Here is a 144,179-nt window from a genome sequence, read left to right as displayed (position 1 = left end):
CCAAACAGTTATCACAATCCATCATTTCAATAGAGTAAGTCTATTTGCTGATTATCCTTAATTAATAATAGTGCCGTATATATTAGTTTTAAATTTTTAATTTGCTTCTATATGTTATCCATCATTCTAACTCTTCAAGTTTCATGTTTAAAAAGTCAAATTCTTGAATATTGACCATCATGATGTCACATACTTGAACAATAAATAATTTTCTATCAACTAATTGCCTATTTTGGGCTTCCCCTGTGGTTCAGCTGATTAAGAATCTGCCTGCAATGTGGGAGACCTAGGTTAATCCCTGGGTTGGGAAGATCCCCTGATGAAGGAAAAGGCTACACACTCCAGTATTCAGTCCTGGAGAATTCCATGGACTATACAGTCCATGCCACCTGACCTGCCTCCTGAGAAATCTGTATGCAGGTCAGGAAGCAACAGTTAGAACTGGACATGGAACAACAGACTGGTTCCAAATAGGACAAGGAGAATGTCAAGACTGTATATTGTCACCCTGCTTATTTGACTTATATTCAGAGTACATCGTGAGAAATGCTGGGCTGGAGGAAGCACAAGCTGGAATCAAGATTGCCAGGAGAAATATCAATAACCTCAGATATGCAGATGACACCACCCTTATGGCAGAAGTGAAGAAGAACTAAAGAACCTCTTGATGAAAGTGAAAGAGGAAAGTGAAAAAGTTGGCTTAAAGTTCAACATTCAGAAATCTAAGATCATGGCATCTGGTCCCATCACTTCATGGCAAATAGATGGGCAAACAGTGGAAACGGTGTCAGACTTTATTTTTCTGGGCTCGAAAATCATTGTAGATGGTGATTGCAGCCATGAAATTAAAAGACGCTTACTCCTTGGAAGGAAAGTTATGACCAACCTAGACAGCATATTAAAAAGCAGAGATATTACTTTGCCAGCAAAGGTCCGTCTAGTTCCAATGTTCATGTATGGATGTGAGAGTTGGACTATAAAGAAAGCTGAGCACCAAAGAATTGATGCTTTTGAACTGCGGTGTTGGAGAATACTCTTGAAAGTCCCTTGGACTGCAAGGAGATCCAACAAGTCCATCCTAAAAGAGATCAGTCCTGAGTGTTCATTGGAAGGACCGATGTTGAAGCTGAAACTCCAATACTTTGGCCACCTGATGGGAAGAGCTGACTCATTGGAAAAGACCCTGATGCTGGGAAAGATTGAAGGCGAGAGGAGAAGGGGACGACAGAGGATGAGATGGTTGGATGGCATCACCGACTCAATGGACATGGGTTTTGGTGGACTCCAGGAGTTGGTGATGCACAGGGAGACCTGGAGTGCTGCAGTTCATTGGGTCGCAAAGAGTCAGACACGACTGAGCCACTGAACTGAACTGAACTGAACTGATACAGTCCATAGGGCTGCAAAGAGTCAAACATGACTGAGCAACTTTCACTATGCTATATATACTAATTGTCTATTTATTACCCAAGTCTTAGGCATAATGAAACAGAGATTCTTAGAAAGAATCACAACTTTCCCAATACTTAGGTTAAGTTTTTGTTGCACAGCCATTAACAAGTTGGGTTCAAAACTGAGATTTCCCTCCCTTACTATAGCATAAAAGTTACTTCATAATCTGGCCCCAATTTACCTAACACGCTGCATATCCCACCAATTCCCCACCCTCAAGAATCTGAAGCCCAGTCATTCACAAGAAGTTTCTCACTATTTCTAAACAATGCATGCTCATGTCCAACTCTGTGCTTTAGAAACTTGGACAGCTCTCTCCTGCAGTAAATCTGTATTGATGCCTTGACACCAAGGTTTCTGTGAATCTCCCTGTTTCTGCTCCCTTAACACTTTCTGCATGTCTCTGATACCTGTCTTAACACTTACTGCTCAAGTATCAAGTCCCTCTTCTCTACATCTCCATGAGCTTGACAAAGGACCCAAAGCTGTGGCAAACTCTGGGGAAACATCTGATGAAGAAGCCAAGGATGAAAAAATAGTTAAGCATGGTGGAACAGGACTCCTTGAGGGGTAACTAGGAACTGGGCTATTTGGCACTCTAGGGTTCTGGGATTTGCTTCAAGCAGAGCATTAACCCCTGGGCTGTGCAATGCAGGTATTTCTCCAACTTTCTAGTTGGAGTTTAATCACAAGGCTCCCTTGTAACCTAGGCCATTCATCCACAGATACAGCAAACTGAAAAGTGAGTTGAAAGAATCCCTACCTGTTGAATGAACATTATTTAAGTAAAGGGGAGGAAAAGCATGAGTTGAACGCTAAACGATGAAACCTTGACCGCAAACTAATTCATCTAATGTAGACCTAATGCTTTGTGCCAGATGCCAGAGGTGACTACAAGTTTGTTGTCGTTGTTGTTTAGTCGTTAAGTTATGTCTGACTTTCTGCAACTCCATGGACTGCAGCACACAAGGCTTCCCTGTCATTCACTATTTCCTGGAGTTTGCTCAAACTCATGTTCATTGAGTCGGTGATACTATCCAACCATTTCATCCTCCTGTGAAATAGAATTTCTCTCCTTCCTTGGTCCCTGGGATTCCAGCAGGTAGCTAGAGCACTTGTTACTAGGACTCTTCTCCGTTTACATTCTGCTATGAGACTTTATGGGGCTTCCCTGGTGGCTCAGCAGTAAAGAATCTGCTTGCAATGCAGGAGACGTGAGTTTGATCCCTGGATGAGGAAGATTCCCTGGAGAATGAAATGTCAACACACTCCAATATTCTTGTCTGGGAAAGCCATGGACAGAGGAGCCTGGAGGGCTACAGTCTATGGAATCACAAGAGTCAGACAAGATAGTAACTAAACTACCCACCATATGAGACTTTATGCAACATATTGTTTTTCTACATTTTTTATAGAATTTATTTAATAGAGTGGTAGCAGGATAAAAGTGTAATCCACTAATCACATTTTTTGTGATGTCTTTTATAAAATGAATTATATGTATTCATGACTCAGATGGCTCTATTTCCTATGGCATCCATCTATGTTGACTACATCAGAAGGTACTTTGAATGTTGGTAAATTTTACTGTAACATAAAATAAAGGAATTAAAGAATATGTAGCATGAACTAATTCAAAATAAGTTACATATGATCTTATGTGTCTGCTACACGGAAATAAGGCATGTATGTAATTAATTACACAGAACACTTCCAGAATTGAATTATGACTCACTTAACCAGCATTTCATAAATGCCAGTTGACATATACATACTATTGATACTACGTATAAAATAGATAACTAATCAGAACCTACTGTATAGCACAGAGAACTCTACTCACTGCTCTGTGGTGACAAAGAGGGGATATAGGTACCAGTTCAGTTCAGTTCAGTCGCTCACTCAAGTCCAACTCTTTGTGACCCCATGGGCTGCAGCACACCAGTCTTCCTTGTCTATCACCAACTCCCGGAGCTTGCTCAAACCCATGTCCACTGAGTCGGTGATGCCATCCAACCATCTCATCCTCTGTTGTTCCCTTCTCCTCCTGCCTTCAATCTTTCCCAGCATCAGGGTCTTTTCAAATCAGTCAGTTCATCTCAGCAGGTGGCCAAATATTGGAGTTTCAGCTTCAGCATCAGTCCTTCCAATAAATATTCAGGACTGATTTTCTTTAGGATTGACTGTTTGGATATCCCTGAAGTCCAAGGGACTCTCAGGAGTCTTCTCCAACACCACAGTTCAAAGAATCAATTCTTCAGCGATCAGCTTTCTTCACAGTCCAACTCTCACATGACCACTGGAAAAACCATAGCCTTGACTAGGAGGACCTTGGTTGGCAAAGTAATGTCTCTGCTTTTTAATATACTATCTAGGTTGGGCATAACTTTCCTTCCAAGGAGTAAGCGTCTTTTAATTTCATATACCATGAGTTACAGAAACCTATTTCCCTGGATGAGAATATCAAGGTGGCATCACCCTTAGATCATGACAAGGGATGTGATCTGGAGATATTTTATCATAAAGAATCAACTGGAGGTAAAGGAGACAAATTTTCAAAATTCAAATTTTTAATGATTTTTCCTATATAATGTTCTAGATTTAAGAGGATGTATTTTTAATAAATTATACCATAAAGTCTAGTAAGAAGCCTTAAAATGATAAAAATGTTACAGTTTCTTGTGCCCATCTCTTGGGTATCAACAATGATATGTATCATGACATGAAAATTAAAAAATGAACTGACCAACTTCTATAATAAACACATTTTGCAGAAATGATCAGGCTCTAGCTCAGTAAAAAGTAACACATGTTAGAGAAGGTCACTTAAGTAAGATGAAACCATATCTACAGTGTTCTAAACTATGTAGCTTTACTAATATAACACTTAAACAATATTGCATTTAACATGGACCAACTATAAATCCTTTTAAGATAGATTAACACATTAATATCTTCATTTTAAATCATCAAATATAGTTTTATATAGACTTGCCATCTTTAAAAAATAAAAAAACTAATTCTAGCTAATTATGGGAAATTTCCTTTTTTAACTTCAAGTGACATAAAAGGAAACCGATTGCTGGTAGTTAGCATTTAAATTCAAATCAAATATTTGATTTGTCTTATTTTCAATTTTATTCATATCAAATGTCAAATTCATATCATATGCCAAATCATCTAGAATAATAATTTCAATTTTCAATCATTCAGTTATTCAGGAAACCAATTTTTATTGGGTACCACTCCTACAAAGCACTACATTCAGACCACAGGATGATGCAATGATAATATTATCATGCCAGAGTTGCACAACTGTATTACGTTCAAACTGCTCACTAACAGTTTTTCATCATTAATACCAAAGTTTAACTTTGTTAAAGAAATTAAACTCAGTTAAAGAAATTTAACTGCATTGAGTTGTGAAATTAAATCAGTTGCTATTTTCCTTACATAATCCTGCCCTCTCAAAAATTTATTTCCTAAGCTCCTTTCCCTTCATTTTCTCTTCCAAAAGTCAAATCTTAAAGGAAAGTTCAAATGTGAAATCCGATAATAATCAACCATATTAGAGACATGTTGCACCATTTTAAAAAATAATCAAGGCAAAGTTCTTGGAGCAACTTTGTGGGTTGCAAATTATTTTCTGTGAAAATGATTAGTCCCCTCAAGTGGTTGTATACATACACACCTGGCCACCACTCTCTTCTACAACACCTGAAACATTATCACAATACGAGCTTTAGGTAAGTCCATCTAGGGTTTTGTATGAAGCTAGGAATAAAATTTATGTGCACAGAACTACATTTTTATCTCTGCAAGGTTAAATGGCCTATACAGGAAAACACAGCCTCAATATCATGATTTCAATAACTGAATTAGCCAACCAACACACACACAAAAAACCATATTATTTACTTAGGGTTTCGTTTTTTTTTTAATAAGTAAAGCAGAATTTATAAAACGTGAATGCTATATAGAGACTAAATGGTGGGGACAGGAGGTAAGCATATTGATTTTAGGAATACTAAAACACGCATTAACCAAAGAGTATTAAAATATTCACCAAAATGGGGAGATATTGTCTACAAGGTCATTAGGCACAGGATGCTATCCTTCTTTCATGTAACCTGAAGAACTGGCAGAACCCCGTAGATTCTAACTTTCAGGATGTGAGGATCAGTTCAGTTCAGTTCAGTTCAGTCGCTCAGTCGTGTCCGACTCTCCGCGACCCCATGAATCACAGCACGCCAGGCCTCCCTGTCCATCACCAACTCCCGGAGTACACTCAAACCCACGTCCACAGAGTCGGTGATGCCATCCAGCCATCTCATTCTCTGTCGTCCCCTTCTCCTCCCGCCCCCAACCTTTCCCAGCATCAGAGTCTTTTCCAGTGAGTCAACTCGTCGCATGAGGTGGCCAAAGTATTGGAGTTTCAGCTTTAGCATCAGTCCCTCCAATGAACATCCAGGATTGATCTCCTTTAGAATAGACTGGTTGGATCTCCTTGCAGTATAAGGGACTCTCAAGAGTCTCCTCCAACACCACAGTTCAAAAGCATCAATTCTTCAGCGATCAGCTTTCTTCACAGTCCAACTCTCACATCCATACATGACCACGGGAAAAACCATTGCCTTGACTAGATGGACCTTGGTTGGCAAAGTAATATCTCTGCTTTTTAATATACTATCAAGGTTGGTCATAACTTTCCTTCCAAGGAGTAAGCGTCTTTTAATTTCATGGCTGCAATCAGCATCTGCAGTGATTTTGGAGCCCAAAAAAATAAAGTCTGACACTGTTTCCCCATCTATTTCCCATGAAGTGATGGGACCAGATGCCATGATCTTTGTTTTCTGAATGTTGAGCTTCAAGCCAACCTTTTCACTCTCCTCTTTCATTTTCATCAAGAGGCTTTTGAGTTCCTCTTCACTTTCTGCCATAAGGGTGGTGTCATCTGCATATCTGAGGTTATTGATATTTCTCCCAGCAGTCTTGATTCCAGCTTGTGCTTCTTCCAGCCCAGCGTTCCTCATGATGTACTCTGCATATAAGTTAAATAAGCAAGGTGACAATATACAACCTTGACGTACACCTTTTCCTATTTGGAACCAGTCTGTTGTTCCATTGCCAGTTCTAACTGTAGCTTCCTGACCTGCATACAGGTTTCTCAAGAGGCAGGTCAGGCGGTCTGGGATTCCCATCTCTTTCAGAATGTTCCACAGTTTATTGTGATCCACACAATCAAAGGCTTTGGCATAGTGAATGAAGCAGAAATAGATATTTTTCTGGCACTCTCTTGCTTTCTCCATGATCCAGCGGATGTTGGCAATTTGATCTCTGGTGCCTCTGCCTTTTCTAAAGCCTGCTTGAACATCTGGGAGTTCACGGTTTACATACTGCTGAAGCCTGGCTTGGAGAATTTTGAGCATGACCTTACTAGCGTGTGAGATGAGTGCAATTGTGTGGTAGTTTGAGCATTCTTTGGCATTGCCTTTCTTTGGGATTGGAATGAAGACTGACCTCTTCCAGTCCTGTGGCCACTGTGGATGTGAGGATGTGTGGATGTGAGGATAAAGAAGATAAAGAAAGCAAAACTACAGCTAATTTGAAATAAAGGAAAGCAAAGGGAAGCCTTGTGCAGTTGAAGCCAGAGCAAGATCCCCGAACTATGAGAGAAAAGCAGAGAAGAAAAAGATAAATGCCCATATCCACTAATTCATTTATGGCCAGACATGTGTGCTCAAAAGACACGTCATTCCCTCCACAAACCTGACATCCTCTCCAACTCTTGTAAGGCTGGCGTCCACCACTTGGTGATACCAATGTGCTCCAAATCTGCTTTCCACATAAATCCACTAGCTCCACCGGATCATTAGTAACAGAAGTCAGAGCTTGTCATTCAGCCTGTGACTATTCTAGCTAGTTCTATGAGTCAGGGCACGCCATCAGTTTGTCATATGTTCATTTGCTTTGATTCTTCAGCTCCAGCTCAGTTGATCTCTGCCAGCCCATGACCATACCACATTCATTCCCCTTCCCAGCCTCTGCTACAATTATGTCTTCCTTGATCCAGATACATCCTTTTCTTTAGAATCCACATCAAGGACCCTCAGCCCCATAAAGTCTCCCCGGAGAATCCTAGACTCTGATGCCATCCCTCCCTACTCTGAGTTCAGTCCAGTGCTTTTAATCAGAGCCTGACCATTAACCCTTAAGTGGCTTCATGATTGCTAGACAAGCTTGAACTTCTACGAATTTAATTTCTGAGGTATGGAGCCATGACCTCCGCTACACCTGATATAGTTGCTCCCCCTCAAGAAGCTATTTGTTAAACATTTATTGATACATGTTTGAAATGACTATTGATAAAGTGACACTTAACCAAAGATCAAATTGCCAACATCCGCTGAATCATGGAGAAAGCAAGAGAGTGCCAGAAAAACATCTATTTCTGCTTCATTCACTATGCCAAAGCCTTTGACTGTGTGGATCACAAGAAACTAGGGAACATTCTGAAAGAGATGGGAATACCAGACCACCTGAACTGCCTCTTGAGAAATCTGTATGCAGGTCAGGAAGCAACAGTTAGAAATGGACATGGAACAACAGACTGGTTCCAAATAGGAAAAGGAATAGGTCAAGGCTGTATATTGTCACCCTGCTTATTCAACTTATATGCAGAGTACATCATGAGGAACGCTGGGCTGGAAGAAGCACAAGCTGGAATCAAGATTGCCGGGAAAAATATCAATAACCTCAGATACGCAGATGACACCACCCTTATGGCAGAAAGTGAATAGGAACTCAAAAGCCTCTTAATGAAAGTGAAAGAGGAGAGTGAAAATGTTGGCTTGAAGCTCAACATTCAGAAAACAAAGATCATGGCATCTGGTCCCATCACTTCATGGCAAATAGATGGGGAAACAGTGGAAACAGTGTCAGACTTATGTTTTTGGGCTCCAAAATCACTGCAGATGCTGATTGCAGCCAGGAAATTAAAAGACGCTTACTCCTTGGAAGGAAAGTTATGACCAACCTAGACAGCATATTAAAAAGCAGAGACATTACTTTGCCAACCAAGGTCCATCTAGTCAAGGCTATGGTTTTTCCCATGGTCATGTATGGATGTGAGAGGTGGACTGTGTGAAGAAAGCTGATCGCCGAAGAATTGATGCTTTTGAACTGTGGTGCTGGAGAAGACTCTTGAGAGTCCCTTGGACTGCAAGGAGGACAAACCAGTCCATTCTAAAGGAGATCAAACCTGGGTGTTCATTGGAAGGACTGATGCTAAAGCTGAAACTCCAATACTTTGGCCACCTCATGCAACGAATTGATTTATTGGAAAAGACTCTGATGCTGGGAGGGATTGGGGGCAGGAGGAGAAGGGGACGACAGAGAATGAGATGGCTGGATGGCATCACCGACTTGTTGGACATGAGTTTGGGTGAACTCCGGGAGTTGGTGATGGACAGGGAGGCCTGGCATGCTGTGATTCATGGGGTCGCAAAGAGTCGGACACAACTGAGCGACTGAACTGAACTGAACTGAGCCTGTATTTCAGTTTCTATCCCAATTCCAATTTCCCCTTCAAAGAAAATTTCATGACCAGAGCAATGAAGTTTAGAATCGGATTTCTTACTTTCCACCTGCATGTGTACTAAGTCGCTTCAGTCCTGTCTGACTCTTTGTGACCTATGGACAATAGCCTGCCAGATTTCTCTGTCCACAGGATTCTCCAGGCAAGAATACTGGAGTGGGTTGTCATGCCCTCCTCCAGGGGACTTCCCAACCCAGGGATTGAAACCGCATCTTTTATGTCTCCTGCATTACCACAGGTACCACTTGGGAAGCCTATTTTCCACCAAATAGGAAAAGGAGTGCGTCAAGGCTGTATATTGTCACCTTGCTTATTTAACTTTTATGCAGAGTACATCATGAGGAACGCTGGGCTGGAAGAAGCACAAGCTGGAATCAAGATTGCTGGGAGAAATATCAATAACCTCAGATATGCAGATGACACTACCCTTATGGCAGAAAGTGAAGAGGAACTCAAAAGCCTCTTAATGAAAGTGAAAGAGGAGAGTGAAAATGATGGCTTGAAGCTCAACATTCAGAAAACAAAGATCATGGCATCTGGTCCCACCACTTCATGGGAAATAGATGGGGAAACAGTGGAAACAGTGTCAGACTTTATGTTTTGGGGCTCCAAAATCACTGCAGATGCTGATTGCAGCCATGAAATTAAAAGACGCTTACTCCTTGGAAGGAAAGTTATGACCAACCTTGACAGCATATTAAAAAGTAGAGACATTACTTTGCCAACCAAGGTCCATATAGTCAAGGCTATGGTTTTTCCCGTGGTCAGGTATGGATGTGAGAGTTGGACTGTGAAGAAAGCTGATTGCCGAAGAATTGATGCTTTTGAACTGTGGTGCTGGAGAGACTCTTGAGAGTCCCTTGGACTGCAAGGAGATCCAATCAATCCGTTCTAAGGGAGATCGATCCTGGGTGTTCATTGGAAGGACTGATACTAAAACTGAAACTGCAATACTTCGGCCATCTCTTGCGACGAGTTGACTCACTGGAAAAGACTGATGCTGGGAAAGGTTGGGGGCGGGAGGAGAAGGGGACAACCGAGAATAAGACGGCTGGATGGCATCACCGACTCTGTGGACATGAGTTTGAGTGAACTCCGGGAGTAGGTGATGGACAGGGAGGCCTGGCGTGCTGTGATTCATGGGGTCGCGGAGAGTCGGACACGACTGAACGACTGAACAGAACCGAACTGATACATAATAGCTAAACTTAGTAACAAAATGCCATCCTGAAAGTTGTCATCAGTTCAGTTCAGTCGCTCAGTCGTGACCGACCCTTTGCGACCTCATGAATCACAGCATGTCGGGCCTCGCTGTCCATCACCAACTCCCGGAGTTCACTCAAACTCATGTCCACCGAGTTGGTGATGCCATCCAGCCAACTCATTCTGTCGTCCCCTTCTCCTCCCGCCCCCAATCCTTCCCAGCATCAGACTCTTTTCGAGTGAGTCAAATCTTCGCAAGAGGTGGCCAATGTATTGGAGTTTCAGCTTTAGCATCAGGCCTTCCAATGAACACCCAGGATCGATCTCCTTCAGAATGGACTGGTTGGATCTCCTTGTAGTCCAAGGGACTCTCAAAAGTCTTCTCCAGCAACACAGTTCAAAAGCATCAATTCTTCGGCGATCAGCTTTCTTCACAGTCCAACTCTCACATCCATACATGACCACGGGAAAAACCATAGCCTTGACTAGACGGACCTTGGTTGGCACAGTGATGTCTCTGCTCTTCAATATACTATCAAGGTTGGTCATAACTTTCCTTCCAAGGAGTAAGTGTCTTTTAATTTTCTGGCTGCAATCAGCATCTTCAATGATTTTGGAGCCCCAAAAATAAAGTCTGACACTGTTTCCACTGTTTCCCCATCTATTTCCCATGAAGTGATGGGACCACATGCCATGATCTTTGTTTTCTGAATGTTGAGCTTCAAGCCAACCTTTTCACTCTCCTCTTTCACTTTCATCAAGAGGCTTTTGAGTTCCTCTTCACTTTCTGCCATAAGGGTGGTGTCATCTGCATATCTGAGGTTATTGATATTTCTCCCGGCAATCTTGATTCCAGCTTGTGCTTCTACCAGCCCAGCATTCCTCATGATGTACTCTGCGTATAAATAAGCAGGGTGACAATATACAACCTTGACATACTCCTTTTCCTATTCGGAACCAGTCTGTTGTTCCATGTCCATTTCTAACTGTAGCTTCCTGACCTGCATACAGGTTTCTCAAGAGGCAGTTCAGGTAGTCTGGTATTCCCATCTATTTCAGAATTTTCCACAGTTTCTTGTGATCCACACAGTGAAAGGCTTTGGCATAGTCACTGAAGCAGATATAGATGCTTTTCTGGCACTCTCTTGCTTTCTCCATGATCCAGTGGATGTTGGCAATTTGATCGCTGGTGCCTGTGCCTTTTATAAAACCTGCTTGAACATCTGGAAGTTCACAGTTCACATATTGCTGAAGCCTGACTTGGAGAATTTTGAGCACGACTTTACTAGCATGTGAGATGAGTGCAATTGTGCAGTAGTCTGAGCATTCTTTGGCATTACCTTTCTTTGGGATTGGAATGAAGATTGACCTTTTCCAGTCCTGTGGCCACTGCTGAGGTTTCCATATTTGCTGGCATATTGTGTGCAGCACTTTCACAGCATCATCTTTTAGGATTTGAAATATCTCAACTGGAATTCCATCACCTCCACTAGCTTTGTTCGTAGTGATGCTTTCTAAGGCCCACTTGACTTCACATTCCAATATGTCTGGCTCTAGGTGAGTGATCACACCATCGTGATCATCTTGGTCATGAAGCTCTTTTTTGTACAGTTCTTCTGTGTATTTTGCCACCTCTTCTTAATATCTTCTGCTTCTTTTAGGTCCACACGATTTCTGTCCTTTATCGAGCCCATTTTGCATGAAATGTTCCCTTAGTATCTCTAATCTTCTTGAAGAGATCTCTTGTTTTTCCTATCCTGTTGTTTTCCTCTATTTCTTTGCACTGATCGCTGAGGAAGGTTTTCTTATCTCTCCTTGCTATTCTTTGAAACTCTGCATTCAGATGCTTATATCTTTCCTTTTCTCCTTTGCTTTTGGCTTCTCTTCTTTTCACAGCTATTTGTAAGGCCTCCTCAGGCAGCATTTTGTTTTTTTGCATTTCTTTTCCATTGGGATGGTCTTGGTCCCTGTCTCCTGTACAGTGTCACGAACCTCTGTTCACAGTTCATCAGGCACTCTATCTATCAGATCTAGTCCCTTAAATCTATTTCTCACTTCCCCTGTATAATCATAAGGGATTTGATTTAGGTCATATCTGAATGGTCTAGTGGTTTTCCCTACTTTCTTCAATTTAAGTCTGAATTTGGCAATAAGGAGTTCATGATCTGAGCCACAGTCAGTTCCTGGTCTTTTTTTTGCTAATTGTATAGAGTTTCTCCATCTTTGGCTGCAAAGAATATAATCAATCTGATTTCGGTGTTGACCATCTGGTGATGTCCATGTGTAGAGTCTTCTCTTGTGTTGTTGGAAGAGGGTGTTTGCTATGACCCGTGCGTTCTCTTGGCAAAACTCTATTAGCCTTTGCCTTGCTTCATTCCGTGCTCCAAGGCCAAATTTGCCTGTTACTCCAGGTGTTTCTTGACTTCCTACTTTTGCATTCCAGTCCCCTATAATGAAAAAGATATCTTTTTTGGGTGTTAGTTCCAAAAGGTCTTGTAGGTCTTCATAGAACCGTTCAACTTCGGCTTCTTCAGCATTACTGGTTGGGGCATAGGCTTGGATTACTGCAATATTGAATGGTTTGCCTTGGAAACGAACAGAAATCATTCTGTCGTTTTTAGGATTGCATCCAAGTACTGCATTTCGGACTCTTGTTGACCATGATGGCTACTCTATTTCTTCTAAGGGATTCCTGCCCACAGTAGTAGATATAATGGTCATCTGAGTTAAATTCACCCATTCCAGTCCATTTTAGTTCACTGATTCCTAGAATGTCTATGTTCACTCTTGTCATCTTCTGTTTGACCACCTCCTATTTGCCTTGATTCATGGACCTAACATTCCAGGTTCCTATGCAATATTGCTCTTTACAGCATCAGACCTTGCTTCTATCACCAGTCACATCCACAACTGGGTATTGGTTTTGCTTTGGCTCCATCCCTTCATTCTTTCTGGAGTTATTTCTCCACTGATCTCCATTAGCATACTGGGCACCTACCGACCTGGGGAGTTCCTCACTCAGTATCCTATCGTTTTGCCTTTTGATACTGTTCATGGGGTTCTCAAGGCAAGTATACTGAAATGGTTTGCCATTCCCTTCTCCAGTGGACCACATTCTGTCAGACCTCTCCACCATGACCCTCCTGTCTTGGGTGGCCCCACACGGCATGGCTTAGTTTCATTGAGTTAGACAGGGCTCTGGTCCGTGTGATCAGATCGACTAGTTTTCTGTGATTATGATTTCAGTGTGTCTCCCCTCTGATGCCCCCTTGCAATACCTACCGTCTTATTTGGATTTCTCTTACCTTGGTCGTGGGGTGTCTCTTCACGGCTGCTCCAGCCGAGCGCAGCCACTACACCTTACCTTGGACGAAGGGTATCTCAAGGTCACCCTTCCTGACCTTGAAACGTGGAGTAACTCCTCTCGGCCCTCCTCCACCCACGCAGCCACTGCCTCTTGGACGTGGGGCAGCTCCTCTCAGCCGCTGCCCCTGACCTCGGGCATGGGGTAGCTCTTCTCGGCCACACTTCTGTGCGTGGTCGGTTGGGCCGGAGCCGGCATCTCTTGCATCTGCGCCGCCGGGGCCGTCGTCTCCACTAAATATATGCTTACAAAGCGCATACATACCTATATGCTTTAAAGGCTTAATATTCAATGAGGGGGGGTATAGTTCATTAATTGGTATATTGCATCCTTTTATCTAAATTGTTAGTGTCCTTCTTACTCAATTAGAAGATACTGCATTGATATTAAGGCTTCAATCCAGACCTCTGTTTCTAGTGTAGATTCTATTCAAAAATGTAACTCCTACACAGAGCAGAAAGAATTGCCTTTGAGATCTTTGCAACTCACTGTGCCACAGGCTCAAAAACAGGGATCACAAATCCAATCCAATGACTAACATATGTAACAAATGTTGCAATAAAATACACTTGTCAGAAGGGCATACAGTTGGGAATTGAAGCTACATAATTCCCTTAGTAATAGCTCTGAGTTTCATTTTGGATTGAGAATCACATTCACACTCTCAAATATTTTTAGAGAGAGAGGAAGCTACTGGGGAAAATGGGGAAGAAGAAGTTAATTAGAAGAGCCAGATGATTGTCAATAAAAGGTAAGTTGTATTTCAGTAAGCTAAGTTTTTAGTCTGAGAAAGAGGCCATGGCACTTTATATTAAGACTTAATCAGAAACTAATGAGCGTATAGGAACGCAAGTGATTTCTGTGTGTTGAAGGAAACTATTCCATTCACTGTTGCAACAAAAAGAATTAAATACTTAGGAATATATCTACCTAAGGAAACAAAAGACTTGTACACAGAAAACTATAAAACGCTACTGAAAGTAATCAAAGAGGACACTAATGGATGGAGAAATATACCGTGTGCGTGGATTGGAAGAATAAATATTGTAAAAATGAGTATACTACCTAAAGTAATTTATACATTCAATGCAATCCCTATCAGGATACCAATGATATTTTTCACAGAGCTAGAACAAATAATCTCACAATTTGTATGGAAATACAAAAAACCTCGAATAGCCAAAGCAGTCTTGAGGAAGAAGAATGGAACTGGGAGAATCAGCCTGCTGGACTTCAGGCTCTATTACAAAGCCACAGTCATCAAGACAGTATGGTACTGGCATAAAGACAGAAATATAGATCAATGGAAAAATAGAAAGCCCAGAGATAAAGCCACGCACCTATGGACACCTTATCTTTGACAAAGGAGGCAAGAATATAAAATGGAGAAAAGACAGTATCTTTAACAAGTGGTGCTGGGAAAACTAGTCAGCCACTTGTAAAAGAATGAAACTAGAACACTTCCTAATACCATACACCAAAATAAACTCAAAATGGATTAGAGAGCTAAATATAAGACCAGAAACTATAAAACTCCTAGAGGAGAGCGTAGGCAAAACACTCTCTGACATAAATCACAGCAGGATCCTCCAAGATCCCCCTCCCAGAATATTGGAAATAAAAGCAAAAATAAACAAATGGGACCTAATTAAAATCAAAAGCTTCTGCACAGCAAAGGAAACTATAAGCAAGGTGAAAAGACAGCCTTCAGAATGGGAGAAAATAATAGCAAATGAAGCAACTGATAAAGGATTAATCTCCAAAATATACAAGCAGCTCCTGCAGCTCAATTCCAGAAAAATAAATGACCCAATCAAAAAATGGGCCAAAGAACTAAACAGACATTTCTCCAAAGAAGACATACAGATGGCTAACAAACACATGAAAAAATGCTCAACATCCCTCATCATCAGAGAAATGCAAATCAAAACCACAATGAGATACCATTTCACACCAGTCAGAATGGCTGCTATCCAAAAGTCTACATGCAATAAATGCTGGAGAGGGTGTGGAGAGAAGGGAACCCTCTTACACTGTTGGTGGGAATGCAAACTAGTACAGCCACTATGGAGAACAGTGTGGAGATTCCTCAAAAAACTGGAAATAGAACTGCCATATGATCCAGCAATCACACTCCTGGGCATACACACCGAGGAAACCAGAATTGAAAGAGACACATGTACTCCAATGTTCATTGCAGCACTGTTTATAATAGCCAGGACATGGGAGCAACCTAGATGTCCATCTGCAGACGAATGGATAAGAAAGCTTTGGTACATATACACAATGGAGTATTACTCAGCCATTAAAAAGAATGCATTTGAATCAGTTCTAACGAGGTGGATGAAACTGGAGCCTATTATACAGAGTGAAGTAAGCCAGAAAGAAAAACACCAATACAATATACTAACGCATATACATGGAATTTAGAAAGATGCAGATGATAACCCTGTATATGAGACAGCAAAAGAGACACAGATGTATAGAACAGTCTTTGGGACTCTGTGGGAGAGGGTAAGGGTGGGATGGTTTGGGAGAATGGCATTAAAACATGTATATTATCATATGTGAAATGAATCGCCAGTTCAGGGTCGATGCATGTTACAGGATGCTCGGGGCTGGTATGCCGGGATGACCCAGAGGGAGGATAAGGGGAGGAGGGAGGTGGGAGCGGGGTTCGGGAGGGGGAACTCATGTACACCCGGGGCGGATTCATGTCAATGTATGGCAAAACCAACCAATATAATATTGTAAAATAATTAGCCTCCAATAAAAATAAAAATTAAAAAAAAAAAGAAGCTAATGAGTATTACTGTGAGAGAAATGTTTCAGGGGAGGTAAAGTTTCCTCTTCTGATTATATAATAGAAATAAAAAGTGGATTCATTTAACTTAACTTACAGTTTGTGCATTGTCTCCTAACCTTTAGAAATGCTATTCGTTCAAACACTCTCACCTTCTCTTATTACCCACAGTTTGAGACTGTAAGGAAAACTCAGACCTTACAGTCTTGAGTTTACATGAGGATGGCTCAGCTAATTTGACCAGTTTCTAGTTAATGTATCATTCTATTATCTGGTAAGACTCCAACGACATCATTAATTAGGGATTATGCAACTAATCCAGTATAACTATGAAGTAGATAAGAAAATAAATATGTTATAGAATCACTGATATTATCATATTATACATAGAAAATGTTTCCTTAACATATCTGAATTCTCCGATAACTATCTATAAGAGAACAAAGCTTACTATATATAAACATTTATATATATATTATATATATACTTATATATATTTGTTATAAATATATATGTCATTACTCATTATACATGCTGCCTAATATTTTCAATCTATCCTAATTTCTTTTAAATCCTGGGAAATCATGCAAGCAATTTCAGCAAGTAAGTGAACAAACCCATAAACAATAAAAAGAAGATCTAAACAATGCTTAGGACACAGAAGTTGAGACTTGAATAGAATTCGAAAAGCCAGAGAAAAAAGTCAGAGGACATGAGACAGTGAGTTCTTCTAAAACTGAGAGACTAACTCGTCTGGAGCATTTTGGTTTCCCTTGAAGGGAATTCTGATTGTAATGGCCGAGGAAGATTAGGGGTAGGGAGGTGGACTGCAACAGCAGTAACTAATGATTAAGGGCCAAATACAGATTTCAGTATTCGGGTAAGGATAAAATTCTAGCATCATTTCTAAAGGAAATGCTTCTTTCTTCCTTTATGCATGCTTATTTGTAAGTGCAAGAACAGAAATGATGCCAAGATTTTTGACCTTGGATGTGGTGTTCTCTAGAGACATCGTCAGGGATTAGTGACCACCCACTCCCTCCCCCATCAATGTACGAAGACCTCAGGGAGCACAAGCACACTGGACTCAGATTAGAGCCCCATGGGCTCAGGACAGAAGGTTTATTTCTCTCACTGACATCTTTCCTGATTTGACGTTCCTCCTAAAGCCTACCAATGTTTCTGAAACAAGACTACCACATTTCTTTGCTGGTGTTTTATATTTTTTTTCCAGGGACATTGATAATAAAAGTCATAGGGTAGAAATATATGGTTTCTAAAGAAATATTTTAAAGTAGTGTGGATGGCTCAGTGTATGTTGTTAGTGGATATGGGTTTAAAAAATAAACAAAACACTATGCTATTTCATAAGGACATATCAATAGTCTGGTCCCAATATAACCTATGCCATTCTGAAATAAGTCAATAAATAAAAAGGCAATGGCATTTTTAACCACATATGCTAACTAGGTCATCTAATAATGATGACATGATTCCAGTCATGCAAGGGTATCATCTACTTGTTATGATTCAAGTTATGGTCGATGACATTGATATAACTTAGAAGAGTATAAGATAGAGGGAATATTTCATAGTAAATAGACCAAGAATGATTCCCCTTGGAATAGTAAAGGTACAAATTGCTTTAGTTTTCATTTCCATGGTGCTAAATTTGTATTTCATGTGAGGGTCTATAATTGATGACTGCTTACTTGTCTGGGTGAAAAGGGATAAAAAAAAATAGATTATTATTGTCAAGGTTGTTTGTGTTAGTAGCTAAAATGGTAAGCAGGACCCTGAAATCTTTGTAAACAGAACAGAGATATTTTCCTTTTTAAGGAAAACAAGAAAGCATTGGGAAAAATGTTGAAAGCCAAAATGCCCCACATCGTCCAGCTGACATGGTTCACAGTTTTTCTTGAAACAATGACTGTATCAACTAACAACAAAACAAGCTCCAGTGCGTCTGTCCAGGATTACTCTTAGATTTTATCAAGAGCTTTACACAATTGAAGATTTTTTATTCATTATATTTTTTTGGAATATAGAATACCTGCCGCTGCTCCACATTTTGGTATTCTCCTTAAAAAAAAAAATTCTAAGTTGGTTAACAAAAGCATCTCAATGTTGCTATACTTAGTAAATAATTTAAAATTCATAATAATTACTTCCATATGTCAAATTCTTCTCTTCCCCAAATTCCCAGTTGCCCCTCATTATCTTAGATAGTCCTATTTCTAAATTTCTCTTGATGTGTTGAAGATACTATTATGTCCTACTTCTGAGAATAATTCATTATCATTCTGTCTATTGAAGTATTAATTTATATAAGCAAAGGGGTAATCACATTTAGTTAAGAAAAATAAGAAGCTATTGTTGTAGTATTCATTTTGGTCCCTAACCACATAAGGGGTGTGTGTGCAAGTGGGTGGGTGGGTGTGTGTGTGTGTGTGAACTAAGTAAGGGACAAATCCTCAAACAACTTTTCCAAATAACCAGTAGGTTTATTTCTCACACTATGACAACACTATCACTTTTAACCGAAAATTTGGAAAATAATAATAAACTCTATAGTGACTTTCTTACCACAACGTATTTACCCAGTACAGCGGTGCTTCTCAAATTACGGTTTTAAAAAAGAAAAAAGCTTTTTTTTTTTTTTTTTTCAAATTTCCAGTCCATGATGGACTAATACTTTCTTAAAAGACAATACAAATGAATGTTGCAATCACAACTAATGATTACGGAAGTTTCTAAATGCGTGCTCTCAATGTCTGTCTCATCTCATGGCAGACCAGCAACCAACAGAAAACAGAACCTCTTAGAGGCTGGTGCCTGCTACCCAAGAGGCAACTTCTACGTCTTCTTCAAATGGAAGGTATAGAATTCTGTTTTTAGAAAATTGGATTAAATGTTATAGAAATACCTCAGGTTATTTTTGTGAAAGCAGAAAAACATCAATCTTTTTTTCCTTCTGGCATGCAAGAATAGAGGTTAATGGCTGAGAGAGAATTCTGTATGAGTGACCTGAATAAAAGAAACACGTATGTTATCATATGTGAAACGAATCACTAGTTCAGGGTCGATGCATGTTATAGGATGCTCGGGGCTGGCGTGCAGGGATGACCCAGAGGGAGGATAAAGGGAGGAGGGAGGTGGGAGGGGGGTTCAGGAGGGGGAACTTATGTAAACCCGGGGCGAATTCATGTCAATATATGGCAAAACCAACCAATATAATATTGTAAAATAATTTGCCTCCAATAAAAAATAAATTAATTCCAAAAAAATAAGAAAACCAAAGTGGATTGCATCTGGAAGAGGCAACAGGTAAAGAGCGGAATCCACTGAACTTTGGCAATTATTTAAAGTAGCAGGGCACAGGGAGCAGAGGGAAGTGTGCCTTGAGTTGTATGGCATAATTTACTGACACCAGTAAAAGATATTTACAGGGCAGCTCTATTTGGGTAGTCGATAATATTCCTAACAGACCTTTTAAAAATTACACTCAGTATTCACAAAGTAAACCCCCATAGCGGCTGGATTGCAACCAACCAATATAATCTTTTATTACTGATAAAAAATCTGATTTAAAAATGGATTAAATAAAATAGAAGCTAATTTTTTACTCAACTAGAAGTTGTCATGATAAAAAAGTTGATGGTAATTGGTTCAGTGGTGAAAGGATATCTGTGCTAAGACCTCTGGATTTCTTGTCCATTTTCTCATGGTCACAAAATGATTAACACAGCTCCAGCCATCAAATCTGCATACCATGGCTGCATTGGTGGCTTGGAGGTGAAGAGTCTGCCTGCCAATTTGGGAAATACAGGTTTGATCCCTGATCTGGGAGGATCCCACATGCCATGGAGCAACTAGGCCTCTGAGCCACAGCTACTGAGCCTCTGCTCTAGAGTCCAGGAACCGCAACTACTGAGCCCACCTGCTACAACTACTAAAGCCTGAGCACTCGAGAGCCTGTTCGTGCACAATAAGAGAAGCCACTCAGAAGCCTGTGCTGTCCGCAGCTAAAGAAAAGCCCGCACGGCAATAAAGACCCAGAACAGCCAAAAATAAATAATAAAATAAATTTAAAACACTTTTTAAAAATCTACATACCAGGTAGGGAAGAAAAGGAAGTGAAAAAGAGGAAGATATGGTCCCATTATCAGCAAAGTAGATGGCTTCCATTTATGTCACACTGGACAGAACATGTTAAATGGCACTCATATACCACAGGGAGGCTGGGAAATGTAGGGTTTTTTTTAACAGGGATTGGCCTGAATCAAGAAAAAAGGAAGGGCTTCCTCAGTGGCTCAGATGGTAAAGAATCTGCCTGAAGTTAGGGAGAGCCAGGTTTGATCCCTGGGTGGGGAAGATCCCCTGGAGGAGGAAATGGCAACCCACTCCAGTATTCATGCCTGGAAAATCCCATGGACGGAGGAGGCTGATAAGTAAAAGGAAAGAGGGGGAGTTAGATAGGCAACTAACTGTGTCTATCATATATGCCAACTCTGGCCTGACCCAAGAGAAAGGTAAGTGACAATTATTTAGCACTAACTCTTTTTTTGAAGAACTGTATTAGATGCTTTGGTTGCATGATCTCATTTCATACTTTCAATAACCCTACAAAATAAGTGTCATAATCCTGGAAACACTGAGTTTTCTAAACTTTTAAGGGACAGTTACGTCATTTAAATGGCCCATCTGTAAAGCAGAGTAATAATCACTCAATCATGTCTGACTCTTTGTGAACCCATGGACTGTGGCCCACCAGGTGCCTCAGTCCATGGAACTCTTGAGGCAAGAATACTGGAGTGGTTAGCCATTCCCTTCTCCACAGGGGGCTTTCCTGACCCAGGGATCAAACCCACATCTCCCACATTTCAGGCAAATTCTTGACCTTCTGAGCCACCAGGGAAGCCCTTATAATTCAAACCATTGTTTCTCCACTGAGCCAATCAGAATTAGTCCGACTCTGCCAGAGCACAGTTTGGAACCAAATGAGTTGGTGGGATTTCCCCGAGAAGCAACCCACTCCAGTATTCTTGCCTGGAGAATCCCAGGGACGGGGGAGCCTGGTGGGCTTCCGTCTATGGGGTCACACAGAGTCGGACACGACTGAAGTGACTTAGCAGCAGCAGCAGCAGCAACTATGAAATACATCCCATTCACTGTAAGTTTCTTAATCTGAAGATATAAACTATATTGAGGAATACATGAAGTTTAATTCACACTTTAGACTGACCTCTCCTGAGGAAGAAGGAATTTTGCCTTTGGTCTTGAACTGCAACATCAGTTTTTCCAGAGATCTCCAGCTTGCTGGGCTGCCCTGCATATTGCAGACCTGCCAGCCTCCACAATCAAGTGAGCTAAGTGCTTAGGATAAACATTAAAATCAGTTTCTCAAGAACAGGAAGATGGATAAAGGACTGATAGAGAGTAGAGAATAGATCATGTGATATACATCCAATTGTTTCTGTTTCCCTGGAGAATCTGACTAGTACACACTCTGATGCTCCACTTTCCTGTTTCTCTCCCTCCCCTTCCCTTTCCTTGTTTTTATTTCTTTCACCTGGATACTTTGTACATTGCAGTACAAAGTCTGTTTTCTCTAGGCTTAGGAAGGTATTTATATCTTCCTTCAAAGCACTTCGTTTATGTAAGATTAACCTACAACCAAGAAGATCACGCCACACATTTCTTCTAGACCAAGAATAAACACACACTTATACATATACACACTCACAATCATCCTTGTGTGTATTGCTTTCTAGCTCATGTCCTGGTAATAGAACCAGTTGGTTTTTTCCCTCATAAAGAACAGGCCACAGCACGGATCAAACCTCTCCACTGAATAGCAACAGAAATGGTGTCAAAATATTCTCAGACCCTTACTTTCCACAGTACAGTTTTTACCTGGAGACTTTCAATTTATACAGTAACTTACTGGCTATGTTAGGAAATAAGAGAAATGGCCTTTGGGCTCCCTCTGACATACAGGAGTTAGAAAGCTAGGTCAGAGTACATGCCCTGCTGGCTTCTCCATCAAGTCTAACTGCTCCATGCTGCTGTCACATGCGCTCCTGAGGACCTGCTCTAGACAGTACCGTGCACTTCCATGCTCCTTGCTCCCAGCGCTGCAGACTTCTTCTGCCCCTGAGGGAGCTGACAAGAGCTCACCTCTTTCACAAAAGCAACTGGACTAAAGCACGCCAAATGAAAGAACCACATCTCTTAAAATATGTGTTCGGTTCAGTTCAGTCGCTCAGTCATGTCTGACTCTTTGTGACCCCATGGACCGCAGTACACAGGACAGCACCCGAATTGTCCATCACAACTCCCAGAGTTTGCTCACACTCATGTCCATCGAGTCGGTGATGCCATGCAACCATCTCATCCTCTATCGTCCCCTTATCTTCCTGCTTTCAATCTTTCCCAGCATGAGGGTCTTTTCCAGTGAGTCAGTTCTTCACATCAGGTGGCCAAAGTATTGGAACATAAATATGTGTTACCAGTTTCTGAGGGCCCGCTAGCAAGTTATTAGAGTAATAACACAGTCTTTTCACTTATCAAGCTCAAAGTTCCAGAGGTTGTGTTAAACGTCCCAGTTACAGTGAAACATAAATCACATATACATACACATATATATGCGCACACACACACACACATACACGTACATATACATTAACTCAAAGCATATTTATTAAGTCCCTACTATGAGCAAGAAAGTGTTCCCAGCACCGAGATGTTCTGCATTGCTTCTTCTGAATTTCCTCACACTCTTGTGTTACCTAAAATGCTTTTCAGAGGAGCCAGAAGTGATAAACATGAAAAATAGGTATCATCATTTATTCAAAGTTTTTCTCAAGGCAGTTAAACAAAGGATCCAAACAAATAAAACAGAAACGTTTTATTCTGCTATTTATTGCACAAGCAGATATTGAACACCTAAATGCCAGGTACAAGGCTGAATGCTCAGGAAACAGAGGAAATGGACCTATTTTCTATCCACCAGCTGCTCCCAGTCTAGGGCAAAGAAGGTGAGGATTCCATTTTATTTCTCCAACTGAAGTTGTATTGCAGGATAACCTTTCATTGGTTCACAGGAATGGAGAGTGCAATGCACTAAATAGTCACTGATAACTAAACAGAAATTATGCAAATGGTAAGAATACTGTGAGGTCTCCCTATCTTTGGTTCTTTTTTTTGTCAGTGTGGCCTCATCTGGCCCATCTTTGAGTTTGTTGGGTTTTTTTTTTTTCACGAGTTACACAAGTATTAGTATAGGTAGACGCTAAAAATGTCCTAAGAAAACCCCTTGATTAAAGTTGTCTTTGGCCTAATGAGCCAAATTAGTCAAATTACAAAGTGATTTTTAACCACTTTGTGGTTGGAGGAGGAGATGGAACCCAAAAGAAATTAGACCTTAACGCTTTCTTCAAGTAACCTCTTTTCTAGCAGAAGAGCTTAAACTGATGTCTTGTACACACTGTGTATCTTTGGACTCTTCTATGTGTTTGCCTTTGTACTAGAACAAAGTGGCATACGGTCAAGACAGGTGCTCACACAAAGTTCATTAAGAAATATCTCATCACCAAGTGTCTGCTGAGATGCTTTGCCCAGAGTGAACAGGGCAGGACTGGAATATTCAGTTGTTCAGCTACTCTCCACTCCAGCGTATTTATGAAACAGCTATTTCTAAATTCGACATCTTTCAAGGTCATTTTTCTCTTTTTTTCTGTAAGAGATTATAGTTTTCCAATTAAAAACCTATCTTAGATATTTGAACATAAACTTCTGATATGTGCTCACACAAAACTTTCCACCCCAGATCCTGCCAGTTTAAAGGCAAGAGTTTCCTTATTGAGATGACTACCCTGTGAACTTTCTTCCCTAAGTCACAAAATTTGACATGTACCATGGGAGCAGTATGGTGGAAAAGTGGTCTCTTTCATCTTTTTTTTTTTTTTTTTTTTTGGCTACCTCAGGTCTTGTTGTGGCATGCAGGGCCTTTAGTTGTGGCATGTGGGATCTAGTTCCCCAACCAGGAATCAAACCCACACCCCCTGAGTTGGGAGCAGATTCTTAGCCACTGGACCTCCACTGCTAGACTGGACCTGAGCAGCACTGGCTTTGGGCTCTGACTCCTCAGGCTAGGCTGCCCCTCAGCCAGCCATCTCATCTATCAAATCTCCAAGGAAGAGATTCACAGCTTCCCGGGCTATTTGTGACACCATCTGGCAACTCTAGTAGATGAAGTCAGCTCTAGGTGGAAGAGAAGAATATTTCCCTTACTCTTCTCACCACTGCTTCCCACGGGTTTCTTGGTCCTGCATACCTTCACCTTCAAACCCCCAAATCTAAAACTTGAAAAGTGTTCAAGATCTTATCTATAGATGTATTTCCATTTGAATAAGACAATCTGAAATACCTAGAAGCTGCCATGGGACACAGAAATAAATCTCTAATAGCAGAATATGCAGAATTTGGGAGATGGGAGTGACATCTGGGGGAAGGGAATGGCATTTTGTCCATGCTCCTCGAGTCACAACATGTCAGTGGCTGTGTATGACACCTCTGCCATCTGTAAGATTTTTTTCTAGGGCAGTCATAATCCAAAATATTCCATCCATCTGTCAGATCGTGTGTCGAGCCATGTGTCTCGACTTCTAGTTCAGAAATTATGGCCCCTGTACCTACATCAGTCCTGTTTACAGTCACTTCTAACCCAAATGCCACCTGGTTCTTGTGTTTTTGGCCTTACACTTAGGTGATGTGAAGAAAGCTGCTCACCACCATACAGGCAGGGCATCTACCTCACCTTATTCTGGAAAGCTAGTGCTAACTTCTCTTTTTGTTTTTAGTTGGAGGATAATCGCTTTACAATGTTGTGTTAGCTTTTGCTGTACAACATAGTGAATCAGCTATATGTACATAGATATCCCCGCCCTCATGAGCCTCCCTCACACCCAATGCCCTATCCCACCCCACTAGGTCATCTCAGAGAACTGAGCTGAGCTCCCTGTGCTATACAGCAGCTTCCTGCATATACAATGAAATATTACCCAGCCATAAAAAGGAACAAAATTCGGTCATTTGTAGTGATGTGGATGAACCTAGAGTCTGTCATACATAGTGAAGTAAGTCAGAAAGAGAAAGAAGATATCGTATATTAACGCATGTATATGGAATCTAGAAAAAAGATACTGATGAACGGATTTGCAGAGCAGGAGTAGAGGCTCAGACATAGAGAACAGATTTGTGCTTACTTCTTGCTTCTGCTTTTCTTCTTTTGCTCAAGGACCCCCACGCATCCGGGCTTGCAAATGGAGCCAGCATAGCCTCTGGTATTAAGAAGCACTAAACAAATATACATAAACAAATCGCAATTGTTTTTTCCTTTTCTTCCCCTCTTCCCTCTCCCTTGAGGAATAGATGCTTTAACAGATTTTCAGAACTAAGTGGAATTAGAAAATGAATCACTGAGAAGAATTCAGTGGGGGGAAAAGCAAGATGAAGTCTTTATTGCCATGTGACACATATCTGAACATGCCAACAGAGATCAGGCTTCTAAATGAGTGAGGGTGTTGTGTGTGAATATTAGTTACCTCCATTGCTACTAAAATGTCACTTAGAATCATGACGGTGGATCCCAACTTAGGAAATGATTATGAGATATCGTTCAGTCGTGTCTGACTCTTTGCGACCCCACAATCCATGGAATTCTCCAGGCTAGAATACTGGAGTGGGCAGCCTTTCCCTTCTCCAGGGGATCTTCCCAACCCAGGGATCGAACCCAGGTCTCCCACACTGCAGGTGGACTCTTTACAAGCTGAGCCACAAGGGAAGCCCAAATAGCTGAGAATAATAGTGTGCTTGGAATTTGAATTAATTATCCACAAATATTTCTGTCTGTGCAATGAACTGCACTTCCCTGGAAGCTGTCTGGGGAAGTGTGCAGAAGATCTGGGCTCGACTCTTCTAGGTCTCAGGCTCTCAGTCTGTTCTCTGGGTGTATCTAGATGCTACATGGGTGTGAATGAACAGAGCGACATGACCTGTCCCTGATCATTTGTTCAAGACTTTGTCTGACTGAACATAATAAGTGCTGTCAAAACAAATCTACATGAATTCTTTCACATATTAATTAAAACATGCCCTTTATTGAATACCTACTATGTGCCAAATACTATATACTATTTTTCCTGCTGAGGATAAACTAGTGAACAAGATAGATGAGGCCACTGCTCTCATATCATTCACAGCCTAGTACATGAAGCACATAAGTAAAGAAATAAGTCATTCTATCAGGCAGTGATAAGCAGAATGAAGGGAAAATGGAGGTCCTGGGACTCTATCCTGAGATGTCAATGAGTTCTCTCTTTTTCTCTCTCCTCCCACGAGGCTGTGGGGTTGGATGACGGCGAGGATGAGGCCAGAGCACTTTATCTGCCTTGGGAACCACTAAGGGTCCACTGTGGCCCCTGGAGTCACCTCCGCTCAGGATTTCAGGGTAAAGAGCCCCTTATTCTTCTGCCAGAGTCTTATCTCTCCCCAGAGCAGACAAGTTAAGGAGAGAGGACAAGGAGGCGACAGATTCTTCAGAGTTCATGACCAACCAGCCAGTTACGCCGGGTGGAGCCAGGAACAATGGATCCTTGTCATTTGTTAGTCCCTGACTCTCTGAGATGTGATCGAAGTGATAGGCCATCTATACACACACACACAGATACACACACACACACACACACACACACATTCCATGTGCTGGCAAGGAGATAATGATTAGGAATTGCTGCCTGTCTTATGGTTTAAAGCATGATATATATTTATTACCAGACAGGCTTGTCCATATTTGATCCTCCTGGGCCCACCCCCAACTGCAGAAGGCATGGACCACTTACTGAGAGAGCCTATTCCAGGCTCCTTCAATCACAGGAGCACTATCCAAAAACTAAGATCAAAATCTCACCAAACATCACATGACAAAGGAAAAATAGCATTTTGTAATCAATATCCCAACACCCTCATGATCAACAGACACTTGCTGAAGGCCCACCAGGATCAGCTGTGTGCTGGGCCATCCACAGAGTAACAAGGACATTTTTCCTAACCTCCGGGAGCTTAGAAAGGAGTTAGGGAATTAGAACACATGTGCAACAATGATTAACACTAAAGCTCTAAAGCAAAACAATGCAACCATAGAAGCACAAGAAAGGAAATACAGACGAATATTTTTCAGTCTCAAGATGTTGACGGTCTTACTAGACATGACAACAAAGACAGAAACCATTACTAATAATATTTACAGCAGTTAGTATACTAATGATGACAACAGTGAAAGTTGTAGACTATCAATTCTAGTCCACTCAGCAGGCACAGCCCTTCCAGTGTTAGCAAAGACAAGGGGTCGATCAAAACAAAAAGGAGTGTAAACCACCCAGATCCTGAGTCGATGCCCACTGCCTCCAGGTAACACCACTGCCTAGTCCTGCCTGAGGTTTCTAACGTGACAATGTCAATCGAACGAAAGATCAGCAGGAGGGATCCTGAGTACACAGCATCCCAGAAATGTTCGACCAGACCTGCTGATCTACTAAGTCAGAAAGAGGAAAACAAATATGGTGTATTAATGCATATTTGTGGAATCTAGAAAAAATGGTAGAGATGATCTTATCTGTGAACCAGACATATAGAAGTAGAGAAAAATCATAGACACCAAGGGTGGAATGGGGTGGGTTCGATGAGCTGGGAGATTGGGATTGACATATACATTTATACTATTGAAACTAGGTATTAAATAGATAGCTAGTGAAAACCTACTGTATGGCTCTGGGAACTCTACTCGGTGCTCTGTGGTGACCCAAATGGAAAAGAAATCCAACAATGAGGGGATATGTGTATACATATAGCTGATTCACTTTGCCATACAGTAGAAATGAATCTCCAATAAAAATTAACTAAAAAAGAAAATCCACCTTCTCTGTTCTCACTTTTGATGCCAGGTCACCTCTACCTTGGAACACCACACTTGAGGCGACCTTGACTAATCCCTCAGTGCTGCCAGTTGCATTGCCTCAAGTTCACACATACAACCACCTCTATGTATGACTGTGATGTTGCGATTTATAAGAAATCCATATTTTTCAGATAGATGGTCTTATCCTAGTTTCTGGCACAGAACTCCCAAAACTCTTGGAATATCCTAAGTGAGGAGAGTTATTGAGGAGTTTTTCTGTTACGTTACTAAGGCAACTTTTGGAAAGCACCTAAGGATAGGGCTGGTTTCCAGTGAAGCCCTGTGATTCCAATAATCACCATGAGATTAGAGAGTTGGAACTTCCAGTCCCACCCCCAGACCTCCAGGAGGGAAATGGGGCTGGAGATTGAGTTCAATCGCCATGGCCAATAACTTAATCAGTCACGCTTGTGTAATGAAACCTCCATAAAAACCCAGAAGGAGATGGTTTGGAGAGCTCCCAGGTTGGCGAACATGTGGAGATGCGGGGAGAGTAGTTCGGGCATGGAAGCTCTGTGCCCCTCCCACTTGCCGCATATCTCACCCCGTGCATCTCTCCCATCTGACTGTTCTTGAGCTGTATCCTTTTGTAATAAACTGGTGATGTATTCTGTAAAATGTTTCCCTGAGTTCTGGGAGCCTCTCTTGCAAATTAACTGTACCTGAGGAGAGGGTTTGTGGGAATCTCGGGCTTACAGAAGCACAGGCAACAGCTTGGGCTTGTGCTGCTGCTGCTGCTAAGTCGCTTCAGTCGTATCCGACTCTGTGCGACCCCATAGACAGAAGTCCACCAGGCTCCCCCGTCCCTGGGATTCTCAAGGCAAGAACACTGGAGTGGGCTGCCACTTCCTTCTCCAATGCATGAAAGTGAAAAGTGAAAGTGAAGTCACTCAGTTGTGTCCGACTCTTCAGGACCCCATGGACTGCAGCCTACCAGGCTCCTCCGTCCATGGGATTCTCCAGGCAACAGTACTGGAGTGGGGTGCCATCACCTTCTCCATGGGCTTGTGACTGGTATCTAAAATGTGTGTGTGTGTGTTGGGGGGTAGGGAGGGGCAAAAAGTCTGGTAGGACCAAACTCTTACCCTGTAAAGTCTGATGCTCTCTCCCTGTAGACAGTGTCACAATTGAGTGAATTCTTGGACACACTGCTGTATCTGAGAATTGTTTGTGGATGTGGGGAATCACCCTACCCACACTGGAATTTGAGTCTCAAGAGAATAACCTTTTCATTATAATACAGGCATGCTTTGATGTCCCAGATTTTCTTATATGGAGCCTAGACACTTCTTCTTAGGAGATAAGGCTAGCTAGTTTTCTTCCAAGTGTGGGTAAACCATGTTTTGCTTCTGTAATTAGAATATTCTAAGTACCAGAGACTTATTTTCTATTACCATTTATAGACAGCATTAAACTGAATTTTCTGTTTTCTACTCACCTTGCAATTTTTTGGTCCTGGAATTTAGTGCAACATTTTTTCTCCCCAGATGGTTAATTTTCTTATTTCTAAAATACTATTTGAACTTGAACTTACATTTTATTTACAATTTCATTTGTCATATTTACTCTCCAGTAACAGCAACAATAACTGTAATACTTATTGACTTATACATTTATTGCACCTAGCACTATTCCTTCTGTCAGCTATTTAATGTCTATAATGAGGTAGGTGCCACTGTTCTCCTTATAATACAGGGAAGGGAACTGACACTCAAATAAAGCAAAATGACCTGCCCGAGACCATACAGGTAATAAGTGGCAGAGACAGGATTCAAACTTGGGCAGTGTGATTTGAAAACTTAAACACTGTACTGTACCGATGGAAAACATTGACAACTAAAATTACATAAATATCTAAAACCTTTCTAATGGTCTAAAACAATCACAGCAACACCCTGAATAAAGTTGCAAGACAGGCAACAAACTGAGCGGGAAAAGGAATATATATTTCAAATAATGTGTCAGCATATAACCAAAATGGAATAGGACTCTATGGTCCTTCCCCACCATGTCTTCTGCCTCCCTTTTGTCTGTGAAAAAACTTTAGCCAAAGAATAAGTTTAATTAGAGAAGTGAGAAAATGCAGAAACAAAGGAAAATAGTCTAAGAAGACTAAAAAATACTAATACTTCAGTTATTAAGCATAGTCAAGTCCCTTTATTTCCTCCACAAGGGCTATGGATAATATTCTGAGCTATACCCAATGAGCTATCTTATAGACATTAAAACCTCCAGAAGGTAGAAGAAATTAATTATATGATGACCAGACGGTAGCCATGACATAAGCTGCCACAATTCCAAGAACTGGATTCAAGGAAATGGGAACAAACCAACTCTGGAAGTGAAAATTAACTGTACCAAAAAACAATTAAGATGATGCTGGCCAGATCATAGATGACCAATTTCAAAATACCTGTAAGAGCTGATTGTGCCGTTTTTACACATAGCCCCAACCTGCCAACACCTTGATTTCAGACTTCCATCCTCTAGAACTGAGACAATACATCTGTGTTGTTTTAAGGCCACCTGGTATGCGCAGCTTGTTGTGGCAGTCCTAGGAAAAGAATACAGTGTCTCTCAGACCCTAAGCCCCATGAAGGCAGAACTCTGTTTTTCCTCACTGTTGCTTCCCAGGTCATACCACAAGGGCTGCAACATTTGTTGTTGCTGCTTAGCTGCTAAGGTGTGTCTGACATTTTTGCGACCCTATGGACTTATAACCAATTGGGCTTCTCTGTCCACAGGATTTTCCAGGCAAGAATACTGGAGTGGGTTGCCATTTCCTTCTCCAGGGGATCTTCCTGACCCAGGGATCAAACCCACATGTCCTGTGTCTCCTACATCGACAGGCATATTCTTTACCACTTAGCCACCTGGGAAACCCCCAGTGCCTGCACATACTAGCCATTAAACAGATAACTGAAAATGAGTGAAAAATAAGCTAATAAATAAACGAATGCAAGACCTTAACTGTCACTGATAATCAAAGTGAAACAAAACAACAAATTCATTGACAAATTTCAAAATGTTGTTAACACCTTAGTTTTCACCAAACAGGCATATAGAGAAGAAGTTCTGGTGAGAGTTGAGAAAATGGGCATTCATATGCTGCTGCTAGTAAAAAAAGAAAAAGAACTGAGGCAGTCTCTCTGGAGACTGTCATATACATTTCAAGCCTCTAAAGAGCTTTTACACTTTGAGCCAGAAATTAGACTTCTAGGAGTTCATTATAAGGAAAAATGTTACAAGTGAAAAAGATGTATTTACAATGGTGTTCACTTTGATTCTTTAAGATCAAAAATTTTTAAATATCAGAAACAAGTCAGAAAGCAGAATCAATTATGGTTCATCTACATTATGGAAGCTATAAGTACATAAAATAGTAATTAAGATCTGTATTCACTGATATAGGGGAAAAAAAGGTGTTTCCTAAATAGTTTGCATAGTAGTCAAATTTTTAACAAATGAATATGTGTGTGTTAATATAAAGTTAAATTTTAAAGAATAAATCAAACATATTAACAGTAGTTACTTCTAGATAATGAAATGACAGATGATTTTTAATTTATCCCCTATAGATTTTTTTGTCTATATGGTCTAAGATTTTTCAGAAATATTATCAGGAAAAAATTATTTTCAGAAAGGTAAGTAATAGTGCAAAATATTATGTATTAAGTGTCAAATGAATGATATAATTCATGAAGCACAGGCATTATCTTCTGTACTTTCTGGATTTGAGTCAAAAATCCAAAAATGGTGACACACGCTCTCAGTTTAGAATTGTTACGCCAATGCATTAAAAACAGTTCAAGGAAGCTCCATACTACTCTCCATAGTGGCTGTACCAATTAAGATTCCCACCAACAGTGTAGGAAGTTTCCCTTTTCCTCCTTAAGAAATTCAAAATAGAACTACCTATCATATGATCCAGCAATCCCACTCCTCGTGATAATTCAGAGAAAGCATGATTCAACGTACATGCACCCCAAAGGGCTTCCCGAGTGGCTCAGATGGTAAAGAACCTGCCTGCCAATGCAGGAGACTTAGGTTTGATCACTCAGTCCAGAAGATCCTGTGGGGAAGGAAATGGCAAGCCACTCCAGTATTCTTCTCTGGGAAATCCTGTGGACAAAGGAACCTGGTGGGCTACAGTCCATGGGGTTGCAAAAGAGTTGGACAGGATTTAGCACCTAAACATCAACAAACATGCACCCCAATGTTCACTGCAGCACTATTTACCATAGCCAGGACATGCAAGCAGCCTAAATGTCCATCAACAGAGGAATGCATAAAGAAGATATGGTGTGTGTGTATATACACACACACACACACACACACACAATGGAATATTCAGTTCAGTCACTCAGTCGTGTCCGACTCTCCGCGACCCCATGAATCACAGCATGCCAGGCCTCCCTACCCATCACCAACTCCCGGAGTTCACTCAAACTCATGTCCACAGAGTCAGTGATGCCATCCAGCCATCTCATTCTTGGTCGTCCACTTCTCCTCCCACCCCCAACCTTTCCTAGCACAATGGAATATTACCCAACCATAAAAAAGTAATGCCATTTGCAGCAACATGGATGGACCTAGAGATTGTCATATCGAGAGGTTAAGTCTTACAGAGAAAGATAAATATCATATGATATCACTTATATGTGGAATCTAGAAAAATGGTACAAATGAACTTAGCTATAAGACAGAAATAGAGTCACAGAAGTAGAAAACAAATTATGACTACCAAGGAGGACAGTGTGGGGAAGGGATAAATTGGGAGATTTGAATTGACATAGACACACTATTATACTTAAAATAGATAAGTAATAAGGACCTACTGTAGAGCACAGGGAACTCTACTCAATATTTTTTAATGACCCGTATGGGAAAAGAATCTAAAAAAGAGTGGATATCCATGTATGTGTTACTGACTCACTTTGCTATACAGTAGAAACAAACACAACATTATAAATCAACTATACTGAAATAGTTTTTTTTTTTTTTTAATTAGGGCTTCCCTAGCCATCCAGTGGCTAAGAATCCACCTTGCAATGCAAGGGACACCAGTCACAGAGCAATTAAACCTGTGCGCCCTGGAACCTGTTCTCTGCAACAAGAGAAGCCACCACAATGAGAAGCCCATACACTGTAGCGAAGAGTAGCCCCCACTCATCTCAACTAGAGCAAGCCCATGTGCAGGAACGAAGACTCATCACAGTGAAAAAATAAAAATAAATAGATAAATTTTAAAAAAAATTTTTTTAAAGCTCAAAAGCCAAGAACTGGTCCCAAAGCTCTCTGAGAGGTTTTATAGCAACTCCTCAGGCAAGCTGCAGGGAGAACCCAAAAAGAGATGGCTAATCCCCCAAAGGCAGTGGCTCACCAACCACGGTAAGGAGAAAACTGGGATGCTGGCTTTTCTAACCCAGGGACCCAAGGCTAGGGATGGGAAGCAGGCCAGGGATAGGGGGGGAAATATCCCATTTCTCAAAAGTCTTATTATTGACAGTTTTTTCACTGTGTACTTTTTCATCTCTCAGCTGGTCTTCTTGCTCATAGCAAAAGGCCAGAGACTGTTCTTAGTGCTTCACGAATGCAGAATTCAACAAAAGGACGCTGTGAACTGTCAAAACCCCAAGAACCCCAGTGGCTTCTTCTCACATGTGTGTCTTTGTTATCCTGGGCACGTTCTTCCAGGCCTCAAAGTGACAGCAGTGTCGCTGTAGCTCGCTACAGCCAGAGCTGCTGGGCATGGAGGCCGGATCTTGCCAGGACTCAGCCTGGGACGGCAGGAGGGGCTAGCTGTCCTGGTCATGTGTCCTCCTCCCAGTACTGTATTCTGCTCTAAAGGGAAATCTTTCTCTCCTAATACTCACTAAGGTGAAAATGACACGATGGCACACTAGATGCCATCAAAGGGGTATTTTGGCTGTGCCTAAGTTAACGAGCAGATAGAGAAATAGCTCCTTTGGGAAACTTTCCCATGAGTTGGTGCCACAAAGGCTGCCTTGGACTAGCACCCCTCAGAATGAGTTCTCTGGAGCGTGGGTCTTCCCCTCCAGAGGAGAGGGGTGGTCAGTTCTTGCTTTTTGCTCTTTATCTCTTCTCTGCTAACATGCTCATATAGAGTGCCTCAGGTGTTCCAGAAATATTTGCAACATTGAATTGAAACTCATTTCTGGAATTTCCTTCTTGTTCTGGTGTGAAGTGCATCCTGAACATCAGACAAAATGAAAAGAAAAATTAAGTTGCCAATCCAGAAGAGACATTCATCCTTTAATAGAAGAGCAAGAACCAGTGCGAATTTCTGCCTTGCTCCCTGTTCCTGAACAGAGCTGCCCTGACATCTGCCTGCTGCTGTCCTTTCCCCCGCCCCGCCCCCCATGCTCTCTGCTCCATCGTCAAGAGCAGCCCAGTGCCCGCTGGCACACGAGACAAATCGACTGTGTTGTCTTCACTATAAACTGAGTTAGCCTCAAGTCTGTCTGCAATTCCCAAATCCATCCAAAGCCATCGAGCCATAGTGGAGGGCTGTGTGTGTGTGTGAACGTCAGGCTTGGCAAAGCTGACACGAACAGGCGTACGCCTGTGAAACCCACCTGAAATGCTCCAGTACCTTTTCTTATTTTTCATATCAGATTTTCAGAGTAAGCTATTTAAGATTCATCTCCCTGTTTATGCCATAAACAGTTGCATTCCTGACACCTTTCCAGAGGATGGTTCTACGCAGTGCCCTTTTAGCAGAAGGCCCTGCAGCCTAAGCAATTTTGGTCACAATACCAACTGCACTGATTAAATTAAAAAAGACACCTGTGAGGTTCTTTTTTTTTCCCCCTTTTGTTTCTTAGCTCCAATAAATAGACTAAATTATCTGTGTCTGAAGGAGGATGTGATACTGGCTCCTCAGCCTCTTCCTCTATTACTCTACTTTAATAGAAACCAACCTTCATTCCCCACAGTGCCCTTCATCCAATTAACAACCTCCCAGCATCAAAATTCTTCTCATAATTAACCAATAACTATTATTCCCCACCCCCAAAGTCACCTCAATGCACTTACTAGCCCTGTGTATTTCTACTCTCGACACAGACCTCAACTAAATCAATACTAGAGAGCATAAAAGGTTGTTTTCCTCTGCACTGGCTTACTTATCAGTAGTTCTTTCTGGCAACTTCCAAACGTTTGCCTGAGTGCCGGCCTGAACTCGGCCAATCACCACAGGAGAAACAGACCAGTGCTTCTGAGGACAATTTGATCAGCTGGGTTTCTCCTGGCTCTCACTTTCTGGTTAGAATTTCACAGGGCTTATATGAAGCAGCATTTCCTGGGGACTTCAGAGCTGTTACTTTATCTAGGAGTGCAGAGGAAAGGGCTGGAAGATGGGACTCTAATCAAATTCAGACTCTATGAGCTTGACAATCAGTGGGTTTTCACCACTGGGTCTGGACTGTTTGCTCAGCTTCAATGTTAGGCCTGTGGATGACAGTGGCCAATAAAGTGTAAAAGCTTATGTTCTATGACATCGCTTCTCCTTGTTATCCGGAGGACCCTGGAGAATCATGTCATTAGTAGGAATGTGCCATTTACAGAAAGGATAAGAGCAAAGGAGACAAGTTTACTTCTGCAAATAAGTAACTTAAGTACAGCTTAATCCAGCAGCCTGGTGGACCACCAAAAGCAGGAGCAATGGAGTCAAGAATTAGAGCTAACTGAGAGGCAGAAAAGTGGAAAAGTTATGTGTGGCCTAATGGGTATATCTAAGTCAACACTATATCTTCGCCAAAACATTTTCATCTGTGGCCTCTTGGAAGTTTTTTTGTGAATATCATGTACCGTGCAAAGAAACATGCTTTGATTTTACAGTCACAGAGGACAGCCTTGTGGGAGGTGAGGAACTTCAAATAACATAGAAGAAAGTTGAAATGTGTTATTTTTGCCCGCAAAAGTGAAAGTGAAAGTGCTAGCTGTTCAGTCGTGTCGAACTCCTTGCTACCCCATGGACTGTAGCCCGCCAGGCTATTCTTCCTCTGGGCAAGAATGCTGGAGTGGGTAGCCATTCCCCTCTCCAGGGGATCTTCCCAACCCAGGGATCAAACCTGGGTCTCCTACATTTCAGGCAGATTCTTTACCATCTGAGCGACCAGGGCGATACCCACTACAACAGAATAATAATAACACCGGCTAACATGTGCCAAGATCTTCCCTTAACATGCTCAGTCTCTGAACACAGGTTCCATCTAATGCTCACAGCAACCTCATGAGGCATGCTCTGCTGCTCTCCCCCACCTTCCAGATGAGGAAACTGAAGCTGAAAGAGGATAAATAATTATCTCAAGTCATAGCCCTGGGAAGGGGCTGGACCAGGAGGTGACTCCAAAACCATACAGTGGGTCACCATCCTTTACATCCCTTTACATCTTCTCTCAAAGGGAGGTTTTAGAAATGGATTTCTTAGTGAAAAACTCTTCTGGTAGGAGCATTTATTGCAACCCTATCAGCAAAAATATTGGCCTGGAAAAGTGTGGGGATGAACTTAGTGCATAGGTTTTTGCTCTCACTGGACCACAGGGAAATACATTGCCTGGGACCCTCTCCCTCCATCACTGTGACCTTGCCTGTTTATCCCATGATCCTTTCTCCTGACACTTTGATCTTCTCTGAACTTCCATCTCAGAAAAAAAATACTATTGTAAACCGTACATATCATCTTATGCTCAGCATTTAAATGGAGAGGAGCATGTTGCTAGCGATTGTATTTTCCTCCCCACAGCTGCCTCTTCTGAGATTTCTCCCGATGTGTCTTGAATGCTCCCACCCACTCTTCTCATTTTATTATCTTTTCTGCCACACTGTTCCTTGCTTTCTCCCTGATTTTTCTCTCCTGAAATCATGGCCGCCAGAGATTACATACACGATGCATTCATTAAGTTCATCTCTATTCTACCCACTCTCCTGGGCCCATCCCAAGTTATTTCTTTCTTTGATTTTAAAATTACATTCCCGGCATGAAATCCATCAGAGTAAGGTGTCCAGAAACTGCACATGTGTAGCGTTATCCTTTCTTTAAGTACATTTCCTATCATGTGGAATTCTTCCTGAGTGGCTCTGTTCCTTCTTTCTGCTGTTATTTTTGCTTGTTAATTTAGTGTTTTTCTTCTATTTATTATCATTATTTGCAAATTTGAAAGAAAGAAGTGAAATGTGAAGGAAGTTTATTTTAAAAAATAAGAGACACAGGATATTGGAGGGTTAGCAAGACAGTTTATTGGGCAATACCTGATAGTCCTACTTTTCTCACTCTTCCAGGCCCCATGCATAACCCATTTTCTTGGCACCCACAAATTCAGACAGAACACCAAGTGTGATCCAAAGTGTTAGTGAGCTGATTTCATAGATAAACTCCTCTACAGTGAGATACAAACGAAAGTCACAAATGGACCACAGGAGAGAGAATTAGCCCTCAGTCTTCTGTATTCTACTTTGCTTTATTACCTAATGCCAAGTAATAGTATCTGTGAGGACAGGGATTTATCCAGGTATAGGATCTCAGAAGCACTGTTTACCTGTCCATGGATATAGGCTTCTCCTTAAGCATCTTCCAGATCATTCCCACAGATGACTGCCTTGGCCAGTTCTAAAATACTGAATTCAAACAAAGGGCCAAACTTTTCCTTCCACTGAACCCATCTTCTATGGCCTGTTTATGGTACTTTGGGAACAATTAGTGGTGTGTGCCTGTAGAGTGAGTTCACCATACATATTTACAGTCTGAAGATCCCCTCAGTATCACTGTGGGTATTTGCCAAAAGCCAAGAACCCGGTTTGGTCAGAAATTCTCAAAAAAGTCTTGTTCTATTACGGTTTTAGTCTCCAAAGTCGGCTCCCCAATGAACCAAAACTCCAGGAATTTGTCCCCTTGTGTAAATCCCCTCCCCTTGAATCTGAACTGACCCCTTGTGATTCATTCTGGCCAGCAGAACTCAGCAGAGGTGATCCTGCATGACTTTACAGACTAAGTCATAAAAATAACTGCAGCTTCATCTGGGTCTCTTGGAATTCTTACTCTGAGGAAAACCAGCCACTGGGTAAGAAATAGAATAAACTTTGAATAAGCCCAAGCTAGCCGGACTGAGATGCTACATAAAGAGGTATGCCCAGCCAGTCCTGGCTGGGCTGCTCCCACACTCCCAGCAGAGGTGCCGTCTTGAACATCCAGAGCCTTTAATGACTCAGTCCCAGCCTGACTGTGACTGCATGAGACACGGAGCTCAGTCAATACAAATAAGTGTGAGAGACCACAGTAAACACTCATTTTACTAAGTTTCGGGTTGAGTTATTACAGCGAAAATTAACTAAAACCTCTGCCTTTCATCAAAGCCAGTCCTTGGACCCAAGATGGACTCAGAAATGACTGTTTCCCCCCAAGGCCTTCTTTCAGTCCTATAAGGATTCATAGCATATCAAGCTCCATGCTGGGGGCTAGGAAAGAGCCCCGTGGAACACCTCTATGCTGCTGCTGCTGCTGCTGCTGCTAAGTCGCTTCAGTCGTGGCCGACCCTGTGTGACCCCATAGACGGCAGCCCACCAGGCTCCTCCGTCCCTGGGATTCTCCAGGCAAGAATACTGGAGTGGGTTGCCATTTCCTTCTCCAATGCATGCATGCATGCTCAGTCGCTTCAGTCGTGTCCAACTCTGTGCGACCCCATGGACAGCAGCCCATCAGGCTCCTCTGTCCATGGGATTCCCCAGGCAAGAATAATGGAGTGGGTTGCTATTTCCTTCTCCGGGAACACCTCTATAATGGGGCCTAAAAGGTCCCAAGGGAGGCAGTTACAAGATCCAGTAAGTTAGCCTCACTGGTCTGCCCCTTTTTTTCTTTGGCTAATGCCTAATATCAAAGCATCAAAAAATCAGTCAGATTTTGGGAAAAACAAGCCAATATAGAGACTTCATGATACCCAAGTTTTCTCAATCTAGGTTAATAACTCTCATTTGCATCTCATTTGCATCATTAGAATATATGATTGCTTGTTGAGGGCATCATCATCAGAAATGAAATGAGAGCTGTTTGTTTGAGACATCTGACCATGTTGTGCCTCCTGCTCTTAAGAGGGTCAAGATACAAACCCTCCAAATGTCTGAAATAAAGCTGGCCAAATATACCTTCTAACCCCACTTTTGGTTGAGGGTCAAAGGAGATCTCCAGTGATCTAGATGGGTCTGATTAACGATACCATTTCCAAACAGCATCTTTGTTGTATGTTCTACACACAGGATTCAATAAATTTCTGCTCAAATCTAACTGTAAAAGAAAAGTATATTTTATATTGATTATCTCCATAAATAAATGTGTCTATTGTGAGCAGTCAGAAAGTGAGACTTTTATAAAGTGTCTTTGCCTTTGCTTCTAGAAAACAGAGCCAACATAATACCTGAAACCCTTGTCTTCTCCTGCCTTGAAAGAGTTGATTTTATCCTGAAGCATTATACCAAGTTTAGTCTGTAAACTCTCTCAAGCATTGTTGAAAATAGGACAGTGTCCAAGTTTAATACATTCAGTAGGCTCTAGCTACAAACCCATCAGCAAAACTAAATCATCTTTAAAATGGTGATGCTGTGTGCACCAGTACCAGTGCTAGATGGGTATTTCTGGGGCTCCTGACTATTCATGAGGTCTTGAGGATACCTGCTGAAATCTGGACCCAGTGCCTCCACAGCAAGGCCTCCCACTTCCATCCTGCTGCCTCCCGGATGGTCTTTCAAACAAAACATTTTTTAAAGGGGAGGGGTATCCCCTACATATTTATAACAAAGTTTCTCTTTCAAAATGCAAATACCTCTATGGAGAATTCGGTCTATGAGGCTTCCACACTTTAAAAACAGCATCTGTGATCAGACTCTCCTGGATCACTTCACTCTCTGTGTATCTCCTTTACCCCCTACTTTCTGGTAGAGTATGGGAGGAGGCGAGAACAGTCACTGTGCCGCTATGACAGCTTGCCAAGTGTGTACGGTTATCCCTTTCTTTGTGTTCAAGGAAGATTTGGCTCGGGTGCTGCCATGCACAAGATCCAGTCTCCCAGGGTCTGCTCCTCCAAAAGAATGAGAGCCATGATACACACTCACCAAGCACAGACACAGTGGGTATTCAGTGAGGGTTTGCAGAAGGGTTCGAATCAGAATTAAATTAACTTTGGAAATTAGTCACTAGAATCTGGGGTTGTCTAATACCAGAAACGATGCATATATTGGGTCTTAGGGACTTTCTTAAACTGTACGCAGAAGCAAAAGAAAGTAGCACATATTATTTAATACAATATTCATTCTTTCTCTCTCATATCAGAAAGTGTGTATACAGGCGTGCATTCTACAGACAAGCACAAAGCACCATGAGATTGAATGATGGATGAAAAGGGGAGACAGCAGATTCAGAAGACATGGAAACTAAAAGTAGCATGACCAATATTTTCTAGTTTCAGAGGTTAGAAAAGTCTACTTACTTAAAAGTACTCTTGTCTTGTTTATGTACGGAGTACATTCCAATGTACTGACACTCATATTACTACACATCAATGTGATTTTGCTATTCTTATTGAGCTAAAAAGAAACCAGGGCACACTCCAGGGTATAACATCTGCAGCAGAAGCCCATATGTGCTGTTTATTTTTATGAATCAAGCACTCTGTTTATAGTTATTTGCCCTTAATTTGAGCCCTGAACTAGAATTCTTTCTTTTGAAGATATCTAGTTAATTATAAGAGCACATAAACTAGAGACTGAAACACATCCCAAGAATATTATGTATGTTTGTAATTTGTGTCAAAAACAACTCATTTACTTTTTGAAATCTATAGAAATAAAGGCAAAGGCATCTATATCAGAAAGAGTAAACATTGAACTAGAATTTGGTGTTCTTCGTAAGTGTTAATGTTAGGTGCACCCAGTCATGTCCAACTCTTTTCAACCCCATGGACTGTAGCCCACGAGGCTCCTCTGTCCGTAGGATTCTCCAAGCAAGACTACTGGAGTGGGTAGCCATTCCCTCCTCCAGGGGATCTTCTTGAACCCAAGTCTGCCACATTGCTGGTAGATTCTAACTGTCTGGGCTACCAGGGAAGCCCTTAATCTTCTTAAACTAGTCACAAACTGTGACTATAATTAGGATTCCCCTCAAAAAAGAATACATTCATTCACCATAGATTCATCTCAACCAGATAAAGGTTAAAATGACCTCAATGACAAACATGATGGAACAAAAAAGTCACCTGGCATTGAGTCTTGACTTTTGGTTTGGCTGGTTTTCAGCTGATTGCTGATTTCTGGTAGGTCATAATACACTGATTCTAATTTTCTGATTAGCGTCATTCTTCAAGCCATTTTACTCCTTCAGTAAAATTCCCTTTAATTAATAACTTATCGTCAAGACCCTAGTTTTCATTATACTCATTTTAAGGAGAAAAACAAAGTTTGTCAGCCAGAGGCCCCACCTAACTCAAGTCATGTTCTAAACATGCTTTCATATATCTGTTCCTCAACCCCCATAGATGTCTGGACTTGCCAGACATATATCCTGATTTATTTTAGGTCTGAAAGTTTAGTCCTAATTACAAGAAGGACTGAGAAAGAGTTTATATCTAAACTTGTCACCACCACTAAAAAACAAAATAAATTCTAAACCAAAAACTAGAATGAAGAAAGTTAAATTTTGAAATATTTGCCTTTTTCTTTAATTTTCTAAATACTTAAATATTTTTACAATGTAAAACTTTCTTAAGAACAGTCAAAAATATGCTCATCTGCTACACAGCCTTGATATCCTCGAACAGTTTCTCCAACGTATGCAATATATACATTTTTATGTATTCTTTCCTAATCTTCACTTAGCCCAACATTGGAACCAAATAATGCACTTTGGTTAAATATTTCTTAAATAGTCTTGATAAACACCAATGGCTTTTAAAAAAAGAAAAATCTTGTATAGTTTCCACTTATTACGCAACATAAAGTGATTTCTTTACAAGGTATTTTTATTTGAGGATCAAATGAGATCAAGTATATAAAATGTTATTTTAAATTGCAAGTTGGTCTATTGACAGAATTTTTTATCAATATCAGCAGCTAATTCATATCACTGCAAGTCTCTGAGCATGAGTTTAAAAGGAAGAAATAAAAGTTTAAAAAACAAAAAAGATTTCCTACATGAAAGTAGATTACAGTAAAAAAAAAAAAAATTCCTTGAACCTCAAGGTGGGCAGAGAGAGCTTCTGCAGGTGTTTGGGCTGCACAGTGGGTATCTGCCAGAGACCCCCAGTTACAACTTAGGGGCATGGCTTTAGCACCACACAGCCGCCAAGTCCACCTGCCTCTCACCAGCCTTGGACTCTGCCATCTGCTGCCTCACACAGAAGAAATAGGCTTTCCAACAAGTCAGGAAATAAACTAAAGTGATAAAGAGCACAGAAGGGCTTTTTTTTTTCCACTTAGGAAAATCTCTGTGACCGTGAAAAGATAAAATCTAGCATCAAACGAAACTAGGAACAGTGGACTATCAATAGTTCAGAAAATCAGGCTGCTGAGGCAAAGTCTGATGTAAACTACATTCAGTCCCTCAAGGAAATTGATCTTTATTTTCTGTGGTTGTTTTCTGTGAAACGTGTTTGGCATCTAGGCTCAGCACTGCGGAAGGTACCTACTTCAGGAAACACCAGCCTGCTCAAGCTCTATTGCGGCATTCGGCGTTGGTGCTATTTCAGATTTCGCCGATTTCTCACAAACTATCAGAACTAAATTTAAAATGTGAGAGGCTGTTATAATTCAGTTCGGATGACTAGGCAGGCTGGAGGCCCAGCATCCTAAAACTGGCTTCGTCGACACTTACCAAATCTACTTCTCCAAAATCGTCTCAGTCCCACTTAGGGTTATCTAGCCTAGTCTGTCTCCATTCCAGTGAAGCCACTTCATCTTCATGTCCGCGTCTTTTCAGCCCCTCGTCCTCAACAGCACTGCTCACCATGCTTACTTCGCTGAGTCTCTCCCCGAACTTCTGGGACTGACATGACCCCATTCTTACTTTCCACTGTTTGCTCTGCAAATTCCTGTCTTCTACCTGCCCCCTTAAACGGTGATATTCATCTAGTTTCCTTCCTCCGTCTTCAGATCTTTCTTCACCTCTTCTTTGTCAGAAAAACTATCAAGTCACAGGAATCCCAGGATTTGGATATCTGAGGATTCAGCCTGAACTCCTTTTTTTTTCATCACTATGCCCCTTGAGACAGCTCTTCCCTTCAAGTGCTTCAAACATCACTTGAACGCTGATAAACTCCATATTCAAATCTCTCACATCCAATCTGTCGTGCCATCCTGCCTAGTGTAACTCTTCAGTCTTTCTGACTACCCCTTTTTCTCCATTCTCACTGATGCTGCCTTAAATCAGGGCTTTTTCATTTCTGCTTCATCACTGGTCCCCTACTCCACCCCCAACTCCAGCCTTTAGTCCTTCCGACCTTCCCATCAAGTCATCCTACTACTACCTGAGCAATCTTTCTTTTTTTTCAATTTTAAAATAAGATATGTATGTTTTCAAGGTGTGCCACATGATGATTTGCTGTACATATAGATAGTGATATGGTTACTATAGTTAAATGAATTAATATATTGTCTCCTCACATAGCAACTATTTGTGTGTGTGTAATGAAAGCACCTTAAATCTACCATCCTAGCAAATTTCTAGAATTCAATGCAGTATTAATAACTATAGTCATTATTCTGGACATTAAACCTCTCGACTTATTCATCCCATATTATGGCCACTTGGTACTGAGTATCTCTACATTTTCCTCCCTTCCCAACCCTGGTACCCATGTTTCTGCTCTCTGCTTCTATGTACAGCATTTGACATTTTTAGAGTCCATGTTTAAGTAAAATCACGAAGGCTTTTCTGTCTGTGTCTGACATTTCACTTGGTATCATGTCCTCCAAGTTCATTAACTGCTAATCTGATCACACTGCTTCCAAGCTTCAACTAGCTGGAGAAGCGCGTTACCCATGGGTGGAGTCCAGGGCTGTTGGGCATCCCCATCTGGATGTTCTGCAAAGCAGTCCAGAGTCATCCAGTGCCCTGAGAGGCCCTCCATATCTTCTGCTTCCCTCTCCAGCTTTTTCTTTCTCTCACATGGATTCATGTCTCCAGCCCAATCACAAATATTCCAAGATCTCTCTTGCCCCTATATCTTTTCATATGCTGTCTCCTCAGCCTTGAATCCCCTTTACCTACTTTTTTTCCTGTTTAACCTCTACTTGACACTCCTCCAGGAAGCTCTCATTGCACGCCCCACTCTGGGTTGGGTGTCACTCCACTGTGCTGCCATTCTAGCGCAGGTGTGATTCTCTTAGCCCTCAGCAAACTGTATTACACCATCCGCAAGGACAGGGACCACACTTCTGTGTCTTTGCATCCCAAAGCCAAGCTTAGCATCTGACAAACTGTTGATGCCAACCAACCACTTCATATATGAACAAATAAGTGAATGAGCTGAAGTGTAACTTCTCTGGGTGATGTCCACATCTATATCCTGAGCCCTAAACTCCCCTGGTAATCCCATATTTCCAACCAAATAGCTGTACATATCTACTTTGGTATCCCACTGTCACCTCAGAATTCAAGTACCTAAAAATAAATTTGTCATCTTCACTCTGAAACAAGTTCCTTTTCTGTCATCCCTATTTCTATTCCTGGTACCAGCATTCTATCAATCAAGCCTCCTCGAAGCCGTCAAGTCATCCCGGGCAGCCTCCTGCTTTCCCCTTGCATATGAAGTCTGTTTCCACATCCAGTCAGCCCCTCTTTTGGACACATGCTCCTCCTTCCCCAACGCCCATGCCCCCATCCAAGTCTTTCACATCCAAACCTGAAAATCTCAAGGGCTCTCTTGTGGATTTTCCCACACCATTCCTTGTCATGCACATGTAACACACAATTGCCAGAGTCTGGCTAAAATATAACTTTCATTTCAGCAGGCCCTTTGCAAGAGCAGGCACTAGATCCCTACTCTATAAGGAATGAAGTGAGAACTCCTGAATCTGAACTCTGCTTTACATATAGGGCTTGCACTAAAAATGAGTTCCTTGGGACAGAATTGTGGGTTCTTCTGTAAACCCACTGTCCCTCACTCAGCAGCAGAGTTAGACCCTTGAAATATATTAGCCAAATAGATAAGCCTGGCACAAAAGATGTGTGACACACACAAAAAAAGTTACAAAACATCACTGAGAAAAATTAAGAAACACCTAAATAAATGCAAAGACCGATGATGTTCATGAATCAAAAGAGGTCACTTTTCCCAAAATTGTTCTAAAGAGTCAACATATTCTCAGTCAAAATCTCAACATGCTTTTTTAGAGAAATTGACAAGTTAGTTATGAAATGCATAAGGAAATTATATGGACCTAAAAATATCCAAAACAACTTTGAAGAAAATTTTAAAAATTTATTCTACTTCAGATTTTTGAGAGATTTGTTTTATAGCTATAATAATCAAGACAGTGTGGTATAGATACAAAGATAAACAAATTAATGGAACAAAACAGAGAGTCCAGAAATAGGCCCCTACATGTGTGTATACAATTGATTTCCAACACATGTGGAAAGGCAATTGAGTGGAGAATGATAGAGTCTTCAACAAATACTGTCAGGAAAATTGAATATCCATTTGAAAGAAAAAAAATTAGCTTCATTCTTTATCTCACAGCACATACAAAATTTCACTCAAAGTGGATCATAGACCTAAATGTAAAGACTAAAATTCTAAAACTTCTTGAAGAAAACTTCTGCAACTTTAGGTTAAGCAAAACGTGTAACATGATCCGTAAGAGACAGATCGGTAAACAGACCTCATCAAAGTTAAAACTTCGGCTCTGCAAATGACTCTAAGACCCACAGAAAGGGATAAGATAATTTTAAATCCTATATCTGATAAAGAATTTATACCCCCAAATATTTGAAAATCTCTCAAAACTCAAAAAACAATTCAATTTTTTTAAATGGGCAAAAGACTTGAATAGCTATTTCACCAAAGAAGATATACGGGTGGCAAATAAGCACAAGAAAATATGCTGAGCATCATTATTCAACTGGGGAAATGAAAATTAAATCACAATGAGACTACTATTTATTTTAAGTCTGAAAAATGGAAATTAATCTATAGTGACAGAAAATAGATTAGTGATTGCCTTGGAGGAGGTGCAGGGAAGATGGGGAAGGAGAGATTACAAAGGGGGAAGGAGAGATTACAAAGGAGCAAGGGCAAACTTTAGGGAATAATGGGTATGTTCATTATCTTGATTGTATGATATAGGGATGATACTGTGATGCCTGACCTATGTATACATTTCACAAATGTAAACATAGCTCAAAACTCAGCTAAAGATACACTCTAGTATGGATAGTTTATATTTTGTCAATAGTACATTAACCACGCTGTTTTTAAATCTCCTTTTTACAAATGATTAGAATGTCTACTAGTCAATATGGCTCCCAGTGACTTCCCTTAGAAATATGGAGCATTTGGGGTGATTTCAAGTCCTACTGCCTCATTTAGCACAGGAAACTGTGAAGAACAGAGTAGAAAAGTAACTAAGCTAGGACTCTTCATTCAGACTCGGTTCAAATCCATGTTCCAACCTCTTCACTCCTTTGAATCCCAGTTCTTTCAAATCTAAACTGAGGCTAAAAGAAGTTGTCTCTTAGGGTCTTTGTGAGGGTGAAGTGTAAACATATCTGTAAAGTACTTAGCCAGCAAGTAGTATGTACTCTAAAACTGGCAGCTATTATTAGGAAACTGAAGCCCAGGAAGATGAAGGGCCTTGCTCAAGGTCACACAATGATGTCAGAGCAGGAAGAAACCTAAATCCATCTCACCTGCCTTCAAGTCCTGTGGGTTTTCCTCCATGAGCTGTGATTCTTCAACTATAGTTTGCAAAGTCAAATACGTTAATTAACAACAAAATGAAATGAAGAGAATCACAACCAGAATACAACACCAGCTATATTACCAAAGAGTAATAGCATTGGCATCCAAAATTCTGAACAACCATGGTGCAGTGCAGCGGACACAGACATCATGTTGGGGCCACTTATATGTGATACTTAACACAGCCTTAGCTGGGATTCATGTGGGGGCCTCCCTGGTGGCCCACAAGGTAAAGAATTCACCAACAATGCATGAGACCTGGGTTCGATCCCTGAGTTGGGAAGATCCTCTGGAGAAGGGAAAGGCTACCCACCCCAGTATTCTTGCCAGGAGAATTTCACGGATGGGGAGACTGGCAGGCTACAGTCCATGGGGTTGCAAAGAGTTGGACATGACTAAGCTATTTTCACTTTCACTTTTCACATGTGGGTATAGGTCAGAAAGTGGGGTGGTAAAACTCAAGAATGTCTACATCACTATCATGAATCCATCATCTGAGGCCCAAGAACCTTAGAGAGCTCATGCACAATCTTTCAGGGCCCTAGGGACTTCTTGAAATAGTGGGGAGAAAGTATGTACAAGTACACATAAAGTGTATACAATAAAGTATAAATGAGAAAGTATACATATATACAAACACTCACTGATATATACACATTTCAACCTTATAGCTTTTATAAAATTCTTCAGGAGGTAAGGGATCTTCCTAAAACATTAAAGATGGTTATTATAAGGAGTAAGTAGAGACAAGAATAAATTAGAAAAAAATCAACAACATTAAGAAGTCATATTGAAATATGACTTGAAATGATAAATTTGATCTGTTTCCCTTGACTCAGTGTGAAATGAAATCAATAAGCCACACTAATGCAGCCTCTAAGTTTACAAGCAGAGGGAAGACTCCATCAAAGGCGGGGGCCACACAACTGACCTGACAGTTCGGGTTGGCTTAAGCAGTAGGCAGCTGGTTAATTGAGTGAAAACAAAATTGGTTAGATTTTACTACCTTAAGCCTAATTCAAATCTTAATAAAATCCTTGTTTCTAACAATAACCCAGAATTGTTCAAAAGAGCTTTCAATGATTTAGGAATACACAATCTTAAACATTTTTAGGCCACTTAAAAAAAAAAAAATCCATAAGAACTTTCTAAGTACTCATCTAGCAATGTATAGGGTAAATTCTTCATAGCATGAGAAAAGGAAAACACCCATAGAAAGGAGTCATGGTTAAAGCTTCTTTTCTTCAAGATGGTTAGTGAAATCAAAGTTTAAAATGCTTCTACAGAAGGGACTAGTGGAAGATTAATAATTAATGTGTGGCAGCAACACAGAAATTTTGAAATGTAAATTTGATGAACAAAAAATAGCATAATATGATAAACAGGAGCAAAAAGGGGGCGGTGGGAGGAGGAAGGTCTTTTGCTCAGAGACAGAATAGAAACACTGGTTGGACTTGCAGGATTTCTTTTTCCTTTTTTTTAAGTGCAAACTTTTCATTTGGACCTGAAGAAGGGCTGAAAAGTTAGGAGAGAGTCAGGAGAGTGAACACTCTTTAACCAAAACAAATCAGGTTCACTTGGATCATTCCCGAGAGTTTTTCTTTTAAAAAAAAGAAAAAGAAGTTTAACACATGCCTTTGATATGTGTTTTGCCAGTCTGTTCCCTACACTTTCTATTTTCTTCCCATCCTCTTTGCTCCCGTTCTTACTGTCAGACTCTTTTTTTAAAATCCATTCCAATTTTCCTCTAATATTTGTGTATAATTTTTCCTCCTTTTAACTCAGCTCCTTTTGAAACGGCTCCCTTTGTGTGTCTCCAGGCGGGGGGCAGGGTCTTTGCTCTCCTCTGTGGCCCAGTTTATGGGGGCTTGGGGCTTCACTGGGAGCTCTCAGAAGAATTGTGCAAATTGCACCCGGGCTTCCGTTGGAAGAGCCACTCATCCCGCGACCCCGTGCTGTGCCCGAGTGCATCAAGGCCATGTCAAACCCTTGATGCTGCCTCACGCTGTGATCTTCCTTTACACTGTGTCATATGTCACGATGGGTTTTCCCACAATGCATTCTTTAGTTCAGTGTCAGGGAAAAAGAACAAATAATGTGCTCCTGTGGCAGCCAAACATGCTACCTGCAAGGTTGGGGAGCAGGACACGTTTTCTTCCTCTGGAGTGAATTCCCTCCACTGAAGCTGTCTTTTCCTTCCCATTATTCTCAGTCTCCCCTCCCCTTTCCTCCCCAGACTTCAGCTCCCCTGCAAAGTGCTTTCAGCAGGTTGGAGCATTCATCCGGCAGGAAAAGTTGGAATTGCAGACAACCTTTGGGAGTTCATTGATCAATCTGTTTGTGCTGCTAAATGTATTTACACAAGAAATAACAATATAAAGTGTTCGACATTGTCTGTACAGAGCTTAGTCATGAAACCATGTGAAAATATGCAGAGGGCAGAAGATTCTACAGGAAAAAGCCACTGAGAAATAATCTCTAAATGCATAAAGCATCTATTTTTCCTTGCTGGTTCATCATCCCTTTACCTTTTAAAATACCATCATGGAGACCGGTTTCTTTGCTTTTTAAAATAACCAAATGCCATTTTGCTGCCCTTAATCTGCCTTTCTGAGAAAGGAAAGAAGCCTTCTCTCTGATTATTATATTTACTAACTGACCACATACAATCTCACACATGTCACATGTATTTGGATGAGTTCATGCAAACGTCTTATACCCACCTATCTAGTCAACATAAGGAAAGAGACAAGCAAAATTTGAATCCTTAGGGCATCTGAAAGAATAATTGAAAAAAAAACCCAACTTCCTCCGGTCTCTAGTGTCCACCTCTTACTAGAAAGTGTAAAAAAAAAAAAATCAGATCAGATAACAGTCACACAGTAAGGGTAGGAGTCTCCTCTGTACCCCTGCCATGCAGCATCAGCCCCACCAGGAAATTTGTTACAATGCAGGAGCTCAGGCCCCTCCCTAGAAATACAAGTTCAGAATCTACATTTTAACAAGATCTCCAGATGGTCTGTTTACACATTAAAGTTTGGGAAGCCGTGCACTGCAGTATGGTGCTGTGCAAGTTTCTGAAAAGACCTAACCTGAGCCAATTGTTTCTAGAACTTCTGTCCTGAGAGGACACACAGTCACTTTGTCTGGGGAAGGTACAAAGCACCCTTCTAAATTACAAACAGTATTCTCCATATCAACAGAGGAAGAGAAAGCTAAATAGAAATACTAAGTGCAAGCATTGCTTTCCTATTTATAAAATGCGTATGAAGTATATATAATTTTGTATACATTAATGTTATGAAAATGCCTTAACATCAAAACAGAGACAGATCCTGGACTGCTATAACACTAAATGGAGGATGGAGAACCCTGATAAAGGTTAAACCAAAACAATTCAAATTTGCTGGTTGTGCTGACTGCATAATTCTGGAGAAATTTGCAATATAATACTCTATGTTGGATCATTTAGATACGTACACTGTACATACATTGAAAATTGTTATTTTTTCCTCTGAAATGAATTGCCGAATATGTGTGAGCCCACCTCTAAAAAGCTTGCTTGCTCTGTCCTCTCCTCTCTCTCTCATCACTCTCGTTGTCAACCCATCAATGGCTAATGCTATAGCATGCTCCTCATTCCACTGAAAGTGTTCTTTAAACTCCTTGGTAGAATATATCCCCCCTACAGCTCTGTTTCACCCCTGCCCTTATAAATACACTTACTTTACTACTTCTACTCTAATTTGTAACAAGGTGAATTCTCAGGCAATGTTTATTGTAAAGTTCATGCCTACTTATTGATACTTGTGTTTTATCATATGTTTCTGAACATAAAAATCTCATTTCACTAATGAAACAACTGAGTTCAAAGAGTTCTTTGGAAGCATTTTATATAAACAATCATGAAAGCCTGTTCCCTACCATAGCAAGCCAGGCCTGGCTTTTCTGTACTTGAAACACCACTCATGACAAGCATGGGGTGAATTGTACTGATAGCTTTATTTCTTACTGTCACCTTGCTCATTTCCTTTTTCTCTCTTTCATTACCAAAAATCCATTTTTATATCCTTAATTAATAGACATTTGGGGGGGTAGTTTCAGGTTATAGAAAAATTGAACAGAAAGTACAAACTTCTAACATATCCCCTTAAACTCCTCCCATTTAGCTTCCCCTTTTAGTAAGACTTTGCTTTAGTGTGATGCAATGGTTACAATAGTGATACATAATAATTAACTAAATTTTATAATTCACATTGGAGTTTCTCTTTGTGGTGTACATTCTATGGGCCCAAATGCCCATTTTTCACTCTAGCACGGCTACCATCATTTTTGGATTTGCTCTCTACCTTATTAAGAGAACTATCTCTAAAGAAAAAGACTGTGCCCCAATTGATCACCACATTCCCAGAACTAAGTAGCAGCTATTGTTTCTTCTGGCTTTGTGTTCCTCTCAATTCTACACGCCAGCCCTTTCTCATAGAGCCTCCCATTCACAAAAATTTATTGAGCAGCTATTGCCTTCGAAGACCATGGTGGTACAGAGATTTATCTGACATGGAGATCCTTTGTGTAACCAAAGTTCAGTTAGGAGAAATAAGACACGGGCTTCCCTGGTGGCTCAGTGATGAAGAATCTGCCTGCCAATGCAGGAGATGTGGGTTTGATCCCTGATCTGGGAAGATCACGCATGCCTCGGAGCAACTAAGCCTGTGCGCCTCAATTATCGAACCTATGCTCTAGAGCTCAAGGGCCTCAACTACTGAGCTCATATGCCACAACTAATGAGCCCACAAGCTGCAGCTTTGAAGCCCGCATACCCGAGAGCCCAAGCTCCACAAGAGAAGCCACCACAATGAGAAGCCTGCACACTGCATCTAGAGAGTAGACCCCACTTGCCTCAGCTAGAGGAAATCCCAAGCAGAGACAAAGACTCAGCACAGCCAAAAATAAATTTTAAAAAAAATATTTTTAAAGAAAGAAAACATGTACATAAACAACTCAAGGATTGAGGAAAGTTTAGGAGAAGAGTCATGGTAAGTTGAGTGATGGTAAGTTGGGTGGAGAAGGATGGACTCTTTGTGGGGAAGGCAGTCTTTGAGAGCTTGGAAGGACCAATAGCATCAGAAGATGTGACAATACAGTATAAGAACTGGCTGAGAGAATAGCTCAGTGAAAACACTGGAGATAGAGAAATGTGGGTTTTATAAGAAACCTAGGAGTTCAGGTTGAGATGGGTGAAAGGCAGGAGTGGACAATAAAGTTGAGAGATTATCCATTTCTGTGGTGAATATTCTTGGAGCTTCTAGAGCTATGCTTCTCAAGTGAGATAATAAGCCACCCAAGATTGCTTCCTCGAGCCAGGTTTCTCATAGCATGAAACTTGGGTTACCTAAACAGAGTCAGTCTCCTGAAGTGTGTATTTTCGGATCCTACATTACACTCACCTAAGCAGGATCTGGGAGATGGGAAGCAGATGTAGAGACCAAGAATTCACATTTTTAACAAGAATTTCAAGTGATCCTTATGTACACTAAAGTATGAGAATTGCTGATAATTATCTCAAGACAACTGAGAAATTGACAAGAGCAAAATAATATTTTATAATCATTTTGAGTCCAACAAGAAATCTGTGCAAGTTTTTAAAAAATACACACAAGACTTCAAAAATTTACCTATGAGTAGACACACATACACTTTTGGCTCTCTTTAGGAATATTTGGATGGAAATGTACAAGGAGTGCTGTACCAAAAGCAGACAAAAGACTCCAAAATGCTCTTAGTATGTTGAAACATATTACAGTTTCTTTGACATACACTCTGCTGTATGTATGTATATAAACATCATCTTTATCTGCAATTATCAGGTTTGGCCTCCTTCACACCACCCCTGGTTTGATGGCAAACCATAATAATGTCACTTGGCTATTCTTGAAAAACAGCTACTGAATGTTGATGGTACTTACTGCAGCAATATTTATGTGTGAATCCTAAAATACTTGGGAAAGTGTTTGGAGGAAACAAAGGCTGACATAACCATAAATCCTGGGTAATGTTACATTTGGACAGGGACATAAAGTCCAATGGTCTTTGATTTTCTGGATATTTTGGTTCATTGTTTTGTACATTTATGTAAACTGTCTTAGTCTAACTGGACATGGAGCTCTTCCTAATTGATCAAACTTTAGACTGAAGAATTGAAGAACGTCATTATTTCCCAAGTTTCATTTGCTTCTTGGATAATCTTGTGGGCTTCTCTTGTGGCTCAGTCAGTAAAGAATCCACTCGCAATGCAGGAGATGTGGGTCCGATCCCTGAGTTGGGAAGATCACCTGGAGAAGGAAATGGCAACCCACTCCAGTATTATTGCCTGGGAAATTCCATGGACAGAGGAACCCGGCAGGCTACAGTCCACGGGGTCACAAGAGTTGGACTAGACTTAGCCACTAAATTACCATCAATCCTCATATACAATGAAGAAATCAATTCAATGCAGGTCTGCAGTCAGAACAACCAAATTATGATTCTGGGCCATTCATCCCAGATTCTAGAAGGTTAAACTTTAAATTTTTCTGTAAAACTGAAGTGGAAACAGAAGGAAGATCAAGGTCTACCAAGGTATGTCCATCACAGAATGTGCTTGAACATAATGGCTACTGATAATAAAAACAGAAAATTCTCCCTTTGAAAGAAGTGGACTAACTAGTGCAAACACAAAGACATACACAATTTATTATCAGAAAGACAGAGGAATTGTATAGTCAAAGATACTCAGACCCTGACTTACAAACACCAAGCTCCCAATCACCCACAAGAGTTAAGGTCTATTGTTGTTTAGTCGCTAAGTCGTGTCCAACTCTTTGCAACCCCATGGACTGCAGCAAGCCAGGCTCTCCCCTGTCCTTTAATATCTCCCAAAGTTTGCTCAAACTTATGTCCATTGAGTGGGTGATGCCATCCAACCATCTTATCCTGTCACCTCCTTCTTCTCCTGCCCTCAATCTTTCCCAGCATCAAGGTCTTTTCCAGTCTGTTCTTCACCTCTGGTGGCCAAAGTATTGGAGCTTCAACTTCAGCATCGCTCCTTCCAATGAATATTCAGGCTTGATTTCCTTTAGGATTCCCCAGTTCTCTCTTCCCCCAACACCTCAAATACATGGGTGTCAGGCATGTCACAAGAACCTGCAGATGACTTTGTTCCTTTTAAATATCTTTGAAAATCTCACTGAGTTTAGAGGGGTTTTGTACAGAGTATGGCCAAACTGTCAAGGCGTTAAGTCAAACTAGATCTGCACCTCTTTCAATAATCCTGTAGGCCACTCAGGTCTGCCTAGGGAGTAGCTTTTCACTACCTCCCAACCCATCATGATACTGTTTATAATACCTTTTATGTTTTGGAAATTATCCTCCTAAATGGAGAGGCAAAGCAGATGTTTCAAAGAGAATTTTACCTTTGCTCATTCTTCATTCAAATATCTGTAAAGGTAAAAGATTATTTTTCAAGTATGTTATGCTGATGTTTTTGACTTTTGCACAAGTTGCTGCTCTGGTTTCTAAGATGGTATCACTGTGACATTGGTAGGACGTTCCTCTCTGCATCCTTAGTGTACATCTGGGGCTTACCTGAGAGGTCCTGGGCGGCTCCTGCCATCTTGTTAGCTGTGATGCCTTCGTCCTTTATTCAGCTGAAGTAATCTTATACTGCCACATCAGGATTTCCTTAACCAAATCTCTCGTCTCACTTAAGTTATTGCGCTTTCACAGTCTTTGGTCACAGAACCACATCTACATTGTCTCCAAGCTTTAAGAAATTTACTTTCACAAACCTTGATAGTATATTAAAAAGCAGAGACATTACTTTGCCAACCAAGGTCCGTCTAGTCAAGGCAATGGTTGTTCCCATGGTCATGTATGGATGTGAGAGTTGGACTGTGAAGAAAGCTGATCGCCGAAGAATCGATGCTTTTGAATTGTGGTGTTGGAGAAGATTCTTGAGAGTCCCTTATACTGCAAGGAGATCCAACCAGTCTATTCTAAAGGAGATCAATCCTGGATGTTCATTGGAGGGACTGATGCTAAAGCTGAAACTGCAATACTTTGGCCACCTCATGCGACGAGTTGACTCACTGGAAAAGACTCTGATGCTGGGAAAGGTTGGGGGCAGGAGGAGAAGGGGACGACGGAGAATGAGATGGCTGGATGGCATCACCGACTCTGTGGATATGAGTTTGAGTGTACTCCGGGAGTTGGTGATGGACAGGGAGGCCTGGCGTGCTGTGATTCATGGGGTCGCGGAGAGTCGGACACGACTGAGCGACTGAACTGAACTGAACTTTCACAAACTAAATTTTATCACCACGGTTAGTTTCCTATCCTTTTGTCATTTAAATTGCTAAGAGAAACAGTAATTTTTTTCCACAGTTCCATTAATTTTCACATTCTTGACTATGCTTCTTTATTAATTCAAATAATAAGCCAAAATAGCTATTTCTAAGCCCACTTGCTTCACCCTCCTCAGATCTCCCCCATACACACACACACACACACACACACACATTTATCTATGTTCTATGATATCCCTGCTGCTGCTGCTGCTGCTAAGTCGCTTCAGTCGTGTCCAACTCTGTGCGACCCCATAGACGGCAGCCCACCAGGCTCCCCCGTCCCTGGGATTCTCCAGGCAAGAACACTGGAGTGGGTTGCCATTTCCTTCTCCAATGCATGAAAGTGAAAAGTGAAAGGGAAGTCACTCAGTCGTGTCCAACTCTTAGCAACCCCATGGACTGCAGCCTACCAGGCTCCACCATCCATGGGATTTTCCAGGCAAGAGTACTGGAGTGGGGTGCCATTGCCTTCTCTGATGATATCCCTAAACTGCCCCCAAACAGACTTTCTTGTGTGGGATTAAACGTGGACATTCACTGTCTTGGAAAAAAATCATTCTAGATTCTCCAATGCTATAACTTCACAAATAGAATCCATTTTTTGCAAACCCCCTAAAGAATGTGTCAGATCAGGTGCTGTGCTTTGCTCAACTGACACTGCTAGCAGGCGGCTGAATATTTGAAGGCCCTCATGTCTGCTTCACCATTACCATTCACTCTACCTCTGTTATCTGCCTGGTAATAGCTTAGTCCATAACCTCTGTCTGTCAGGCAGCCTTCAGTTTAACCAGAATAATTCACACTCTTCCCTTTGCAAAATAATATATACACTTATATACATATTGGGCTTCCCTTGTGGCTCAGCTGGTAAAGAATTTGCCTGCAATGAGGGAGACCTGGGTTCGATCCCTGGATTGGGAAGATCCCCTGGCGAAGGGAAAGGCCACCCACTCCAGTATTCTGGCCTGGAGAATTACATTGACTCTATAGTCCACAGGGTCATAAAGAGTTGGACACAACTGAGCAATTTTCACTTTCACTTTCATATATACATTTTGCTGTGTGTGCTTCATGCAATACACAAGTTGCCTCAGTCATCTCCAACTCTGTGCGACGCTATGGACTGTAGCCTACCAGGCTCCTCTTGTCCATGGGATTCTCCAGGCAAGAATATTATAGTGGGTTGCCATGCCCTTCTCCAGGGGATCTTCCCAACCCAGGAATCAAACCAGCATCTCTAATGTCTACTGCACTGGCAACCAGGTTCTTTACCTTAGTGCCATCTGGGAAACCCATATACATACTATATTTCTGTTAACACACATATGTCCGATTACGTGATGTATTTATGACATGCGATTTTTGGAAGTGTAACTGTACATGTGCAGAATGATTTTTCTGTCTAGCATAAGCAGTGGTTGATGACAATGGGTACCCAGAAGCTCTTTTACAATTCTTTGCCTCTTTCTCTGGTCAATCCAAATTTAACACCTGTGTTTAATAGTAACTCAGGGGGAGAGAAAGAAAATGCCTCTCTCGCACCCTTGAGTACAGAGCAGTAAAAGATAAAAAGTTATGATAGTATTCTTGTCTTGAGAGAATCAGAAGGTCTATTTATTTCTCTTTTGTGGAAGTGCACTTGAAAAGTAAAATGTGAAACCCGACCCCAGTGTGAGATTAAAAGAAGAGGGAGGTTTGCCTCATAACTACAAATGATCCACACGGAGAGAACAAGTAATGATGAGTTTTGGAAAATGATGATTGTAGCAATCCAGAGCACTGCAAGAAATTGGCAAATTGTAAAACGACCAGAAGGAGCCCAGTGACACTCTGATTTTGCTGGCTTTCCAGCCTCAATGAAAGGAGGAGATGCAGGTGACAGAAATGCTTTGCCTCTTTCCAGGGGCCACCAGAACTTCAAATCATGACATGTAGGAGGTTAGCTGTGTGGTCTTGGTTGGAGAAAGTTAAATGATAATGGCCACAGGGCACAGGGCAGTTGAGCTATCTGTCAATTCATTTCTGTTATGGCTTTAGGGACACAGGCTCCTGTTGGCTTTACTGAAAGGGGTAACTCCCAGCATGTTATGAACACTAACAGGGTCTGCAGAAGTGACCTCCACTGCTGACTGCATGGCTCCCTTTGGTACAGGGTCACAACTTCCAAGCATCAGGCAAAGTGATGCCAATTTAAAGAATGAGACCCTCACAGTCAGGGAAGACCTCAGAGGCATCTGAAGCTACTGGTCACCTATCGGTAACTAACTCCTTGGTATCTACAGACCAGAATTTCGTCTGTTTAAAATTTCTTATTTTTTAACGGAAATAAGTGCAAATAAAACACTAACAATGAAACTCAGAAATTCCCAAACATTTACACATTTTTATAAATCTGAGACATGCCATTCCCCCAAATTTTGAAAAGTACTTGGGATTTCTTGGCCATAGATATGAAAGAAATAAACCATTAGATATTCTAAAAAAATATGACTTCAAAGATGGTACCGACAATCCTACATGCAGGGCAGCAAAGGAGACACAGATAAAAAACTTTTTGACTAAGTGGGAAGAGAGGGTGGGATGATTTGGGAGAATAGCCCTGAAACATATACATTACCATAAATGGTAAAACAGATAACCAGTGAGAGCTTCATGTATGACACAGGGCACCCAAAGCCAGTGTTCTGTGACAACCTGGTGGGATGGAGTGGGAAGGGATGTGGGAGGGGGGTTCAGGATGGAGGGCACACATGTATACCTATGGCTGATTCATGCTGATGTATGGCGAAAACCATCACAATATTGTAAAGTAAATTTCCTAAGGTTGCTCCGGGCTTGACAATGGCAAAGCAATACAACACTTCTAGAAAAGTGAATAAATACTGCTACTCCCTTATTTTCTATATTCTAATAGCTATTTCTATAAAGTCTTCATTGTTAGTTATTTTCCACATGTCAATGTTGATTCCTATTTTCTTTAGTTTCTTTGTTCTTAAAGATGTAAGCAATTAACGCAATACCTTAAATATGGTAAACTGTAAAATGAGCTTTATACTAAACTTTATGTCTTAATTTGGTCATCTTCTCTTGATAATACAGTATTTTTATATAATTTTTATAATTATTTATTTTTATATAATTTTATAGTTGATTTACAATCTTAAATTAATTTCAGGGGTGCAGCAGTAATTCAAAAATTTTACAGATTATATTCCATTTAAAGTTATAAAATGCTGACTATATTCCCTATGCTGTACAATATACCCTTGTGACTTATTTATTTCATACATACTAGTTTACACCTCTTAATCGCCTACTGTTTTCTGGCCTTTCCCCTCATCCCTTTTTTTAAAGATCTCCAAACAATTCACTTGGCTTCCGTTGATTCATTAAATCCAAAAATATTTATCCCTTCCATTTCCTCAATTTTTTTGCATTATAAAATATCTTACCCAAGAGTTTTCCTCTGATTGGTGAGTCATAACTAATGCTTCCAATCTTCCAATTATTTCAAGGTAAACATTTCCAAACTGCTTTTATTTCCATTGATTTGCACATATATTTACCCCTTCTCATCCTAAATAATGGATTTTTCTTTTTCTCTATGCTTATGTTTAAATATTTCCTTTATCTGTTATACGTACCTTTCCTTTGCAAAATAATTATAGCTACAGTGTGTAATTGCCGTTTAATCATGGCATGCATTCTCTTCAATGATCCCTTTACTAAGTGGAATTACATGTCAAGTTAACACCCTTATCAAGTACTACTTTTCAAAGAATAATCTGCGCAGTCTTGCTGAGTTTTTCCCAGCACTTGCCTTTACCCAGAACAAAAGATTCTTCCAGAGTGAATGGTTTACAAAAATCTGATAGCAATTTAGTCTGATAGAAAAAATGAAAATTCTTTATTTTAGTTGTGTTGTAGGCAAAAAAGAACCATGAAACTGAATCTATCTTCAAAATGCAGAACTTGACTGACTTTTTAGAGATGCATTAAATGGCTTACCTTTTAAGATTCAACTTTTTAAGACCTATTCGAATTGAATTTTAGAAATACCAACAACTCTTGCTCTTAAAACAGTTGCAGTTTTTTTTTTTCAGATGTTTTGCTCTGAAGAAAACTTCTCTAGAAATAAATAAAATTAATATATAATCCCTGTTTTACCTTTGATTTTTATCACTTCAAATACCCTTTTAAAAATACCATAAACCTATTAATAAATAGAATAGTATCTTTATTAGTCATATTTATTTTTAAGTTCCTACACACTGGGTACTCTACTAAAGTCTTTACATGGATCATCTTCTTTGATCCACAGGCAAAATGATGTTGCTCCTATTATTATCTTCATTTTATAGATGAAGTAACAGATTTCTAAAAGGTTAAGTGATTGCCCAAAGTCACACAAGTATTGTGATTATAGCATCAAAAGTAAGTGACCTCATTCAAACCCACATGCTAATGAAGTCTGAGAACTTTTGGGTTATATAAGTTTAATAGCATTTCCCAAGGTCATCGTGAAAAAATTGGCATCTATTACCTTAAAATCACTGAGTAAAGAAAACCTACCACTGAACTCACTTCTGCCTCCAACACTGCAGGTACCATGTGCCCATCTGTGGGCTCACTCACAACGGGTACATGAAAACTTCAAATTGCTCTTGATTTCTATCCGCAGTGTATTGATAACCACCTGGCTGCTCTACTATCATTTTTTTTATTAAAACCAAAGAATTTTCTAGCAGTCAGATTACAAGTTAGAAAAACCTACCATCATTTTGTAAGCTTCAGCCAACGCCTTTTTGATCTGCCAAGTGTCACAAATGGGCCACAAAACTGTCTTATGTATATGCATGTGTGTGTGTGTGTGTGTGTGTGTGTGTGTGTAGTGTGTATGTGTCTGTATGTTATATAGGTCTTATTATATAAAATATACAATATGTCATATTATAAAAGCAAGAATAATTTATTATTTTGCATATCTTTAAAGAACATGAACTATTAATATTTATATACTTGTATCATGAGATACATTTGTGTGCCTTTTAGTATAAACTCTCAATCAACATGATCTAAATGTGAAATATTTTTGAACAATCTTATAGTTTGTTTCAGAAGTCACCATACATGTCATAGAAAGTCTCTGTTCAAGGAATTCAAAAGCAGTAAACATCAAGATTCAATAAGATACCATTTAAGGATTTTGCATTGTCTCAGGCTTATGGAACAGATGAAGAGCACAATGAACCACAATCATGTCAATCAACGCACACTTCCAGACAACAAGATGCTGGTCATAGACATTTTATTATCAATACATATACACACCAACACACATCCACACTATGTACACAACACAGCAAATAAAATGAAAGTGACATCAATAGTTTAAGCTCCGTTTCTCCACCAAACTCTCCGTAAAAATAATTCACGTTATTTGTAGCCCATAAAACTTTCAACAACTGAAAAATATCTGAGTTCTGCCCTGTCTTTGTTTCAATTTTCTTGCTTACCAGTCAGCCCCTTTCCATTGCCCTTAAATGGAACACCAGGAGCCCCATTCTTAGAGGCATTAATAGGCATTGAGTGCTTAATTTCTTGCATGCTGCATATAAAAGTACTCTTATGTGTCAGGTTCCAAAGGCATAATATGAAAAGGAATAAACACTGGTTTTATATGGAATCCTTCATACACAGATTATCCCAAAGAGCTTTACAAACAATGAATTTGACACTGGCAGTCCAGGAGGGTGATGTAAACAAATGTGGCAGCCATTGAGCACTCAGCAATAAGTCACACAGAGGCCTCCTTGAAATGTCAAAAAGTATATATCTTCCCCAGTACTCCTTCCCAAAACAGAGTGTCTGCACATGAAGCCTGCTGTCAATCACAGAACTCCACAGAACTCCACACTTCATCTAAGGGAAGTGAAAATGCCTTATTTCAAGGACTGATACGATTACCTGCACAGAAATGTCCCACAGGAAATTGATTTCACCAAAGTTAACTAAATTTACTTGGTACCAGGTTTTACTATACCTACTGATTGCGGGTGGATAGGATTTAAATAGGACTCACCACACCTACCTCATCCCCATTTTCCCAGCCCCTCCTCATGCATTCAGTTCAGTTCAGTCGCTCAGTCGTGTCCGACTCTCCGCGACCCCATGAATCACAGCGCGCCAGGCCTCCCTGTCCATCACCAACTCCCGGAGTTCACTCAAACTCATGTCCACAGAGTCGGTGATGCCATCCAGCCATCTCATTCTCGGTCGTCCCCTTCTCCTCCCACCCCCAACCTTTCCCAGCATCAGAGTCTTTTCCAGTGAGTCAACTCGTCCTCATGCATAGACACCTTAAATATCAGTTTCAAACAACCAGAGTACTTTAATACTTAGCTTCACTCAGCCTTTTCCCTGCCCTTCATTTTCTTATTATTCATTTCATTTTAGAGTTGTGTACATGTCTTACCAAATTAATAGTGAGAGATCCAGTGTTGGTGTTTTTCTAGCCACCACTCCCCTCAACTGACAGCATCTACCCAAGTTCAACTGAGCTAGTAGCACTTCCATAAGAGGCTCTCAATATAAGCTGACTAATAAATACAGTTAAGTTATTCCAGGGCATAGACATCAAGAGACACAAAGTGAAACTTTCTAGCTTTACTTTTGCAGAGCCTGTATCTGCTCTCTACAAGACCGGTCTTTTTTTAGTGTTCATGGAAAAAGTGAGCCTTTCCAACAATCCACTTAGTAACATCCAGATACCCTTCATCAAAACCTCTATGAATTCCTCTGGGTCCAGCAAGCTCGTTCTGATGGAACAGAGTGAAAAGCACAGCTTCCACTTTGAATCACCGGCGGTTGCCCTGGGAAGCATCTCCAAAGCATTCATTCCTCAGCATCACTGTACACTGTCCTCTTGGAACCAAGCACAGGTACTGGCAGGATTTTTGATGTCATGATCTCCCTGAAGGTTGCCAGAAAGGAAAGTGGAAGGGCTCTCTTCCCGCCTTGTGTTTTGCAAAAATGGTCTTTGTGAGCTGGAGTCTCAGGTCACCTCAACCAGGACTGACACCCATGCAGAACTTTTAAGGTCAGAAATCAATGCGGATACAGAGCAGCTGGATAAAATGAACACTCCACCGCTCCTCTCCCTCCCCTCTGCACCTTGCTCCTCCCAGTAGAGGACAGTCTCTAAAGGAACAGGCTTCCTGGGACTGCCCTGACCCTGTAAGTTCAAGAGTCTCTTTCCCTCAGTCTCCACTGAGCTACTTTGCGGTACTAGGCACAGCTCATTCAGCCCATTTGTCCCATACCCCCAGCTCTGAGCTCCATAAACTCAGACCATAATTCATTTTGTCTCTTAAACACCCCATGACCCTCCTCTCCCCTTCCCTTGGCCAGTTCCTCCTTTCTTTTACTTGTGTTCAGGGCTCAGAAACCCATGGCAATCAGGATACTCACACATGTGCCAAAAATCTTACATTCTTTTGATTAAAGAATCTTGGTTAAAGACTTCTAAAAGAATCTTACATCAGAGGAAACCTTTCAGATGCTAAAACACAGTAGAGTCTCTGGACATATGTTGCCAAAGTTCAAATGTTGTCCAAATTAGCTCTGGTGTGTGATCTTGAGTAAGTTAATTCACTGGGCCTCATCTCTAAGTAGGGATAATAAGAGTATCTATGTCGTATGTTTTTATTTCAGTTAACTGAGTTAACCTATGCAAAGTATTTTTGGCCATAGAAGCACTATATATAGGTTGGTTGCTTCCATTATCAACAGCATTGAATTAGACTATGCTAGCAGCTATAACAGACAAACACTAACATCTTAGTGGCTTAATGAATTAAAAGTTCATTTCTTGGCCTCATAAAGTTCAATTGGGTATTCTGATTAGTGGTAAGGAGTTCTTCTTGGTGTTAATTCAACACACAGGTACCTTCTCGTGACTCTGCCATCCCTGGTCCTCTGTTCCAGATTGCAGAAGAGAGACAGCAGGGAGGAAGGAGGGTGTGAGGGCAGTGTTTGAGGGCTTGGATAGGAAGGGGTGCACTCTGCTCCCTTGTACATCCCATTGGTGGCCAACACACAAGTCACGTGGCCACACATAACGAAGGGGAGCTTCAATCTAGTCTTATTCCCAAGAGGAAGAAGGCTTTGGTGATCATATATTAGTTTACTCTTTCCCACAGTCACTTCATGACCCTCAAGGGAAAATGTTCCTGAACAGACCTCAGGGCTAATTTAAGACTGAAGTAATTTAGATACTAATTAACTCACTTTGCGTTATCAACTGTTGATATTATCTCCCATCAACCCTAAACCGTCCTTTTTCTCATTTCCTTATCCTTATCAGAATGCAGCAGTGGGGTCTTCTAGCTGGATGATTTCTGAGTTAAGGAGTTGGGGAGGTGCCTTGGATTTCCAGATTGATTGTTTATGTCATAGGGAATTGTATGATAAAGGATTCACTAAACCAAGTCTGGCCTGGCCCTCTGAAGCTGAGTGGCCATTGCACACAATACTGGGAAGTACCTCCAAGACTCAACATAATTATTACACTTCTCAAATCCCAGCCCTGCCCCTGACTGAGGAGTCCGGCCACACTCTCTACTCAGTGAGCTGCTGGGCTGCCAAGTGGAATTTAAGTTACCTCCCTTCTGCCAGGCCAGGAATAGAACCATCTCTATGGTCCAGGGCCCTCTAACCCTGTCTCTTTCTGAGTTTGGATCTCCTGATTACCTGAGAACCCCTTCTTATCTAGAGATGGAAACCACTGTATAAAAGAGTTCTGCACCAAATCCTGCCTCTTCCTGAAGATTACTAGTTTTATGCTCAAAAATCAAGGGATTCAATTTTCCTATTCCTTCTGCCTAAAATCTGTCATGACTTTGTGTTGGAAGAATTTATCTTTTCCAGATCCCAACCCTGACCTTGGTCTAAAGCCTGGTTTTGGTGAGATTTTTCCACTGCCAAGAATTTTCTTAAAGCATTAAGGATCCAGAAGGTTGGGTGCCATATTATATGTATTATTGGCGCAGTTCACCACTCTTGCACCATAGCAATACAGAGTAACGGTTAAGAGTAAAATTCCAGAGCCAGTTGCTCAGGATCTGTCACTTACTATGACAAATGTATGTGACCTCTGGCTAATAGCTTAGTCCTCACATACCTCAGTCTCCTCTCAGATATTATGGGAATAACAATAACATCTACCTCATGTGTTATGCAAGCATTAAACGATTTAATACAAATGGAGTGCATAGAACAGAGTTTGGCACACGGTAAATATCTGCCATCATAATTACAAGCTAAGATATAATATTGTCCACCATGTCATAGACATCATGCCCCTAAAACAAGCCTCTGAGCTAAACAAGTCTCTGGACATATGGAAGATATACACCCCAAGAGTCCTCAGAGAGCCTGGGCTAGAACTTCAGGTGCCCCCTGCTAGAACAGCCTCAATACTTCACCCAAAGCTTTATACCAATATCACCATTCTTCTATGTGTTGTGATGTGACAAAGCAGGGAATGCACTCCCTCAAAGATTCCTAGAGAAAATGTGATCAAAAAAAAAAAAAAGAGAGAGATCTTACTCTACTAAAGTTGAAATGGAGCAAGCAAGGATATCCTCACTCAGTTTTCTACCACACTAAGGTCATTAAACTTCTGACCCAGGTTGCCTAGAAATCTTTCACAGGGCAGAGGATCACACTAGAAGAGAGAAGACTGAATGCCAGAAATGCTTAAGCACTTGCCTGAAACTTTCTACCTGTGGTTCCTGAACTGGGACTGATGGAGAGTGTCTAACACAGGGAGACTCATGTTGCCAGCCCCAGGATGACATTCATCCCAAGCCTGGCTGTGATTCCCACAGGGACATATCATGCTCTCTCAACTATGACTGGACCAGTCTGACTCTCCCAACTTTGGAAATTGTGAGCTAACTGATGAATCCCTGCTCACACTCAGGGCCAAGTCCTCCACATTCCCCAGCCCTGTCTGGTTCCTAAAGTCACTCATGCAGGGGATGAGTTCAGGCAGCAGCTCCCTAGTTACTCAGATGTCAAACATTACAAAAAAAGAAAACTATGTACACAAACTGTGTCCACAGTTGTGGGCTCAAAGACAGCCATGTTAAAATTAGGTTTTATACAAAAAATAAAGAATTGTACCAGATATCCAAGAGTCACTCTAGCACTGGTTCAGTCAAGCTCTGAGTCATTTCAGGTCTCCTTAAATCAGCCCCTCATCAGACCATCCCACAGCAAGATAGGTGGTTAATGTACTACTTATAGCCTTAAGTCCACTACACAAAAACATCTGCAAAAAACAACACTCACAATGGTTTGTCTTTTACACTTTACAATTTACTGATAAATGTTAGTTCCTCCTGGTATTATGGGACTTAATTTGGGAGAAGATGATGGTGAGAGTCTTGCTGGAGTCCGAACACTAAAAGGGGTTTTTCCTCATATTCAGTTCAGTTCAGTTCAGTCACTCAGTCATGTCCGACTCTTTGCAACCCCATGAACCACAGCATGTCAGGCCTCCCTGTCCATCACCAACCTCCAGAGTCCACCCAAACTCATGTCCATTGAGTCAGTGATGCCATCCAACCATCTCATCCTCTGTCGTCCCCTTCTCCTCCTGGTCTCAATCTTTCCCATCATCAGGGTCTTTTCCAAAGAGTCAGCTCTTCACATCAGGTGGCCAAAGGATTGGTGTTTCAGCTTGAACATCAGTCCTTCCAATGAACACTAATAATCTCCTTTAGGATGGACTGGTTGGATCTCCTTGCAGTCCAAGGGACTCTCAAGAGTCTTCTCCAACACCACAGTTCAAAAGCATCAATTCTTTGGCACTCAGCTTTCTTTATAGTCCAACTCTCACATCCAACATGCCCACTGGACAAACCATAGCCTTGACTAGACGGACCTTTGTTGACAAAGTAATGTCTCTGCTTTTTAATATGCTGTCTAGGTTGGTCGTAACTTTCCTTCCAAGGAGTAAGCGTTCTTTAATTTCATGGCTGCAATCACCATCTGCAGTGATTTTGGAGCCCAGAAAAATAAAATCAGCCACTGTTTCCTCATCTATTTGCCATTACAAATGATTAATAGAGTAATTTAAAGAGCCATCATTTTCTGAGCTCTTAATATGTGCCAGGAAAATGCCTCTAATATTAAATAGTTTGTCTGTTTCCCTCACTAAACTGGAAACCTAGTATCCATCAAAGAACAAGGGGATTCCCATTTTCTTGATGGAGCAGCTTGATACTGTCGTTGCTGTTACTATTCAGTTGCTCAGTCATGTCTGACTCTTTGCGACCCCCTGGACTGCAACACACCAGGCCTCACTGTCCATCATCAACTTCCGGAGTTTACTCAAACTCATGTCCATTGAGTCAGTGATGCCATGCAACCATCTCAAACTCTGTCATCCCCGTCTCCCCTCACCTTCAATCTTTCCCATCATCGGGGTCTTTTCCAACGAGTCAGTTCTTCACATCAGGTGGCCAAAATATTGGAATTTCAGCTTCAACATCAGTCCTTCCAATGAATATTCAGCACTGATTTCCTTTAGGATGGACTGGTTGGATCTCCTTGCAGTCCAAGGGACTCTCAAGAGTCTTCTCCAATACCAAAATTTGAAAACATCAATTCTTCAATGCTCAGCTTTCTTTATAGTCCAACGCTCACATCCATACATGACTACTGGAAAAACCATAGCTTTGACTAGATGGACCTTTGTTGGCAAAGTAATGTCTCTGTTTTTTAATATGCTGTCTAGGTTGGTCATAACTTTTCTTCCAAGGAGTAAGCGTCTTCTAATTTCATGGCTGCAGTCACCATCTGCAGTGATTTTGAAGCCCCAAAAATAAAGCCTGTCACTGTTTCCACTGTTTCCCCATCTATTTGCCATGAAGAGATGGGACCAGATGCCATGATCTTAGTTTTCTGAAAGTTGAGTTTAAGCCAACTTTTTCATTCTCCTCTTTCAATTTCATCAACAGCTTCTTTAGTTCTTCTTCACTTTCTGCCATAAGGGTGGTGTCATCTCCATATCTGAGGTTATTGATATTTCTCCCGGCAATCTGGATTCCAGCTTGTGCTTCATCCAGCCCAGCATTTCTCATTCTGCCCAGCGTTTCTTCATATGGTTTGGGACTTCTCAAAAGTTGGATCATAGAAAAAGCAAGAGAGTTCCAGCAAAACATCTATTTCTGCTTTATTGAGTATGACAAAGCCTTTGACTGTGTGGAACACAAAAATCTGTGGAAAATTCTTCAAGACATGGGAATACCAGACCACCTGACCTGCCTCCTGAGAAGTCTGTGTGCAGGTCAAGAAGCAACAGTTAGAACCGCTCATGGAACAACAGACTGGTTCCAAATTGGAAAAGGAGTACGTCAAGGCTGTATACTGTCACTCTGTTTATTTAACTTATATGCAGAGTACATCATGCAAAATGCCAGGCTGGATGAAGCACAAGCTGGAATCAAGATTTCCAGGAGAAATGTCAATAACCTCAGACATGCAGGTGATCTCACCCTTATGGCAGAAACTGAGGAGGAATTAAAAGGCCTGTTCATGACCGTGAAAGAGAAGAGTGAAAAAGTTGGCTTAAAACTCAACATTCAGAAAACAAAAGATCATGGCATCCGGTCCCATCACTTCATGGCAAATAGATGGGAAACAATTGAAACAGTGACAGACTTTATTTTCTTGGGCTCCAAGGTCACTGAAAATGGTAACTGCAGCCATGAAATTAAAAGATGCTTGCTCCTTGGAAAAGAAGTGATGAGACGACCAACCTAGACAGCATATTAAAAAACAGAGACATTGCTGACAAAGTTCCGTTTAATCAAGGCTATGGATTTTCCAGTAGTCAGGCATGGATGTGAGCGTTGGACCATAAAAAAAGCTGAGTGCTGAAGAATTGATGCTTTTGAACTGTGGTATTGGAGAAGACTCTTGAGAGTCCATTGGACAGAAAGGAGATCAACCAGCCAATCCTAAAGGAAATCAGTCCTGAATATTCATTGGAAGGACTGGTGTTGAAGCTGAAGCTCCAATACTTTGGCTGCCTGATGCAAAGAATTGACTCATTGAAAAAGACCTTGATGCTGTGCAGGATTGAAGGCAGGAGGAGAAGGGGATGACAGAGGATGAGATGGTTAGATGGCATCACCAACTCGATGGACATGAGTTTGAGCAAGCTCTGGTAGCTGGTGATGAACAGGGAAGACTGGCATGCTGCAGTCCATGGGGTCACAAGGAGTTGGACATTCCTGAGTGACTGAACTGAACTTGGGGCTTCCCTGGAAGTCCAGTGGTTAAGACTCCAGGCTTCCACTACAGGGGTCATGGGTTCAATCCCAGTTTGGGGTTGCCAGCAAGCTTTGGCATATACCCAAAAAATAAAAATAAAAAAATAATTTCATATGGTGTGATCTAATACAAGGACATAGCCTAGCCTTAAATTATGGCAGTTAATTTTTTTTTTTTTAATTCTGGGAGGTTGCCTGGCATAGCAACAAGGACATGAATAGGGAAGTTAGTTAAACGTAGTTTTGAAAATCTCCCTCTGCCTACATACTAGCTCTGTGATACTGGAACACTTCTTAGCTTCTCTGAGCTCTTAATTTCTTCACCTGTCAAACATAATTACTACCTGGAAGGTTATCATAAGAATCAAATTTAAAATATATATTTAAAATACCAAGCATATTGCCTGGCACCAAGAAGACAGTCAACAAATAGTCTGCATTTCCTCTTTCTTTCTTCTTTTTCCTAAATGGAAATCTAATCAACTCTAAAAACTGTAGTCTGAAGGGCAACTGACAAATTGATCAAATAAACAGCTCTAATTTGTTGTGTGAGTCAGGGGTGTGTGTGTGTGTGTGGTAAGAATAGCTACATGTCACGCTCTAACTTGATTTGCCTTTCTGGCAAGAGTTGATCTTACTAAGTGCCTCCCATTTATTTTTACCTCAAGTGTAAATTCAGGAAAATTTTCATTTTTTGTTACAAAAGACTGTTTTATGAATTATTAATCATTTAGCAGATTCATTAGATTATGTCAGCATTACTAACTCTGTGCTTTTAAAATATATTAGCTACCTGAATTTTATTACTATGACACTGACTGGCAAAGAAAACTGGAAACTTTTTCCCTTCCAAATGATTTCCTTATTGTTCGCTTTGAGAAACCAATAGGCAGCAAGCTTTAGCCCTTTCTGGACTGAAATTCTCCTTTCTTTTAGATGTCCACTAAGAATTTGTATCACGTCTGTTGGTGATTTGAAAAATCTATGACTCTAGGGGGGGAAAATGGTATTTTAAAATTATTTCTACTTAAATTGTTTTCAAAGAAGGCACAATGAAAAGAATAGCAATTTTTAACATTCCAGAATCACAGGGCCAAATGCTTTGTTTGTGGTTTCTATTCTTTGTTTAAAAAAAAATCTGTCCAGTTTCATTTCTGAGTTTTACTGAAACCTTACCAAGTTTTCAGTGCGGGCTTCAGTGCTTTATATAGTCCCTGTTTTGTTCTTTGATCTCCTGTTTTAGTCCTCCAGAGTCAAAGTGGAAGTCGGAATTAAACCTTCCTCATTCCCGACTTTGAAGGATGAGAAGCTAGAGGCAGTTAAAACGTTAAGAGCAAAAATATTCAAAGCATTTATACCATACTTGATCAAGTTTTAAATTCTAGCTACTATATGAAAGAAGGGATTATCCTGTTATAGACATTATATTTAAACTGTCTGGGGTTGATGCTTTTCTTACTTATGTCTAAGACTGGAGTACAAGGTCAAGTGCATGCATGCATGTTAAGTCTTTTCAGTTGTATCTGACTCTTTGCCACCCCATAGTCTGTAGCCCACCAGGCTCCTCTGTCCATGGGGATTCTTCAGGTAAGAATACTAGAGTGGGCTGCCATGCCCTCCTCCAGGGGATCCTCCCAACTGAGGGATCAAACCTGTGTCTCCAGCATTGCAAGGCAAATTCTTTACCACTGAGACACAAGGGAAGCCCACAAGGTCAAAAACAGCAACCAAAGAGATCTTAATATAAAACATAGAACTATGTCCCCTTCCCTGCCAAAAAGTGTTCTTGACCTCCCCTGTACCTAAATAAAACCTAGATTCCTTACTATGGGTTGGTGGCCATTTAATTACACAGCAACTGAATCCCCTTCCTATGCAAAGGAAGATCCCCATTTTGTGAGTCTTCCTGAAGCCAAGGATCCAAGCATTTCCTTCTCCATTCCCAGCCAGTGAGGGCACAAAGCCATGACCTATGTTTAGCCAGGTGGGCGCCTCCAGGTGGGCTGCTGAGTTCTGAAAGGAAGTCACAAAGCTGTCAAGATAGGTGAGAAATTCTTCCTTACTGACATTAATTAGCAGCACTAAGTATCCAGTGGCGGAGAAGGCAATGGCAAGCCACTCCAGTACTCTTGCCTAGAAAATCCCATGGATGGAGGAGCCTGGTAGGCTGCAGTCCGTGGGGTCGCTAAGGGTCGGACACGACTGAGCGACTTCACTTTCACTTTCCACTTTCACACATTGGAGAAGGAAATGGCAACCCACTCCAGTGTTCTTGCCTGGAGAATCCCAGGGACGGGGGAGCCTGGTGAGCTTCCGTCTATGGGGTCACACAGAGTCGGACACGACTGAAGTGACTTAGCAGCAGCAGCAGCAAGTATCCAGTGGAGGCACAAACGCCAGCATCACCTAAGAGATAATTTCTCCTCTACCATTCCTCGGTACCTGCTCATTTTCCAATCCTATTCTCCACAGTTCCCGTCAGTTGTGGATGCAGAGACTTTCTACTACATTCTGTTTGTTTGTTTAATTAATTTACTTGTTTTAATTGGAGGCTAATTACTTTACAGTATTGTAGTGGTTTTTGCCATACATTGACATGAATCAGCCATGGGTGTACATGTGTTCCCCATCCTGAACCCCCTCCCACCCCCCTCCCCATCCCATCCCTCTGGGTCATCCCTGAGCGCCCTGTCTTGTGCATCAAACCTGCACTGGCGATTTATTTCACCTATGGTAGTATACATGTTTCAATGCTATTCTCTCAAATCATCCCACCCTCGCCCTCTCCCACAGAGTCCAAAAGTCTGTTCTTTATATCTGTGTCTCTTTTGCTATCTCGTATATAGGGTCATCATTACCATCTTTCTGAATTCCATATATATGTGTCAATATAATGTATTGGTGTTTTTCTTTCTACTTCACTCTGTACAATAGGCTCCAGTTTCATCCACTTCATTAGAACTGATTGAAATGCATTCTTTTTAATAGCTGAGTAATATTCCATTGTGTATAAGTACCACAGCTTTCTTATCCATTCATCTGCCGATGGACATCTTGGTTGCTTCCATGTTCTAGCTGTTGTAAACAGTGCTGAGATAAACATTAGGGTACACATGTCTCTTTCAGTTCTGGTTCCTCAGGTTTGTATGCCCAGCAGTGGGATTGCTGGGTCGTATGGCAGTTCTATTTCCAGTTTTTTAAGGAATCTCCACACTGTTCTCCATAGTAGCTGTACTAGTTTGCATTCCACTACAGTCTTTAGCATAAATTTCTTTCTGCTCAGGATAGCTCTTATGCCTTCCTTTGGCAACCACTGACTAATCCATGGTCTATGAATATTCATTTTTATCAAATTCTCCCCAGGGTTGTTGACTGTATTCAGGTTCACTGGACTTTTTTTCAGTTACTCAAACATTCGAAGGAGAAGGCAATGGCAACCCACTCCAGTACTCTTGCCTGGAAAATCCCATGGGTGGAGGAGCCTGGTAGGCTGCAGTCCATGGGGTCACTACAAGTCGGACATGACTGAGCAACTTCACTTTCACTTTCCTGCATTGGAGAAGGAAATGGCAACCCACTCCAGTGTTCTTGCCTGGAGAATCCCAGGGACGGGGAGTCTGGTGGGCTGCCATCTATGGGGTCGCACAGAGTCAGACATGACTGAAGTGACTTAGCAGCAGCAGCAGCAAACATTCGAATCTGTTTTCCTTCCTTTTTTGTCCATCCAGTTTCGCTCAAAAGAGGTCTTATTTTTTCCTTCCTCACATGGCTAGCTCATTCCTTCTTTTGTTTCTCAGTTCAAATATCACTAATTCAGAGGGACCATTCAATGTGGTAGAAATGACTCAACAGCCATTTTGTTTCCTTCATTTCTCCTTCCCTTTTTTCTTCTTTCGCAAGCATATTAGTCCATAACTTGGCAACTGTTAATTTCTGGGAAGCATACAAACAGCAAATCACATATTCCTTAGGTCATTAATAATGAAGAGGCTAAAATTCTATGTCTACCACCATTATCACATTAACTGAACATATATTGCATGCAGAATGTACATCACTTTGAACATGAAGTTTAGGGTTAACAAAGGTAAAAATATCACACTTTGTATAAATTTTCTTACCACGAGTAGTCAGGGATAATCCTCAAGCCATAAGATAAATTATCTGGAGTCAGGTTTGAACAAAAGGAGACTGGAAACTTAGAAATATGTGAAATTCTAAAAATCAGAATGTAGTCTTTAATCTGAATGCTATAAACTTTATGCCAAAGAACATTTTCTTGATAGTTATTTTAATGCCAATAAAACAAAAGACTGATGGCTCAGGCTTCTTGAGCTTCTCTAGATAAGCAAGCTTAAAGGCTTTCTGCTGGGTTTTGTTAAAGCAAGAGTATTACAAGATTCTTACATTTTCCCTATGCTTGGGGACATTAAAATGAATATTTTCCTACCATAAATTAGAAATCCTGAGATATGGGGGGCACTGAATTAATCTGTGCTGAAGAAGCAAGTAAGATGACAACAGAGATTGAAGGATCACCTTGGCTTGCTGGAGACCCCTGTGTGGTGGATATATATCATAAGTATGATATGGGTATTATATATGTACTGTGGGACGTTAGCATAGAGCCTTCTTAGAAAGGTACGCTGGAAATCTGCAATAGGCATGCTAAAGAGCATGAGACTTGGGCACAATGCCCATTTATGGAATAAAAAAAATTTTTTTTTCCTCACTGGAGCAAGGAGAAGAGTGCCTCCAGATTTTGTCAGTTCCACTTCACGTTATTATGCTCTTCAACCCCTGCATTACAGCACTGGTATGCAAGTGATCACTCCTAATAATAGCCTCTCCACTATTAGAAGTGGGCCTTTTTCATTTTTCACCAAATTATAAAATAGCTTCCCATTATAACTTATGTTCTGTATACTCCAGCCAAGACTTTTTTCTCATCTTAAAATGTTCTGCTTTAAATGGGCCTCTAATGTATAATTTTATTGTTTGAGCATTTCGTTTTCTTTTTGATTTATGTTTCTTTATAGCTGGTTAGACAGCTCTTTGTGATCTTTTGATGAAAGATTCTACATAAATAAAATTGACTGAGAAGAGAGACCTTGATGCTAGCTTCGAAGAATGCACTCTGCACTCTGCGAACTGGAGATCGAGATTCAAATCTCAAATGAAAGATTCAAAGAAAGCTCTAGCATTCCTTCTTTCTAATTTTTACTTTTAAAAATTTTATTTTAAAACTTAATGTTAGTAATTTTACCCTATGCTGAATTTAACCTGCTATATAGTGTCTGAAGGGGTGGTTTGGGTTTTTTTTTTTAACCATAATATATAAAGAAATAATTGTAATCATTATGCTGACTGAATTCAATACCACTTAGCCTTTAAACTTCCTATTTAAAATAGATAGATATGATATGTAGAACAGACAACTAAATAGATGTCATCATTTGAAAAGCAATAGTTATCTAAAAACTTTGAGATCTTTATGCTATTTCCAAAATCATCTTAAGAAAAATTTTTAGCATTTCCTTATTTATAGTCTACATTCATTTAGTTTTGTCAATGAATCACTGATGCTACCTAAGAAAATCCCTCTTTTCTTCTACACTTTCAGATACTCATGAATGTCTTCATGATTATCTGATTTATTATCTTTCACACAGAGTAGCAATCAATAGAATCTGCGTTGTTAAAGGAGAAATCTGAACTTTTTGCAGTGAAATTTAGAAAAATCGTATATACTTGTTGTAGTTTGTATTTTAACCTAAATATTCTTTTCTTTCTTTTTTTCTTCTCTAAAATAGCAACATTCCATTTTGAATAATAGCAACTGCTATTATTATCAACTGTTTTTTGAAGAATCATCATGAAAAATAAACAATAAATTTTAACCTGACAAATCCAGGTGTTTCAGTTCAGTTAAGTTCAGTCGCTCAGTCGTGTCCGACTCTTAGCGACCCCATGAACCACAATACGAAAGGCCTCCCTGTCCATCACCAACTCCCGGAGTTCACTCAAACTCATGTCCATCGAGTCGGTGATGCCATCCAGGTGTTTAGGGTCCCCTTAAATCATTTACATAATAACATTAATAGAAAATATTTATCGAGCACAAACAATGGTTGGGCAACATGCTAAGTAGCTTAAGGTCATCATCTTATTTCCTTTTAACCAAACAAATCTATGACATGACTACCATGGTGCTCCAGTTCAATGGAGAGTCACCTGGGTTAGAAATTGAGATGAAACTAAGGACACTAGCAGGAGATATATGCAGAGGGGCTGGGAGAAAAAGGTGAAAAAAAAATGTATCAATCTATGACTAGCAGAAGGCACCTCAGAATGAGAAAAAAAAGGAAGATCCTAAAATTTATATCCTGGAACTTCCCTGGTGATCCAGTGGTTAAGACTTCACCTTCCAGTGTAGGAGGTGCAAGTTTAATCCCCAGTCAGGGAGCTAAGATTCCACATGCCTTTAGGTCAAAAATCAAATCAAAACATAAAACAGAAGAAATACTGTAACAAATTCCATAAAGATTTTAAAAAGTGGTTCACACAAAAAAACTTTTAAAAAATAAAATTTACAAATCCTAATAACGTACAAAAGATATGGTACACAAAAATTAAGATCATAGAACAATATATGTCACACAGTTAGCATTTTTCTAGACATTATAAAGTACTAAGTAATAAATATACTTCTTCTCATCTTATAATAGTGGTAAATTTAAATTAGTTTTATTTTTCTTTAGCATTTTTTAGTTATCAATGTTGTGATAAAGACGGAAAATTATAAATTCATTAGTGGATAGTAAAGGGACACTGACAATATACATTTTCAGGGAAAGTTATTTTAAGTTAAAACATACAAAAATTTAAAGTTAGGTTTAATATGAAGATTTGGGGCAAGAAATCCATTTTAGAGATTATATAATAATTTAATGGAGATCACTGAAAAAATAAGTATCTTTTCCATCTACAATAGAATGTTCTATGTTGAATTCTTTAAAGTAAAGCATGGAATTTTTGCCTCCTTCATACATGTCCTCCACCATTATACTGTAGAACTGTTTCAAGGCAGATTTCAGTTTTGTGGAATACCATAAAAGAATTCCAGTGAAAAGTTACTGATGAGTGTATTAGGATAGGAAAGTCTATGCTATGATAACAAACAACCCTGAAATATCACTGACTTAACATCACAAAGTTTATTTTTTATCCATATTACATATCCAATACATTTCATCTGCTCCATGCAATCACTTAGAGAACCACACTGACATGTGGATGACACACTGATCCACACTGACAAGGGTATAACCATACCACATGGAAAAGAACTCACTGGCAAGGAAAGTGGAGGAGAGAGAAGTGGCTCACTAGCAATTAAATCCTTCATCCCATAGAAACAGTAACCACAATGACCCTGCTTAACTGCAAGAAAGCTTGAGATGTATTTTTCCCTAGCTTCTGGATGAGAACAAGATATTGGTGGGTACTTGTAATGTCTTCCATTGTGGCTTCTGTTGTTTCCTATTGTTAAACATCCTAATAGCTCTTCATCCAAGATCCTAGCTCTATGGCAGAGTAGGGAAAGAACAGAGGAATTTCAGACAGAACCTAAGCCTCCAGGCTTGTCTTTCCCACAACCAGTTGGTTATACAAATTTGGACGGGTATGTTCAACTCTCTGGATCTTGGTTGCTATAGCAACAAAGGAAGAAGGCTGGACTAGATTATACCTAAGATTCTATAGGACTAAAATTTTGTGACTCTATTGCATATTTTCACATCAAATAAAATAATTATCAAGCTAGTCATAAAAATGTTTTCAAAAGTTGTTTACTTCACAAAAACTCAACAGAGAACTAATTCGTGGTTTGGTCTCAATTTTATGTATATTTTATAAATATGTATATGCATATATTTCCCTGGAAAAGGGAAAGGCGGGCTTCCCTGGTGGCTCAGAGGTTAAAGCGTCTGCCTCCAATGCGGGAGACCCGGGTTCGATCCCTGGGTTGGGAAGATCCCCTGGAGAAGGAAACGGTAACCCACTCCAGTATTCTTGCCTGGAGAATCCCATGGACGGAAAAGCCTGGTAGGCTACAGTCCACGGGGTCGCATAGAGTCGGACACGACTGAGCGACGGAACGGAACGGAACGGAACCCACTCCAGTATTCTGTCCTGGAGAAATCCATGGACTATACAGTCCATGGGGTCGCAAAGAGTCAGACACGACTGAGCGACTTTCACTTCACATGCATATATTTACAGACTTCATTATTTTTGTTCCAACATCTACAGAAACCTTTTGACTCATCACTTGAGCTGCTGCTGCTGCTAAGTTGCTTCAGTCGTGTCCAACTCTGTGCGACCCCATAGACGGCAGCCCACCAGGCTCCCCTGTCCCTGGGATTCTCCAGGCAAGAACACTGGAGTGGGTTGCCATTTCCTTCTCCAATGCAGGAAAGTGAAAAGTGAAAGTGAAGTTGCTCAGTCGTGTCCAGCTCTTAGTGACCCCATGGACTGCAGCCTACCAGGCTCCTCCATCTATGGGCTTTTCCAGGCAAGAGTACTGGAGTGGGTTGCCATTGCCTTCTCTGCATTTTTCTTTCTAGCCTCTAATAATCTCTATCATTTTCTCCATTTTCTAATTCTCCATTTTATTGACTGTTCTATCCATTTCCACTTTACCTAAAAACCATGCTCCCAGGACACTTGTTCCTTCATTGCTTACCTAGACTGACTGCTCCCCTGGCATGCCACTTTGCCCTCATCCCAGGACCCCCCTCTTCACTGTTTTTTGGGTTTTTTTCCACATCCCATGATTTCTTGTTCTTGGTTATGCTGAGAGTTCATCTCAGCCTCATTTTGCTGGAGTTCATCTTCAAGCATCTCCCTGAGAAAGGGGGTTTGAGAGGCCCCCATGCAATCTACTCTTCATAGGTAAACGTATTTACCTCTTGCAGATGTTGTTGGTAATGTAGTAACCCATTGCATCACTTCACAACCCCACTGCTCCAACTACCTTTCAACTGTGGGAATCTGCACTCTGACCCTGAGAACTCTTTTTCTGAAACACTAAAAAAAAATAGAGAACGTTACGCTGCCCTTGACCATTAATCTGGAAATGTATGAAATGCTGTGTGTAAGAGCTGGACTATAAAGAAAGCTGAGCGTCAAAGAATTAATGCTTTTGAACTGTGGTATTGGAGAAGACTCTTGAGAGTCCCTTGTACTGGAAGGAGATCCAACCAGTCCATCCTAAAGGAAATCAGTCCTGAATATTCATTGGAAGGACTGATGCTGAAGCTGAAACTCCAATACTTTGGCTACCTGATGCGAAGAACTGACTCATTGGAAAATACCCTGATGCTGGGAAAGATTGAAGGCAGGAGGAGAAGGGGACAACAGAGGATAAGATGGTTGGATGGCATCACTGACTCGACGGACATGAGTTTGAGCAAGCTCTGGGAGTTGGTGATGGACAGGGAAGCCTGGCATGCTGCAGTCCAGGGGATCTCAAAGAGCTGGACACAACTGAGCAACTGAACTGAACTGAACTGATGAAATGCTGAGGCATGAACACCTGCTAGTTGCTTACCTAAGCAGGCATTTTCAGGACTGTTGTATCAATACACCAGCTCCCCAGCCCTCGGAAACAATAATCCGAGATGAGTGCTTAGTCCCTGAGATTTCCCTGTGTGATTAAGTTACAGATGCTTCCAGTGACAGCTGACTTGATAGCCACTCATCTTCTCTGTTCTGTTTCCCCCATTTCCCTACCAGTATTCCTTACACTTCCCACCCAAACTTCTTACAACTCAAACTTATATCCCAGGACCTACTTCAGGGAAAATCCAAACTAAGTCAAAAACTAGCAGTTTTCATTTCCTATTTTGTGATATATTCTACTTCATTTAATCCCCATATCAACTTTCTGAGAAAAATTATTGTAGAGGTGAGAATAACATAGTACATTAATTACAGATATGGACATGGAGGTCAGTCATCAGGTCCAGGGCATGCTCTCTCATTCCACCTGAAGTTCTGTTCCTGGTACAATATGGCCCTGTTCAGGGGTGGCTGTGAGCATCTCCTTGTAACCTCCACTTAACCCTGAAGAAAATTCTGAGCTCCTAATCCACTCAAAAACTAAAAATCTGTTTTCTTTCGCCACTTCAAATTCCTGATGGAACTGCATGGTATTCATAAATAAATATATTTCTTCTATACCTATTGCCTAATTTTCAATAAGCGAGCCCTGATTTCCTTCAGGCCCTAGGCTTATAGGCCAGTGCTTATTTTCATGGCTGATTAATGGTTCTGATTAGTCCTCCAAGCAGGAAATCCAATATCCCTTAGGGGAACCCTAAAGATGCAGATGACCGTGAATTCAAGGAAGCCTATTCACAACAGAAATCAATGGAGAAAGGAGGCAATGTTAATGTAGACAACAGTTCTACCAGCTTCTAAATGCAAGTGCTCAGACAGAGGCAGTGAAGGGAGGGGAGGGGATAACAGAGAATGTATTCAGAATACCGAATTGCAGTTTCATCACTCTAAAAGCCAGCTTTAACAACTCCCTTCCCCATGTGGAAATTTAAAGCTTCCTTTTTGTGAATTTTGACTGGTTTATAGCCCTGAAAGAAAACTTCACCCCTCTCAGAGATTACCTCTTGGATTGAATGTGTATCCAGGGGCAGAGAAGGCTTGAGTTCACAGAAACCACATCACAACCACAGCATGGGCTTCATTCAATGTAATTTCAAGACTATGGAATTTAAAAAATAAAAAACTGTAGAAATGTGAACATTATGCTAATTTCTATAACATGTAGTTTATCTGAATGCAGATATCACTTTTAAGATGATCATAAAGTTTTCTAATGGGTTTTTAATGGAGTAGATTTTTTTTCAATCCAACAATTATTACTCTCCTTCAGCCATGATTTAATTATCCTGTTGGTCAGTTCTTTACAAATACCAGGATAATCGTGCACCCCTTTCACCTCATTCTGATCATCCTATGAAGCCCATCATAACAGAGTGGATAGTAGTGCAGGTTGTTCAAGGTCATTACCCTGAGGAAGAGGGACTCTGCTCAGTAACTGGTTGTCTCTCTCCTCTCCCATGCCTGACTCAGCCCCAGGAACTATATCTTCACAGAAGACCATCTTTTCTTTATCCTCTGCAAGCTCCATTTAGGCTGTTAAACAGTAGCCTGAAGTCAAAGGACTTGTACTTGGTTTATGAATCAGAAAAACTTACATCTACATTTTGAAACATTAGCCAGCAACAATTATCATTCCTGTTGGTACCCAACTCTTTGCTAGGCCACAGATGGTCTGCTACTGCTGCTAAGTCAGTCGTGTCCGACTCTGTGTGACCCCATAGATGGAAGTCCACCAGGCTCCCCCTTCCCTGGGATTCTCCAGGCAAGAACACTGGAGTGGGTTGCCATTTCCTTCTCCAATGTGCGAAAGTGAAAAGTGAAAGTAAAGTCGCTCAGTCGTGTCTGACCCTTAGAAACCCCACGGACTGCAGCATACCAGGCTCCTCCATCCATGGGATTTTCTAGGCAAGAGTCCTGGAGTGGCTTGCCATTGCCTTCTCTGGACAGCTGTCTAGTCCCACCTATATCAAATGTTGTTACTTGTTTCTTTAATTCACACAATCATACTATAAAGAAAATTTTTTTACACTGGAAAGCACAATCAAGAATCAGCTTAATATTGGGAACTTCATATACTGGCCATCTTAAAGAATAGCCTTTCCTCCCTCATGCTACATACACACACACGCACATGTACACACACAAACACACATACACATTCACAACTAACCTGCAGATGAGACAGTCACCAAAGACAAGCACTTCAAGTGCCCCAAAAAGTAATGTATGTCCAGCACTAGCTTACTACATAGGTGAACGCAGAGAGGTAATAGTCGCTTGTGCCTGTGGGAGACATCTGTTGATTCTGCCAGCCAGCGTTCATACTCCAAATTTCCTTGAGCACACCCAAACTCTACTTTCAACCCATGTATTTGGGCAGAATTAACCCCACTGCCGATTCCAAGAATAGCTCCTGATTGGCCTAAACCAATTAGCACCACTCATCCCTCTCAAAGTGACTGGGGACAGGCATGTGACCTAATCTGAACCAATGTGACCTTGGCAGGGACTTTTAGAACAGATACAAGGATCCTTCCCAGATAGACTTGAACTTCAAAGTATGTAGGATAGAACTGCAACTCTCATCTTTACTCCACATGAATTCTTAGAAGGGGAGCAAAGCCAACGGTTAGAAAGAAGCCAGGTCCTGATCACCTTCACTCAGCCATGATTAAAAAGCAGCTCCTGGACCATTTTGTTACCTGAGCCAATAAGACAGCTTCTTGATTTAATCCAGGTTAGACTCAGTTCTCTGTCACTGGCAATCAAGAATCCTAAATGAAATGGTGTATATGTCTTCTCTTCTTCCATGAATTCAACAAATTTGTATAAACCTGACATTGATGTACTTGCATCACAACATCCAAATTCCCAGTATCATTCATCTTATTGGTACTCGGTACCTATATGTGTGGGCTTCCCAGTGGCTCAGTGGTAAAGAATCTGCCTACAGTGCAGGAGCCACAGGAGACATAGGTTCAATCCCTGGGTTGGGAAGATCCCCTGGAGGAGGGCACAGCAACCCACTTCAGTATTCTTGACTGGAGAAACCTATGAACAAAGGAGCCTGGCAATCTACAGCCCATTGGGTCACAAAGAGTCTATCTTTAATACATGGAATTGTAAGGTCGAACCTCAGTGGCCATTGTTGGACTTCTCCTCCCCCTCTTCTCTTTCCCACTGGTGGAAAAAGTCCCACCAGACTCTGACTATTGTGCTCTATTCTCTCATTCCTTCCCCGACTGCAGGAGTGTCCTTGAGGTGTCGGTTCCTGGTAGAGATCAACCCTCTCCTAACCTCCCCCTCCTAACCTCATGTCTAGAAACAGCATTCTGCCCAGAAAACAGCAAGAACTATTCCACTGAGTCAGCACAACCTTGAGCAGACTGGGCAACTAACCCAGTCTTGCGCCCCGGCTAACTGACCTATGAGAGACCACCACTCCAAATCTTGCCTAAAGTTATATAAGTTGCCTCTTGCCTTTGTTTGGGGCAGACTTCCCCGACCTCACTCTGTTAGGTCGGGGAATCCCGCCCTGGGGCGCCTAGCCATTAGAGCCTATTACATTATCTATTTGGCGTCTGGGTTCTTTTATTTAACATCATTGGGCCGTTTCAACTTACAGGAATTACTTCAAAAATGCAGACAAGGTCTGGTGTAAGGCAACAAAGGTTGAGTGCAGGACTACATTCAAGTCTAAAATCTAGAATTTTAGAGGCACATGACATAGTCTACTAAAATCAACAAACGTGGCATAAAAATTAATTCACATAAATTCTAAGAACATGTGACTTCAGAATTACATGCCAGATTTAACAAAGTCATCAAAAATTTTCCACAAAAGTTTGCACTGCCCCCTTCCAAGGTGACATATGACCCTGCAGAACCACTGCCCCTGTCCCAAATATTTGGTCTTCAAAAGCTAGTAGCACATTTGGTTATTTCTTTTGGCCACACCACATTGCAGCATGCGGGATCCTAGTTCCCCAACCAGGGATCAAACCTGTGCCCCCTGCATTGCAAGTGTGGAATCTTAACCACTGGACCACCAGGGAAGTCCCTCATTTGAGTGTTTTTAACTGTGTGAAATCTTTATTCTTAAAGAAAGGACTTGATTTTTGGAAATAAAATTTATTCAGTGTTAAATCTTGTAAAAGAGAAGGCTAAAAAACTGCAAATATATTTCAAACACACATTATTACATAAACTTCTAAAGATGGCTTCTTAGAAGAAAAATAGTGCTTGGATAAACATTTAAGATCTTGCAGGCTTGTAAAAAAAAAAATACCAGTCTTATTACTTTTGGTCTAGTCTATTGAACTTAAGATTTTTCCTCCTCAAGATATCAAGTTAAAAAATAACAAAATTATGCAGAATTTGGCCTATAATCAAAGCTATTTTTATTTGGGGGCCTCTGGTCCTGCATATTTTAAGAGTAATTTGAGACTAAATTTAATAATGCAGTTTCACTAACAATTCCAAAATTTGTGATTATCCATTAAACAAAGAAATATTACTCATGATATTTTCTTCCTGAATATTCGAATGATATAAAAACTAAGCCTAAAATATGAATTTTGAAGAAATATTTCTAAAAATAGACTAATTGGGATAAAACACAAATTTACACAGTAATGCCATGCATCCTGATGGAAAAGAATATCTTAAAACTTGCACCAGCCTGAAGACATTTAATGAGGTACTATTAATATAAATAAGGTTTCATTTTTCAGTCAAAGAAAGCATGTCATGGGGTGAAAGAAAGCTGTCATGGAAAAGAAAAGTCAGATTTCTTTCAAATTGTTCTGTACTTCTTAACATATCTTCAGGGTCAGCCCTACATGGAAACTGGAAACTCCAAGAAAAGACTCAAGTTTCTAGCTCTGATTCAATGGCTGGATTGGAGAAAGAGAAGGCAAGTAAGAATATTTCTCAGTAATCTTCCCCAATTTTTTTCACAACTGTATTATGAATTTGACTTCACATACAAAGGTAGAATGGCAATTACAGTTAAACTTAACTCATTAAAAATTTTAACTATCATATCATTCTTGTTCAGTCACCAGATTTGTCCAGCATTTTTAGACACCATGCACTACAGCATGCCAGGCTTCCCTGTCCTTCACTATCTCCTGAAGTTTGCTCAGACTTATGTCCATTGAGTCGATGATGCCATCCAACCATCTCATCCTCTGTCACCCCCTTCTCCTCCTGCCTTCAATCTTTCCCAGCATCAGGGTCTTTTCCAATCAGTTGGTTCTTCCCATATAGTTGCCAAAGTATTGGAGCTTCAGGTTCAGCATTAGTCCTTCCAATGAATGTTCAGGACTGATTTTCTTTAGGATTGGCTGGATTGATCTCCTTGCTGTCCAACGGTCTCTCAAGAGTCTTCTTCAGCAACACAGTTCGAAAGCATTTATTCTTTGGCACTCAGCCTTCTTTATGGTCCAACTCCCATATCCACACATGACTACTGGAAAAACCATAGCTTTGACTATACGGACCTTTTTTGGCAAAGTGATGTCTCTGCATTTTAATATGCTGTCTAGGTTTGTCAGAGCTTTTCTTCCAAGGAGCAAGCCTCTTTGAATTTCATGGCTGCAGTCACCATCTGCAGTGATTTGGAGCCTAAGAAAATAAAATCTGCCACTGTTTCCACTTTTTCCCCATCTATATTCCATGAAATGATGAGACTAGATGCCATCATTTTAGTTGAGTTTTTTGAATGTTACAGATATGCACTATCTGAAGTTCAGAATGTATTTAAAAGGATAACAGATATTACCGCCCACCTTCTTTGGACACATAGAATAGTAATATTGCTGAAAGTGCCTCCCAGACAAGTATGGACCACCTGCTCCTCTGTAAGGGAAGAGAAGAAGTCATGATACAGGCATTGTTGATGCAGTGATTCCTAGGTTCAGTTCAGTTCAGTCGCTCAGTCATGTCCGACTCTTTGCGACCCCATGAATGACAGCACGCCAGGCCTCCCTGTCCATCACCAATTCCCGGAGTTCACTCAAACTCATGTCCATTGAGTCGGTGATGCCATCCAGCCATCTCATTCTCTGTTGTCCCCGTCTCCTCCCGCCCCCAATCCCTCCCAGCATCAGAGTCTTTTCCAGTGAGTCAACTCGTTGCATGAGGTGGCCAAAGTGTCATTCCTCATTATCAATGCCAAAATTAGATCCCCATTTTTTACTTTGTAAGATAGTGGGTGTCTATTGCCCTAAGCCTCATACTGCACAAGTCCAGCTATGCTGGAAGGGCATTAAAAGGCAGTGGCAGCAGCAACATTCTGGTAACAAATCAACTTCCATAGCTCATGCCGATCACATCCTCTAAGCAGATGCACCTTGTTCAGCCACAAACCTGACCCTGCCCAAGGTCAACCAAGGACATTGTGTAGCACACATCTGCCAGTGGAGAATCATCAAGCTAATTTCTTGCCTTGTTGATATATATTTTACTGAAAAATAGTTGATTTATGTTATTTTCAGGTATATAACAGAGATTCAGAGATAATATACAAATGTGTGTGTGTATATATCAGTTTTATCTGTTTTTGAACTTCATATAAATAGTCAAAAATAGCTCCTTTTTTGTGTATGGCTTCTTTTGCTCCATGTTATAATGGGAGATTCATCAATGTTAAATGTACAAAAGTAGTTCATCCCTTTTCATTGTAATATAGTATTGGACTCTATGTGTATGCCAAGCAACTTAATTTTTATTTTAAAAAACTGAACTTTCATTAAATGCATTTCATGTCTTCTTAGAGTCTAATTCTCAATTTTATTTGTCTATTTTTTAATCTGCCCTAGTTGTGCTTTTGGTGGAATGGTGAAACATATTGTTTGAAAATGAATTTATGTGAAGAATTTATTGAAATTGAATGATATCAGAGGTAAAAGATAATTTTCCTGTCACCTAACTGACTACTTGGAGAAAAGACCTATTTACAAAGATATAGGATTCAAAGAGTTTCAGATTTTGACCATGAACTCAATGTATAATCTTGTTCCGTCTCTGCCCAACATCATACTTACCTATAAAATCTGTGTCACTGTCAAACAATAACAACAACAATAGTAATAGGTATTAAATATACAAATTAGATTAAGTGGTAAAACAAGAAAAAATTTAATTCATATGACATGAAGACTTGCTAAGTATTTCAAGTATTACTTCATTTACTTGCAAGCCAATAGTTATTGAAAACCTACTCTGCCCATTGCTATAAGAAAGGTGGGTAATATATACATAATGCTGGGTACTTAGAATATACCATATGAAGATTTTAAACAAATCACCTCATTTAATCTTTTCCTGTGAAATTAATGCTACTATTAAACAGATTTTACACATGAGGCCCAGAGAGATTAAGAAATCTGTTCAAATGCTGTGCAGTGTGGCTAAAAAAGAGAGAAAAATAATAAATAAAATTGTTAAAAAAAACTTTTTTAAGAAATTTGTTCAACCTCATTGCCAGGTATGAAATTAGCAATATGCTGCAAAAATGATTTGCAGATGAAATCAATTGAATAAATAAAATTAAAATGATCATTAGAGATGTACACAAAATATGTATAAGGACATGTATTGCAGTGCAATACCAAAAATTTTGGAAATTACTTAAGTATCTAACAGTAAGATTTGTTAAACTATGATTGATGCACACAGTGCAAGAATTGAAGTCACTGACAACCAAATTATTAAAAATATCTAATAGCATGGGGAAATGGTTACGATGTGTCTTTAGGTGGGAAAAGTAAAACAGACCACAAAAGAGAGTATGTACAATATACTACTGATTCTGTTAAAGCCGAGTGAGTATGTGTGTGTTTATGGGTGTGTGGAGGCTTTGACCCTTTAGACAATGGTATCCATTCCCCATTCTTCTTGATAACAACTCTCCAACTTTCATCTGGTGTCTGTGTCTTCCTGTGCAGCCTATGTGCTCAGAAAGAGTTGTTCCTGGAGTCACTCAGCTCCTAGGGTGAGTTTTGTCTAACATGAGCAAATCCTTACTTCCATAACTGAATCAGGGATAAGCCCACAGTTCAGGCCTGTAAGACATCAGATTTTTCTGGGAGGAAAGGAAAACAGTGTCCTGGCTCTTCAGAGAAAGCAACTAAAAGGGCCATCCTGCCTTCCTCTGGTTGGTACAGCGAAACAGTATGACATCAGAACCAGAGCAGCCATCTGCCCTCCTAAGAGAACCAAGCTGAGACCAAGGCCAGGTGAAGAGGAGGCCAAGCTCAGAGGACCACTGGGAAGGAAGGTCAGAGTCCTGCTGGAGGAATCCACCTACAGCTAGGGAGAGACCCCCACTGCTCAGCTCCACAAGCCAACAAATTCTTTTTTCTGCTTAATCCAGTTTGGATGAGAGTTGTTACATCTTAGAGTTTTAAACTTTTTTTTTTTTAATGTGGACCATTTTTAACGTCTTCAATGAATTTCTTACAATATTGTTACTGTTTCACATTTTGGGTTTTTTGGTCATGAGGCATGTGGGATCTCAGCTTCCTGACCAGGGATCAAACCCACATTCCCTGCATTGGAAGACGAAGTCTTAACCACTGAACTGCCAGGGAAGTCCCACATCTTATAGTTTTAATTGAACAGATCTGTGTACAAAGATTAGGGATGCCTGGGTTTTCTCTTTATGCTTTTCTCTATATTTTATCATCAGGAAGAACAACAAATATTATTTTAAGTAGTCCATTCAAATGCTTCCCATGAAATACATCTCTTGATTACTAATATCACGCAGTACACTGAGCTCACCAAGGACCTGAAAAATCAGTCTTTTTTGTAGAATCTTAGTATCTGGGAGAGTGATGATAATATCACCACACATTTGTATAATGAGACTTCACTGTTTTTCAAGCATTTTCCAATTTGGTAAACTAAAGAGGTTCCTCCTGAGAAACCTGTATGCAGGTCAAGAATCAACAGTTAGAACCAGACAAGGAACAACAGACTGGTTCAAAATTGGGAAGGGTGTCTGTCAAGACCGTATATTGTCACTCTGTTTATTTAACTTATATGTACAGTACATTGTACAAAATGCCGTGCTATAAGAAGCACAAGCTGAAATCAAGATTGCCAGAAGAAATATCAATAACCACCAGATATGCAGATGATACCACCCTAATGGCAAATAGTGACGAGGAATTAAGAGCCTCTGATGAAGGTGAAAGAGGAGAGTGGAAAAGCTGCCTTAAAACTCAATATTCAAAAAACTAAGATCATGGCATCTGGTCTCATCAGTTCAGTTCAGTTTAGTCACTCAGTCATGTCCGATTCTTTGTGACCCTATTGACTGCAGCACACCAGGCTTTCCTGTCCATCACCAATTCCTGGAGCTTGCTCAAACTCATGTCTATCAAGTCGGTGATGCCATCCAACCATCACCATCTCCTGCCTTCAATCTTTCCCAGCATCAGGGTTTTTCCAAATGAGTCAGTCCTTCGTATCAGGTGACCAAAGTATTGGAGCGTCAGCATCAGTCCTTCCAATGAATATTGAGGATTAATTTCCTTTAAGATTGCCTGGCTTGATCTCCTTGCAAGGAGATCAAGGAACCATCAACAGTCTTCTCCAACATCACAGTTCAAAAGCATCAGTTCTTCAGCACTCAGCTTTCTTTATGGTCCAACTCTCACATCCATACATGACTACTGGAAAAAATCATAGCTTTGACTATACAGACCTTTGTAGGCAAAGAAATGTCTCTGCTTTTTAATATGCTGTGTAGGTTGGTCGTAGCTTTTCTTCCAAAGAGCAAGCATCTTTTAATTTCAGGGCTGCAGTCACCATTTGCAGTGATTTTGGAGCCCAAGAAAATAAAACCTGTCACTGTTTCCAATTTTTCCCCATCTATTTGCCATGAAATGATGGAACCAGATACCATGATCTTAGTTTCTTGAATGTTGAGTTTTAAGCCAGCTTTTTCATTTTCCTCTTTCACCTTCATCAAGAGGCTCTTTAGTTCCTCTTCACTTTCTGCCATAAGGGTGGTGTCATCTGCATATCTGAGGTTATTGATATTTCTCTCCACAGTCTTGATTCCAGCTGTGCTTCATCCAGTCTGGCATTTCACATGATGTATTCTGCATATAAATTAAATAAACAGGGTGACAATATACAGCCTTGACGTAATCCTTTTCCAATTTGGAACTAGTCTGTTGTTCCCTGTGCGGTTCTAACTGATGCTTCTTGACCTCCATACAGAATTCTCAGGAGGCAGGTCAGGTGGTCTGGTATTCCCATCTCTTTCAGAATTTTCCACAGTTCGTTGTGATCCACACAGTTAAAGGTTTTGGCATAGTCAATAAAGCAGAAATAGATGTTTTTCTGGAACTCTCTTGCTTTTTCAACGGTCCAATGGATGTTGGCAATTTGATCTCTGGTTCCTCTGCCTTTTCTAAATTCAGCTTGAAATCTGGAAGTTCTCGGTTCATGTACTGTTGAAGCCTGGCTTAGAGAATTTTGAGCACTACTTTGCTAGCATATGAGATGAGTGCGATTGTGCGGTAGTTTGAGCATTCTTTGGCATTGCCTTTCTTTGGGATTGGAATGAAAACTGAACCTTTCCAGTCCTGTGGCCACTGCTGAGTTTTCTAAATTTGCTGGCATATTGAGTGTAGCACTTTCACAGCATCATCTTTTAAGATTTGAAATAGCTCAGCTGGAATTCCATCGTGTCCACTAGCTTTGTTCGTAGTGATGCTTCCTAAGGCCCATTTGACCTCACACTCCAGGATGTCTGGCTCTAGGTGAGGGGTCACACCACCATGGTTAACTGGGTCATTAAGATCTTTTTTGTATAGTTCTTCTGTGTGGTCTTACCACCTCTTCTTAATACATTCTGCTTCTGTTAGGTCCTTAGCGTTTCTGACCTTTTGTGCCCATATTTGTATGAAAAGTTCCCTTCGTATCTCTAATTTTCTTAAAGAGAGCTCTAGTCTTTCCCAGTCTATTGTTTTCCTCTGTTTCTTTGCATTGATCACTTAGGAAGGCTTTCTTATCTCTCCTCACTATTCTTTGGAACTCTGCATTCAGATGGGTATATCTTTCTTTTTCTCCTTCTGGCCCCTCACTTCATGGCAAATAGATGTGGAAATAATGGAAATAGTGACAGACTTTATCTTCTCCAAAATCATTATGGACAGTGACTGCAGCCATGAAATTAAAAGATGTTTGCTCCTTGGAAGAAATACTATGACAAACCTAGACATCATATTAAAAAGCAGACACATGGCTTTGCCAACAAAGGTCCATATAGTCAAAGCTATGGTTTCTCCAGTAATCATGTACAGATGTGAGAGTTGGACCACAAAGAAGGCTGAGTGGTGAAGAATTTATGTTTTTGAATTGTAGGATGCTGAAGAAGACTCTTGAGAGACCCTTGGAGAGCAAGGAAATCAAACCAGCCAATCCTAAAGGAAATCAACCCTGAATATTCATTGGAAGGAATGATGCTGAAGCTACATCTCCAGTACTTTAGCCACCTGATGGGAAGAGCCAACTCATTGGAAAAGACCCTGATGCTGGGAAAGATTAAGGGCAAAAGGAGAAGGGGGTGACAGAGGATGAGATGGTTGGATGGCATCATTGACTCAATGGACATGAATTTGAGCAAATTTCAGAAGATAGTGAAGGATAGGGAAGCCTGGCAGGCTGCAGTCCATGGAAAGAGTCAGACACAACTTAGCAACTGAACAACAGCAAACATATCTATGAGTTAGGTTAAAAGCACATGAATGAGACCCCTATGAGGTCACAAAGTACCTTTCATCTTTCTTCTTGGCACATGGATATACAACATTCCCCAGCCTCCCTGGTAGCCTGCCTGGCAGTGGGGTGACCCCATGACCTAACAGCCTAATGGGCAATGAACAGAGTGATCGGTGCTGGTCTAGGACCAATCTAGAAAAATCTCCCACAAATGATCATTTTATCCTTCCTTGTTTGCTCATCAGGTGCAGGGGATCTTAACCTAAATGTCAAGAAAAGAACTTAAAGGCCCCAGAATTAGTTAAAGCCACCAGATGCAAGGTTCTTGGATCCTTAATTAACTAAGTAGAATGCCCTGTGCTAATATGTTAACCGGAACTGAGCAAGAAATTAAATTTTACCTTACTAAGCAGCACTGGTCACAGTTCTCCAGCGAAACAGAAACAGTAGGATATGTATGTGTATCTATAAAGAGACAGAGATTTATTTTAAGGAATTGGCTTATGTGATTGTGGAAGCTGACAAGTCAAAATCTGCAGGGTAGGCCAGCAGGGCTGGAAACAGAGGGAAGAGCTGGTAGAATTGGAGTCTGAAGGCCTTCTGCTGACAGAATTCCCTTCTCCTCAGGGAAGACACTCTTTTTTCTAGTCAGGCCCTCAAATGATTGGGTGAGGTCCACCCACATTCTGGAGCATAATCTGCTTTCCTCAAAGAATTTTATCTAAGAAAATACCCTTACAGAAACATCTAGAATGACTTTTGACCAAATATCTGGATATCAGGGCTTGGTCAAGTTGACATGAAAAGAATTGTCACATAAGGCAGTGGTCAATCCTTGCTGGCATTGAGTGGAACTTTTGCTGAGGAATTGGCTTCTGGGCTCTTCTGATGAATCTCATCAAATGTCCAGTATCACTATTGCTCCTTTAGGCTTCTCAGCGTCCTGGAAAACCGCAAGAGCTGGCTTCTTATCATTCTATCTCTACTGAATACACAAACGTTCTGCTTTAGAACGTTTTTCCTTGACTTTGTACAGGAAAACTGCTCTCAAGTCACTTTTCTCCAAAATAGGATATTGAGGAGAACTGTTTTTGGTTTTCTTTCCCTTCTATCTTTCTTTCTTTTTTTCCAGTCATCTTCCTTCCTTTGCCTCACTTCTTAAAAACTGAAAGTAAGGAAACACATCTCTCTGCATAGTATCTTGTGTTTTTTCTTTTACCACCACTTTTTAAAGTTCATTAATAAAAACCATACCATTTTCCTTACTTAACTGCTATTGGGAACTCGGGGCCAGACACTTCACATTGTTTTTAAACTTTGGGAGGAGGGATCCTGTGATCCTTCTCTACTCTGCCATCTTTATTCCTAGAATCCTGGTTATATTCAGAAGGAAACTCTTCTATGAAAATATGTTCAAAAAATAGGTTGTCCCAAATTGCAAAGTAGACTCACAGTCCAATCTAAAATAAAAGCTAGGGCAGAATATAATCAAATTTAGAGCCAAAAGCCATATACAAAGTATTTCTAAGCAATAACACAAATTCTGAAAGTTTTCTCATTGAGAAATATTTTTATTTCAATATGTATCTTGATGGCTACATTAAATCATTTCTTTGTACCACATGATGATGCAACTGCTATTTATAAAGCTAAATGCAATTTGATCAAAATTATTTACCATGTGGGATTTAGATATGTCTCAAAAGAGCCATGGATTTGCTAGAAGGCCATTCATTTTATTGAAAGTCATAGGAAAATAATGTTACTTTTAGAGAAGACAGCTATGGCCCTTACCTCACCTGCTTGTGCCGATCATTGCTCAGTGCCTTATGTTAACTGCTCCCTGTAATAGCAGAAGGATGGGCCTGATGACCTCTCAAGGTCATCTCAAGCCTTTTGATTATATGAATTGTGTGCTGAAAATTACATGCTAAAATATCTACACAAAAGCTATGTCATTTTCTTTCTACAGCTGTCATCTTTAATGCTACCTCGGGTTTCATATTTAAAATGTATACCCATGTTTGCTTGTTGCTAAAATGGTTTAAAAACTGTTAAAGGCCATTCTCAACTTTCAACAGCAATAGAGGCAGATTTCATACAAGGTTAAACAAAACTGACTATGAACGTTGCATTTTGTATATATTGTTAGAGCTCTCAGTTTCTTTTATTTTTTGCTTAACATAAGCCAGAGAGGCTAAGATATCCATATCACATCAATTTTTTTTTAAAGTTTATGTTTATATCTTTTCATTTTTAACAAACTAATACCATGATATCCCACAAAGTAAAAACAATCACTGTCTAACTTATTAAAGCAGATTTAATGATGTAAATTCTCAATGGACATGAGTTTGACTAAGTCCGGGAGTTGGTGATAGATAGGGAAGCCTGGCATGCTGCAGTCCATGGGGTAGCAAAGAGTTGGACACGACTGAGCAACTGAACTGAACTGAACTGAATGATGTAAATTAGTTCAGTTCAGTTCAGTTCAGTCGCTCAGTCGTGTCCGACTCTTAGCAACCCCATGAACCACAACACGAAAGGCCTCCCTGTCCATCACCAACTCCCGGAGTTCACTCAAACTCATGTCCATCGAGTCGGCAATGCCATCCAGCCACCTCATTCTCTGTCATCCCCGTCTCCTCCTACCGCCAATCGCTCCCTGCATCAGAGTCTTTTCCAGTGAGTCAACTCTTTGCATGAGGTGGCCAAAGTATTGGAGTTTCAGCTTTAGCATAAGTCCTTCCAATGAACACCCAGGATTGATCTCCTCTAGAATGGACTGGTTGGATCTCCTTGCAGTCCAAGGGACTCTCAAGAGCCTTCTCCAGCACCACAGTTCAAAAGCATCAATTCTTCAGCGATCAGCTTTCTTCACAGTCCAACTCTCACATCCATACATGACCACGGGAAAAACCATTGCCTTGATTAGACGGACCTTGGTTGGCAAAGTAATGTCTCTGCTTTTTAATATGCTATCTAGGCTGGTCATAACTTTCCTTCCAAGGAGTAAGCGTCTTTTAATTTCATGGCTGCAATCAGCATCTGTAGTGATTTTGGAGACCAAAAAAATAAAGTCTGACACTGTTTCCACTGTTTCCCCATCTATTTCCCAAGAAGTGATGGGACCAGATGCCATGATCTTCATTTTCTGAATGTTGAGCTTCAAGCCAACATTTTCACTCTCCTCTTTTACTTTCATCAAGAGGCCTTTGAGTTCCTCTTCACTTTCTGCCATAAGGGTGGTATCATCTGCATATCTGAGGTTATTGATATTTCTCCCAGCAATCTTGATTCCAGCTTGTGCTTCTTCCAGCCCAGCGTTCCTCATGATGTACTCTGCATATAAGTTAAATAAGCAGGGTGACAATATACAGCCTTGACGTACTCCTTTTCCTATTTGGAAACAGTCTGTTGTTCCATGTCCAGTTCTAACTGTTGCTTCCTGACCTGCATACAGGTTTCTCAAGAGGCAGGTCAGGTGGTCTGGTATTCCCATCTCTTTCAGAATTTTCAACAGTTTATTGTGATCCACATAATCAAAGGCTTTGGCATAGTCAATGAAGCAGAAATAGATGTTTTTCTGGAACTCTCTTGCTTTCTCCATAATCCAGCGGATGTTGGCAATTTGATATCTGGTGCCTCTGCCTTTTCTAAAACCTGCTTGAACATCTGGGAGTTCACGGTTCACATATTGCTGAAGCCTAGCTTGGAGAATTTTGAGCATGACTTTACTAGCATGTGAGATGAGTGCAACTGTGCGGTAGTTTTAGCATTCTTTGGCATTGCCTATCTTTGGGATTGGAATGAAGACTGACCTTTTCCAGTCCTGTGGCCATTGCTGAGTTTTCCAAATTTGCTGACATATTGAGTGCAGCACTTTCACAGCATCATCTTTCAGGATTTGAAAGAGCTCAATTGGAATTCCATCACCTCCACTAGCTTTGTTCGTCATGATGTTCTCTAAGGCCCACTTGACTTCACATTCCAAGATGTCTGGTTCCAGGTGAGTGATCAGGCCATTGTGATTATCTTCGTCGTGAAGATCTTTTTTGTACAGTTCTTCTGTGTATTCTTGCCACCTCTTCTTAATATCTTCTGCTTCTGTTAGGTCGATACCATTTCTGTCCTTTATCGAGCCCATCTTTGCATGAAATGATGTAAATTAAGGTTACTCTAATTAAGCTCTTGCAATCGTTACTACTTTATCTGCATTAGGTATAACTTTGAAATATCTCACCAGGAGATAATTATTGAGAGATAACTTGGCTAATTCAGGGGGTCTCAAAACTGACAAAACAAGATCATGTAGTTGACATTCCTATTTTAGTATTCATTACTTTAAAGCACCTAGAATTTTGTGTCAAAAATGCTAGATTTATGAACCTCAACTTAACCGTTGGAAGACATTTCCTGGAACACCGAGACATTCTTTTTATTATTACTTTATTATGGAAGGAAAGCTTAACATAATATTTGTCCTCCTAACAAATTTTTAAGTGTACAATATATTATTGTTGATTACAGGAAGAGTGTTGTACAGATTTCTAGAATGCATTCATTTTGCTTGACTGAAACTTTGTGTTCATTGTTTAGTAGCTCCTCCTTTTCCTCTCCCCCAGCCCCTGGTAACCACTATTCCACTCTTCCATTCAGTGAGCTTGATTCTTTTAGATACCTCATATATAAGTGGAAACATGCATTGTTGGTTTTTCTGTGGCTTATTTCACTCAGTAAAATGTCCTCAAGATTTACACATTGTCTCACAGTACAGAATTTGCTTCTTTTTTAAAGCTGAATAGGAAGTATCCCATTGTAATGAGATATCACCTCAAACCTGTCAAGATGGCTACTATTGGAAAAACAAAAGACAAGCAGTGTTGGCGAGGATGTAGGAAAAGGGAATCCTTGTGCAGCCACCATTAGTAGGAATGCAAAATAGTGCAGTCACTATGGAAAACAGTATGGAGGTTCCTTGAAAAATTAAAAATACAACTATCATATTACCCAGCAATCTCACTTCTGGGTATTTATCCAAAAGAATTGAGATCTGAATCTTAAAGGGATAATAGTGCCCCTATGTTCACTGAAGCACTGTTCACAATAGCCAAGGTAAAGAAAGAAATCTAAATGTCCAGCAACAGAGAACTTCTTAAGATACACATTTCCTTTCTTTGTTAGACCCTAGGTTACCTTTGATGAAACAATGAATAGACATTCTGTTTCTATTATACACAAAGTCACTCTCTCCCCACCTCTCTCTTTTGTGACCCTCTATCTCAAAAATTCTCCTTCAGCATGATCTCAGCATCTTTGGTATCTTCCTGGCTCCTTCTCCTCTTTGGGAAAACAGATCCTAATTTCCAAAGTGCAAAATCCTTACCTACCCTGGCAATCTCCATGGCAAAAAGCCAACTAAGATTCTCAATAACACAGCTTATCTATCACCTACTGCCTTTTTACGCCTAGGAAAAGATGTAAAACCCATTTTGAGCTAAACTGTGTTTATTCTATTTTTATTTTCTCCATTTAGCAGCTTTCCACTGCTAATAATTTTAGTAGGTCTCTTTTAATCTTCAGTTCAGTTCAGTTCAATCGCTAAGTCGTGTCCGACTCTTTGCGACCCCGTGAATCACAGCATGCCAGGCCTCCCTGTCCATCACCAACTCCCGGAGTTCACTAAAACTCACCTCCATCGAGTCGGTGATGCCATCCAGCCATCTCATTCTCTGTCGTCCCCTTCTCCTCCTGCCCCCAATCCCTCCCAGCATCAGAGTCTTTTCCAATGAGTCAACTCTTCTTTTAATCTTACTTTCTCTAAAACATTATTCTTTATATCCTCTATCTTATTTCAACTATAGTTGGTAAATTGGCTCACTTAGGCACTAACGTGACTTTCAGAGAAAAATTTACTTTCATGTCCTATTCTTCTTCCATCAGGTCCTCTCCTATTCTAAGTAATTTCAGCCTTCTCTTAAAGTCAGCCATTCCAGAATTCACTTTTCTGCTCTATCTGGTTTCACTTTCATTTTCATCCTGATCCCAAACACAATGAGGTTGGGATTACAATTTCCAAGATTCCTCTGAACCATTCTCATTGCAATCAGACCCCATGCATCACACACAATACCCAGGCTGGTACTGTTTCTCCTCCTTACTGCCCACCATGCTCCATGAATGGGAAGCAATCCTGTATCACAGCTACAAGCACATGGCCTGTCCTATCTGGTCTACTTTCTAAAATGCACCCTATTCACAAGAAATGTAATTCTGCTTGCCACTACTGGCCCCTTGGATATTTGTACACTTTTTTTCAGTAATGCAGTAACTTCTTTATTTGAACACTTCTTCCAATTGTGTGACTTATTAAGAATTCCAGTAAATTTTACTAAAACTTTCCAGTGAAATTGTACAGTTGTGGGGTTGAAGAGAAAGATTTCCTCAGCCAGATGCAATACTAAATATGAATCATTTTGTATTATTAGTTTCCTATAAATTGGTAATATTAAAGATGTTTTTCAGTCAATATAAAAAATGTAAGATATGTAATAGCTTTCTCTAGTCTTTCACCAGAGATAAGATTTTCTAGATCCCTGAGTTGCTGAAAGGAACCTTTACATTTTAATTTAGAAGAGAAGAAATAAAATGAACTTTACATCAGTAAGGTGTGGTTGAAAAAACCTGAGCTACCTCCAGTTCATGGATATAACATTGTCATTAAAAGAATGAGCTAGGTAAAATATCAATTTGTTTGAGAAATATTCATGAAGTTTTGTTGAGTAAGAAAAACAAGATACAGTCAAATATGTGTTTGATTTTGCTATTTGTAAAATGTGGCAAAAATCTTTATATGCACATGTAAATAGTTTATAAAACAAGCAATGATGATATATGCATTACATAATACATATATTTTCGATTATTTTAAGAGTTTGAGGAAAGCACAGAAAAATACAATAAATTATTAACATGGGGTCCATTAAGTAAAGGAAAATTATTTGTAGTGGAAGAGAAATATGAGAGGAGAAGGGAAAGATAAGAAAAAGATTTTATTTTTCTTTTGTTTGTTGTTTAGATGAGACATTCTGCACAGGGTGCTACTGGTGGTTGGGTGATGCCAGGTCTTGTATTCAAGTGGTTTCTTTTCTGTGAGTTCTCACTATTTGATACTCCCTAGGGTTAGTTCTCTGGTAGTCTAGGGTCTTGGAGTCAATGCTCCTACTCCAAAGTCTCGGGGCTTGATCTCTTTGGTAATTTGCTAGGACACACACTCTTCATTCTAAACCAGAGGGCGGCAAATTTCCTGATTGCTCAGAAAATTCTTAACCTGTTTTGGGAGTATTCTGGTAACACTCTTCTCCAGTATTCTTGTCACATATTTCATTCCAACGGTGTATGCAGTGATCTACCATGATTAAGGAGGCTGCAAAACTCCATGGTCTGCTGTCTGCAAGCTGGAGACTCAGAAAACCTGGTAGTGCAGTTCCATTCTGAGTCTGAAGGTCTTTTTTCCTTTGTGCTTAGTCTAGTTTGACTTGCTCACAGAGTGCCCTACATAGAGAACTTTAATCTGGCATTTCAGACCCGAGTTCCTGAGAGAAACAGCTGTGGTAACTACACCTCAGCTCTTCCAGCTGTATGAAGAAGCTTCACTGAGGTCACTCCAGAAAAACATTTTAAATAATAATTTAAAGCCCTGTATTAAAAGATAGCATGTGATATGATCCCATTCGTATAAAATGCTGTTAAGTGTCTGTATGTGTAATAAAGAAACATATGAGAGGATGGCCACCAAAACATCAAAGCTACCCCCTTCATCTAGGGAGGTGGGGTTTAAGTCGATCTTTATTTTCTTGTTATAGTTGTTTTATATTGCTTGGCTTTTATTATTTTCCCAGTGAGTATGGCTCAAGTAAACTACTAAGAGAGAAAACTAAAGCTGTTTTCAGTGAAAGATACAGAGGAGTTTTCTGTAATCATGGGGATTCGAATTTGGCTCTGATCCTCTCCTAGGAAATGGATCCAGCCTAGAGAAGAATAAAGACTTGACCCCACGTGCTTTGTGGGGCTCTGACTGCTGTTGGGCGGCAGTAGAGCTGCAAGAACTGTCCTGAACTTAACTTTCGGCAACACCTACCAACACTGACACATCCCCCTAAGTGAACATAATAATGCAAAGAGACAGAATTCATCTTTCTCAAGTGTAGGAGAAGGAACAACCACCAACATACTCAGTGGATGACTCTGAAACTTGAACAGGCTAGTGGACACAGGAGTTGAACAGCCAGGGTTCAATCCTGATCCCACCATTCAGAGTTCTTCAGTTTCTTCATATACAAAGCAGATACAATAATATATATAAAGCAGATACAATAAAGTTACCTTAGGGCTTCCCAGGCATCACTAGTGAAAAATAGCCTGCCTGCCAATGCAGGAGATGTAAGAGACATGGGTTCTATTCCTGGGTTGGGAAGATCCCCTGGAGAAGGGGATGGCAACTCACTCCAGTGTTCTTGCCTGGAGAACCCCATGGACAGAGAAGCCTAGTGGGCTACAGTCCATGGGATTGCAAAGAGTCAGACACGACTGAAGCGACTTAGCAAACACACAATAATATTACCTAGTATAAAGGGTATTTGTGAGAATTAAAGGTCAAAGTACAGCCTTTCTCGCCTCATCATAGGTGGCCGGCATGTTAGCTCATGTGCATGTGTGCTTGCTGTTTCAGAGAGAGCAATAAAAACTTAATTTGAAACATTTTCTTCAATCATTATTATTTATTTAATTAATCATTCTTATTCAATTATTCACAACTTACAAATCCATGCTGGAGGAGAATGGAACTTTGAAATTACCTTAGATATTTAAATTTTGAGACCAAAGCTCAGAATGTATGATTTATTCAACAAATACTGAGTCTTACAATATCTGGGTGCTGCCACCTCCAAGATCAGGCTATTTGGACATAATAAAACTTGCCCTTTCTTCACATCTCCAGCAAGTGAGTCTCAACTTCCAATCTATATTTAATCAAAGCCTATGCATTAGTTTACTATGTTGAAAGCACGTTCTCTCCTATCTCAACCCTCCTTAGATTAAAAAAGAAGAAATACCAAATGAGAAGAGAAAGTCAGTGTAAAAAAAATGTTCTTCAAGTTGATGTAAGAGTAGATATTGATCACTATACCCCAGGACCTCTAGAGGTGGCCTTTTTACCACAGAGGAAAATATGCAAAAAGTTTCAATGTGTTTGAAGGTGACTAAGCTATTAAGGGTCAGGAGATAAACTGCAGAATGTCAGCTGTTTTCTTGGTCCACCATTGTGCAAAGATGGTCCTTCTTAAGCTTCCACTTGGCCTGCACAAGTTTTCTATACTCTAAGACAATTCCCTGTCTTGAAATCCAGTTTAAGGTTTATGACTACATTTGAAGTCGAAAGGGTTTTGCCCTACTTTTGACTGACATCATTATTCACAAACATCAGTGTAATTATCTTAGCTGCCAGTCTGGTTGTCAGTAGGTTCCTTGGTGATATGGTAAGGCAGAAGGCACTTCCATAGTGAGAAATGCACTAAATGAAAACTTTTTGACTTTTCTTCTCTCCTCATTCAGGATGCAGCTGACTGTTCACTTAAAACAGTGATCCTCAAACTTTGCGGTCTCAGGATATCTGTACACTCTTAAAATTCATAAACACCCACTAAAGAGCTTCTAGTTATGAGGGTTGTATTTATTGATGTTTACTGCATTACAAATTAAAACTGAGAACTTCAAAGATTATTTATTTTAAAATAACAATAATAAATTCACTCTATGTTATCATAAATAACATTTTATGAAAGAATATATTTGCCAAACAAAATTATAGTGAGAAGGGTGTCACTGCTTTACACTTTTGCAAATCTCTTTAATGTGTGACTTAAGAAAGGTAAATGAATTCTCATATCAATCACTGGCAATAACATGTATGCAGCCTCGGGAAATTCCATCTTACACTCTTGAAAGAAAGAGAGGGAAAATGCAAATAATGTCTGACTGTTATTACAAAAATAGTCTTGATCTTTGGGAACCTGGAACCAAAATTTGAGAACCACCAGTTTAAGGAGAAAGAACTAGACGTGCGTGGCTCAGCCACTGGGTCTGCTCCCTTTGGGATCTGACTTTATCTCTGCCTCTCCATCCTGCCTGCAGTTCTCCTGTGCAGCCTGGGGATGAAGAGGGTGACTGTCCCCCTTCATTGCAAGCACGCCTCACTCGTGCTCTCCAGTGTTTCCATCCAGGAATAAAGCTGAGGCTTTCACCTTCATCTACCTGATTTCTTCATCTTTCAACTAGTTATGAATATGGTGGGAATGGGAGCCACTTATGTGTGCTGTCGCTCAGTGTCTGACTCTCTGCAACGCCATGGACTGTAGTCTGCCAGGCTACTCTGTCCATGGGATTCTCCAGGTAAGAATACTAGAGTGGGTTGCCATTTCCTCCTCCAGGGGATATTCCCAGCCCCGGGATCAAACCCTCATCTCCTGCATTGGCAAGTGGATTCTTTACCACTGTGCCACATGGGAAGCCTGGGAGACATTTATAAGTCTCCTCAAACACCAGTAACACCGAACACTTTCATACCCCCATGGGCCTCAGACCCAACGCTGAGGATGGGAAATTCAAACTGGCCCAGCGATTCAATAACCAGAAGATAGAAGGCCTCTTTGATAATTTTCAGGTTACGTTAGACATCCACACTTGAGGGGAGCAGGCCTTCTTGGAAACAAACAAAAAAAAAATGTCACCATGTAAAAGACCAATGTGGTTTCTACTCTCACAAATGAAAGGTCAAAGCAAGTTGGGAGAAAAGAGAAATTATGGGATAACTGACGAGCCTCTTAGGGTTTTCTGTCAAGGCCCCAAACCATTTTTTTCCTCCCACTTTTGCAGCATACACAGAGCAGGGTGTTTGGTTCTGATCATCTCCAACCCTCACAAAGTGAAAATGGAGGGAAAAGGCGGAGGGAGGCTCCATCAAAGCTGACAATACAGTGGCACATGGGCAAGACTGCTTTTTCAGTGCCCCTTAGGAGTGGTGTCTGAAAAGAGACCAGGTGAGTCACCTCAGGCTGCAGGTAATAAAGCCAACTACACCTGCATTTCAAAACAGCATTTCTAGGGGGGGGATTTCTGATTTACTGCTCTTTGCATCTGCTTATTCCAAATGATCCAGAAGAAGCCTGCTTTTCCATTTTTTTTATGGCTTTATTTCCACACAGTGTATCAACTCCTCTCCAATCCAGTTATTCAAAACGCACAGCATTCATGAGCCCCACCCACAACTATGAACGTTCTAAAATGATGCTTCAGCGTCATGCTTTGCAGTCTTAAGGCCCCTTCTCAGGAGAGGTATTACCTTTCATAATGAATACAACACATCCCTCAAACACCAGCCCCATGGAGTGTTAGGACACCACACAACCCTGTTAACCCGTGCTCTTTTTAAGTCCAACAGTGCACCCAGTACAACTTCAGGGCACCAGATAGATACTCTCTCTTTTTTAAAGGGTTTCCACTTGTCTGGGAATGAAGGTGCAACTTCAGGATGACTGTCTCAAAGTGAAAAGTAAAAGTCTTCCCTAGTTCATCTTTATTTTGGTTGTCATGGCACTAAAGTATTGCTGAATCAGAGGTATTTTGCAGTTTGTCAAAATGATGCTCTCCCAATACAAGCCTTCTCCCTTAGGCAAAGATCTCAACATCAGAATATAGTAGTTCTGCTAGTTATTTATCCTCACTAAGCCTATGAATAGAGAATTAAACTTGGCTAGTTTATCAGAAAGAAACGGAACTTGACTCATTAGTACATCTCACAGTGCTTCCAGAAACAGGGCTTGGGTGTACCCTTAATAATAAATTGGTAACAGTTCCAAACAGCATTGACTTTCATTTCAGAGGCAGAGAAAATGGCTTAACTTTGCTTAACATGTCTGACCTGAACTAATGTTCTTATTCTCAGGCTGTGCCAGTTCCTTGATTGCCTGAAAGTCACACTCGTCATATATAAACCTGAGGGCCTGCACTCTCTTTGATTTCAAAATGTGGTTTCTTCTGGAAGCCTGTACCAGGTTTTTGAGGACCTGTATCTCCACAACTCCCACCTGGGGGAGCTCCAGGGACAAGGAGCTGATTATACCATTACGTGCTTTGAAGGAAGGCATGTGCTCAAGCCATGCTGGACAGCACCATGCAAACAACATTCTCATCCATCTTCTTCCCTTCTGTCCTGACATCAGTCCTTGATCCAACTGTAAAGAATGTCATGTCAACCCAAGTATGTATGTACATATTTATCTAATGCATGTATACAGTATTTACTACATGCAGGCACTATTGAAAGACTTTAACTAATAACAGATTGTTTAATCCTCATAGTAATCTTACCTAGAGAGGCAGGTGCAGGTATGATTCCCATGACAGATGCTGGGTCAGACCAGTGACTGTGCAGAGATGCAAACTTAGGCGTCAGCTCCAGTGCCTGTATGCTCTGGAGTCTAGCCCTGCCCTTAGCCTGAAGGATCCAGCCCTGGAGTATTTCATATAAATCTCCTGGGTAAACAACTGCAACTGATCTCTGTACCACCTTAAACTTCCATTTTGTAAACTAGACACTGCTCCCTTCTCAGGCCACGCGTGCATGCCCAGATGATCAGTCATCTCCGACTCTGTGCAACCCATACTGTATCCCGCCAGCCTCCTCTGTCCATGGGATTTTCCAGGCAAGAATACTGCAGTGGTTGCCATTTCCTACACCAGGGGATCTTCCTGACCCAGGGATAGCACCTGAGTCTCTTCCACAGGTGGGATTATTTTAATGGATGTGATATTCTGAAAGACTCAGACGGACTTGGCAACTTCATATTTTCAGGGTCAATGTCCTGTTGAAGCACTCTGGGAAACCGTTCCTGTAATGGAACCGCTGTTGACAAAAATGGAGGCTGCTATGATCCTTCACTTGTTTCTTTTTAGGCTTTGTAAAGGGCCCTTCCTCTGTTGGTCTGAAGTTTCTGATCCATCCTTCTGGGTCTCAGCACTAAGCTGGGATCCTGGACGATTTATCTGCTTTATCTGGTTGATGCTCAATCCAAGTAAACTTTGAAAGTCCATCAGTAGCTGTTGAAAGAAACTTACACCGCCTTTCACAAAGTGACACTAATGTCCAGATGTGGAAACACAATTCTGTTTCTCTGAGAGACACCCAGAAGATTTGACAGGATGCCAAGTGGCCCACTCAGCCATTCTACTCTGAAAGCCACCGCCCCTCTTCATCCTGCTTACTGTCTCCTGAGAGACAGGCTCCAAAGACAACCACCCCGCCTCACCTGCTGAGTCCGATCTAACAATCAAAGAACTTCAACAGTGTCTGAGAATGTTTTAGGAGAACATCTTAATCTAGGCACACTAATCTAGGCTGGGGAATAAAATGTGAATACATTACTTAAGAGATGAATTAAAATCCAGGTTTGAGTCAGTTGGCCATTTGATTCATCAACAGCCTAGTGTTTCTGTGACATATCAGAGCCTAGTGTATTTGGACTGAAAAGTATTAACAAGCTCCTAGAAAAGATATTGATGAAATTTACACTTCTATAACTGCTTTAAATCTTTTTTTTTAATTAACCAATTTAGCTGTCAAACATAAAATATTCATTTTGTGATTCATATAAGTAATGATCCCCAGCACAAAGGCTAGTTTAATTTTCTATGTGAATTTCATTATTTACATTTTCTTCCTCCCTCGTTGCAGGCAGGATTGTGACAGCTGTCCAGGAGCCCTAATTACACACCTAAACTGGTCCATGTTATATTCTCTAAGACACTTAAAAATCACCACCTGAAAACAGCCTTCACCAAACAGCTACCAAATACATTCTGATCCTCCTCCTTACCAGCTATGAAAACCCACTCACGCAGGCCATTAAGTTAAGAACCTTCTACTTTCATGTGGAGAAGACAAGACAAGCAGATCAAAGTTATTTGGGGACCCACTTTTGGGGATACATCTTTCAGATAAGCATGCTCTCTGGAGAGATTTTTCTCCATCCACTGGGCGTATGGGTGATCCTGAGACAAATGTGCTCCCTCCCAGATTTCCCAACATGCACTGCTCATCAGCCAGGGTTGAGTGGTGGGGGAGGATCTGGCCACTGGGCATGTTTCTCGGGGCCTCAGACACACTCATGGCACTCAGAGATGGTTGTTTGGCGGTGAATCTGTTGTGGAGCTTACGGCAGCTTTTATGCTTCATCTCTTCGTGGCTATGCCTTTTCTGGCTATTGGCAGTGCCAATTCTTACCTTTTGAAAAACCTTTTCCAGAATCATGAATTCCTTCTACCTACTTTACAGTTTTCAAAAATCAAATAAATGCTCTCTGGCCAACTTTCAGTAAATACTAAAAGGTCATTCCACCCCCAAACAAAATCATCCTATAAGGAGCAAGAGGTTTCATCGTGTTTTTCTGTTCCTTTGTATGATCAAAACTGATCAAATAAGACCTGATGAAGGATCTTTGTTGCATGACAAATGTCAAAAAACATTAAATAGCCAGTGATCAGGACAAGTCAGAAATGGCAGGTGGCTTGCTATCATCATAATTAAGATCGTTCTTCAAAATCCCACAGCTCCTTTTCTGCAAAACAGGGAGAAAGCTATTCCAGTCTTCCCAGATAGAACTACCTCCATTTTCTCAAATGGTAATTTTGACTTGAGATGCCAAACAGGTTTTGTTGGGTGGGAAGCCTGGGTTTTTTACTCATAGAAAGTTAGTAATATTTTAAGACAATCAATTATGTGAACTGATGCTCTTTGGTAGGAATACTTTGCGGGAATGAGCTAGGGTTCTGATATCCTGGTACTGAGATCCTAGGGGAGTTGGGACAAGACTGGTGAGGAAATATCAGTGCCAGAGGTGGGCAGGGTTGGTGAATGACTGCGTCCTTTGGTCCTTTGGGTGACTGATTAGATTCCAGTGGGTTATTGATCTCGACTATATTTGTTGGGTGAGTTGTGATAAATGGATTATGCAAATTATGTCTTTGACAGTCCTCTAACTTTAGAGAATATTCCCAAATATTAGCCGCAAGCTTTGCTTTCTACAGCTTCCTTCCTCCTTTCTCTCTCTCTCTCTCTCTTTCTCTCTCATGCCCTTTAGCTAAATGATCTCCAGAAAGTACATGGATATTTATGAGCCCTTTCTTAAGACAATTTTGCATTTATTTCAAAAATTTTACATACAAGGAGAGATGTTGATTTATTTAAATTAGTGAAAGAAAATTCTGCAGAGTACCCACTTCAACTACAATCCCAATTACTTTTTTCCTTCTGTCATCACAATCATTTGAAAATTATAGAAGTCTCAGCACCAAAGTTTGCAAACTCAAGAAATAGAGTATTTTCAAGGCTACATGCTTTAAAAATAGAAACAAGCATCCCTTTAAGCCACTTCATTTTACAGGTACTACAGATGGACCAAATATATTACTCAGAATTATGATTTTATGATAATGACAAACACATATTGTGCCACAATGCTATCCCTGATAAGTTACTTTCTAATAATAAGAAATTGCTTTATACATAAAGCAAATGTTTAGAATTGGTTCTGCTGAACCTGCCAGAGGACACAAACTCTCTTCTTCCCCCATAGACCTGTACTGTTCAATAAGGTAACCATATGTGCCTATTTAAATTTAAATGAAATTAAAAATGTGGTTAGTGGCTACCTTATTGGACAGATTGTAAAGCATGTTCATTCTTGCAGAAAGTACTACTGGACAGCACTGCCTTAGCTTAGACCATGGGGCTCTTTTATATCAGAGACCACAACTATTCTTCAATAGGGATAAAGCAATTTGACAAGACTATAACATTTAGACCTAAAGCATTCCAAGTCTGACTTGTTCATTCCATTTTGCAGTAACAAATTGCTTCACTTTTTTCTTTTTTTCTTTTTTGGCTGCATGGCATGTAGGATCTTAGTTCACTGACCAGGGACTGAAACCCTGCCCTCTGCATTGCGAGCACAGAGCACTGACTGCCAGGGAAGTCCTGAAAATTGCTTCACATTTTGATTTAACAGTTACCTAACAACACTTTCTGGGGGCTTCCCAGGTGGCTCAGTGGTAAAGAATCTGCCTGCCAAGCAGGAGACACAGATCTGACCCCTGGGTCGGGAAGATTCCCTGGAGAAGGAAATGGCAACCCACTCCAGTATTCCTGCCTGAAGAATTCCATGGGCAGAGGAGCCTGGCAGGCTACAGTCCATGAAAAGAGTCAGACACAACTGAGCGACTGAGCATACACACGCAATACTTTCTGTCTCCCAGCTAGGCTTGGAAGGTCTTAAGCACAAAGATTATTAGCCAATCAGTGAGAATTTATTGAGCACCTACAAAGCACAGCATTAGAATAAATAAGTAGGTAGGTTATATCACATTTTAATTCAATCCAAGAGATTTTTTTTAATGTCTTGTACTTAGTATTAACCTGAGAGGCAATGAAAAGAAAGAAAGATTTAGAACTGTCTCAAAGATAGCTGTACATTCACTTTTTAAGGACAGCAACAGCACTAACTGGAAGCCTTCCCTGACCCCTTCAGGCAGAAGCAGGTCTTCCCTCATCTATGCTCTGCACAGCTCAGCATATTGCTCTTCGTTAACAGTCATCACTTTGAACTCTTAAGTATTTTTCCAGACTGTGAGCACAACGAACACATCTCTATAACCACACTTCCTAGCACTGTGCCCAACACACAGCAGGCCCTCAAAAAATGCTTTCTGAATGAGTAAAAGAATGAGAAGTGGAAGTAAATGCAGACTCAGAAACAAGTTTCTATGCTAATTAGTACTAAAAGAAGATTCATTTACTGTCTCTGTAATCAGCCCCTCTGACCTGATTACGTATTGGAGTCCTGAGCTTCTCTGCAAATAATACTATTTATGCAGCATGTAAATGAAGACAACGCTTAGAACACTGAGAGGTTTGAATTCCCATTCGGTAATACAGGTCTTCTCAATTAATTCTAAGTATCCTTTTGTAAATAACAGCCTGAGAAGTGCCAATGGTTCTGTTGAGCAAGTCGTACTCTCTGTCAAAGCTAATATTGCCCTTTATTTCCAGAGTGATCCTCCTGTCCATGGAAGGTGGGCAAAGCACACATGCTCATCCCTGCCCCACAATGAAAATGATTCAACTGAAGTTTGTTGTTGTTCGGTCACTCAGTCATGTCTGACTCTGCGACCCCATGGACTGCAGCATACCAAGGTTCCCTATTCACCATCTCCTGGAGTTTGCTCAGACTCATATCCATTGATTTGGTGATGCCATCCAGCCATCTCATTCTCAACTAAAATTATACAGCTTGTAAGTGGAGAAGCCAATAGTACTAGAATCCATTTCCTAAGATCCTCTTCTTTCTTTTCCACCACAATCTTTGGACCAATGGTTCTCAGAAGTGTCAGTCGCTCGATTGTGTCCAACTCTTGCAACCCTATGGACTATAAAGCTCACCAGGCTCCTCTGTCCATTGGATTCTCTGGGCAAGAATACTGGAATGGGCTCCAGGATCCCTTAGAGAAGGGATCCTCCTGACCCAAGGTTCCAACACAGATCGCCTGCATTGCAGGAAAACTCTTTATCACTGAGCTACCTGGGAACTAGAGGCAGGAGCCTCAGATAGAGCATGTTAAAATGTGAATTCTTGGGCAGCACCCTGGACCTAGTGAATCAAGGGGCTGGGGGGACATACTGTCCCCCCTACTAGGGTTGGGAGTTGAAGGGAAGTGGGTGGAAATGAGGGCCAGCGGTGTTTTAACAGTGTTTTAACAAGTCCTCCAAGTGATTCTAATGCACATTTAGGTTTGAGAAGCACTGCTCTAGATAACTCATTTTAAAACAGACTAATAATAAAAAAATTGATTCAAGCTATATACCGCTTATTTGAAGTAGTGTAGACTTTTCTGCCTAAACTAAAGTTAAAATACAACTTGAAATTTTGGGCTTATTCATTACCAATTCTTCATTTAATTACATTGTCCTACTAAATACTGTTTGTGCAAGGATGCAAAACTTGCTTTATATGATACTGTTAAGCAGTTTGTCACAACTTTCAAATCACTGTTAAGCTCAAATGAAATAATTGTGATAAATTAAAAATTGCATTTACAGTTAATCTGTTTCCATCAACATTATATCAGCTTTAGTGCATACAGCTTATCATCATACTTTAAGGGCAAAAGGACATAGCAGAAGTTATACTACAGAGTCCATTTCAGGAAGATGTTTATTGGTTAAAAAGTGAAATAAATGGCAAAAGGTAGTGCAGTTTTCCATAAATATGACTAATGAAATTTTTGCTTAAGAAATTCATCCAAAATAGAAACTTGGCAGCTTTCCCTTGGAGAAGCTATGGAGGGTGATTATGTCCTTGAATGATCCCTGAATTATAGGCTTCAAGCATCTGAGAGCTAAGCAAAAGTCTATGAAAGGGTCGCAAATAGATTCTACTTAGAAAGATGCAAGAAACATGTACTATTAACAAGTACAGGAAAAAAAATGTACAGCAGAATAAGTCATTGAAATTACATAAGAGGAGGAGCAAATATCCATCCTGTGAATTTCCATTATCAAATATTCTTAATTTAGGGAAAAACAGCTTAAAGGTGGTAATGTTGATGATTCTGATTTTGTACTTGCACATGAATAGGCGCTCCACTGTGGTCTGCACAGTAGCTGTGTGTAGTCTATATTGAGAATTCTTGGTCTTCACTTTGATCTTCACTTTAAGGAGGAAAAGAGATTGGCATCAAACCTAGAAACAACCTATAATATTTCGGAGCTGATAATCCGACCTAAGCATTATGAACTTTTCACCTTTCTGCTTTTGAACGTCAAGCTGCTAACTGGCCTCTTTTTCCCCATCCTTTCTTCCCCTCCCCCGCTGGAATATAAGAGATTTCAACAGGCTGTTAATACTCCTTGATTAACTTTGGCAGATTCTACAGTCTCTAAATCATTTTCATGGAGCACACTGCATTCTGGGACAAGTTATCAATTTTGCGTTCCAATGACAGCCTTGTCCTTTTCCATTCACATCCTTTACTCTCACCCCTAAGGGAGTTAATCCTAACCGCAAAGTGGAAAACCGTAAAGGGGAAAGTGTCTAAAAGATTTGAGTACTGAGAAGCACAAAACTGAGCTAAAATAAAGATGTGAGACTACTTAGAGCCTCAGCAATTGGCACAATACCTAGGGTGAAGTTAGCGATCAATTAAAGTTTGAGTGGGGGCAAAACATTAACAGTTATGTCTTTTATTGATGATATACTTCTATGTACCAGGCCATTTTTCTAAGCAGTTGATCAACGTATCTCATTGAGCCTTCACAACAAAGCTTCCTATATAGGCAGTGTTGTTCCCACTTCACAATTAGCAAGTGAAACTCAGAAGTTATGCAGTAACAACCATAACACAATCATATGGGAGAAATTCCAAGCCCAGCTGTTCCTGACCTCATGCTCTATGCCCCCTTTATGACACTGAAATAAATGAAGGGATAATTGCTTTTTTTTTATTGTGGTTTCCAATGACAGTTCAGAGCACTGATGCTCAACGACTCCTTCACCCATCGCAGACTGATTTGGAAATCCCGTGGACAGAGGAGCCTGGAGGGCTACAGTCCCATGGGCTCACAAAGAGTTGGACATGACTAACACTTTCACTTTTGGGCTTTCCAGGTGGCGTTAGTGGTAAAGAAACTGCCTGCCAATGCAGGAGACCTAAGAGACGCAGGTTCAATCCCTGGGCTAGGAAAATCCCCTGGAGGATGGCATGGCAATCCACTCCAACATTCTAGCCTGGAGAATCCCATAGACAGGGGAGCCTAGTGGGCTACAGTCCATAGGGTCGCAAAGAGTCAGAGAGGACTGAAACAACTTAGCAGGCTCGCACCCTTCATTTATAAAATCTCTCCTGCCCAGCTCTGGTCAGGGATATGCTACTGACAGCACTGAAGTGTCTCCTTTGGGTCAAAGATCATTTCCAAGATGCTGAGGTGCAGGTCATTTATGTGAAATGGGGCCAGAAGAACCCTGTTCCATCTTGGACTGAGTGCAACAGTCACCGAGTTTGAACAGACAGAAGTTAGGAAAGTGATTCAGCCAGCCCTGATGAGGACAACTGACAATTTAGGCAAGAGAAAGCAGAGGTGAGAACAGATGAGGGATTCTCATCGTGAGAACAGAGGATACCAGAGGGAGAGGAAGGGAGGGGCTTCAAAGCCACACTTCACCTGCTCTGACATTCCGCTTTGATATAGTAATTCTAATATTTGCAAGACCAGACTCAAAAATTCTCACCATGTCTAACTGTGTTACTGATCAACTTCCTTGGTAATCGAGAAGTTTTGAGTGTAAAAGAGCAGAATCATCCTCAGGAGAATCATCCAAGATAAGAGAAAATTCCTTTTAAATTTTTTTCTCTAGATACTTCATATTTTCCCAATAAAAATAAAATAAAGCCTAATCTAAGTTAACTTTCATCAGGGTAACACAGTACTCATTTTGCTCACATCAGCAGGATAGAAGTTCCCAGAGAAGAAAAACTGTTCATCCTAAACAAAGTGTGGATTTTTTTTTTTTATCACAAAATGATTAAATCTCTCTTTGGAATACTATCGTCTTCTAGAAAAAAAAAAATCTTTTATAGGACCAAAAAACATGAGCCCAAGAAAAGAGAGAGAGCCACAATTAATCCATTTCTTTAACAAATGTTTATTAAACATTTCTTCTGTGACAGGCACCGAGGGAAATAAAACATGAATGGGATCATCCGCTCCAACTGCCTATGTGAGGACACATACACATAAACAGCTACAAAACAATTCAACAGGGGCGGCAACAAAGGTTTACACAAGGCCCTGCTGGAACCGATAGAAGGGAGTCAGGTGTTTAGCCTGTCTGTATGGAAGAAAATTCCAGAGAAAGAACATTTAAGTTGTTCTTAAAGGGAACAGTCCCACGTGCAAATTTCCAGAGGCAAGACAACATGTGGCCTGTTTGGGAACAGCGTGAAATTCCACATGCACTTGAAGGAAGAGTTTTTTATTTATTGAACATTATGTAGCTGATGTCTACTTTTCAAAGGACTTTAGATGCATGCACTCATGCATTTTTCAATCTTCAGAATACCTTTCAAAATAACTCAGATTTTACAGATGAGAAAACTGAGGTTTAGAGAAGTTCAATAATGTGCCTAAGATCTCATTTGAACAAAACTAATATAAAAATCCAAATAGCTGGACTCTAGCACAGGTGTTTTTTTTTATAATTTCTACATAATTGACATATAACATTGGATAAGTTTAAAGTGTACAAGGTGTTGATTTGATCCATTTATGCATTGCGATATAACCACCACCAGAGCATGAACCCCCACTCCAGTGTTCTTGCCTGGAGAATCCCAGGGACAGCCTGGTGGGCTGCCGTCTATGGGGTCGCACAGAGTCGGACACAACTGAAGTGACTTAGCAGCAGCAGCAGTCTCTTAGCAGTTTTGAAGTTCATAATACAGAATTGTTGTCCATAATCACTATGCTGTAGTACAAGTTCTAACCATTACACAGCACTGCCAATGAGGATAGAAAAATAAATTGTGAAGGACTTTATATGTCCTTCAACAGAATTTGAACTTGATAGAATATGACCATCAAAGGTTTCAACAGAGTCAGAATTGGGATATGAAAATGTTACTCTAATGGCAGCATATAGAAATGACTGGAGGGCTTCCCTGGGGGCTCAGTGGTAAAGAATCTGCCAGACAATCCAGGAGACACAGGTTCGATCCCTGATCTGGGAAGATTCCACATGCTGCAGAACAACTAAGCTCGTGTGCCACAGCTATTGAGCCTGTGCTCTAGCACCCAGAAGCTGAAATTACCAAGCCCATGTGTCACCACTACTGAAGCCCAAGCACCTTAGAGCCTGTGCTCCGCAACAAGAGAAGCCACCACAATGAGAAGCCTGCCCACAACGACTAGAGAAAAGCCCGTGCAGCAACAAATCCCAGTACAGCCAAAAATAAATTAATTAATTCATTAAATTAAAAAAAAAAGAATGGATTGACTTTGGTGGAGAATTTGTCACTTAGAAGATATATTTGTTAGTTATTTGAAGTGAGAATTATACCAATTAATGGATCGGACATCAACGAAATTAGAGGTAAGAAGATGTGTTAAAATTTTATTGCAAAAGCACAAGCAAGAGACAGTGAAGATTTTCATCATGATGGTGAGTCTGCACAGGAAGAAACAGAAAGAACAAAGATTTAATGATTACATTAACAGGGTTTGGTGACCCTAGGACAGGAGGTAGAGAATGAGGTGGAGACTGGAGTCCAGGATGACATAGTTTCTAGCCTGAGTCACTGGGGAGATGCTAAGTTCCTTGGTCAAGCATCAACCAAGGTGGAAATGCAAGAAAAGTTTGATTATGGATGTAAGTTCCCTTTGAGAGATATTAAATTTGAGGTACTCCTTGAAATACATTTCAAGTGTTGAGAGGAGGTAAAGCCAGAAGATAAATTTTGTTTGTCATTGTCAGAGGCATGGCTGAAGCCATGGAGGGACATGAGTGAACTTAGCAGTGACGATAAATTTCATCCAGAGGTAGAAGAAGAGATCACCTAGGATGTGACTTGTGGGTAAGAGAGCTGAGATGAGGAAGAGAAGTCCACAGACAAAGAAGGGGAAAAGGGAGGAGAGATGGGGGAGTAGAAGGAAAAACAGAAAGAAACCATAAAAGGAAACTTGAAGCAAAATAAAGAATTGTTGCTGTTCAGTCACTCAGTTGTGTCTGACTCTTTGCAACCCCATGCACTGCAGCATGCCAAGTTTCCCTGTCCTCCACCATCTCTCAGAGTTTGCTCAAACTCATGTCCATTGAGTCGGTGATGACATCCAACCATCTCATCCTCTGTTGTCCCCCTCTCCTCCTGCCTTCAACTTTTCCCAGCATCAGGGTCTTTTCCTGATGAGTTGGCTCTTTGCATTAGGTGGCCAAAGTATTGGAGCTTCAGATTCAGCATCAGTCCTTCCAATATTCAGCATAGATTTCCTTTATGATTGACTGGTTTTATCTCCTTGCTGTCCAAGAGACTCTCAAGAGTCTTCTCCAGCTCCACAATTTGAAGGCATCAATTCTTCGGCACTCAGCTCAGCTCAGCTCTCACAGCTGTACATGACTACTGGAAAAGCCATAGCTTTGACTCTACAGACCTTTTGTCAGCATAAAGAATCTGACCATCTTAAATTTCCAAAACATAATCTTACTTTTAATAGAAATTTGCCTTGTAATTTCCTTATATTTCATTTTCCCTTCCATTAATGGTATTTAAAAATATGATTATTTTAATAGCTGAATAGCCATTGTATGGGTTTCCCTGATAGCTCAGCTGGTGAAGAATCTGCCTGCAGTGCAGGAGACCCCAGTTTGATTCCAGGAGTGGGAAGATCCCCTGGAGACGGGATAGGCTACCCAATCTAGTATTCTTGGGGCTTCCCTGGTGCCTCAGACAGTAAAGAATCTGCCTGCAATGTGGGAGACTGGGTTCGATCCCTGGGTTGGGAGGATCCCCTAGAGGAGGGCATGGCAACCCACTCCAGTATTCTGGCCTGGAGAAACCCCATGGACAGAGGAGCCTGGAAGGTTACAGTCCATGGGGTCACGAAGAGTCAGACAAAACTGAGCAACTAAGCACACACAGGCACTGTATTATCTGTAAATAACTAACAAATATATCTTCTAAGTAACAAATTCTCCACCAAAGTCAATAATTTCTTAAACATAGAGAGGAGACCTTGTCACAGACCTTGGGAAAACCCTCTCCCCCTAAAAAAGAAAAGAAGACACTTTCACACAGGAGGAGTTTAGGCATTTTCTACTTTTGCTTTTCCATGAGAGCAAATTCAGATCATTGAACAAAGAGCATTGGTAAATACTTTTCAATGAAGTGAGAATTATACCAATTAAGCAAACATTGACAGAACTCTCACTTGTAACTTGTCTCCACTAATTAAAAAAGAAATAAATATTTGCATTTCTGATAAATTAATGTTAATCATTAAAAATCATATTTGTCTAATACAAAAATGAGTTGGGTTCTTTTTGAAACACTTTTTCAAAGACATGAACATGAATCTCTGTATGTGAGAACTTTTTACATACTGTAACACTGTATCAAGAGAAACAGGACTTATATTTAGTACCCAAGTGTGTGCTTCCTGGACCAGTATACCTAGTCTGGAATAACCAGAGCCGGTGACATCTATGAATCTCACAGCCAGCACTGGATAATTTGATCTCAAATGACTAACAGTGGCTTAAAAGCAAGAACCATGGAACCATGAATGACAGCTCCCTTGGCTATCTTCCTTCTCTCTTTGGTTATTTGTTCTTCCAGCAGTCAGATTTCAATGAAAATCAAAATTATAGGCAATACAAATACCACTCTTTGTTTGAATAGGATAATAAAACTTGAGATGCATACATTACATTATCTATATGTGGGTATGAACGTTCCTCACATTACATAATCAATATATCCCTTCAAAGTGTTGTACAAATAAATTATAGTAAATGAGCTAATATTTTAAGTGCCTGCCATTTAAAGAAATATTATGTTTCTATAAAGTGTCAATCAGTCAGTTCAGTTGCTCAGTCATGTCCAATTCTTTGCGAACCCATGGACTGCAGCGCACCAGGCTTCCCAGTCCATCACAAACTCACAGAGTTTACTCAAACTCATGTTCATCGAGTCAGTGATGCCATCTAACCATCTCATCATCTGTCCTCCCTTTCTCCCATCTTTAATCTTTCCCAGCATCAGGGTCTTTTCCAATGACTCAGTTCTTTGTATCAGGTGGCCCAAGTATTGGAGTTTCAGCTTCATTCCTTCCAATGAATATTCAGGACTGATCTTTAGGATGGACTGGTTGGATCCCCTTGCAGTCCAAGGGACTCTCAAGAGTCTTCTCCAGCACCACAGTTCAAAAGCATCAGTTCTTCAGCACTCAGCTTTCTTTATAGTCCAACTCTCACAACCATACATGACTACCAGAAAAGCCATAGCTTTGACCAGACATATCTTTGTTGGCAAAGTAATGTCTCTGCTTTTTAATATGCTATCTAGGTATATGATATAAAGTGTAGCATTTTCCAATAAAATAATTATCTCTTAGGTTTGCTTACAGATGCCTCTGCTAATCCCTTCATAAGTGAATCAATCCTCACTTGATATTTTTAAAGAACTTAAATTTTCAAACATTTCTCCTAAAGCAGAGCACAAGTATAGCTACACTGCTAATAACATCAAATCAAACCAGTAGGTAGTTTTCACAGCCACCCTCAGAATGTGACCACTCCTGGGATGTGATGAGATTAAAGGACCACAGGCTGCTGTGTGGGGAATGGAGCACAGGTGGATGGAAGGGGAGTCCAGTTAGGAGGTGCTTGTACTGGCCTGGAAAAGATGATAATGGCCTGGACTGGGATGGGGCAGTGGAAACAAGGGAAATCAGATGGATCAGGAGTAGCCAAATGGACATGTTCATGGATTAGATGTGGGATGACAAAGCAGTGAGTGGAGACTATCTGGATGGATGAGACACTGCTTCCTGAGATGCAGAAGACTTGATTGGAGCAAGAGTGGCCAATAGTTCTTTTGAGGCCAAGTTTGAGATGCCTTCTAGGTATCCAAGTGGATGTCAACTTTCTCTGACTTTAAAGTATTGATGATAATATGTACCTTGGTGGGTTGTTGGACAGAGTACAAATAGTGTATTTAAATCACCTAGCAGACTGGCTAGCCCATAACAGGTACCTCATAGCAGAAGCTGTTTTTATTATTATTGGACATGCACAGGAAGGAGGTAATGTTATTGGGACTAAAGTCAGAATTATCCATTTAGACTTTGGAATCATCTGCACAGCTCAAGTTCACGGCAATAGACTTAGAGCACATACCACGACCCAGGTATTGGGTTAAGCAATAAGGAACAGATATAAGAATTACAAAAACACAGTGTTCCTTCTTTCACAAAGCTCAGAGCAAATTGTAGAGGAGAACAAAATGCTCAAAGGGCTGAAATTAAAGAAGAAAAAGAAGAGGCTTCAACTTGGTGAATCCTCCGTTGAACATGCAAGAATTAAGAGGAGCCAGCAGAGACAGGGTGGAGAAAACTAGGAAAAGAACCTGGATAAGCCCAGGGTCACTGCCACCCAAACAGGGCTGTGTTTCAACAATGGGCCTTGATGGACATCATTAACTAGAAGGAAAGCTGAAGGTGAATCAAGGCTAGGAAAACGTCAGAAGATCACAGGTGACTTTGTCATTTTCATGTAGAGTTTAAAAAGCCAGAAACCAGATTGCCAAAGATTAATTAATGAGAAAGCATATAGAAAGTAGTGTCCCTAGGATTAAGAATGCCCCACAGCAGAAGTCTGACAGGGTAAAGAAGGATGGAAAGAAATAAGAACAGCTCACCTGGCAGGACCTAGGACTCAAAGCCATCAAAGGCACAGATGAAAGATTTTCACCCAACTCTCCCCAAGAGACAAACTAAAGAGTGAACAAAACTCTGGCCCTCAAATAACTGGAAGACCTAGGGACAGCTGTCTGATATCCTTTCCAGTGCTTCATTTTATTTACACAGGCTATCTGTATATTTGTGTGACAAACACATACACACACTTAAGAACCTCTTTTATCAATTCTCTTTACCTTATGAGAAAGTTGAACCAGTGTAGCATCAATTCATGGTTAAATTTTCAAAAAAATACCATATTTTACATTCTCATACTTGAGTTTTCCTCTCCTAACACTGTTTTGCAGTCAGGTTTTATTGTGAATTCAAGAGCACCATGGAATGCTGGTTCTTTATTCCAGGTTTCACTATTATAACTGATGCATATCTCTGGACACAGAACTAAGCATTTGCAAGACTCTATTCTGATACTTATAAAAGGTTGTTGGAAACCGCATTCTTATGGAAAAAAGTATGACTGTCTCCACCTCAGGTCACCCTAAGTAGATGAAGGACAATTCCAAGCATCTAAAAATTAAGGAAAGCACTAATTTAAAAATTCAGTAAGCTTGATACTGCCAGGTTTTAGAGATGGATATAAAGACGGACACTTTCAGCTTGATAGCCGAGTCCATTGCTGGTGCTGCTGGGTGAGGTCACTTAGAGAGAAAAAAAGATGAAGTGACACAGGTCACTGTGTAAAAGTGTACACGGCCATGCTCTCGGCATCACTAAAGGGAAAGTCTAGATTGAGATTTATATTATTTAAATGGGAAACATGTTCAACTAATTGAGTTACAGACTCAATTTAACATGCACAACTAGTTCATAAAGGTGTGTAAAGATGTGGCCATTCTCAGTTGAAGATATATCTATAGCTATAGATGATAGATAGCTTCACGCTGCTTTTAAATGGCCATATTAAATATTTTAATGACTATCAGTAGTCAATGGTGTGCTTAATCTGTGCTAGGCACTGTTCTGAACAGTTTACATGTAGTAACTCAGCGATCAGCACAACCACACCAGGTGAGGACTATTAAAATCCCCACCTTTTAGATAAGAAAGCAAGACTTAGAACAGTTACATAACTTATCCAAGATTATACGGCAAGTAACTGGCAGCCTTGGAATTTGAACCCAGGCAGTATGGTTCCTGTTCGTCTATCTCACCATCACTATGTACTCTCTGCTACAAATATTTATTTACCCCCTCACTATATTACAAGTATTGTACTGTGCACTGGGACACGATAGTAAATGAGGAACAGGGATTTTATAAAACAGTGGAGGATATAAACAAATATGTGCGTAAAATAAGGGATTCTAGGTATTAGCCTAGAGGAGATACAGGGTGCCCTAGGAGCACTGGGTCAGAGCAAAACTCAGATATGTTTGGAGGGAGGAGGAATCTCAGGGAAGGAATCCTTGGAACAAAAACTGGAAAGAGTAGGGAATCACCAGGAGAAATGCAGTGTGGGTGTGAGGGCGAAGAGTGGGAGAGGGAGAGAGAATCCTAAGGGAAGAGAGTGCATGGAGCATCTGCAGAACTGCAGAAGCCCTTTTGCAGTTGGGGAAAAACAGACAAGAGAGGCAAGGTGAACTCAGACACGTGAACAGGAGCCAGATCACCTAGGGACCCGCCATGATAAAAACTTTGGATTCTGCTCTCAACCAAAAAGGAGCCAGTAAATGGTGATAGAAGTGGAGTTTCTTGATCGTATTTGAAATGTATAAAGAACATTAAGACTGCTGTGTGGAGTCACCTGTAGGAAGACAAGCACGAAGGCAGAGACTCATTAGCAGCTCAGTGCAGTGATGTAGGTGAAAGAGTATAGTGCCCTCATCAGGGCATCAGTCAGTTCAGTTCAGTCGCTCAGTTGTGTCCGACTCTTTGTGACCCCATGAAGCAGCACACCAGGCCTCCCTGTCCATCACCATCCCCTGGAGTTCACCCAAACTCACGTCCATCGAGTCAGTGATGCCATCCAGCAATCTCATCCTCAGTCGTCCCCTTCTTCTCCTGCCCCCAATCCCTGTCATCATCAGGGTCTTTTCCAATGAGTCAACTCTGGTCACAGGCAAAATGAGAAGAGAACACATCTAAGAGGAATTTAGGTAAGAAACACAGAACAGGGAAGGGAAATAGGGAAAAGAGCCGTCAGGGTTGACTACCAAATTTCTGGTTTGCCAAGCGGTCTTTTCCAGCAGGTTAAGGCAGCCTGGTATAGGTCTGAAGGAGGCAAAGAACTAGAGTGACCCAGGATTGCAGTTCTGCAGGACTGTGGGGCAATGGGGCAAGTGGGTGGAGGCTGCTGGCAAGAGAATAATTTAAAGGATGGAGTTTAACATCTAAGTTAAGTAGGGAAGAAAAGAGAGAGAAGTTAGAAGGTAAGGGATTCAAGGAACTAGAGATTTTTACCATGCTACAGAAAAGATATAATGAAAAGAAATGATGGATTGTGGTCAGCAACTGGGATGCTGAAACAGAAAATTTGGAACAGTCCCATAGAACACAGACTTTAACATAGAATGGAGGGAAATATCAAAGGGAGGTGAGGTGTTACCTTAAAGTCAACAGGGAGTCGTGTCACAGAGGGGAGACAGGGCTGAATGGAGAAGAGCAGGCTGTGCTGTGCTTAGCCACTCAGTCCTGAAGCTTTGTGACCCCTAACCAACCAGGCTCCTCTGTCCATGGGGATTCTCCAGGCAAGAACACAGGAGTGGGTTGCCATGCCCTCCTGCAGGGGCTCTTCCCAACCCAGGGATCGAACCCAGGTCTTCTGCATTGCAGGCGGATTCTTTACCTTCTGAGCCACCACTGACCACAAACTAAGGATGCCTCTGCCAACCCCTTCTCCCCACCCCCAGGCTCTCCCATCCCCTCCAATTGCATCATCTACACGTTACAGTGACAGCAGGGCTGTGAGGTTTCGTGAATTTCATTACTCCCAACAAGGGCACAAAGGGCTGTTGCAGCCTAGTCTCTAGAGGACCAGGAAACCAAAATCTTATTCTCATGAAACCTCTGTGACCCTTCCCCTGGCTGTTGGCCTCTCAAACGCTATGGTTTCTTCACACATAGACAAGAGGAGGGCCATAATGCTTCCCCCTACACTTGCATAAATCATCCGGAGGTCTTTCTCCAGCCATGCATTCACAAATTATTTATTGAGTGCCAGCTATGTGCCAGGCATACAGTACCAAGCAGGACAGATGTCCGACCCGGCAAGCAACCCAGGCCTGTCTCTAAGGATTTTTAAAACCACTATTTCAGCTGGAGGGTGAAAAATCATGCTTATGCTGGCCTCAAAAAAGACACCATACTGGCAATGCAACTGGAGAAGTAATAAATAAAGCTAATGTGTGAGGATTTTTTAAGTAAGCAAATTATCATAGATCTCACTATTATTTTCTTGCATGAATTCCTTGAAGGAAAAAAATGCAAATTTAACAGCATAAATATGCAAAATAGTTGGTATGTAAAGGAAAACTTTTCTGCTTTTCCAAAGATTCAAGAATCATTTTTTTAATTGAGAAATAATTGACATGTAACATTATATTAGCTTCAGGTGTACCACATAATGATTTGATATCTATATCCACTGTGGAATGAGCACCACAGTATGTCTAGTTACCATCTGTGGTGAATGGATGGATAAAGACATGGCATATATATATATATATATATATATATATATAATGGAATACTACTCAGCCATAAAAAAGAGTGAAGTCTTGACATTTGCAACAATATGGATGAACTTAGAGGATATTATGCTAAGTGAAGTCAGTTAGATAAAAAAAAAGACAAATACCATGTGACTTAACTTATATGTAAAATAAAAAAACAAAACTCACTGATGCAGAACAGAATGGGGATTGCCAAGACTCATTCTTGAATTGTAAGAATGAAAGTCTAAGCCTGTGAGAAGAACCGTAATGCTATATGCAATCCAAATAAGTCACAATTTTAAGTAAACATGTATATGCATAAAAAAACCTAATAATTTAGAAGCAAGACCATGTTTTATTTTAACACCTTCCCAAATAACCAGTTGTAGTTGCCCAACTTGCAATATTCACAAAAGAAACTATTTGCTCCTTTATATTTATTTTCAAAAAGTACCTGCAAATTGTAGAATAGTAGAATGATTCAAATTTCTCTTCTCTATTGATAGAAGATTTTATTTTAATAAATTTATAAACATACAGCTCATTAAAATATTTGGCCTAGGCAAAGCCTACAGAACATAATTTTAATGCCAAACAGATCACAAATGGAGGCAAATTTTTGCTTTAGTTATACCAGCACAGTTATAGTACTCAGTTTAAAGCTACAAGAAAAGGTGAATTATTTCTCTGTCTACCTGCTTATCTTCCTATTTATCAAAATTTAATTCAAACACATTATTTCAGATCAAGCTAACATCATTTTAGCAGGCGAAGACTTGGCCTACATACTACTGAATGAAATACATGGTATCTGTGTTCTCCATAGAAATATGGTGAGAAAAAATATTCATATATACATACATATATATTTGTGTTTATCGTATATACACAAATATCATAATTTCTAGTATAACACAGATTTTTAAATGACTGTAGCAATTCAAGGACCTATTCGCAAGCACGCCTAAAATATTAAATCTCTAGATAGTTTTAAGTGAACTTGAACTTGATTGTTTCTTGGTTCTGCCTCAGAACCCCATGTTCACGTGCATGCAATTTCCACAGAAGCGGAAATGTGGATGTTGTGGGTCAGTGAGCATTCCTTTCCAGGGTGCTTCTGAGATGAAGCCCCACGATTAACACAGTGCCCTTAATGACGGGCGGGGGACTAAACATTCCAAGATTGGCCTGGATTCTTGCCAGAAGGGAGAGAAAGGGGTCTTTGTATGTGGACATCTGAAGGGCGGGCATAAACATGTTAGTTGATACTTAACACCCAAAACCAGTGCCAAAACCGTTAGCTCCCCTCAATAGCTTGCTCTGGTTTCAACTGTCCACGACAATGGAGCAGCCACCTCAATATACAAAACTTGCTCTTTAAACATCCTCTGAGGAATTCCCAAAATAGCAGCTGTTAGAAGCAAACAGACTCCAATTCATAGACCTAAGCAGACCTTCTAATGTTTTTCTGCAGACAACTTTACTTTTTTTTTTTTTGTACCTACGCGACCATCTATGCATTTTTAATAATTACCTTGTAGATTACGTGATGCCATTCCTCCAGGCACTTGGAGAATGAGCCGCGGGATTCACATTCAGATGAAATTGCTAGTTTTTGCGGCAAGCGGCCCAGCTAATTTATGTGGTGAATTTTTTATACGTTTCTCCCCCGGTTCTCCTTCCCTGCTGTCCTCGCCCCCTTTCTTCTTCGGTACATTAAGAGATTCTACGGCGCCTGCAGCCACATCCGCCCCGGTGGCTGACTGCGGCGAAGCCAGCCCAGACTTGCCCGCCGGGGAGCGGACCCTGCGCGCCGCCTCAGCACAGCTCCGCTCCCTCGGAATCCCCTCTGGGGTCTCGTGTGCCACCCGCTTCCACCAGACCTGGATCTAATCTCACACCTTCAATAACTTTTGTGGGCTCGGTTTAGTTCCTGGCAGTTATCTATGTTACATAAATTCCACTTGGAAAGCAAGCAACCTCCTATCTCTAGGGAACCGTAGGCCAGGCAGGTTGCTGCAGTAGCGGCAGCTCCAGAAACTTCAGCTTAGGAGTGGCCACGTGTAGCCAGATAAGAGAATAAAATGGTATGCTTGCAATTCCAAGGGCTTTGATTGCTTTCTCCCCATATTTATTTATGCAAAATAGTAAGTCTACATTAAGAGGTCATTCGGTGATATTTTTTAATATATATAAATAAATAAATATATATATATAGGACAGATGGTTAATACATTTTCAAAAGAACTAGGGCTTAACTCAGAAATGTCAGTTTTCAACGCTCTGCTCAGCAAACAAGTCTGGTCAGCACAGGAGGTTGGCATCAACGTGGATGTTTATTTGGGAAGGCAACATTCCCATAAGCATTGGCCGCTCTAAGTAGATCACTATTCCTCATGGGGAAACCACTTAATGGAGACACCTACAAAACACTATTAAATTTGAAACTAGTTAATACATTTTAAAAATTACGTCTAAGAATACACATAATAGCTTTTAAATATAAAAATGATAACATGAAGTGGCCATTAGTAAGAATCAAAATAATTTTTTGTTATTCTTAAATATCTTCCATAATTTTTAAATCATCAAGCACTCTAATATATTTTATTTATAATGTTTAGAAGTTTCATTTAACTAACATCTATTTATTTGGAGTAGAATTACAATGCTACGGTGAGAAACGACACACTTTTGGTGTAACTAGAGATTCTAGTAAAGGTGAAAGCAGACATTACAAACTTAACAAGCCTTTTGTGTGACCTAATTGCATTAGAATATATTAGTAAGGTTGTATATTGTAGGTTTTATGTTTCATTAGAAAGGTCATCTTCGTTAGAGAAGAGAGACCACACTAGCAGAGTGCTCCTCTGGATGAATGTACTTTGCTTCATTAGAATTATCTCACTGTACCTTTGTATTCTGATTTTACAGTAGGAAGAGACCATAGGACAGGCTGGAAGTCCCAGATTCCATACTCCTCTAATTGAAAACCGATGGTTAATTATACCGTGACATTGTTTCTCCAAAACACAAACAACACTGTAAATGCAGCCTACCTATTTGTTCTGATTATAATCAAAGGTATCAGCCCCAAGACCTGGTAAATCATAGAAGACCTTACCTTCCAAATTGTAGTATTCTTTAACATTTGGGCCACTGTATTCAGAAATCTTGTGCTGTTTTGGGAATTCCTTGGTGGTCCAGTGGTTAGGACTCTGTGCTTTCATTGCTGAGGGCACAGGTTCAATCCCTGGTCGGGGAACTAACATACCCCAAGCAGCTCAGCATGGCCACAAAAAAGAAAGAAATCTTATGCTGTTTTAAGACATCACAATGTTCAATGCCAGAGTTGTTATTGAAACAAATACATTACAAGTTTTCTGTATAGAATTCCTAAATGTTTTTATAGATTTAATAAAAACAGAAGCCTCAATAATCCCAATTGGTGTCACCTGTAATTTACACCAGGAAAAAATTGTAGTTGCTCTCTTTCTCTCACTCGTAACAAAAAAATAAATAAATAAACATACATAATGATTCATTCTGGTAAGAATTTTGTGAGAATTCCTAACTTCTATTAAAGGATAATAAAGTATCCTTTCATTTAATCTCTAGATAACATGGGTTGACACTTGTGTTTGGTTCTTTTTGGTTACAAAGAACAAAAACATGCAGATTACCTAGTATAGTGGGCCTTATTCTAACGATGCCCAAGACAGTAAGGAATCAGGAAAAATTTTTTCCAAGCAAGACCTGTGAAAATGCTAACCATCACTCACCATCCCACTGAAAAACCTGTTCAGCGGCTACCATCATGTGCCTCCACTTCCCACTCCTTCTCGAACTTGGGGTTGTGCTTGTCTCACTTCAGAGCCTCCCTTCACTTCAGAGCCATCCTTTTTGGCCTCATTTCTTTCTGTTTAAAGCCAAGCTCTTTAAGGACAAGGATGCAATTTGGGTAATCAATCCACATCCTGCTGAGAGCAGCCACAATGGAAGGACCTTTTTTACCTGACTGTTCAAATACTGACCCAGAAGATGGTCCTGGCTCTTAGGACAAACCCAACTCTGGCTGTGACCAAAGTAGCAAGGTCCTGTGACAAAGCAGGAAATGATTATACAAGGAACTACTTGCTCACAGGGGACTCTGGGTTTGTGATGATCACTCATAGCACCAAGAGGATGTATCACCTCAGTGCACACAGAGAATACCTCACCAGAGAGTCAGCTTCAAACTAGTTACCACCCATGAGAGAAATTTAACTGACTTGCTAGCTAACCACCCCTCTACCAAGGTGCATATCAAATGCTCTCATTAGTGCCATATTTTCCACACCCCTATGGAATTGTTCAGAAACAAAACAGGACCTCCTATGGAATTGTTCAGAAACAAAATAGGACACATTTGAAATAGCTGTGCTTTATATTTAGGTTTAAGCTTTCTGGTGGTCTAAGTAAAAAGGGAAAATTGGACACTCTAAGATGGGTGCACATAAAATAAACATTTTCTCTGGTGCATATAAATTTTTTCTTAGCACATATCCTTGAAGGAAATTATTCTTTTATTCTTTTCAGAATATTCAGAACTATTCTTTACAGTCTTCCTTTTGCTTTCGTTTATATTAATGAAAAGGGGGAAAGTCTTGTTTTGGAGAAACTTTATTGCATTTGCTGTACGAACACAATTATGAACACCACATATGAGTCTTCTCATATACAGCTCTACAAGAGAAATTTCTTTTGGGGATATGTGCTAAGAAAAATTTTATGTGCACCAGAGAAAATATTTGTTTCTCCCTCTTGAACGATTATCCAATTTTCCCTTTTCACTTAGGCCACCAGAAAACTTAAACCTAAATATCAGTTCAGTTCAGTTCAGTTCAGTCGCTCAGTCGTGTCCGACTCTCCGCGACCCCATGAATCACAGCATGCCAGGCCTCCCTGTCCATCACCAACTCCCGGAGTACACTCAAACTCATGTCCACAGCGTCAGTGATGCCATCCAGCCATCTCATTCTCCGTCGTCCCCTTCTCCTCCCGCCCCCAACCTTTCCCAGCATCAGAGTCTTTTCCAGTGAGTCAACTCGTCGCATGAGGTGGCCAAAGTATTGCAGTTTCAGCTTTAGCATCAGTATAGAGCATAGTTATTTCAAATATGTCCTGTTTTCTTTCTGATCTTGTCTTTTGTTCTAATTCCAGTTTTCCTTAATCCTGATTTTTAAAATGTTTTGTATTTTGCCATTTTTGTGTAAATTAATTAAAATCCCTTGAGGAAATAAACAGAGTAAAATAAGTAATATTTTAAAGACATACCTGACAAAATACAGCCTAAGACACAAGAAAAGAGCATGCTACTTTATCCTATCATACTGAAGTTCTGAGACCATCACAAAGGGTCCTTACTTGCTAGCTGTTCCATTGAACTAAGCAGTCAATTCAAAACCACGGCAAAGGAAGACCTTACCAAAAAGAACTGTCCTAAATGTAAGTAAATACCATAAGCAATTTTAACTATGAAAAGTATCACAAGTATTCAACCTCTGTGTACTTTCAAACAGCAATTTATATTATCATAATTAGTACCTAATACTATATAATGTATTAGTCAACACCGTTTCTAACAACATTTTTGTCGTGGACAGTACTGTATAGATATAAGAACCCAAGTTAAAACTGACATAAACAGAAATATATGAATTTCCATATTTTACAAATAAAAAAGGAATAAGACTAATCAACATGATTAGGTGACTTTTTTGTGAAAGAGAGGGAGGGCGAAAGTGAGGAAGGAAGAAATGTAGGTGGTTAAAGCGCCTCAAATCCTTAATTTCCAATGTTTATTCTATAGCGTGAATAAATAATTCATATTTTTAGTAGAAGAAGGAGATATGGTGCCAAATGGCTGTTACTGAGTCTGCTTCCCCAGTGTTCTTAAATAAAAGGCTGTCCAATAGTACATAATGTTCTTTTAATTTAACCCTAAACCACCATTGGTCTCCACAAAGTAGGTTTTAGGTAGCGAGGTAGCCAGTGTTCAAAAGTACTTCAGTTCTGAGAAAAAGGGAAACATTGCTGTTAAATGTGCAAGTCTAATCCCCAAAAACTTTCTCAGGTGGAGCAAAATAATCATTTTATGTTGTCCTTCCAAATAAGATCTCTCTGTATCTCACGCACACACACATACCCCCTTGTATTCTTCCACCAGACAAATGAAGATACTTTGCTACATCCACAGATTCAGACGACATGCTGCCTTACAAAATCAAACAGGAACAAGAAAATTACACAGAGACACTCTTTCAAGGCAGAAGAATTTTCAAAGTGATAAAGGAGACTCCTAAGTTTCACATCTCTCTCTAATGAAGATGAAAATCATGTTAAACACCAAATACACTTGTCTAATTACATCAGGAAATACTGTTCTGTATTTGCTAATGAAATGTGATGCTACTGTGTTCACTGAGAGCCAAAACAAAGTGAAGATATAACATTCTAATTACAAAAAGGCAATTGGTAAAATGGTTGTATGCTTTGAACTGTAATAAAAATTAATAAAATTATGTAAATACTAACACAGTTACTGAAAACGTGACACTCTAATTTTAGAAAAGCCACAGAACATAATGACTTAAGAAACTTCAAACCATTTTTAACCTCGTTCTCTTCACAGAGAGAAAGCTAACGAGAAAATATTTGTCTAAAAGGCTAATATTTGTTTTAATATATTTACCCCATTGCTCTATGTGTGGAAGCCACTCCATATCCTTTTGGCAGTTAAGGGGAAATTTCTAAATAAATAAATATGTAAGCTTGAGTTTTCCAGCCACAGCATTTTGCAATCTCCCATCTAAGTCACCATTGATGCATTCATAAACTTAAGGTCTTAATGGCCTTACTACATAGAATCCTGTTATAATGCAGGAGCCAGAGGATACACACAGCCCCCTTATCATATGCTGCCAAGTTTCAAGAAAGAAGGAAAGAAGATGTATCACACATCACTGTGTACACAAAGAACGGGAGTCGACCTCCGTGATCAAGTCCATGGTATAGCCAGGCGCCTTGTAATAGGTCATTATCGTAGCTGGTACTTAGTGATTCTCCACAGTGGGCTTTGTTCTATACTAATTTTTCATCCTAAAATCTCTTCAGAGTGTTCATGTTGACTCAAGAAATGTAGTGTCTTTTGAATATATGTTCTATTAAATTTTCTAATAATTTAAACATGAAACTCATTACTAAAATTCATATAGCCTACTCCTACATTTTAATTCTTTAAAATTAATGTTTTCATTGGCTGTGACAGAGATCAGTGAAATGATAAGCTTTCTTACTTTCATCACAACAATATCTTGGTCAAGAAGTGAATATGGCTCTAAACCAAATAAGCAATTTAAAAACTCTTCAAACGTTGTGTCTCTGAATCATCTGAATAAATACTATATTCTTTACTAACAGTCTTCAATGATAAATGTGCTTATTTGCAATACACTTACTCAAGGAGTTATAAAGGGACTAGAGATAATGTAGAAGGTCCCCACTTGCTTTAGTATGCAGGAAAAAAAAAAACTACTTCAAGTTGGAAAATATATGATGAAGAGTATATCTTCCATTTGGTTCTGATTATTTTTTGTAATCTACCGGGAGTTAATGTAAGTGCACATATCTTCTGTGTTTCTATAGAAGTCTTCCCTAAGGTAGGTATGAGAATTAAACCAGCTGCAGAGGGTGTGAATTTACTTTAGTAAAATTGGTACAAATACACTATCAAAATTATGTGTATATGAAAATCGGGAGGATTTTTATTTTCAGTCACTTTCAAGATGTGATTACATCAACAATGAAGGATTTACTTAATCCATAAAAATATAACATTTCTTGTGCTTTTAATGCAGCTCTTAAAAATACACACTTCACGTATCAAGCACACTGGAACAAAACCAGAGTAGTATTTAAAACACCCAGATTAAACATCTAAAATGATAACTATTGCATGGTCCTGCACAACTGTTCTTTGTAGTGTTTTCCAGTAATGCAGCGGAGTGCAGCATTTCAGCAAACCAATTCAAACATGAGAATCACTATAGCGCAAAAGCTCTTGTCACTGTTTGTGATTGTCTAATGGTATATGGTTCAGTCATAAAGGGCAGCTGACAGGCTGGTATAAGAAATGAATTTTCTTCTTCCTCCTGACACATCAGGGTAGGGCCCCCTGCTGTAATGCAGAAAATCTTTTATGCAAAAAGAATACACCATCTTTCAGCACATGATTACTATTCAGAAGATTCTGATTAGGTTTTTTGGTGCATTTTTAAAATATTGATACAAAATTGCACAAAGAATACACTAGGTCTAGGCTGATGCCTTATCTTTCCTGCTTTGTCCTTCTGTGACCTTGGATGTGTTACCTTCATTTCCCCATCTTTGAAATGGGAATAGTAATAGTAAAATATAGCTCCTGCCCTCCAGCAAAATGAGATGAACAAAATGAATGCATATTTATTCGTTAAGAATTTCAGCAATGTGGAAAAGTATCACCAGGCAGTATTAGGGAGACAATGTTATCTTCTCAAATACTTAAAGAAAAACAATCATACTAAAAGCCCTAATCGAAAATCAATCAAATGTGACATTTTTAATTTTTATATTTTATATAAACTGTATAAAATGTAAACATTTCACTCTCCTGGACACAGAACGATCAGCAGTCCTGAATAAATCTGTGATGAAAACTAACATGTATAGTCTGTGGGCTGTGTGCTAAGCACTGTGGTAAATACATTATGTTTATTTTCTCATTTAATCCTGACAACTTCTCAAAGAAGTTAGCGCTATTGTTAATTCCATTTTACTGAAAAAGAAAACTGAAGCCTGGAGACTTCTGTAAAACAGCCCCTAGTCAAAATATCCAGGGACAGGAGGATGTTTTGAACTTTTTAAGAACTCTGGCGGTCCAGCCTGCAGTCATGAACTACTACATTATCCTGTATTTATTCACTGGATGAGCTACCCAGTATCAGGGGAAAGATGAGAGAGTGAAAAAGAAAAAAAGAAAACCAGGGAGATTTTCAGGCTAGAGAAGAGATGGGTGGTCACATGGGAGAGGAGACCTCGGTCCTCTAGACAAAACTCCATGGAGGAGGGACTCCAACAGGAGACACACGTAGGTGAGTGGAAGGGCAGGTACAGAGGCTTGTCAGAGCAGGAGCAGAGAGTCCTGGGCCTCAGCTAAACTGGTGTGAGAGTCAAGAAGGCATGAGGTTTATCTGTACCATTTTTCTATATTCCACATCTATGCATTAATATATGATATTTGTGTTTCTCTTTCTAACTTCATGCTGTATGACAGACTCTAGGTCCACCCACATCTCCACAAATGACCCAATTTTATTCCATTTTATGACTGAGTAGTACTCCACCGCAGACTTAGCAAATGGACGCGTGGACACGGGGAAGGCAGGATGAACCGATTGGGATCGACATATATACACTACCACATGTAACATAGACAGCTAGTGGGAACCTGTTGTAAAGCACAAGGAGCTCAGCTCAGTGGTCTGTGATGACCTAGAGAGGTGGGATGGGGAGGGGCACAGGAGGGAGGTCCTAGAGGGAGGAAATGGAACCTGCCTGCCAATGTAAGAGACACAAGTTCGATCCCTGGGTCGGGAAGATCCCCTGGAGAAGGAACTGGCAACCCACTCCTGTATGCTTGCCTGGGGGAATCCCATGGACAGAGGAGCCTGGAAGGCTACAGGCCATGGGGTCTCAGAGTCAGATACTCAGTTCAGTTCAGTTCAGCTCAATCGCACAGTCATGTCCAACTCTTTGCAACCCCATGAATCACAGCACGCCAGGCCTCCCTGTCCATCACCTACTCCCGGAGTTCACTCAAACTCACCTCCATTGAGTCGGTGATGCCATCCAGCCATCTCATTCTCTGTCGTCCCCTTCTCCTTCTGCCCTCAATCCTTCCCAGCATCAGACTCTTCCAGTGAGTCAGCTCGCCGCATGAGGTGGCCAAAGTATTGGAGTTTCAGCTTTAGCATCAGTCCTTCCAATGAACACCCAGGATTGATCTCCTTTAGAATGGACTGGTTGGATCACCTTGCAGCATAAGGGACTCTCAAGAGTCTTCTCCAGCACCACAGTTCAAAAGCATCAATTCTTCGGCGATCAGCTTTCTTCACAGTCCACCTCTCACACCCATATATGACCAATGGAAAAATCATAGCCTTGACTAGACGGACCTTTGTTGGCAAAGTAATGTCTCTGCTTTTTAATATACTATCTAGGTTAGTCATAACTTTCCTTCCAAGAAGTAAGCATCTTTTAATTTCATGGCTGCAATCAGCATCCGCAGTGATTTTGGAGCCCAAAAAAATAAAGTCTGACACTGTTTCCACTGTTTCCCCATCTATTTCCCATGAAGTGATGGGACCAGATGCCATGATCTTTGTTTTCTGAATGTTGAGCTTCAAGCCAACCTTTTCACTCTCCTCTTTCACTTTCATCAAGAGGCTTTTTAGTTCCTCTTCACTTTCTGCCATAAGGGTGGTGTCATCTGCATATCTGAGGTTATTGATATTTCTCCCAGCAATCTTGATTCCAGCTCGTGCTTCTTCCAGCCCAGCGTTCCTCATGATGTACTCTGCATATAAGTTAAATAAGCAGGGTGACAATACTACTACTACTCAGATACTACTGAGGGACTAAACACCATCATAGTTGATTCACTTCATTGTACAGCAGAAACTAACACAACATTGAAAAGCAACTATACCCCAGTAAAAAAAAAAAAAGAAAAAGAGTGAGGAAAAGGACTGGGCAGGTGGGCTTCCCCTGGGAGAGTCAGTATGATTATACCAATAACAGAGGCGAAGCTGAGGTTAGAAGGCAGGCTGGAGGCACGCTAGTCACCTGGGAAAGGAACCTCGAAGGGAAGCAGTACTAATGAATGTGATTTATGTGAGTTCATGTTCATAAGGCTGTATAAATGCAAGTTGTTATTGCTTGAGGAGTCTTATATTCACCAGAAGACAAGTGTTACAAAAGAGAGACATAGGAATAAGATATCCCATGCAAATTAACTAGAGCTGCTAGTCTGTGGCTAAGAACGTCTTCCCTCTGGCTGAGTATCACATTATCTGAGATGGGCAGGGAATGGATTAGCATTACTTCCAGGGGTGGGGAGAGAGATCTTCAAAGCACACCCTCTCAGAGACTGAGGTGCTGCTGGAATCTTCAAGAAACACAAATATGCCTCATTCTCTGAGGAAGAAGAGGGGCAACCAGCAGAAATACTTAAAGGGAGGCTACAGTTGGTGGGGGAGTGAGACAGGTCTGGGTGGTGGGGGCATCCATGGAAGATACTCTTGTAGGAAGTCTGAATGGGAAAAGACCTCACCTTGCGAGTTTGAGAACATCTAAATGGACTAAAGTGCCAAGTTACATGTTTACATCAGTGTTTCTTGAACTGAGGTCTGTGAGTATATTCTGATGACTCTAAGATTTTGTTAGCTATTTATGGTCACATTACTTTCTCATAACTACTGATTGATTTATCACACCTGAGATTGTCCATTATTTTAATTCAGAGAAATCGGGCAGAGATTATATCAAAACCCTGGGATAAGACTATAGAATCATAATACCATACATTCAGTTCAGTTCAGTTCAGTTCAGTCACTCAGTCGTGTCCGACTCTTTGTGACCCCATGAATCAGCACGCCAGGCCTCCCTGTCCATCACTAACTCCCGGAGTACACTCAAACTCATGTCCACAGAGTCGGTGATGCCATCCAGCCATCTCATTCTCTGTTGTCCCCGTCTCCTCCTGCCCCCAATCCCTCCCAGCATCAGGGTCTTTTCCAGTGAGTCAACTCTTCGCATGAGGTAGCCAAAGTATTGGAGCTTCAGTTTTAGCATCAGTCCTTCCAATGAACACCCAGGACTGATCTCCTTTAGAATGGACTGGTTGGATCTCCTTGCAGTCCAAGGGACTCTCAAGAGTCTTCTCCAACACCACAGTTCAAAAGCATCAATTCTTTGGCGATCAGACCCTTCAATTTTATATGGCCCACAGAATCAAGTCATAAGCAAAGTAAACTGAGTGGTTCTGAGAAGAGTCTTAAATAGATTAAACCACTGTGCTGAAAACTGTTAGGATTTTGACTCCTTTCCAAGAAACCTCACTAAAATGAGGCTGGTGTCCCTTAGGGAGAGCTCATTATAGAGTTAAATGACTAGTCCGAGGTATTTTTTGAGGTGATTTTTAAAAATTCAGGGGGAAACTGTTTTAAATTATTTAGAAAGTCTCTTAAAAGCTATTGCAGAGGATTGGGAAGACCAAGGTCATAAAATGTAAATTAATCCCAAAGTAAAGGGTTTATAATACAAAAGGAACTAAGGGACAAATTCAGGTTTCCTGGGACCTTAAACTTATACAAGTTGGGGTCTTTTTTAAGAAAAAGAATTTTAAATTATAAATTAAAAATACATACTAAAATAAGTATTTCCAAATGATGCCGGTAGGAGCCCAGGCAAATGAGGAGTCTTGAAAGTTCAGCATCATCAGCCTCATGGTACATCCACTCCTGGGAGGAGCTAGGAAAGAGGACATTCCCTCATTTTCTGAGTCTCACAACACAGGGCCTAAGATTCTTTCACTGGAATAAATTAAAGGTGATCTTTCTCATAATTAAAGACAGCAATAAAGAGAGGTTAGTTGGTGTTAAAATTAATGTATCAAAATGATTCCTATAAGGAGCCAAGAGCCAGGAATAGAGTGATTAAGCAGCAGTGGGAGATAAGTCATGGATAATCCTGTAGTTTAAAAAAAAAAAAAATTTAATGAGCACCATGTATTAGAAAATAATGTGGCATGACCTTGTCAAGTTAACATTCACATACTGTAAACCTGACAATTCTGCTCTAAGCGTGTGCATATGTATGTGTGTGTGTATATATGTTAGAACAGTTTTGCATATGTCCACCACAAGACATGTACAAAAAACGTTCAGAGCAGTCTCTCTTGTAATAGCGAATAATGATCATAACAGCCTAAACCTCCACTCTGTGTGTGTGTGTACTAAGTTGCTTCAGTTGTGTCCAACTCTTTGCTACCCCATGGACTGTAGTATTCCAGGCTCCTCAGTTCATGGGATTCTCCAGGCAAGAATACTGGAATGGGTTGCCATGCCTTCCTCCAGGGGATCTTCCCGACCCAAGATGGAACTTGAGTCTCTTGATCTGCCACATTGGCAGGCGGGTTCCTTACTGCTGAGCCACCTGAGAAGCCCAAAACCTCCACTGCCACATTAGAAATAACTGTGGTTAATTTATTCAATGGAATATTAGGGAGCATTAAAAATACACAATGTAGACCAATTGCAGAAACCACAATACTGAAGGGAAAAAATGTAAAGTCACAGAAGACTATGCTATATGATTCCATTTTAATGAAATTTAAGGACAAGAAATACAAAATAATATATCATTTAGGGATACATACATAAAAGGTTCCAGAAAAACATCTACTTCTGCTTCACTGACTACGCTAAAGCCTTTGACTGTGTGGATCACAACAAACTGTGGAAAATTCTTAAAGAAATGGGAGTGAAAAATCACCTTACCTGTCTCCTGAGAAATCTGTGTGTGGGTCAAGAAGCAACAATTAGAACTGGACATGGAACTACTGGCTGGTTCAAAATGGGAAAAGGAGTACAAGACTATATATTGTCACCTTGCTTATTTAACTTATATGCAGAATCAAGATTGCTGGGAGAAATATCAACAGCCTCAGATATGAAGATGATACCACTCTAATGGCAGAAAGTGAAGAGGAACTAAAGAGCCTCTTGATGAGGGTGAAAGAGGAGAGTGAAAAACTGGCTTGAAAACAAAGATCGTGGCGTCCCATCCCATCCATCCCATTCTGTCGCTCAGTCATGTCCGACTGTTTGCGACCCCGTGGACTGTAGCCTACCAGGCTTCTCCGTCCATGGGATTCTCCAGGCAAGAATACTGGAGTGGGTTACTGTTTCCTTCTCCAGGGGATCTTCCCGACCCAGGGATCAAACCCAGGTCTCCCTCATTGGAGGCAGACACTTTAACCTCTGAGCCACCAGGGAAGCCTATCACTTCATGGCAAATAGAAGGGGGAAAGTAGGAGTAACAGATTTTATTTTCTTGAGCTCCAAAATCACTGTGGATGGTGACTGCAGCCATGAAATTAAAAGACACTTGCTCCTTGGAAAGAAAGTTATCACAAACTAGACAGTGTATTAAAAAGCAGAGACACCACTTTGCAACAAAGGTCCATAGTCAAAGCTATGATTCTTCCAGTAGTCATGAACGGATGTGAAAGCTGGACCATAAAGAAGGCGGAGCACTGAAGAACTGATGCTTTTGAATTGTGGTGCTAGAGAAGACTTTTGAGAGTCCCTTGGACAGCAGAGGATGAGATGGGTGAATCTGTCATTGACATCGATAGCATCGTCAATGGGCATGAGTTTGAGCAAACTCTGAGAAATAGTGAAGGACAGGGAAGCCTGGAGTGCTCCAGTCCATGGGGTCACAAAGAGTCCGACACATAGCAACTGAACAACGAAGTGTTGAATAAGTGGGTTAATGATTGATCCAAGCAGTAGAGCATGAGGAACTCAAGCAAAGCAATGACAGTTGAGATAGGAGTAAAACTGTGACTACAAGCTTAATTAAAAGTCAATTTTAATTTCAAATCCAAAGAACAGAGGGGACATTGGAGACACTGTGGTTTTAATCCAAAGGGATTCTGCTTTGCTTATACTGTGCTGTGCTATGCTGTGCTAAGTCACTTCAGTCATGTCCGATTCTTTGTGATCTTATGGGATGTCAGGCTCTGTCTGTCCATGGGATTCTCCAAGCAAAATATTGGAGTGGGTTGGCAGTACCTCCTCCAGAGGATCTTCCCAACCCAGGGATTGAACCCAGCTCTCTTACATCTCCTGCATTAGCAGACGAGTTCTTTACCACTAGCAACACCTGGGAAGCCCTTATACTACTTCCAAATAACACCACAGTGAAAATCTCTGTGTAACAAATTGCTCATTCCCTAAACTTCAACAACAACCAACTAAATCATGTAATGCAACCAAATTTCAGTAAAAATTTGACTAGGGTCCTGAAATTCGTCAGGATAAATTTTTAGGACAAAATTTGAACTATAATAGTGAGAGAAAAAGAAAACAATTTCTAGAGAAGGAACCAACAGAAAAATAGTAAAATTTGCTTTGACACTTATCCTGGTAGAGGTAAGGACATAAGAAAAGTATAGACTATTAAAGTGTTCATAGATCATTTTCATTATTGATTAATGTACTCATCCATGGTGAGTCATCAGAAGCTATTTGGGAAGGCTTGGTATCCATCCCTCATTTTTTATTTACTGCAACCAAAGGGCTCCCCCCACGAATGCTGGACTCAGTTTAGTGTTCTCGCTGTTTCTTGAGACCCAGGTTGGATCTGTTTACTTAAGGATGAGCTGATAGTGACTCTGCTTATTTCATACACCATCCAATCCCCATCCTGCACTCCCTGTCCATTCTCGATATTGAAATAACCTGTCAGGCAAAAAATAAATCCATCTCTCTCAGAAAGTGTCACGAGGTCTAAGAAAACCACAGAGAATGAAAGCACAATAACAGTATACATGTACACATTTGTAAAATATTTAATAGATTTCCTGTCACATAGCAGAAGATCAATAAATGGAAACTGATTAATTATTTCTTCTACTTGACTTCTGCTGTCACTGCCCAGATCATTGCAATAGAAGACAATGAAAGAAAGTAAACATGAGGCCCCTGCCCTCAATGAGCTCAAAGGATGATATCACAACCACATCAAACATGGAGATGCCATTCCAGCAAATAGCAAGGCCAAGCAAATATAACTTTTGGCCACTTCAAACACTGTACATACTCGTCCAGTAACACAGTGCACATCGTACATACCACCAGCCAAAGGGACAACAAATTCAAACCACAGGTGTCAACCACAGGTAAGGAAAGGATTGAAGAAACCACCTCTCTCATTTATACAGAAGTCAAACCCCAAAAGGATACACTTTGAAAGGATGTGCTCAACTCCTACCCTGGTTGACTTTTCTTCAGTTTCATCGGTCCCGTCATCCTACTCTACAGTCCTGAGCAGGGAATACAGCCGTTGGGGTCAGGATTCGCATGTCTTAACATGTGTCCTGTAGCCCCACAGTCAGGAACATCAAAGCTTTGGCTCCATCTTTTCTTGTTCCAAATTTCTGTCCAGATGAAGGATGCCATCTTTTGACTCACCATATAGAAACTGCCACTTACATACACTGAGACCTTCTGCCAAAGCTTAAGAGTGATTCTCAAGAACCTGCAAGCCTAGAGAAATGTTCCAATTTGAGAGATAAACTCCTTGCTCTGTGACTAACAAATGACAATAACTAAACAGGTGAAACTCCACCTCCTCAGGCCTAACAAGCTAACAATGTATTAATCATTTGACTGAGTTGTATAAGAATTATACTCAAATAAGAACAACAGGAGATTTCTACCATTGAACGAAAATAAAACAATTGCCCATGTGGCTAAAATCTTTAGCTATTTTCTCATCTGTCGAAAGTATCCTGCTTATGTAGGTCAACTACACTTCGATTAAAAAACAATTTTTAAGTGTCATCTTTAGATGTTTGCCAACCAATAATTCAAATTGAGATGCATGTAGCACCGTGGTAAACATTTTGGCAGAAAAGTTGAAATATGGGTTTTTTTTTCTGGGGAGGTCTTTTTCCTGCAAACAACTATTCGAAAGTGAAAATGTTAGTCACTTGCTGCTGCTGCTGCTGCTAAGTCACTTTAGTCGTGTCCGACTCTTTGTCACCCCAGGGACTGTATCCCACCTGGCTCCTCTGTCCATGGGGTTTCCCAGGCAAGAGTACATGAGTGGGGTGCCATTCCCTTTGCCATGGAATCTTCCCTACCCAGAGATCAAACCCAGGTCCCTTACATTGCGGGCAGGTTCTTTACCAACTGAGCCAAAAGGGAAGCCTCCAATGGCCATTTGATCATTAATAAACACTGAGTTCTTACTTTGCCTTAGACACTGTTCTAGGCCTTGGGATATACCACTGAACAGAATGGACAAAAATCCCAATCCTCATAGGGCTTCTGTGGTACTGTAGAGAGACCAACCACAAAATTAATAATACAACAATAAAAATAATAAATAAGTAAATTACACAGTAGGTCAGAATATAATAAAAACTATAGGATAAAATAGAGCAGGGTAGGCGGTTAGGGAGCAGAGAGGGGACTTGAAGCCAAGATGTTATAATTTCAAATAGGGCTGTTGGGATAGATCTAATGGAGACATTAAAGTTTGAACAAAGATCTGATTGAGGTGAAGGAGTTATCCATGAGACTGTCTGGAGAGAAAGTGTGACAGAGAAAACAGTGCAGAAATCTAAGAGGGGACATGTGTGGTGTGCTGGAAACACAGGAAGGAGGCCAGTTGTTTGAGCAGAATGAGTAGACAAGGAAATGACTCACAGAGAAGGCAGAGAATCAGATCATTCCGGGCTATGGACCACTGTAAATATTTCAGATTTTATACTGAGAGAAGGCGGAACACAGGTGGGAGTGGAGGGTGTTGAAAAGAAGAGGACATGATTTGACTTTAAAGGGATAAACATATTATTATGGGGCAAGAATGAAGGAGCAAATCCATATAAAGACCATCATGGGACTCCCCTGGTGGTCCAGTGCTAAAGAATCCACCTGCCAGTGCAGGGAACACAGGTTCGATCCCTGGTCCAGGAACCAAGATCCCACATGCCGTGGAGCAACCAAATCTATGTGCCACAACTACTGAAGCCCAGGCACCCTAGAGCCGGGGCTCCACAGCAATAGAGACCACCGCAATGAGAACTCCTAGCTCCACAATGAGGAGTAGCCCCCGCTCATCACAGCTAGAGAAAGCCTGCACGCAGCAGTGAAGACCTAGTGCAGCCAAAATCAAATTAACTAATTAATTTTAAAAAATTTAAAAGACCATCCCAGTGACTGGGATGATAGCGGCTTGAAGGGGGTAAGAGCAATGAGGGTGATAGGCGATCAGATTATGGGTGCATCTTGAAGGTAAAGCAGACACCTGGTAGGATGTGAAGAGTGAGAGAGGGAAGATGCGAGGATGACCCCAGACTCAGCATAAGCAACTGAAAAGGTGGACTAACTACCAAGTGGAATGAGGATGCTTGTTCATGTTTGGGGGCAAGTTCAGGGCATTCAGAGAACAACACCAAAGAGAAAAAATAATAACAACAGGAGGAGTCCTCATGAGGAAAGAAAGAAAATTCCTGTGTCTTGTTTTGACTCAAAATCAGACAGAGAGTTAAGAATTTACTCTGTATTTGCATACTAATTTGACACAAACCCTCTCTCTCTCTGCCTCTCTCTCTCTCTCTTTTCCCGCCTTGAAAAGAGAGCGTTTTAAAAGAAAGATATGTGTGGAGGAGCTTTCTATGTCTACAGTTTTTAAAACTGTAGTTGAAAAATCACATTGCTGAAAGAGATCAGGGCAAGATTTAGTCTTTGTAAAATTTTTATTTCAGGCTACATAAAGAGATGAATACTTTTTAAAACCCCTCTTGAAGGTAATTTGTCATTCTTGATGGTACTTTGTCTAACATTAATACAGCCACTTCAGCATTGTCTGATTAGCGTGGTGTATCTTTTCCCATCCTCTTACTTGTAATACATTTGTGTCATTATATTTAAAGCACATTTTTGTTGTAGACAGTATATACTTGAGGCTTGCTTTTTTATCCAATCTGAGTATCTCTACCTTTTAAATGAGATATTGAGCCTGTTTATAGTTAACGTGATTAATAATATAATTTAGCTTAGTCTCCCACATTCTATTTGCTTGCTATTTATTCCATCAGCTTTTTTTTCTTTTTGTTCCCCTTTTCTTCTTTTTGTTTCTGATTTCCTTTGAACTAATTTAGTATTTTTCATGATTTTGTCTCCTCTTTTGTTGGCTTATCAGATAACGTTCTTTGCTGTGTTATTTTAGTGATTGTTTTAGGATTCATTGTGTAACATCGCAGTCTACCTTCAAATGACATTATACCACCTCATGCATAAGAATTTTACAATACTGTTTTTATTTTTCTTTCCTGAACTTTGTTCAGTTTTTCTCATATATATGTCATAGCCCCAAAATACATTATTATTTTTGCTAAACAGTCAACTATATTTTAAAGGGGTTTAACTGTCTTATGTTTATCCATATAGTTACTAATCCAGTATTTTCATTTCCCTCTGCAGATCCAGATTTCCATCTGGTACCATTTTCCTTCTGCCTAAAGGACTTCCATGAACATTTCTTATAGTACCATTCTGCTAGTGATGAGGTCTTTCAGCTTATGTCTGAAAAGCCAAAAAAGTCATTATTTCACCATTGCTTTAAAAAAATATTTTCACTGGTTACAGAATTCAGATAAACTGCAAACATCCACTTGGGTTCCCCCTCTCTGCATTGTAGCTCAAAACTCCCTCCCAAAAGTAAGCTGGGGCAATCAGGAGGCCTTCCTCTTTACTGCACCATCTCCGAGGAATCACTGTCCTTCACTGCACGATGCCAATGTCTTGCAAACCATTATTCCATGTATATTTCTTTCTGTTTTGTAGTTGCTTAAAGTGAGAGGGTAAATCTGGTTCTTCTAAACCAGGTTTTTTAAGATGGAAAAAAAAAAAAAAAGGCAACTCCATCCAAAATGACCAGAGTTATTTTCAATTGATGGCTAGTTAAGGAACGGTCTAGGAAAAAGGAGAGAAATATAAATTTGAAATCATGTTGATCCTTCAACTAAGGAAAATTGCTGCTTATCTCCTGTTTGGCTAATTAGCTATTACAGTCTTCAGTGGCATGCTTATCATTTCTATCAAAAATCAAGTTGAAACAAAGTAAAAGAGGAGGAGGAGCAGGGGCAGGAGGAGAGGAAAATGGAGAAGAAATTTGAAGAGTGGGACTTAATGTAAAAATACAGAATACTAAGGTCAACACTAAATTCCTGTCATATGCTTCTTGTTATGTATTTCCCAGCAAAAGATAATAAAGCAAAGATAAAATTCTTTATCTTCAATACTCTGGGAAAGTTTGCTTCCTTCAAGTCTAGGACTTAATTGGATTATCCAGTTTTTAAACTTTGAAGAGCATGATACATAATCTTTTCATATAATTTAGGGCAACAGAATTTAGGGGAAATTTTGATGCAAAATTGACAGCAGTTTTCAGATAGTGACCAGTTAAATTTAAGGAACCCACCTGACTATCCTAGTACCTGTATGACACTATGGTTTCAAGTTTGATTGGGTGTTATGTTACTATTACTTTTTCCCATGAAATAAACATTTTTATTTGGGGCTTCCCTGGTGGTTCAGTCTAAAAGAATCCGTCTGCCAATGCAGGAGATGCAGGCTCAATCCCCAGGTCAGGAAGAATGGCAACCCTCTCCAATATTCTTGCCTAGGAAATCCCATGGACAGAGGAGCCTGGCAGGCTACAGTTCATGGGGTCGCAAAAAGAGTTAGGGAGTTACAATGTTTCCTGAAACTTTTTAACTTATTCCCAGGAAAACAAAAAGTAGTCTACACTTTGTAGAAAATGAAAACTAGGAATTAAAAATCCAGATTAACACTAGGAATGAAAGATGGTACTTATCTTTTCACACGAGAAGATATAACAATATATTTCTCAATGAATAATAAAACAATACTCTATACACTTATGTAGAGATGATAAGACATCTATTAGATGTCTAATAAATATGAATTTGCTTTCCTAAGAAATGGGAAACTTTTAATATGGGGTACAGAAACATATGATTCTGCATTAAAAATGCAAAGTTAAATTTATTAAATAACCTTGTCAGTAAATAATAATGTTTCTCCAGCAGAGAATCATCCTACATCTCTATTGTACAGAAGGACATCAACTTCATCTCATTTTGTCTATCAATCAGCTTTGAAATGCAAATTCCAGGAGATCACAGAGCGATCACATCGCCTGTGAAAACTATCTGATCGACACAGTGAAATTTTCAATAAAGGTAAGAGTTTTCAATCTATAATGCTGCTTAAAGAATATCACTTTAATTAATAGATACACACATATATATGAAATTCAAAAAAGCAGAGTTGCTAGGGATAGAGGAGGATACAATCCAATAGGATTAATAGTTGTTGTATTTCAAAATTCTTAGACAATCTCAAGGTCTTTCCTGAAGATGCTTTCTACCCAGCAAATGTGGATGGGAGCATGAAGGATGTTCATTGATATAAAATTAAGCTAAAAGATACTTTGGCCTCAATTATCTAGATATTTTGAGCAAATGCCAGATGGTTTCCTCATTTTTCACTTCCTTTGCAAGAAACAAACAGCCTATGTCTTCTTTACAGGAAAAACTTTGCTCCCATTATATCACTGACAAATTTCAAAAGTATAAAATGACTTAGAGATGAATCATCTCTAAGAAACCAGAGACTTGAATAGTTTCGCCTTTTGAGATTGGACTGCTTCGTGAGTTCACAAAGATCTTGGCACTTTAAGTCTGGGAGAGCAGTGTGTGATCCCACCCAAGTAGAACTCTACTGTCTGTACTAGTTTAACCCTGTGACACTTTTCTGGGCTCCTGGGCACTCTGTCTCCTGCTTCATCACCCAGCACAGTCCTGAGACTTCACTCCTTCCCTCCACCTGCTTTGATCAGTCCCGGCTGCCCTAGACAGGCTGGCTCCCAGTTCCACCAGTTGCATTTTCTCAGCCCATTCTCCTAGCAGAGTTTCTGCACTGATGACACAAAAAAAAGGAAGAGACAGGGGCATTGAAGATACATGCTCTGGCTGGATTTACCTGTACCAACCCCACAAGCTGAAATTTGAATAATTTAATCAGTGTGCATCAAAACACTTGATTTGACTATATTTTAATTGTAGTGTTTGCTTATTTGACTGAACTGAACACTAAATGGCTCTCTCGTTAAGTGCCAAATGATCCTAGTAGCCACTTACTTTCAGGAATAACAAACTAAAAATATTTGTTAAATGAAAATTATAATTCTGAGCTGATATACTCCAACCTTTAAGAGATCAATAATAAATAATTCCATTCATGTGTCTAATTCATTCTATCATCTAAGGGGTGTGTTCTGTAACTCTGGGAGGCCCGTCAGGATGCCTAGATGGTAAGTGTACACTGTACAACATAACATTTTGATTTGGCTGTGGATGTCTGGTAGCACCCTCTCTGGAAAACACTAAAGCGAGAGTCATTTCTGTCATGCTACTTGGGTTGTCTTAACAAAACAGTTTCAACTGCCTTGGAAAACTCTGGCTTTGCCCACAGGTCTGTCTATGACCCTGCATGTGAGGGATAAAGGCATTACGTGAGGGCAAAAACACAAAGCAACCGCCTTACTTTCTTACATGTGTGGATACCACCACTTGGTTCCCATAGGAAGGAGTTCTCTCCTTAATCCACAGTGGAGCAGAGCTGATAGACTGTTCACCAAGCTAGACAGAATGACCTTGATGTGTTTGACAATGAGATCCAGACAGAAAGTAAGTTTAAGCTGCCTGCACCTCTAGAGTCAAAGTTCTACAGATACAGTGTGTGTTAGTCACTCAGTCGTGTCCAACTCGTTGCCACCCCCATGGACTGTAGCCCACCCGGCTCCTCTGTTCATGGAATTCTCCAGGCAAGAATACTGGAGTGGGTTGCCATTTCCCCCTCCAGGGGGTCTTCCAGACCCAGGGATCAAACCCTGGTCTTCCGCATTGCAGGGAGATTCTTTACCGTCTGAGCCACCAGAGAAGCCCAGAGATATGTCATATTAAATATCGAAAGGTTAAATACTTAGGCAACTTCCCTTCAGAGCATATGACATGGCCTTTTCTAAAAGGACAGCATAAGAATGATCCACGTTGACTGCACTTTTGTTTGGGTGAGGCCAACAGCTGCTAAGGATGTTTACCCTTCTGTTACACATGCCACGTATGCAGTAGTTACAGGGGTCAGTTATAGCAGCAGCCCCTCCACGAAGGGATGCTTGTATTTCCTCCTCTCCATAATAAGTTAGGTCATTTATATCATCTCCCTATTGTCTTTGCTGCCAGAAATGCTCACAATCACAACCACTGTTCTTTAGTGTTATTTAGCGACTGAACTGAACTGAACTGAACTTCCCTTCTTAAACTGCTTTTCCTCTTTTAAGAATTCATATGGGACTT

The sequence above is a fragment of the Moschus berezovskii genome, chromosome 10, assembly GCF_049115385.1.
Source record: "Moschus berezovskii isolate FMDL1 chromosome 10, NW_MosBer_1.0, whole genome shotgun sequence".
NCBI lineage: Eukaryota > Metazoa > Chordata > Mammalia > Artiodactyla > Moschidae > Moschus > Moschus berezovskii.
The sequence above is the reverse complement of the archived record's forward strand: the minus strand, read 5'-3'. Positions refer to the sequence as shown.